This window comes from Pan paniscus, chromosome 2 (genome assembly GCF_029289425.2).
Source record: "Pan paniscus chromosome 2, NHGRI_mPanPan1-v2.0_pri, whole genome shotgun sequence".
Classification (NCBI taxonomy): Eukaryota; Metazoa; Chordata; class Mammalia; order Primates; family Hominidae; genus Pan; species Pan paniscus.
Window position 1 is genome coordinate 75,733,640 of NC_085926.1, and position 126,560 is coordinate 75,860,199.

At 46.0% G+C, this 126,560-nt stretch overlaps 1 protein-coding gene, 2 long non-coding RNA genes and 3 pseudogenes across 3 annotated transcripts; 3 read left to right on the plus strand and 3 right to left on the minus strand.

The window, feature by feature from the left end:
* Positions 1–17,464: 17,464 nt before the first annotated feature.
* LOC129397414 (uncharacterized) lies at positions 17,465–34,287 on the minus strand. Its single transcript, XR_008624768.2, has 3 exons — positions 32,647–34,287; positions 21,651–21,772; positions 17,465–21,163 (listed from the first exon to the last, which is right to left on the minus strand). It is a non-coding gene; the product is annotated as an uncharacterized LOC129397414 (long non-coding RNA).
* An 11,838-nt stretch (positions 34,288–46,125) lies between these two features.
* On the minus strand, positions 46,126–47,999 carry LOC117979552 (angiogenic factor with G patch and FHA domains 1-like; annotated as a pseudogene).
* Positions 48,000–49,439: 1,440 nt separating this feature from the next.
* LOC117979696 (retinoic acid receptor responder protein 2-like) lies at positions 49,440–56,887 on the plus strand (annotated as a pseudogene).
* A 1,101-nt stretch (positions 56,888–57,988) lies between these two features.
* FRG2C (FSHD region gene 2 family member C) lies at positions 57,989–64,165 on the plus strand. The gene is made up of 4 exons (XM_008953711.5): positions 57,989–61,499; positions 61,761–61,838; positions 62,068–62,145; positions 62,469–64,165. The coding sequence occupies exons 1-4, from the start codon at positions 61,322–61,324 to the stop codon at positions 62,981–62,983; spliced, it is 849 nt and encodes a 282-aa protein (XP_008951959.2). The 5' UTR covers positions 57,989–61,321; the 3' UTR covers positions 62,984–64,165.
* A 118-nt stretch (positions 64,166–64,283) lies between these two features.
* Positions 64,284–73,727, plus strand: LOC117979697 (double homeobox protein 4C-like; annotated as a pseudogene).
* Positions 73,728–74,994: 1,267 nt separating this feature from the next.
* On the minus strand, positions 74,995–118,635 carry LOC117979699 (uncharacterized). Its single transcript, XR_008624769.2, has 3 exons — positions 113,455–118,635; positions 107,970–108,099; positions 74,995–75,901 (listed from the first exon to the last, which is right to left on the minus strand). It is a non-coding gene; the product is annotated as an uncharacterized LOC117979699 (long non-coding RNA).
* Between the last annotated feature and the right edge of the window lie 7,925 nt (positions 118,636–126,560).

The window sequence follows — 126,560 nt, forward strand, 5'->3', positions numbered from 1 at the left end:
CACGGTGGCAGCTGGGAGGCTGCAGGGGCACGGACGGGCGAGCGACGGTGGAGCGGAGGCGCAGAGGAGGCGAGCCGCGGGAGGGATGGCAGGCCCGGACGCTGCGCGGGCCCGGTGTTTGGCGGGACGGGGGTCTCCACCCAGCCCAGGGGAGGACGCATTTTCCGGGGGTGGGGGGTGGGGGTGGGGGTGGGGAGGGGGTGGTCAGGCGTGGGTGGGGTGGTGGAAAGCCATGAGAGCTCTGCCCGGGCTGCTCCCACAGCCTAGGCGGCTGCCCGCAAACCCGCGCGTGCGCAGTAGGCGGCCCACCTGCTGCTACCTGGGCCGGCTCTGGGATCCCCGGGATGCCCAGGAAAGAATGGCAGTTCTCCGCTGTGTGGAGTCTCTCGCCGGGCCTAGACCTAGAAGGCAGGAATCCCAGGCGGGTCAGCCCGGCGGGGAAGACACGCCGCTCCATACCCAGCCAGGTGTTCCCCGCGAAAGAGAGGCCACCGGCCTGCCCCGACCCGACCCGACCCGACCCCGTCCCAACCCCGCGTCCTAAAGCTCCTCCAGCAGAGCCCGGTATTCTTCCTCGCTGAGGGGTGCTTCCAGCGAGGCGGCCTCTTCCAAGGCCTCCAGCTCCCCCGGGGCCTCCGTTTCTAGGAAAGGTTGCGCCTGCTGCAGAAACTCCGGGCTCGCCAGGAGCTCATCCAGCAGCAGGCCGGAGGGGAGTGCAGACGAGCGCCCCGGCTCCTGGAGCGCCTGGGAGGGCGCCCGGATGCCTTGCATCTGCCCCTGCCGCGCGGAGGCCTCCGGGGGCGCGGGCTGGGGAGGTGGAGCTGCCCCCGCTTGGGGTTCCCACGCCGCCCCGGCGACCTGGGGACCCCGGCCCCAGCCCCACCACGGACTCCCCTGGGACGTGGGTGGCGCAAGCACACCTTGGCCCTGTGGCCCCGCTTGAGCGGGCCCAGGCTGTCCCACCGCGCAAGGGCCCGGCGGGCCGTGGCGCTGCGGGTCCCGGTCCTCCCGGCATTTGCCCGGCTGCGGAGGCCACCGAGGAGTCTGAGGGTGGGAGAGCGCCCCTTCCGGAGGAGCCGGGGCAGCGTAGGCAAAATCCCCGCGTGCCGGGGCAGGTTGGGAGATCCCTTCTGCCGGCGCGGCCTGGCTGGGCTGGAGCACGGGGACGGCCCCCGCTCCCTGGCTCACCAAAGCCCCCTGTGGGAGAGCCCCAGGCGCGCAGGGCACGTGGGGTGCGGGAAGCCCCGTTCCCCACGCCCCGGTGTGGGCGCAGGCGGCCCACGAGGGAGCAGGGTGACACCCGCCGGGGGCCGCGTTGCACAGGCCGCCTGCGTGCGCGGGCGCCCTGCCACCCTGTCCCGGGTGCCTGGCCCTTCGATTCTGAAACCAGATCTGAATCCTGGACTCCGGGAGGCCCGTCTCTCTGGCCAGCTCTTCCCTGGCGGCGATGTCTGGAAAGCGATCCTTCTCAAAGGCTCGGAGGAGCAGGGCGGTCTGGGATCCGGTGACGGCGGTCCGCTTTCGCCTGCCTTCTTGCGGGCCGCGTCTCCCGGGCCAGGGCCGAGATTCCCGCCGGTGCTGCCTCAGCTGGCGTGACCTCTCATTCTGAAACCAAATCTGGACCCTGGGCTCCGGAATGCCGATAGCCTGGGCCAGCCGTTCTCTGGTGGCGATGCCCGGATACGGGTTCCGCTCAAAGCAGGCTCGCAGGGCCTCGCTTTGGCTCGGGGTCCAAACGAGTCTCCTTCGCCGTCCTCGTCCTCGGGCTTCCGCGGGGAGGGTGCTGTCCGAAGGTGTCGGGAGGGCCATCGCGGGGAGCCCCGGCCGGAATTTCACCGACGGACACGGGCGGAGAGAGGCCGGCGGGCTCCCGTGCACCTCAGCCGGACTGTGCACTGCGGCAGGTGCAGCCAGGAAGCCGGCCCAGACAGCCAGCCAGCGGCTCTTATAAAGGCCCACAGGCAGGCAGGCTCCACCCCTTCATGAATGGCGGTGAGCCCTGGGACAGCCCGCCCCCCCCCCCCCCAGGAAGGGCCCCATGGCCTTGAGGTCAGGGGCGGGGGGCGGGGGTGGGTGGGCGGTTGAGGGTTGGGGCGGGGGAGGGCGCGGTGATGGTGGTGGTGGGGCCGGAGAGACGAAGCGGAAGGGGGAGAGGGGGAAGGGGTGAGGGGGGCGCGTTTCGGGGGCTGGCTCTCCGGACCTCTCCAGGAATCCCGCGGGAACTGGAAGCCGCTCTCTGGGCTCCCACGCGTCTTCAGCAGGGAGAAACCAGCCTGGAAGGGTGGAGGGGAGTGTGGAAATGAACCTCCGTGGGAGTCTTGAGTTTTCCAGGCCCTCTCTCCGTGAGGGAGGCAATGCCCGTGGGTGTCGCCGTTGCCGGGACAGTCTCACACACGCAGGCGCGTGGCTCTGGTTCATCTCCACGGAGAAGACCAGAGCGAGACCCCAGAGAGAAGATACATCCCCGGCGTGATGGCCTGACGATGGATTCCTGTGTCCGGCAACATGGGGAGGCTGCAGTGTGGCCGGTGTGGAAACTGGCAAGGAGAGCGAAGGCGCCACGCCGGTCTTCCACCCTTCCCTGGGATGTTTCTGGGTGCCCGCAGAGCTCCGGGAGCAAACAGTCAGCATGGCCAGCCTTCCGGGGGCCGGAGAGACGTGAGCAACAGGCCCCCTTGCAGCGGGCAAAGCAACGTGGAATCCAAAATCACGCCTCAGTCGTCCTGAGTGTGGCTCCTCCGTGGTCGGCGCTGTCGGCCTCGCGCTCCGTTGCAGGGCTCAGCCTGGGGATGTGCGGTCTGTGCACCAGGCGGTTGAAAACCCGACGGCAACCCGAGTCCCGGTCTTTTGTCTCTGAGGAAACCGCCCATTCCTTGGGCCACGGAATCGGGGCGAATGAGTGCCCCGCCGGCCGACGCGGCGGCTGTGGGCCCAGCCCTCAGCCGGCGCCGGGCGCTTACCGTTTTCCCGGAGCGCGGGGGTCCCGTCGCTCCCGGAGGCCGAAGGCCGCTTTTCCTCTCGGCCTTCCTCCCCCTGTCCCTGGCTCCCTCCCGCCCGCCCCCTGTCCCTGCGTCGCTCTGTCTTTCCCTCCGCTCCTCACTGCCTCCCTCTCTCCCACCCTCCCTCCCTCCTAACGTCCCTCCGCCCATCCTTCCGCCCCTCTAGGTCTCCCGTTCCTCTCTCCATCTCTGCCCGCCTTCCCTCCCGCCTGGAACGGTCAGCGTCCCCGGTGTGCGCGGGGCCTGCGGTCGGCGTTCCGCCGGCGGGCGCTCCACGGTGGCAGCTGGGAGGCTGCAGGGGCACGGACGGGCGAGCGACGGTGGAGCGGAGGCGCAGAGGAGGCGAGCCGCGGGAGGGATGGCAGGCCCGGACGCTGCGCGGGCCCGGTGTTTGGCGGGACGGGGGTCTCCACCCAGCCCAGGGGAGGACGCATTTTCCGGGGGTGGGGGGTGGGGGTGGGGGTGGGGAGGGGGTGGTCAGGCGTGGGTGGGGTGGTGGAAAGCCATGAGAGCTCTGCCCGGGCTGCTCCCACAGCCTAGGCGGCTGCCCGCAAACCCGCGCGTGCGCAGTAGGCGGCCCACCTGCTGCTACCTGGGCCGGCTCTGGGATCCCCGGGATGCCCAGGAAAGAATGGCAGTTCTCCGCTGTGTGGAGTCTCTCGCCGGGCCTAGACCTAGAAGGCAGGAATCCCAGGCGGGTCAGCCCGGCGGGGAAGACACGCCGCTCCATACCCAGCCAGGTGTTCCCCGCGAAAGAGAGGCCACCGGCCTGCCCCGACCCGACCCGACCCGACCCCGTCCCAACCCCGCGTCCTAAAGCTCCTCCAGCAGAGCCCGGTATTCTTCCTCGCTGAGGGGTGCTTCCAGCGAGGCGGCCTCTTCCAAGGCCTCCAGCTCCCCCGGGGCCTCCGTTTCTAGGAAAGGTTGCGCCTGCTGCAGAAACTCCGGGCTCGCCAGGAGCTCATCCAGCAGCAGGCCGGAGGGGAGTGCAGACGAGCGCCCCGGCTCCTGGAGCGCCTGGGAGGGCGCCCGGATGCCTTGCATCTGCCCCTGCCGCGCGGAGGCCTCCGGGGGCGCGGGCTGGGGAGGTGGAGCTGCCCCCGCTTGGGGTTCCCACGCCGCCCCGGCGACCTGGGGACCCCGGCCCCAGCCCCACCACGGACTCCCCTGGGACGTGGGTGGCGCAAGCACACCTTGGCCCTGTGGCCCCGCTTGAGCGGGCCCAGGCTGTCCCACCGCGCAAGGGCCCGGCGGGCCGTGGCGCTGCGGGTCCCGGTCCTCCCGGCATTTGCCCGGCTGCGGAGGCCACCGAGGAGTCTGAGGGTGGGAGAGCGCCCCTTCCGGAGGAGCCGGGGCAGCGTAGGCAAAATCCCCGCGTGCCGGGGCAGGTTGGGAGATCCCTTCTGCCGGCGCGGCCTGGCTGGGCTGGAGCACGGGGACGGCCCCCGCTCCCTGGCTCACCAAAGCCCCCTGTGGGAGAGCCCCAGGCGCGCAGGGCACGTGGGGTGCGGGAAGCCCCGTTCCCCACGCCCCGGTGTGGGCGCAGGCGACCCACGAGGGAGCAGGGTGACACCCGCCGGGGGCCGCGTTGCACAGGCCGCCTGCGTGCGCGGGCGCCCTGCCACCCTGTCCCGGGTGCCTGGCCCTTCGATTCTGAAACCAGATCTGAATCCTGGACTCCGGGAGGCCCGTCTCTCTGGCCAGCTCTTCCCTGGCGGCGATGTCTGGAAAGCGATCCTTCTCAAAGGCTCGGAGGAGCAGGGCGGTCTGGGATCCGGTGACGGCGGTCCGCTTTCGCCTGCCTTCTTGCGGGCCGCGTCTCCCGGGCCAGGGCCGAGATTCCCGCCGGTGCTGCCTCAGCTGGCGTGACCTCTCATTCTGAAACCAAATCTGGACCCTGGGCTCCGGAATGCCGATAGCCTGGGCCAGCCGTTCTCTGGTGGCGATGCCCGGATACGGGTTCCGCTCAAAGCAGGCTCGCAGGGCCTCGCTTTGGCTCGGGGTCCAAACGAGTCTCCTTCGCCGTCCTCGTCCTCGGGCTTCCGCGGGGAGGGTGCTGTCCGAAGGTGTCGGGAGGGCCATCGCGGGGAGCCCCGGCCGGAATTTCACCGACGGACACGGGCGGAGAGAGGCCGGCGGGCTCCCGTGCACCTCAGCCGGACTGTGCACTGCGGCAGGTGCAGCCAGGAAGCCGGCCCAGACAGCCAGCCAGCGGCTCTTATAAAGGCCCACAGGCAGGCAGGCTCCACCCCTTCATGAATGGCGGTGAGCCCTGGGACAGCCCGCCCCCCCCCCCCCAGGAAGGGCCCCATGGCCTTGAGGTCAGGGGCGGGGGGCGGGGGTGGGTGGGCGGTTGAGGGTTGGGGCGGGGGAGGGCGCGGTGATGGTGGTGGTGGGGCCGGAGAGACGAAGCGGAAGGGGGAGAGGGGGAAGGGGTGAGGGGGGCGCGTTTCGGGGGCTGGCTCTCCGGACCTCTCCAGGAATCCCGCGGGAACTGGAAGCCGCTCTCTGGGCTCCCACGCGTCTTCAGCAGGGAGAAACCAGCCTGGAAGGGTGGAGGGGAGTGTGGAAATGAACCTCCGTGGGAGTCTTGAGTTTTCCAGGCCCTCTCTCCGTGAGGGAGGCAATGCCCGTGGGTGTCGCCGTTGCCGGGACAGTCTCACACACGCAGGCGCGTGGCTCTGGTTCATCTCCACGGAGAAGACCAGAGCGAGACCCCAGAGAGAAGATACATCCCCGGCGTGATGGCCTGACGATGGATTCCTGTGTCCGGCAACATGGGGAGGCTGCAGTGTGGCCGGTGTGGAAACTGGCAAGGAGAGCGAAGGCGCCACGCCGGTCTTCCACCCTTCCCTGGGATGTTTCTGGGTGCCCGCAGAGCTCCGGGAGCAAACAGTCAGCATGGCCAGCCTTCCGGGGGCCGGAGAGACGTGAGCAACAGGCCCCCTTGCAGCGGGCAAAGCAACGTGGAATCCAAAATCACGCCTCAGTCGTCCTGAGTGTGGCTCCTCCGTGGTCGGCGCTGTCGGCCTCGCGCTCCGTTGCAGGGCTCAGCCTGGGGATGTGCGGTCTGTGCACCAGGCGGTTGAAAACCCGACGGCAACCCGAGTCCCGGTCTTTTGTCTCTGAGGAAACCGCCCATTCCTTGGGCCACGGAATCGGGGCGAATGAGTGCCCCGCCGGCCGACGCGGCGGCTGTGGGCCCAGCCCTCAGCCGGCGCCGGGCGCTTACCGTTTTCCCGGAGCGCGGGGGTCCCGTCGCTCCCGGAGGCCGAAGGCCGCTTTTCCTCTCGGCCTTCCTCCCCCTGTCCCTGGCTCCCTCCCGCCCGCCCCCTGTCCCTGCGTCGCTCTGTCTTTCCCTCCGCTCCTCACTGCCTCCCTCTCTCCCACCCTCCCTCCCTCCTAACGTCCCTCCGCCCATCCTTCCGCCCCTCTAGGTCTCCCGTTCCTCTCTCCATCTCTGCCCGCCTTCCCTCCCGCCTGGAACGGTCAGCGTCCCCGGTGTGCGCGGGGCCTGCGGTCGGCGTTCCGCCGGCGGGCGCTCCACGGTGGCAGCTGGGAGGCTGCAGGGGCACGGACGGGCGAGCGACGGTGGAGCGGAGGCGCAGAGGAGGCGAGCCGCGGGAGGGATGGCAGGCCCGGACGCTGCGCGGGCCCGGTGTTTGGCGGGACGGGGGTCTCCACCCAGCCCAGGGGAGGACGCATTTTCCGGGGGTGGGGGGTGGGGGTGGGGGTGGGGAGGGGGTGGTCAGGCGTGGGTGGGGTGGTGGAAAGCCATGAGAGCTCTGCCCGGGCTGCTCCCACAGCCTAGGCGGCTGCCCGCAAACCCGCGCGTGCGCAGTAGGCGGCCCACCTGCTGCTACCTGGGCCGGCTCTGGGATCCCCGGGATGCCCAGGAAAGAATGGCAGTTCTCCGCTGTGTGGAGTCTCTCGCCGGGCCTAGACCTAGAAGGCAGGAATCCCAGGCGGGTCAGCCCGGCGGGGAAGACACGCCGCTCCATACCCAGCCAGGTGTTCCCCGCGAAAGAGAGGCCACCGGCCTGCCCCGACCCGACCCGACCCGACCCCGTCCCAACCCCGCGTCCTAAAGCTCCTCCAGCAGAGCCCGGTATTCTTCCTCGCTGAGGGGTGCTTCCAGCGAGGCGGCCTCTTCCAAGGCCTCCAGCTCCCCCGGGGCCTCCGTTTCTAGGAAAGGTTGCGCCTGCTGCAGAAACTCCGGGCTCGCCAGGAGCTCATCCAGCAGCAGGCCGGAGGGGAGTGCAGACGAGCGCCCCGGCTCCTGGAGCGCCTGGGAGGGCGCCCGGATGCCTTGCATCTGCCCCTGCCGCGCGGAGGCCTCCGGGGGCGCGGGCTGGGGAGGTGGAGCTGCCCCCGCTTGGGGTTCCCACGCCGCCCCGGCGACCTGGGGACCCCGGCCCCAGCCCCACCACGGACTCCCCTGGGACGTGGGTGGCGCAAGCACACCTTGGCCCTGTGGCCCCGCTTGAGCGGGCCCAGGCTGTCCCACCGCGCAAGGGCCCGGCGGGCCGTGGCGCTGCGGGTCCCGGTCCTCCCGGCATTTGCCCGGCTGCGGAGGCCACCGAGGAGTCTGAGGGTGGGAGAGCGCCCCTTCCGGAGGAGCCGGGGCAGCGTAGGCAAAATCCCCGCGTGCCGGGGCAGGTTGGGAGATCCCTTCTGCCGGCGCGGCCTGGCTGGGCTGGAGCACGGGGACGGCCCCCGCTCCCTGGCTCACCAAAGCCCCCTGTGGGAGAGCCCCAGGCGCGCAGGGCACGTGGGGTGCGGGAAGCCCCGTTCCCCACGCCCCGGTGTGGGCGCAGGCGACCCACGAGGGAGCAGGGTGACACCCGCCGGGGGCCGCGTTGCACAGGCCGCCTGCGTGCGCGGGCGCCCTGCCACCCTGTCCCGGGTGCCTGGCCCTTCGATTCTGAAACCAGATCTGAATCCTGGACTCCGGGAGGCCCGTCTCTCTGGCCAGCTCTTCCCTGGCGGCGATGTCTGGAAAGCGATCCTTCTCAAAGGCTCGGAGGAGCAGGGCGGTCTGGGATCCGGTGACGGCGGTCCGCTTTCGCCTGCCTTCTTGCGGGCCGCGTCTCCCGGGCCAGGGCCGAGATTCCCGCCGGTGCTGCCTCAGCTGGCGTGACCTCTCATTCTGAAACCAAATCTGGACCCTGGGCTCCGGAATGCCGATAGCCTGGGCCAGCCGTTCTCTGGTGGCGATGCCCGGATACGGGTTCCGCTCAAAGCAGGCTCGCAGGGCCTCGCTTTGGCTCGGGGTCCAAACGAGTCTCCTTCGCCGTCCTCGTCCTCGGGCTTCCGCGGGGAGGGTGCTGTCCGAAGGTGTCGGGAGGGCCATCGCGGGGAGCCCCGGCCGGAATTTCACCGACGGACACGGGCGGAGAGAGGCCGGCGGGCTCCCGTGCACCTCAGCCGGACTGTGCACTGCGGCAGGTGCAGCCAGGAAGCCGGCCCAGACAGCCAGCCAGCGGCTCTTATAAAGGCCCACAGGCAGGCAGGCTCCACCCCTTCATGAATGGCGGTGAGCCCTGGGACAGCCCGCCCCCCCCCCCCCCAGGAAGGGCCCCATGGCCTTGAGGTCAGGGGCGGGGGGCGGGGGTGGGTGGGCGGTTGAGGGTTGGGGCGGGGGAGGGCGCGGTGATGGTGGTGGTGGGGCCGGAGAGACGAAGCGGAAGGGGGAGAGGGGGAAGGGGTGAGGGGGGCGCGTTTCGGGGGCTGGCTCTCCGGACCTCTCCAGGAATCCCGCGGGAACTGGAAGCCGCTCTCTGGGCTCCCACGCGTCTTCAGCAGGGAGAAACCAGCCTGGAAGGGTGGAGGGGAGTGTGGAAATGAACCTCCGTGGGAGTCTTGAGTTTTCCAGGCCCTCTCTCCGTGAGGGAGGCAATGCCCGTGGGTGTCGCCGTTGCCGGGACAGTCTCACACACGCAGGCGCGTGGCTCTGGTTCATCTCCACGGAGAAGACCAGAGCGAGACCCCAGAGAGAAGATACATCCCCGGCGTGATGGCCTGACGATGGATTCCTGTGTCCGGCAACATGGGGAGGCTGCAGTGTGGCCGGTGTGGAAACTGGCAAGGAGAGCGAAGGCGCCACGCCGGTCTTCCACCCTTCCCTGGGATGTTTCTGGGTGCCCGCAGAGCTCCGGGAGCAAACAGTCAGCATGGCCAGCCTTCCGGGGGCCGGAGAGACGTGAGCAACAGGCCCCCTTGCAGCGGGCAAAGCAACGTGGAATCCAAAATCACGCCTCAGTCGTCCTGAGTGTGGCTCCTCCGTGGTCGGCGCTGTCGGCCTCGCGCTCCGTTGCAGGGCTCAGCCTGGGGATGTGCGGTCTGTGCACCAGGCGGTTGAAAACCCGACGGCAACCCGAGTCCCGGTCTTTTGTCTCTGAGGAAACCGCCCATTCCTTGGGCCACGGAATCGGGGCGAATGAGTGCCCCGCCGGCCGACGCGGCGGCTGTGGGCCCAGCCCTCAGCCGGCGCCGGGCGCTTACCGTTTTCCCGGAGCGCGGGGGTCCCGTCGCTCCCGGAGGCCGAAGGCCGCTTTTCCTCTCGGCCTTCCTCCCCCTGTCCCTGGCTCCCTCCCGCCCGCCCCCTGTCCCTGCGTCGCTCTGTCTTTCCCTCCGCTCCTCACTGCCTCCCTCTCTCCCACCCTCCCTCCCTCCTAACGTCCCTCCGCCCATCCTTCCGCCCCTCTAGGTCTCCCGTTCCTCTCTCCATCTCTGCCCGCCTTCCCTCCCGCCTGGAACGGTCAGCGTCCCCGGTGTGCGCGGGGCCTGCGGTCGGCGTTCCGCCGGCGGGCGCTCCACGGTGGCAGCTGGGAGGCTGCAGGGGCACGGACGGGCGAGCGACGGTGGAGCGGAGGCGCAGAGGAGGCGAGCCGCGGGAGGGATGGCAGGCCCGGACGCTGCGCGGGCCCGGTGTTTGGCGGGACGGGGGTCTCCACCCAGCCCAGGGGAGGACGCATTTTCCGGGGGTGGGGGGTGGGGGTGGGGGTGGGGAGGGGGTGGTCAGGCGTGGGTGGGGTGGTGGAAAGCCATGAGAGCTCTGCCCGGGCTGCTCCCACAGCCTAGGCGGCTGCCCGCAAACCCGCGCGTGCGCAGTAGGCGGCCCACCTGCTGCTACCTGGGCCGGCTCTGGGATCCCCGGGATGCCCAGGAAAGAATGGCAGTTCTCCGCTGTGTGGAGTCTCTCGCCGGGCCTAGACCTAGAAGGCAGGAATCCCAGGCGGGTCAGCCCGGCGGGGAAGACACGCCGCTCCATACCCAGCCAGGTGTTCCCCGCGAAAGAGAGGCCACCGGCCTGCCCCGACCCGACCCGACCCGACCCCGTCCCAACCCCGCGTCCTAAAGCTCCTCCAGCAGAGCCCGGTATTCTTCCTCGCTGAGGGGTGCTTCCAGCGAGGCGGCCTCTTCCAAGGCCTCCAGCTCCCCCGGGGCCTCCGTTTCTAGGAAAGGTTGCGCCTGCTGCAGAAACTCCGGGCTCGCCAGGAGCTCATCCAGCAGCAGGCCGGAGGGGAGTGCAGACGAGCGCCCCGGCTCCTGGAGCGCCTGGGAGGGCGCCCGGATGCCTTGCATCTGCCCCTGCCGCGCGGAGGCCTCCGGGGGCGCGGGCTGGGGAGGTGGAGCTGCCCCCGCTTGGGGTTCCCACGCCGCCCCGGCGACCTGGGGACCCCGGCCCCAGCCCCACCACGGACTCCCCTGGGACGTGGGTGGCGCAAGCACACCTTGGCCCTGTGGCCCCGCTTGAGCGGGCCCAGGCTGTCCCACCGCGCAAGGGCCCGGCGGGCCGTGGCGCTGCGGGTCCCGGTCCTCCCGGCATTTGCCCGGCTGCGGAGGCCACCGAGGAGTCTGAGGGTGGGAGAGCGCCCCTTCCGGAGGAGCCGGGGCAGCGTAGGCAAAATCCCCGCGTGCCGGGGCAGGTTGGGAGATCCCTTCTGCCGGCGCGGCCTGGCTGGGCTGGAGCACGGGGACGGCCCCCGCTCCCTGGCTCACCAAAGCCCCCTGTGGGAGAGCCCCAGGCGCGCAGGGCACGTGGGGTGCGGGAAGCCCCGTTCCCCACGCCCCGGTGTGGGCGCAGGCGACCCACGAGGGAGCAGGGTGACACCCGCCGGGGGCCGCGTTGCACAGGCCGCCTGCGTGCGCGGGCGCCCTGCCACCCTGTCCCGGGTGCCTGGCCCTTCGATTCTGAAACCAGATCTGAATCCTGGACTCCGGGAGGCCCGTCTCTCTGGCCAGCTCTTCCCTGGCGGCGATGTCTGGAAAGCGATCCTTCTCAAAGGCTCGGAGGAGCAGGGCGGTCTGGGATCCGGTGACGGCGGTCCGCTTTCGCCTGCCTTCTTGCGGGCCGCGTCTCCCGGGCCAGGGCCGAGATTCCCGCCGGTGCTGCCTCAGCTGGCGTGACCTCTCATTCTGAAACCAAATCTGGACCCTGGGCTCCGGAATGCCGATAGCCTGGGCCAGCCGTTCTCTGGTGGCGATGCCCGGATACGGGTTCCGCTCAAAGCAGGCTCGCAGGGCCTCGCTTTGGCTCGGGGTCCAAACGAGTCTCCTTCGCCGTCCTCGTCCTCGGGCTTCCGCGGGGAGGGTGCTGTCCGAAGGTGTCGGGAGGGCCATCGCGGGGAGCCCCGGCCGGAATTTCACCGACGGACACGGGCGGAGAGAGGCCGGCGGGCTCCCGTGCACCTCAGCCGGACTGTGCACTGCGGCAGGTGCAGCCAGGAAGCCGGCCCAGACAGCCAGCCAGCGGCTCTTATAAAGGCCCACAGGCAGGCAGGCTCCACCCCTTCATGAATGGCGGTGAGCCCTGGGACAGCCCGCCCCCCCCCCCCCAGGAAGGGCCCCATGGCCTTGAGGTCAGGGGCGGGGGGCGGGGGTGGGTGGGCGGTTGAGGGTTGGGGCGGGGGAGGGCGCGGTGATGGTGGTGGTGGGGCCGGAGAGACGAAGCGGAAGGGGGAGAGGGGGAAGGGGTGAGGGGGGCGCGTTTCGGGGGCTGGCTCTCCGGACCTCTCCAGGAATCCCGCGGGAACTGGAAGCCGCTCTCTGGGCTCCCACGCGTCTTCAGCAGGGAGAAACCAGCCTGGAAGGGTGGAGGGGAGTGTGGAAATGAACCTCCGTGGGAGTCTTGAGTTTTCCAGGCCCTCTCTCCGTGAGGGAGGCAATGCCCGTGGGTGTCGCCGTTGCCGGGACAGTCTCACACACGCAGGCGCGTGGCTCTGGTTCATCTCCACGGAGAAGACCAGAGCGAGACCCCAGAGAGAAGATACATCCCCGGCGTGATGGCCTGACGATGGATTCCTGTGTCCGGCAACATGGGGAGGCTGCAGTGTGGCCGGTGTGGAAACTGGCAAGGAGAGCGAAGGCGCCACGCCGGTCTTCCACCCTTCCCTGGGATGTTTCTGGGTGCCCGCAGAGCTCCGGGAGCAAACAGTCAGCATGGCCAGCCTTCCGGGGGCCGGAGAGACGTGAGCAACAGGCCCCCTTGCAGCGGGCAAAGCAACGTGGAATCCAAAATCACGCCTCAGTCGTCCTGAGTGTGGCTCCTCCGTGGTCGGCGCTGTCGGCCTCGCGCTCCGTTGCAGGGCTCAGCCTGGGGATGTGCGGTCTGTGCACCAGGCGGTTGAAAACCCGACGGCAACCCGAGTCCCGGTCTTTTGTCTCTGAGGAAACCGCCCATTCCTTGGGCCACGGAATCGGGGCGAATGAGTGCCCCGCCGGCCGACGCGGCGGCTGTGGGCCCAGCCCTCAGCCGGCGCCGGGCGCTTACCGTTTTCCCGGAGCGCGGGGGTCCCGTCGCTCCCGGAGGCCGAAGGCCGCTTTTCCTCTCGGCCTTCCTCCCCCTGTCCCTGGCTCCCTCCCGCCCGCCCCCTGTCCCTGCGTCGCTCTGTCTTTCCCTCCGCTCCTCACTGCCTCCCTCTCTCCCACCCTCCCTCCCTCCTAACGTCCCTCCGCCCATCCTTCCGCCCCTCTAGGTCTCCCGTTCCTCTCTCCATCTCTGCCCGCCTTCCCTCCCGCCTGGAACGGTCAGCGTCCCCGGTGTGCGCGGGGCCTGCGGTCGGCGTTCCGCCGGCGGGCGCTCCACGGTGGCAGCTGGGAGGCTGCAGGGGCACGGACGGGCGAGCGACGGTGGAGCGGAGGCGCAGAGGAGGCGAGCCGCGGGAGGGATGGCAGGCCCGGACGCTGCGCGGGCCCGGTGTTTGGCGGGACGGGGGTCTCCACCCAGCCCAGGGGAGGACGCATTTTCCGGGGGTGGGGGGTGGGGGTGGGGGTGGGGAGGGGGTGGTCAGGCGTGGGTGGGGTGGTGGAAAGCCATGAGAGCTCTGCCCGGGCTGCTCCCACAGCCTAGGCGGCTGCCCGCAAACCCGCGCGTGCGCAGTAGGCGGCCCACCTGCTGCTACCTGGGCCGGCTCTGGGATCCCCGGGATGCCCAGGAAAGAATGGCAGTTCTCCGCTGTGTGGAGTCTCTCGCCGGGCCTAGACCTAGAAGGCAGGAATCCCAGGCGGGTCAGCCCGGCGGGGAAGACACGCCGCTCCATACCCAGCCAGGTGTTCCCCGCGAAAGAGAGGCCACCGGCCTGCCCCGACCCGACCCGACCCGACCCCGTCCCAACCCCGCGTCCTAAAGCTCCTCCAGCAGAGCCCGGTATTCTTCCTCGCTGAGGGGTGCTTCCAGCGAGGCGGCCTCTTCCAAGGCCTCCAGCTCCCCCGGGGCCTCCGTTTCTAGGAAAGGTTGCGCCTGCTGCAGAAACTCCGGGCTCGCCAGGAGCTCATCCAGCAGCAGGCCGGAGGGGAGTGCAGACGAGCGCCCCGGCTCCTGGAGCGCCTGGGAGGGCGCCCGGATGCCTTGCATCTGCCCCTGCCGCGCGGAGGCCTCCGGGGGCGCGGGCTGGGGAGGTGGAGCTGCCCCCGCTTGGGGTTCCCACGCCGCCCCGGCGACCTGGGGACCCCGGCCCCAGCCCCACCACGGACTCCCCTGGGACGTGGGTGGCGCAAGCACACCTTGGCCCTGTGGCCCCGCTTGAGCGGGCCCAGGCTGTCCCACCGCGCAAGGGCCCGGCGGGCCGTGGCGCTGCGGGTCCCGGTCCTCCCGGCATTTGCCCGGCTGCGGAGGCCACCGAGGAGTCTGAGGGTGGGAGAGCGCCCCTTCCGGAGGAGCCGGGGCAGCGTAGGCAAAATCCCCGCGTGCCGGGGCAGGTTGGGAGATCCCTTCTGCCGGCGCGGCCTGGCTGGGCTGGAGCACGGGGACGGCCCCCGCTCCCTGGCTCACCAAAGCCCCCTGTGGGAGAGCCCCAGGCGCGCAGGGCACGTGGGGTGCGGGAAGCCCCGTTCCCCACGCCCCGGTGTGGGCGCAGGCGACCCACGAGGGAGCAGGGTGACACCCGCCGGGGGCCGCGTTGCACAGGCCGCCTGCGTGCGCGGGCGCCCTGCCACCCTGTCCCGGGTGCCTGGCCCTTCGATTCTGAAACCAGATCTGAATCCTGGACTCCGGGAGGCCCGTCTCTCTGGCCAGCTCTTCCCTGGCGGCGATGTCTGGAAAGCGATCCTTCTCAAAGGCTCGGAGGAGCAGGGCGGTCTGGGATCCGGTGACGGCGGTCCGCTTTCGCCTGCCTTCTTGCGGGCCGCGTCTCCCGGGCCAGGGCCGAGATTCCCGCCGGTGCTGCCTCAGCTGGCGTGACCTCTCATTCTGAAACCAAATCTGGACCCTGGGCTCCGGAATGCCGATAGCCTGGGCCAGCCGTTCTCTGGTGGCGATGCCCGGATACGGGTTCCGCTCAAAGCAGGCTCGCAGGGCCTCGCTTTGGCTCGGGGTCCAAACGAGTCTCCTTCGCCGTCCTCGTCCTCGGGCTTCCGCGGGGAGGGTGCTGTCCGAAGGTGTCGGGAGGGCCATCGCGGGGAGCCCCGGCCGGAATTTCACCGACGGACACGGGCGGAGAGAGGCCGGCGGGCTCCCGTGCACCTCAGCCGGACTGTGCACTGCGGCAGGTGCAGCCAGGAAGCCGGCCCAGACAGCCAGCCAGCGGCTCTTATAAAGGCCCACAGGCAGGCAGGCTCCACCCCTTCATGAATGGCGGTGAGCCCTGGGACAGCCCGCCCCCCCCCCCCCCAGGAAGGGCCCCATGGCCTTGAGGTCAGGGGCGGGGGGCGGGGGTGGGTGGGCGGTTGAGGGTTGGGGCGGGGGAGGGCGCGGTGATGGTGGTGGTGGGGCCGGAGAGACGAAGCGGAAGGGGGAGAGGGGGAAGGGGTGAGGGGGGCGCGTTTCGGGGGCTGGCTCTCCGGACCTCTCCAGGAATCCCGCGGGAACTGGAAGCCGCTCTCTGGGCTCCCACGCGTCTTCAGCAGGGAGAAACCAGCCTGGAAGGGTGGAGGGGAGTGTGGAAATGAACCTCCGTGGGAGTCTTGAGTTTTCCAGGCCCTCTCTCCGTGAGGGAGGCAATGCCCGTGGGTGTCGCCGTTGCCGGGACAGTCTCACACACGCAGGCGCGTGGCTCTGGTTCATCTCCACGGAGAAGACCAGAGCGAGACCCCAGAGAGAAGATACATCCCCGGCGTGATGGCCTGACGATGGATTCCTGTGTCCGGCAACATGGGGAGGCTGCAGTGTGGCCGGTGTGGAAACTGGCAAGGAGAGCGAAGGCGCCACGCCGGTCTTCCACCCTTCCCTGGGATGTTTCTGGGTGCCCGCAGAGCTCCGGGAGCAAACAGTCAGCATGGCCAGCCTTCCGGGGGCCGGAGAGACGTGAGCAACAGGCCCCCTTGCAGCGGGCAAAGCAACGTGGAATCCAAAATCACGCCTCAGTCGTCCTGAGTGTGGCTCCTCCGTGGTCGGCGCTGTCGGCCTCGCGCTCCGTTGCAGGGCTCAGCCTGGGGATGTGCGGTCTGTGCACCAGGCGGTTGAAAACCCGACGGCAACCCGAGTCCCGGTCTTTTGTCTCTGAGGAAACCGCCCATTCCTTGGGCCACGGAATCGGGGCGAATGAGTGCCCCGCCGGCCGACGCGGCGGCTGTGGGCCCAGCCCTCAGCCGGCGCCGGGCGCTTACCGTTTTCCCGGAGCGCGGGGGTCCCGTCGCTCCCGGAGGCCGAAGGCCGCTTTTCCTCTCGGCCTTCCTCCCCCTGTCCCTGGCTCCCTCCCGCCCGCCCCCTGTCCCTGCGTCGCTCTGTCTTTCCCTCCGCTCCTCACTGCCTCCCTCTCTCCCACCCTCCCTCCCTCCTAACGTCCCTCCGCCCATCCTTCCGCCCCTCTAGGTCTCCCGTTCCTCTCTCCATCTCTGCCCGCCTTCCCTCCCGCCTGGAACGGTCAGCGTCCCCGGTGTGCGCGGGGCCTGCGGTCGGCGTTCCGCCGGCGGGCGCTCCACGGTGGCAGCTGGGAGGCTGCAGGGGCACGGACGGGCGAGCGACGGTGGAGCGGAGGCGCAGAGGAGGCGAGCCGCGGGAGGGATGGCAGGCCCGGACGCTGCGCGGGCCCGGTGTTTGGCGGGACGGGGGTCTCCACCCAGCCCAGGGGAGGACGCATTTTCCGGGGGTGGGGGGTGGGGGTGGGGGTGGGGAGGGGGTGGTCAGGCGTGGGTGGGGTGGTGGAAAGCCATGAGAGCTCTGCCCGGGCTGCTCCCACAGCCTAGGCGGCTGCCCGCAAACCCGCGCGTGCGCAGTAGGCGGCCCACCTGCTGCTACCTGGGCCGGCTCTGGGATCCCCGGGATGCCCAGGAAAGAATGGCAGTTCTCCGCTGTGTGGAGTCTCTCGCCGGGCCTAGACCTAGAAGGCAGGAATCCCAGGCGGGTCAGCCCGGCGGGGAAGACACGCCGCTCCATACCCAGCCAGGTGTTCCCCGCGAAAGAGAGGCCACCGGTCTGCCCCGACCCGACCCGACCCGACCCCGTCCCAACCCCGCGTCCTAAAGCTCCTCCAGCAGAGCCCGGTATTCTTCCTCGCTGAGGGGTGCTTCCAGCGAGGCGGCCTCTTCCAAGGCCTCCAGCTCCCCCGGGGCCTCCGTTTCTAGGAAAGGTTGCGCCTGCTGCAGAAACTCCGGGCTCGCCAGGAGCTCATCCAGCAGCAGGCCGGAGGGGAGTGCAGACGAGCGCCCCGGCTCCTGGAGCGCCTGGGAGGGCGCCCGGATGCCTTGCATCTGCCCCTGCCGCGCGGAGGCCTCCGGGGGCGCGGGCTGGGGAGGTGGAGCTGCCCCCGCTTGGGGTTCCCACGCCGCCCCGGCGACCTGGGGACCCCGGCCCCAGCCCCACCACGGACTCCCCTGGGACGTGGGTGGCGCAAGCACACCTTGGCCCTGTGGCCCCGCTTGAGCGGGCCCAGGCTGTCCCACCGCGCAAGGGCCCGGCGGGCCGTGGCGCTGCGGGTCCCGGTCCTCCCGGCATTTGCCCGGCTGCGGAGGCCACCGAGGAGTCTGAGGGTGGGAGAGCGCCCCTTCCGGAGGAGCCGGGGCAGCGTAGGCAAAATCCCCGCGTGCCGGGGCAGGTTGGGAGATCCCCTCTGCCGGCGCGGCCTGGCTGGGCTGGCGCACGGGGACGGCCCTCGCTCCCTGGCTCACGAAAGCCCCCTGTGGGAGAGCCCCAGGCGCGCAAATCCCGATGCCTCCACATCTCCCCTCACACACTTCTGATTTGAGGTACAACAGATTTATAAAAAATGGCATAAGGGTCTCCAGAGGTGTGCAGAGATTTTCCCATATCCCCAAATGCAATGACAAACTGTTCAGATCATTTCTGTTCTCGCAAGGTTGTGGGAGGAATTTGGCTCTCAGTGCGAATGCATTGGAAGATTCTGGGAGGGAGAGAAAAAGCCTTGGATGATTGCAGAGTTGAAGAAGCATAAGAGAGGAAATGCTCCTGTGTTACGGCAAGAAAAATAAAATTAGCTTTTTCCAAAACAATTTTCACTGGAGCAGAGATTCCCACACCATATTCAAACTCTGGCCTTGTCCGTGACCTTTAATAGGGTTTTTTGTTTTTCTCTTGTAAACTTTTTTTCATTGCTGCAGATAGGTAATCAAGTCTGGCTTACAGACTGTCCACTACAGTTTCTTTTTTCACCAAGAATAGTAACTGGGCTAATCAGAAAATGCCCAACTCCCAGTATCTCCTTCAGGAGAGAATTAAAACAGTAGAATATATGTTGAAATGTTTGGCTTTTTGATAAATTGTCTAATGACTAGATTCTGTCTCTCCTTATGTGGAGTGCTCAAGGACATGATGGAGTCATATAGATGACAGTTTGTGTCTGTTGAGAAGAAAGATGAGTGCTTGTTGCAGCACTAGAGAAACTGCAATACCACAGACAGTCAACTGGGGAAGAAAATTGACAATAGAATCTAAAGTACATTGAAAAAAACTTCTCTTTAACTTGGAAACACACCCAAGTCCAGAGAAAATATATTTGGGAATGTGTTTGTGAAGCACCTAGAATCTATAGCCTGGACTATTGCTGTCGGTATCCCCCTTTACTGAGCCAGTCTTTAAATGCTAGATTTGATGAGTGCTGTATAGATCCCCAGATCTCTTTAAAAAAAATCACAAGGCACACAGAGAAGGCAGAAAATATTCCCCATTGGAAGAAAAACTTAAATATCCAGAAACTGAATTTTAACAAATAAAGATTTTTGCATATCTGATAGAGAACTTAAAATAATCATCTTAAGCATTCTCAATGAACAAAAATATAACAAAAAGAGACAACTGAGTGAAATTTTAAAATAATGATTGAGCAAAATAAGATGTCAACAAAGAGATAAAAACTATTTTTAAAAACGCAACAGAAATCATGGAGTTGAAGAATATAATAACTGAGTTTTATAAATTCACTACAGAGACACAACAGCAAACAGTGGAGCAGAAAAAAGAAAATTGAACATATATTATTCACAAATATTGAGTCCTGGAAACTAATATTTTAAAGAATGGGAAAAATGCGGGTGAAATATAAGACTTACTGGACACCATCAAGTAGACCAATACATTCAGAGATAGAGTCTTTTAAAAAGAATAGAGGGAGAAAATGGCATAAACATTTCGGAGAAAAAGCGGGGATGCTGAGAACTGTCCACATTTCAAAGCGATGAAACAAAAAATACTAGCAACCAATAATAATTGATCTGGGAAATATTGTATTTCAAAAATTAGAAAAAAATAAAGACTTTCAAAGATTAAAATAAAAAAGCTAAGGTTGTTAACTACTAGAATAACCCTAGGAAAAAAAATGCTAAAGATAGTTAATTATGTTGAAAAATTAAATGATGCTGGACCGCATCATAAAACCACATGAAAATATAAAGCTCTCTGTTCAATGTAAATATATACACAGATATACAATTTTCTACTATAATGGTGCATTAAATTCTTAAATCTCTGTGAAAATACACATCATATATAAGGATACAATTTGTAATGTTAAGAAAGTGAGGGAAGTAAAAATGGATATATTTTGTATGTTGTTAAGGTGAAGTTGAAGGCAAAAGCCATTTGCCCTGGGGACCTTAGCGCTGGGCAAGGGAGGAGGCAAGGCTGCCATTTTCTCTCCCTCGTTTCTTCCATCTCCCCTTACTCTGCAAAGGGATTTTTCTCGGTCTACAGGAATAGTCAATGGGCCAGGCTCAGTCCTGCGCGCGTGCACACACACACACACATACACATACACAGGTGCAGGTGGGCATGGCATGTATACACGGAACCTGGGATTTTAATTTTAAAATATTTAAAAAGTGGGAAACCAAGGATTTTTGGCATGATTCTCAGGACTTTGGGATGGGGAAAGGGTAAGTCATTGCTTTCTGCCATGTGGCATGCCATCAGTTGTTGGGGCTTTCTCCCTGAAGGTGTCCCCCAAGGAGATTGTGCAGGAGATTTACCCGGTGCTCATGGTCCGTGAAGACATGTGTCACTGCACCTGCTTCTCACTGCCCCTGGACAGCAACATGCTGGACCACTTCTCAGAGATGTGCAACATTGAGGAGGGGCAGGAGGGCTCAGGGCTGTGCGTGAGGGAAGGCTGTTTTGGAAGTTGGGTGGACTGCCTTGGGGACGGCCCCCAGAAGCAGGGCCAGGAAGCACTTCCCCACTCCTCTGAGGGCTCTGCGTCAGATGAGCACATGAAGGTGGGAGTGGAGCGCAGCTCTGCTTCTCAGGCTGTCACACCAGCACCTTCTAACTTCACAACCCGTGAGTTAAAGAACATGGTTCTGATTCTAAAAAATATCAGGCAGTACCAAGCCAGGCTTGATATCAGCCCAATAAAATTCTATAAAGAAAAATAATGTATTAAAAAAAAAGAAAGAAAAGCTTCACAGCCTTTGAGTAGGGAAGTCTGCCCAGTGCAGCACTGCCAACTGCTGAGGTGAGATTGGCATGGTTGTAAAGCAAAAGTTCTCATGCACTCAAGTTACCTACGGGGAAGCTACTCATGTTCTCCGGGTCTACCTGCTTGTTAAGAGCAATTGTAAAAAAGATCTGTAGCTCAATGTGTCCCATAATTGATCACAGAACCTTTCCTTTTTCCCAAAAGAACCACCATTAAAATATCGTGAAACACACATTGGAAGACAGTGCTGAACTTGGGGGTCCTGAAAAGTTCTTAGGACACCCTTGCATGAGGGCTGCCCCTGGACAGCAGGGCAAGGTTGTGGAGGCCCCAAAGCTCTGAAGGCTATGCCTACCCAAGACACTAGTGCACAAAGAGGAATTGGCCTTGTGGCTCCCCAAGACCTGCCTGTGCTTCAGGGGCATTTGGCAGGTTTCTTGTTAACAAGGATCCTTGCCCACTAGCAGGAAGGGGAGAGAGAGAGAGAGAGACAGAAAGAGACATATATATAGAGAGAATGTGTGTGTGTGTGTTTGTGTGTGTGTGTGTTGAAACCAGAACCCCATCTTATGTGTTTATTGTGGAATTTGAAAATGAAAGCCTAAAGTTGAAAACTAAAATCACACATGACCGCACCCTGCCAACTATTTACTGTCCGAGAAGGGTAGTTCCAGGGTGTAGGACCCTGGTAACACCCTTTTCCCTTCCTTCCTGAAAGAGCTACACACACTGCTCAAAGCCTGCATCCACATGTTCCATGTCCAAGACGAGCTCAAGAGCCTGGACCCATCTGCCACCTTCAGCAGGGTTAACTGCAGCTGCTTGTTCTTCCTGAGCATCTTCTCCAATGGTGACCTGAGAGTTGAGGGAGGCATTGGGGCCAGGATTGAACAGAGGAAAAGGAAGCACGGAGGCCAGGTGGTGAGGACCAGGCCATCTCACCTGGAGGGTTCTGGCCCTGAGACATCCAGACAAGCATCACATTTAGGTGCAGACAGCTGGCCTTGGGTGGCTGTGTGCTTGTCATGGGCCTCGGGTCCCTCAAACAGTGGGAAATGGAAGAATGGCTTGGAAATGGGCCCCATCAACTGTGTGTCACCAGAGCACATTCTCCCAGGGGTCCTGGAGGGGCCATCGTGTCTCCAGAACCAGAACTGGAAGGTCCAACTTCCAGGGGGAGCAAGGAAGAGTGTCCTTAGTAAAGTGGAGGGCCTCACAGCAAGATGCCTGGCTTAATCAAGCTTGGACATACCTGAAGCACATTCAGTGACTAAAAGTGCCTACCATGAGCAGCTGGAACCCACTCCCTGAGAGCTTCAAGATGCATGGGTACCTCATGTACCTGTTTGTTATTACAGCCAAGGACCATCAGGCAGCATTACTGCATCCACATGGGGCTTTTACTGGAACCAGTAAGTCTCTGCAAGCCCCTCACAGGCTCCTGGGATGCCACTCGTTCTGGGTCTGTGGACAGACAACCAGGACACTTGCTCAGTGCCCACCCACTCCTTGTGGCCCACAGCCCATCACTCAACCCCAGCCCCACCATCCCCTGCTTCCTAAGCCATTCCTCACGCCAGAAGAAAAGGCAATGCCTTTGTCCCACAGCCTCTGCCTTGTGTCATGTCATGTGGGGGTATGGAATGAACTGGCCAGCCTAAACTCCAGTGCTTCTGCCTGAAGAATCTGTCCCCGCTGTCTGAGTCCCCCTCTAGGGAGCTGTCAGTGGAGGAGAGAGCAGCCCTGGAAGAGAGGCCCACCTGCTTCTGTCTGACTTCAGGGCAGCCTCTCAGGGCAAGAACCCAGAGCAGTTGGAGGCCTCACAGAAGCCTGTGGCAGGGCTCTGGGCTTGGTGGCTGAACATCTCCCTCTCTGCTGCCAGCCATGGGGCCCAGAACCACCCATTCAAGAGGATCACCACCACATTGCAGGTGTGCAGCTGGACAGCTCCCCAGGCAGAGCCTGCCATGGACTCCATGCACACAGAGGATGCACACCTTGAGGCTGGACTATGAGGAGAACATTCCTGAAGAGGTGCATGAAGCCTGGTCCTGCCCTCACTGGGAACCCCCTTCCCTCTGGGTACCAGACAGAATTCTATGCACTTTCCTGGAGGCTCCATGCTGGTCTGTTCATTTGGAAGTTTGAGGCTGTCCATGAGGAAGTAACAAAAGAGATATCTCAGAGCAGGTTGTGGGGCACAGGCTGAGTCCTTGCCTAGTCCCTCCCTAGTCCCTTTGCAGAGCGGGGCTGGAACAAGGACCTGTGGATAATGAGGGAACTGCTCTGCAATAACCGGCCTGAGCAGCTGCTTCAAGAAACAGCCACAATCAAGGCACCTATAGCCCCTGGTGAGTGACTGGCAGCCTCAGGCCCACCTGCCATCTGGGAGCAGTTTTTCTTGCTAACAGGATGAAAGCAAAGAAAGCTGGAATAAGCCCAGCCCTCTCAGGCACCTTTAAGTCTGTTGGGGTTCCTTGCAAAGCCTTCTAGCCTTCTGCTTCTTGGCAGCCCACCCAAGCACCTTTTTCCAGCCTCTAAGATGTTGATGCTCTGGAAGGAGAGGGCCCTACTTTCCACTAGGCTATGGGGCCAGGCCCATCCAGCTCCCTACTTCTATTAACAACCACAGGGCTCTCACCTGGGCACACACTGCCCAACCATAGCTCTTCTAAGGCAGAAGATCATTTGTCTTGCAGTTTCAGCTTGCTAGGGCTTAAAAGTTATCAGTGCTGTTATTAAGATAGAGAAGTGAGATCATCAGCACAGGTGACAGCACAAGCTGGGCTGCTGGGGAGGCTGAGGGAGAGTGTCCAGCCTATTCTGCCAGCTGGGCCTTCCCAGGGGTGTCTCGTGACCCAGTCCCTTAGAGAAGCATGAAGACATCTCAGCAAGGAGCTGGAAGGTGCAGATCAGGGCAGCCCAGCACCACTGATGGTGGAGTGGGGCTACCTCCAATCAAGCTGTGTCTCCACAGCTGACCCGTGGAGCCAGGAAGTGATTTACAACATCTGCAAGGCAGTCAGCTCCGTCAGCTGTATGCCTTTCAACATTCACTTCAATTCAAACATCCCACCAGAAAGCAGTGGGGACTGGCCAATGCAGCAGCCCTGCAAAGTGGAACAGAGCATCCTGGGGTGGGGGATCTGGGGTCTGCCTGCTCATCTGAGCACTGCTCCCTGGGGGTGTGCTCTGCAGGCTCCCTGAAGGAGGGCTGTGAGCTCATCAGGGAGACCCTGAGCCTGTGGAACATGCCTGAGGCCATGTCCATGGGGATTTGTGCCTACTTGCACCTCCTTGCTCATCTCATTACGCTATTGGTGACTGTGCTGAGGTGGGCCTCGAGCCTCCCCTGGGCTGTGTCAGCACAGGGCTCTGGGCCTGGCCTGGCATTGAGGGATGGCAAATAAGGGGCCTGGGTTTGCATTGTCACCTCCTATGGTTCCAGAAAATGAGGAAGTCCAGACCTGCAGTACTGGAACCCTATCAAAGGGGTTAGGAGGCCGCTCACTTTCCCTCAGGGCCGCATGTGGAGGAGCTGAGGGAGGTTAAGGAGACCCTGGGGACTCACTTGTTCTGTCTGGGCTTCCCCCAGCTCCACCCTTTGATAACCATTTTCTGGGAAGAGCTCAGGAACCTCTTGTGCTCTAGTGAGGTGGGGCCTTCCCTCACAGGGTATTGGTGAGGAGGCATTCTGAGACTCTGTGAGTGAGAAGCTAACACAGTGCCTGAGAATACTCATGGGAGCTGTCATCCTCTGTGACCATCACGTGACCTTGTAGTGTTCAGACTGCCTGGCCTGGCCTTGGGCTTGGTAAGGCTGTTTTGGGGTCAGCTGCTTTAGACTCCCACCTTCTCTGCATTCAAACAGTGACTGTTTTAGTGTTTGTTTATGGGTTTAAAAAATCCTAATATTTCATTTATAGTAGTTTCAGCTTGTATGTGTGTATTTGTATAAATTTTATTAGAAGAAAGAGGGCTTAAGACAACAGCATTTTAAGAAGGTCTTAATGGGGCATAGACTTTTATGTCACAACAGCTAATACTGACCTCTTTTTCTACCTTTGCATAAAGTATACATAGAAAATGTAGCCGGAGGTGGTGAGGCTAAGTGTCTAGAGCTGAGCTGCTTGGGCTTGCTTGCTGGCCTGCAGTCAGGTGGACTCTGGCTGCGAGGCAGTGCCCACCCTGGACCTACACCCCCACCCCCTCTCCTTAGTCCCTGAGTAACCAACACAAGGCAGTGCTAATGAGCAGGGGAGTGATGGGCATCGGGAACCCCAATACTATCCGGGAAGATTTGAATGCCATCTGGGCTGGGGCTGTTGTGGGTAGGGGCTGTGGCTGCCTTGGCTTGTCATGGTGCCACCCACAGATGTGCCTGCCCTGTGCTGCTTCTCCAGCAGCCAGCTGCCTATGGCCCTGAGCCTTTAACAGCATGCTTGCTACCTCATGCTACTTGTGTTTGAAAAACCATCCCGAGATGATGCTGCTGGATGTGAGTGCTGAAAAGGGGGCAGCACCTTTGTCCTGGGGGATTAGGAGCTGACCAGATTCCTCCTGACTCCCTCCCAAAACAAGTGGGGTTGGTGCTGCAATTAATGATGCCCCCCAGAAGATGTGTTTGCACTGGCTGAACAAATACATGATTCAGAGGCCTAAATGAAGACACGTGAATGGGGTGTGTGGACATCAGTTAGCAGCTAGGAAACAGGTGCCTCTCAGGCCTCTCATTCTTCAGCAAGTGTGGAATGTGCCTGTGCCCTTGAGTGTATACATCTGGATTGTATACATCTGGCCGTTGCTTTTGCTGCCACTATCCCCAGGCCCAATCTGGCTTAAAGTCCAGGTTTTAAGTAAAAAAGATAAGAGGATTTTCTGTGTTCTGGGATAGGAAGCTAGGGATCTGTGTAGGGCTGGGGTTGGGTGCACATTAGTTTTGTGACAGGATGAGAGCTGCAGTGGTTTTATTAATCGTGATAGCCTGGCCTGGTTGTAGCTCCAGGTGAGGGGGAGGGAGTCAGCAGTGGTGGTCCCGGAGACATCCATGTGCCCAGCCCTGGCCTTCCTGCCCTCAGGCACAGCAAAAGGCACCGCCACAGGCCCCGACTTCCTTCCCTACTCTCTGCAGCCCAGATGGGAAAACTTGGAGGCTACAATCTGAATACATTTTTCTCCCATTTTAACCTGAGCTGCCTAACACACAGTGGGGGCAGGGTGGGTGAAGGGCCTGGGGGAAAGCAGGGCTGGATCATGGGCCCCGGGGGAAATTTAGAGATACAGAAGTGGTTGTCACCTCTCTGTGGAACCCAGCTCCATACCTGGTCCTTGCCACACAGCCCTTTCTACAGAGAATAGCTCTGGGGCATTTGGGGATCCCTATGGCCCCGGGTGGCTTCCTGTCCCCTGCTGCCTATGCTGCTTCCCTTGCCTGCTGTCAGAGCCCAACATGGAGGAGGAGGTTGCCGCCCTGAGAGCCTGAGGGAGCTCTTCCCTTGCCTGCTGTCAGAGCCGAACATGGAGGAGGAGGTTGCTGCCCTGAGAGCCTGAGGGAGCTCTTCCCTTGCCTGCTGGCAGAGCCCAACATGGAGGAGGAAGTTGCTGCCCTGAGAGCCTGAGGGAGCTGTGTCTGACTGGGGCTTCTGCCTGGGGTTTTGCAAAGAGCTACTTATGAATATAGTCTCTCCAGATTCCTTGTTTCAAAGGAAGTGAGCATGAGCTAGCAAGTGTAGCAACCCCACAGCTGATAAACAACTTTGTCTTGGTTTTAAACCATCACATCTTCATTTCACATTGGAATAAAGTAAGTGAAACCTGCTACCCCAGCCTTGCCCATGTGTTCTGTAACCCAGTCTCCTTTGGTTGTGAGGGCTGTTGCCAGAAATGTTATAAGAAAAGATTATGCATAAATGAAATCAAATGTAAAATTATGCTTATAATGTCACTTGAGTGAAAGGTAAGAGGGTAGAGTCACAGGCACTCAGCTGGGGTTTACCCACCCATCACTTACCACGCTCATGAGAGTGTGGCACAGGTGAATGTCACCTGACATTGGTGACAGAAGAGAAAAGGCCGGCATGAAGGCCAGGTAGGGGAGAGGTGCCAGGCTGTGGGGCCAGGCCCTGGGCATGCTGGACCTGTGAGGTCACTGAACATCTAACTGCCCAGGCACTGGCCCTTTTCACATCAGTTGAGGTAAGAGGATGGGGGAGCACTCTCTGGAAGTCACACTGCACTGGGAGAATGGAGGAGAGTCTACAACTCACCATCCTAGTGTAGCTTTTAGAGTGAGATGAACTGTCTTGGAGAGCTAATGAGATGGGAGGAAAGAAGTCCCCCAGGTGCATCTGAGGGCCACAGCCTATGAAGTAACCGGTGTGTGTGGGAGTGGCCTGTCCCTGTGAGAGGAGAAGTTTAAAGCTATTACAGCTGGTGGCTGCTGCTCAGCCATCCCTCCGCAGAGCAGGCAGGTCCTCAGCTGCATGTATATCTGAATGTCTTTTGGAGTGTTTAGAGAGTCCTCTATGTCTTAGAAATTTTGAAAAGAAAAACAAATTTCTATTCTAATGTTTATTAGTTTCCCTGAGCCAATTGGAAAAAAAATGTCCTTCACCTCGAAGTTTTAAGTGACACCCAAGGGTAGCCACCAGTGTCTCAGCCGCTGAAGCCTTGTGCATGCTCCCACTACCAGTTTGACTTGCAGCCTCATGATTGTGTTGTACTAAATGTTCTTTCTTCTGGCCTTGTCCAGTGAAAACGGTTCACATGGCTAACACCACTTCTTAAGATACGGGCACCATGTAAAGCTGAGAATGGATTGGGTTTAGTTACTATTGTGCCTCCTCCTCACCCGAGAGGCCCATTTTTCCTGGTTGATTCATTAAGTGTATTAGTGCTGTCAGTCGCCTTTGGACAACTCAAATGACAAGTGGCTGTTGTTTCATAAAGAAAATGAAGGCTTTAGATGTGAAACCCTCCTTTTCTCTTCTGCTTCTCTTAGGTGAAAGATTTTATTTTTTTAAAAAGGGTACATAGTGGTATCCCAGCAGGTGTAGTGTGATAACTGGCATGTTCTAGGCTATGGTTTCGGTGTGTATGGGCAATTCTTCAAGATGGAAAACCAAGTTTCACTGAGTTGCTGGAGCCGCACTCACCTTTCTCCACATCCCCCACTATGGGCTTTCACTTTTCTCCCGGGCTTGAATTTTTTTCACATCCATATTGATTATACACACACATGCACACACACACACATCTGTCTGTCAGTGCAGTGGCTGAATCATGGGTCAGTGCGGCCTCAAACTCTTAGGCTCGAGTGATCCTTTCACATCAGCTTCTCAAATAGCTAGGACTACACTACAGGCATGCAATGCTACACCCAGCCAATTAAAAAATTTTTTTGTAGAGGCTGAGCCTACTTATATTGCCCAAACTGGTCTTGAACTCATAGGATCCAGCGATCATCCCACCTTGGCCTCCCAAATTGTTTACATTACAGGTGTGAGCTACCAAACTCAGCCAAAAATATTTTTTAAAGAACAGTTACAACCAAATTATGAGTGATGATTGTGCCACTGCCCTCCAGCCTGGGCACCAGAGCAAGACCTTGTATCCAAAAACAAAGCAAAACAAAACAAGAACAAAAAACCTTATAACCAAATTAAACTTCAAAGATTGTGTCATCTGTGTCCCTCTCTGCCCTCCGGTTATCACTGTTAAATATAATGGTTATTGAGAAAACGGTTAGATATTATTAAGAAATTTCTATATCTACTCCAGCTGAGAATAGGTATTCTGATGTGACCAAAACATTTTCTCACTGCTACCTTCAGGGTGTAAACTAGCAAACCAAATCAGGACACCTGCAGAGGACAGTTGGCCATTTTCAAATAGAAACAGAAATACCCCCATTAATGAGAGTAATCCAGTGATTTTCAAAAAGACAAGTCAGACTGAGATGCAGCACAGTCAGGGCACAATTACCCTGGAATAATCACTTCACACAGAATGGTTGTGGAGCCTTTCTAAGATGAGCAAATATGGGCAACATTATTCTTGCTTATTTATTCCCAGCCCCCACTGCCCACCTGATTCTGGCCTGATTCTGGCCTGCCTGATAATGGCCACCCCACGATGTGGCCAGCAGTGAGGTGCAGCTTGGTGAGAGAGGGGCTCAGGGATGGGATGAGGGTCTTTCCTGCATTATGAAAATGCCTAATAAGTTGTTTAAAAGATGTCCAAATGTTCTACTTCCTACCCTTAAATAGCTGCTAAGATGCATGACACAACAGATCCTGGTAAGGGAAAGATCATGCACATTTCAAGTCTCAGCTCACTTCTTAATTAGCTGTGATACTCTGGGCATGTGACCCCAACTATTCGAGCCTGTTTGCCTGTCCACCCAAGACAATCCTAAGCAAAAACAACAAAGCTGGAGGCATCATGCTACCAGACGTCAAACTATACTTCAAGGCTACAGTAACCAAAACACCACGGTACTGGTACCAAAACAGATATATAGACCAATGGAACAGAACAAAGACCTCAGAAATAACACCACACATCTACAACCATCTGATCTTTGACAAACCTGACAAAAACAAGCAATGGGGAAAGATTTTCTATTTAATAAATGGTGCTGAAAAAACTGGCTAGCCATATGCAGAAAACAGAAACTGCACCCCTTCCTTACACCTTACACAAACATTATCTCAAGATGGATTAAAGTCTTAAATGTAAAACCCCAAACCATAAAAACCCTAGAAGAAAACCTAGGAAATACCATTCAGGACACAGGCATGAGCAAAGACTTCATGACCAAAATACCAAAAGCAATTGCAACAAAAGCCAAAATTGACAAATGAGATCTAATTAAAGAGCTTCTGCACAGCAAAAGGAGCTATCATCAGAGTGAAAGGCAACCTACAGAATGAGAAAATTTTTGCAATCTATCCATCTGACAAAGGTCTAACATCCGGAATCTACAAGGAACTTAAACGAATTCACAAGAAAAAAAATCCATCAAAAAGCGGGCAGAGGATATGAACAGACTCTTCTCAAAAGAAGATATTTGACTGAGTGTGGTGGCTCATGCCTGTAATCCCAGCACTTTGGAACGTGGAGGCAGGTGGATCATGAGGTCAAGAGTTTGAGACCAGCCTGGCCAACATGATGAAATCCCGTCTCTACTGAAAACACAAAAAATTAGCCAGGTATATTGGCAGGTGCCTGTAATCCCAGCTTCTCAGGAGGCTGAAGCAGGAGAATCACTTGAATCCGGGAAGCAGATGTTGCAGTGAGCCAAGATCCTGCCACTGCATTCCAGCCTGGGTGACAGAGCAAGACTTTGTCTCAAAGAAGAAGAAGAAGGAGAAGAAAGAGAAGAAGAAGACATTTATGTGGCCAACAAATATTAAAAAAAAAATCTCATCATCACTGGTTATTAGAGAAAGGCAAATCAAAACCACAATGAGATACCATCTCACGCCAGTTGGAATGGCAATTATTAAAAAGTCAGGAAACAACAGATGCTGGTGAGGCTGTGGAGAAACAGAAACGTTTTTACACTGCTGGAGGGAGTGTAAATTAGTTCAACCATTGTGGAAGACAGTGTGGTGATTCCTCAAGTATCTACAAGCAGAAATACCATTTGACCCAGCAATCCCATTACTGGGTATATATCCAAAGGAATATAAATCATTCTACTATAAAGACACATGCACATTTACGTTTATTGCAGCACTGTTTACAATAGCAAAGACTTGGAACCAACCCAAATGCCCATCAATGATAGACTGGAAAAAGAAAATGTGGCACATATACACCATGGAATACTATGCAGCCATAAAAAAGAATGAGTTCATGTCCTTTGCAGGGACGTGAGTGAAGCTGGAAACCATTATCCTCAGCAAACTAACACAGGAACAGGAAACCAAACACCATATGTTCTCACTCATATGTGGGAGTTGAACAGTGAGAACACATGTACACCGGAAGGAAACATCACACACTGGCGCCTGTTAGGGGGTTGGGGTCAAGGGGAGGGAGAGCATTAGGACAAATATCTAATGCATGTGGGGCTTAAAACCTAGATGGCAGGTTGATAGGTGCAGAAAACCACCATGGCACATGTAAACCTATGTAACAAACCTGCACGTTCTGCACATGTATCCCAAAACTTAAAGTAAAACAAAGAAACAAACAAAAATGCACTAACGCTCAGGGTGAGTGGGGTAGGGGCCGGGGTGGGGCACGGGTGGATGGGTCCTGGTGTTTTATTCAATCAGTGGCGCTGGTGTGGGAAGCACCCAATCAGGCACACAGTTTGAGAAGAGAGGAGGGCGTGGCTTCTGGCGTTTGGCGGGGCCTTTGTCTCTCGCTGGTGCTGGTGCAGGAGCTTGGGATCCATCTCCTCTTTTACCTCCTCCACCTTGGGAAATCCAGACAACTCCCTCACAGCCCCTGTTGCCCTGTGATCTGTAGGTCCTTGGGGACACATAGTTAAGGTGCTGTTACCATGGGGCTGTCCTTGCTCCCAGAGCTCCCAAGATGGTGGTGGGCCACTTCCATAATTTTGGCAGACCACTTCCAAGATGGTGGCAAGCCTCCTGTTCTCTGACCTGGGGCTCTTGGCCTCACGGATTCCAAGGAATGGAATCTTGAGCCATGCGGTGAGTGTTATAGCTCTATTAGAAGCTGTGGGTCACGGAAGAGAACCGTGGAACCCAGTGACTAGTGTTCAGCTTGATTAGGATGAACCCAGGCACTTAGCTGTGCAGGAACAATGGCAAGCCTTTAGCCCTATTGGGAGTGACAATGGGTGCTTCACTGGATCAGGAACACAGCGGACACCTTGCTAGCCAGGATGGTCTTGATCTCCTGACCTCGTGATCCGCCCACTTCGGCCTCCCAAAGTGCTGGGATTACAGGTGTGAGCCATCGCGCCCAGCCAAGAACTGTCTTCACAAAGATTGGTGCTGGGGAAATTAGGTACCCACATGTAAAAGAATGAACCTGGGCCCTTCACTTATACTGTAAGAAAAAATTAACTAACTGGATCAAATACCTCAATGTAAGGGCTAAAACTACAAAATTCTTAGAATAAAATATAGGGGAAACACGTCATAACACTGGATTTGGTAGTTTTTTTTTTTTAAACAGGACACCCAAAACACAAGAAACAAAAGAAAAATTGACGAATAGAAATCTATCCAGAATATGCAAAGAACAATTCAGCAACAGTAAAACAAACTACTTGTTTAAAATATTGGCAAAAACTTAAGCAGACATTTCTCTAAAAATTATGTAAAGTGGCTAATAAGCACATGAAAAGTCGCTCAACAAAACTCATCATGAGTGAAATGCAAATCTAACCCCAAATGACATATCACTTAATACCCACCAGCATAGCTACTACCAAAAGAAAAAAAAAACAAAACAGAAAATCAGAAGTGTTGGTGAGGACGTGGAGCAATTAGAATCCTTGTACACTGTTGGTGGAAGTGTAAAATGCTGCAGCTGCTATAAAATAACAACACAGTAACTAAAAAATTTACACATAAAATCACCATATGATCCAGCAATTTCACATCTGGGTATGCAGCAAAAGATATGAAAGCAAAGACACAAAATAATACACATACACCTAGGTTCATAGCAGCATTACTCACATCACCAAAAAGGTGTTTGAATTAGTCAAGTGTTGTTTGAATTACCATCAATGAATAAATAGATAAAATGTGATTTATACTTACAGTGGAATGTTATTCAGCTATGTAAAATAAGGAAATTCTGACACATGGTACGTCATGCATGAACCTTATGGACATTGTGCAAAGTGACATGAGCCAGTCATAAAAGGACAAATACTGAATCATTCCACTTATGAGATACTTAGAGTAGTTAAATTCTAGAAACCCAAATAGAAGAGTGGTTCCTAGGAGCTAGAGGGGGAGTAACAAGGAGCTTATTTAATGGGTACAGAGTTTTGTTTCTGCAAGTTGAAAGAAGGTCCCTATGACTAGTAATGACAGTTGCAAAACAATGTGAAAGTAGTTAATTTTTCTGAGCTGCACACTTAAAATAGCTAAAATGGTTAATTTTATGTATACTTTACCACAGTGTAAAAAATAATTTTTAAATAAACTATAGCTATCTGCAATATCATGAATTAATATCATAAATATAATGTTGCATAGAAGAAAGTAGATGTAAAAGTATACATATTACACAATCTCACTGATATAAAATCCAAAAAATGAACACAACTGAGCTTCTGGCTTCCAGTAATAATGAAGTAAAGTAATTTGTTGAATACTTCACAGATAACTATAACAAACCTCTTTGGTCACAGGGCTGCAGCGCTGCAATCCCGGCATGCACCAGGCTCAGGGAGAGTGCGCTAATCACTAGAGGAAGGGACGAGGCTCCGTGCATCTCGCTGGTCTTGCTGGGAGATGCAGTCTCATAAACACTCCCAGCCCTTTGGTCACAGGGCTGCAGCACTACAATCCTAGCATGCACCGGGCTCCGGGAAAGTGCGCGTCACTGGAGGAAGAGGCAGGGCTGTGCGCCCCTCCCTAGGATTGTTGGAAGATGCATTCTCATAAACACTCCCAACCCTTTGGTCAAAGGGCTACAGGACTACAATCCCAGCATGCACCAGGCTCCAGGGCGAGGCGCAGCCCTGGAAGAAGGGGCAGAGTGGTACCCACCCCACCTAATATGCTGGGAGCTGTAGTCCGTTAACTACTCTCAGCCTGTGTGTCGGTAAGCTTCAGAGCTATAATCCCAGCATGTACCATGATCCGGGGTCCATAGCCCTGGAGGGAGGGGCAGAGCGGTGTGGACTTCCCGGTGCCCAAAGCACTGCTGAGTTCTGATGCTCTGCCGACTCTTTGCAAGGAGAGTGAGTACAGAGGTGCACCTGGAGGGCAGGTCTGGGCTGAGCATTGAGGAGGGTATTACCCTACGAAGATACCTTACCTTTTCCCAAATCGGGCGGGTTGTCCTCACCTGCTTGGCCCTATCCTTCTCAGGTTCCTCTTTCAGTTGCACCCAGGGTTCTTTCCAGAGCAGTACATCTTCTGCAGCCCAGGGCGCTGCCTTCTTTCCTAAACTGCGTGAAAAATTTCCTGATGTCCAAGACACTGTCCATAGTGCCGCAGCCCTCTTTTTTCTCTAGCCAGAGCACGCACTCAATCGTTTTTGAGAGAAATCTTCCACCTGGCCTGCTTGTGAGCAGCTTCAGAGCTCTGCAGGGGTGACAAGGGCTGTGGCTTCCTGGAAAGGTCACTTTCAATGGCGCCTTTTTCACGAATGTGAAAGTCTAGGCATCAGAAAGGTTAATTATTGGGTTGCATAAAATCTGCTAAGAGCAAAGGAAAAAACCCCATTTCTGAGGCGTGAGTCTTGTGAGCCATTTTCATCAACCCATTTAAGTGGACAAGCTCCAAAATGCAACCTGAAGTTACTATTTAGGCATTTTACACTTGAAATCATTGGTCTCATCTCAAGTCAGGCCTGGCTTGCCAGTGGCTCAGAGCCACAAATGGGACCTGATACCTCAGGAACAGATAGTGTTCCAGCTTTACAGGAGCAACTTTTAAGATGTGAAGCACTTGGGGTCATTTGAAACCCGCTATCTTCAGTAGGGACTTTTACTTCTGCAGAGCATGTGCATTTTGATTTTATCTGTCCTCAAGCTGACCCTTTGTTCATTTTAATAGTAAAAAACACATTCCTGGGTGGAGATTTAAGATGCTAGTGAGGCATGCAATGTATGCACAAGTATGTACAGCTACTGCACATGTGTACCCAGAAGACCAGTCAGAACATGCTTACTATAACACTTCTTTCCACCTTCTTATGAAATAATCATGCAAAACTCCCATAAAGAGGGTTTCTCCAGCAATAATTAATGCTGTCTCACTTTTATGAGCAGGCTGCCCTGGAATCTCTTTCTCAGACTGTACCGTCTATTCTGCACTTAATTTTCAAAATATTCTCTTTTTTTTTGCAATAAATTATGCTGTACTTCTTTTGCTGTGTGTCTCTTGTTTAAATTCTTTTAAACTAAGAAGATAAGAACCAAGGTATTACATCAGCCATCAACATTTCTGGTGCCATGACCTGGGGAGAGGTTTGTCTGCTTCATTAATTTCAGTTTCCCTTTACTTGCAGTGAGTACTATGGCAGTTCCAGACTACCTGGTTAACTATCGCTGCTTGTTCCAGCGCTGTTTCAGTAAAGTTCTGGGGGAAACGTTTTTAAGTCACCTGCATTCTTTAGAGAGAGAATATATGTCCACTCTCCTTTTCGCTGCTGCTTCTGTAGCATCGATAAATACGCTAACCACATGGGCTGCCCTCAACATTTCATATTTGGGCTATTTGCCGCTTAGTTTCACATCTTTCTGGCCACAGTTTGGACTCAGCTTATCGTTTGCTGTCCGTTCAGCAATACTCGATCACCACCTAGTGGCTATTGTAATTTATTTTCTGGTCAGGTTTTCTGTTTACAAAATTTTTGTTTTGTTTTGAGCAGCACATTAAGAGAACCCTTTCCCTTCAGGCTTTATGCATTTCCCAGCTCCTTGAAATTGTTCTTCAGCAGGCTTTCTTTGCTGAACAAAAGATGCACAGTCATGTAGATGCCCAGTCGTAGGGATTGCATCTGAGCATTCCAGGTGTTGTAACTGGGCATCACAAATGGCAAACCAGTGAATTAGGGCAAGGCTTGTCAGCCAGACATCTGCCCCCCAGCCCGCAGTGGGGGGTCATCTCGGTAGGGCTGGAGATGTCCACCGCTGGGGGGAGCTAGGACGGTGTATGGCAAATGCCTATGACCTCCTAGAGCTTCAGTTAATGGGGTTTTGAGGGGATGCGCTGGACCCCTTGATGTTTTCACTTGGCTCATGAGGATGCCCACAACCTCCTGGACTTCAGTAAATGTTCTGTTGTTGCAGGATTCTCTCGGCACCATGGGAGCCGCTTCCTCTACTGTCACTGAAACACCCCTGGGATGTATATCTAAAAATTAGAATAGCTTTTGGCTACATGAACTTAGAAAAAAGAAAACCTTATCTTCTTTTGTAACACTATTTAGCCTGCCTACAGATTAGCTGACAAAACATGGCTGGAGAATGAGACTGTGAACTTTAACTCCACCCTACAGCTAGATCTTTTCTGTAGTAATCAGGGAAAATGGTCTGAAGTATCCTATGTGCAAGCCTTTCTGGCCTGATGACAAAATCCAGCTCTATGCAGCACCTGTGGGCTAAAGCCTAGTAAGCCAGAAAGCCCCTCAGAACAATTGGAAGATCATCTCTTATTAAGAGGAAGGGACCCCAGACCCCACAGCCCAACACCAGCTCCAGACAGTGGCCCTCAGGGGTCCACACCTCCTTTAGAATCCCCAGCATCCCCACACTATCAGAGTCTTCTGTAGAATCTAAGCTTGTTTCACCTCCTCCTTATGCTCCTTTCTATCGGCCTTTGCCAGGTACAATAGAGACCAGCCCAGCTGCAGTTACTCACAGTGGGACTTCACACCATCCAGGGCCAGAGAAATTGCTCCCCTTACAGAAAGTCCCAAATGGAGAGAAGACCATCAGAGTGCTTGTTCTACTCTCAATAAATGATCTAATCCAATATAAGCAACAACTCTGATGGCCCTCAGACAACTTCAGCGTATTTACTGGAGGCTTCCAGGCTCTAACTTTGACCACCATTCAACTGTACCATCCATAAATGGACCGAATGACTGCTGCCAACTTAGCTGCACAAAATTTTGCTTATTAGCAAAAAATAGAAAATACTTAAAACGTTTGTTGCTTTCACCATTTTAATGCAAAATACTTTTGCAGCATAAATGTCACCATAAGGTGGAGCCTTGGGAATCCAGTATAAACTGTCTCAGAAAACCTTAATGGGTCCGCAACAAGCAGCAGAGGGTCTCAATAGACTTCAACAATGTCTGGACTCCATGGACACTGTAGTCCGACAAAAGCAAAGAGCCTGGGATCTTCTCCCAGCCGGGCAAAGAGGAACATGTTTATATCTAAAAGAAGAATGCTGTTTTTGAGATCAATCAGCCCGGTTTAGTCCAAGAAAATATTAATAATATCATCACCCAGGCAGACAAAATTGAATCTCTAGGAACTTCCATGGGAACATGAAAGCAATGTCTATTACCTGCCTTACTCTCTTTAATAGTAACAGCCATTACTATACTTTCAGCTTTTACTTTTGTTCCAATTTTGTTTAAAATGTTAACTGATTTCTTGCTCTCTTGCTTATGGCAACTCCATGTTTGCATAATGGTTTTGCAAGGCTTTCAACATTTGGCTGCCAAAATCTTGCCCACTGGTTCCACGAATTACATGGTTTACACCCGGTTAGATCACACAGGAAGAAACTTTAGGGCCCAGACTAGGCAGAAATAACACCCACTCAGCAGGAAACAGCTCCAGAAAAAGTGACCTAGCCCCTCAACCTCCAATATGATTATGACCCTAAGATCTCTTAGGGGGAAACTGAGGCAGAATAGATAGTCAAGAAAATGACCATGATCTCGGGATACAGAAATGTGGGGAAAAGAAAGAGAGATCAGACTGTTACTGTGTCTATGTAGAAAGAAGTAGACATAAGAGACTCCATTTTGCTCTGTACTAAGAAAAATTCTTCTGCCTTGAGATGCTGTTAATCTGTAACCCTAGCCCCAACCCTGTGCTCACAGAGACTTGTGCTGTGTCAACTCAAGGTTTAATGGATTTAGGGCTATGCAGAATGTGCTTTGTTAAAAAAGTGCTTGAAGGCAGTATGCTTGTTAAAATTCATCACCACTCTCTAATCTCAAGTACCCAGGGACACAATACACTGTGGAAGGCCACAGGGACCTGTGCCTAGGAAAGCCAGGTATTGTCCAAGGTTTCTCCCCATGTGATAGTCTGAAATATGGCCTCCTGGGAAGGTAAAGACTTGACCATCCCCCAGCCCGACACCCATAAAGGGTCTGTGCTGAGGAGGATTAGTAAAAGAGGAAGGCCTATTTGCAGTTGAGATAAGAGGAAGGCATCTCTCTCCTGCTCATCCTTGGGCAATGGAATATCTCGCTGTAAAACCCAATTGTATGTTCTATTTACTGAGATAGGAGAAAACTGCCTTAGGACTGGAGTTGAGACATGCTGGTGGCAATACTGTTTTTAATCCATGGAGATGTTTGTATTCATGCACATCAAGGCACAGCACCTTTTCTAACCTTGTTTATGACACAGAGACATTTGTTCACATGTTTTCCTGCTGACCCTCTCCCCACTATTACCCTATTGTCCTGCCATATCCCCCTCTCCAAGATGGTAGAAATAGTGATCAATAAATACTGAGGGAACTCAGACCAGTGCCAGCGTCGGTCCTCTGTATGCTGAGCGCCAGTCCCCTGGGCTCACTTTTCTTTCTCTATACTTTGTCTCTGTGTCTCTTTCTTTTCTCAGTCTCTCATTCCACCTGATGAGAAACACCCACAGGTGTGGAGGGGCAGGCCACCCCTTCATTGAAACTGTGGTAACTGTACAGCCAAAACAATGAGCCTTAGCATTCACATTGTAATTCGGCTCATTCAAGCAAAGCTATCTTCATTAAGGACTTTCTGTTCTAGAGAGCATGTGCATTTTGATTTTACCTGTCCTCAAACTTAACTTTTGCTTATTTTAATAGCAAAAAATACACCCCCCAGCTGGGCACGGTGGCTCACACCTGTACTCCCAGCATTTTGGGAGGCTGAGAAGAATGGATCACTTGAAACCAGAAGCTCAAGACTAGACTGGCCAACATAGTGAAACCCCATCTCAACTAAAAATACAAAAATTAGCCAGGTATGGTGGTGGATGCCTGTAATCCCAGCTACTCAGGAGGCTGAGCACGAGAATGGCATGAACTTGGGAGGGAGAGGTTGCAGTGAGCAGAGATTGCACCACCACACTCCAGCCTGGGCAACAGAGCGAGACTCTGTCTCAAGCAAACAAACAAAAATACACTCCTGGCTAGAGGTCTAAGATGCTAATGAGACATGCAAAATATGAATAAGCATGTACAGCTACTGCACATGTGCACCCAGAAGACCACTCAGAACAGGCTTACTAGCAGCTCCTCTTCCCCCCTCCTTATTAATAATAATGTAAAACTCCCATAAGGGGGTTTCTCCAGCGACAATCCACGCTGTGTCACTCTTATGAGCAGCCCGCCCTGGAATATCTCTCTCACGGTGTACTGTATTCTGAACTTAACTTTCAAAAATCTTTTTTTCCTTTTCCAATAAATTATGCTGTACTTCTTTTCTGTGTGTCTCTTGTTTAAATTATTATAAACTAAGAAAACAAGGACCAAGGTATCACATCAGCTCTCAACACAGCCATAAATCAGCCTCCTTCCTGTGGGCATAGTCCATGCACAAAAGGAGTCACATCACCTAAGTGCTGGACCCAGAGATACGTCACAATTTATCCTGTGCACAAAGTTAAGGTAATAGAGGAGAGTCATATTAAACAGTTTCTGGGCCCAGGGATATGTCACAATGGCTCCTGTGAGCAGAGATCAAGCAGAATAATCACATAACCGGTGTGCTGGACACAGCGATAAGCCACCCTTTCATCTGTGGGCATGACCCAGGCAAGAAAGAAGAGTCACTGCATTTATGTGCTTGCTGCAGAGGTACGTAACAATCTCTCTTATGAGAAAAGCCCAGGTAAGAGAGGAGAGTCACATCTCCAAGGTATTAACGTAGAAATATGTCACAAGAAACTTTTTAGGCAGGGCCCATGCTGGATCTTCTTATCTTCCAGATGTTAGGTGCAGGGATATGTCAGAATACCCAAAATACACAGGGCTTAGTCAGAAAAGGAGAGCCACATCACCTAGGTGCTGGGTCTAGACATATGCCACATCTCTTTTATGGGAAAAGCTCAGGTGAAAAAGCAGTTCGCATCAAATAGTTGTTAGGCCCAGAGATATGTCACATTGCCTCCTGCTTGAAGCCTCTAGGCCAAAGACTCACATCTTCTTGGTGCTAGGCCCGCGTTCATATATAAACATTCAAGCAGAGTTGAAATGGTGGCTCCTTTCTAAACCCAGCTTATAGGCAAGGGAGGACTCTCCTATCCTGACCTAGTTAACTGTAATGATGTTGACTCTCATACCCGGGCTTAATGCCACAGTTACGATCATGGGTCCCTACCAGCAGGAAGGTCTCAAAGTTGATTGCAACTGTCATTCATACTGTATAGTGCCATTGGGTAGTACACAGAGATTGCTAACTGCGCCAAGCACACAGGTGAGACTGTGGCACTCATATGCACACCCAGCCAACAGTAAATATTCTCATCCTCTCACATGAACACAGGTCACTGTTGAGGTTCTGAATCTCACACATGTAGTCAGTCAAAGGTGGGAAAAATTGACATATATGGATACTCATGGGTTGGTGACTCTCAGACCAAGACTCAGCACAACTGTGAGGCTGTGACTTCACTAAGGTGACACAGTCTGCAGAGGAATTGAGGCTCTCATGCACAAATCCAGTCTGGTGTTGAGATGGTTACTCGTGGGCTTAGACCCAACATACAGGAGGTGTTGAATGTCATGCCTACAACTGTGACAGTTGTGGGATTGTTAATCTCATTCCTGGACCATTCTGCAGGTTTCATGATGAAATTTCCCAGTGCCTAGCACCTGAGTGACTTGAAGATCTTCCATGGACCCAGCCCACAGATGGGATATTAACATATTGCTGGATCCAGCACCTTGAGGGTGTAACTCTATTCTCCTTCCTTGGCACTGCCCACAGTGAGCATTTTGACATATCGCTAGACTTTGCACCCAGGCGATGTGAGTCTCCTCTTCTGCCTCGATGCTGCCCACAGGAAGCGTTGTTCTATATAGCTTGGACGGGCACCCAGGTTTTGTGACTCTCCGGCTTGTGCCCATATGGGACACTGTGGTATATTGCTGGGTCCACTACCCAGGTGATGTAACTCCTCTGCCTGGGCCCTGCCTACAAGGGGCATTGTGACAGATCTCTGTGCTCATTGGCCAGGTAATGTGATTCTCTTTTCCTGTCTGGTCCCTTTACACAGAAGGGATTGTGACATGTTGTTGGGCTTAGCACCAAGTTGATGTGAATCTTCTGCCTGGATCAAGTTCACAGTAGGCCTTGTGACATACCTCTGTGTCTATTACCTATTTGATGTGACTCTCCTCTCTTACCTGAACATTGCCCATAAGAGAGATTGTGACATATCTTTGGGCCAAGCACCAGGATGATGTGACTCTTCTCCCTGCCTCGGTCATGCCCACAGAGGGAAGTGTGACTTATAACTGGGCACAGCACACAGGTGAAGTGATTCTTCTGCCTGGTCCCTACCTACAGGAGTCATTGTCAAATACCTCTGGGCCCATCATCTAGACTATGTGACTCTCTACTTCTTCCTAGGGCCTGCTCACATAAGGATTGTGACATATTACTTTGCCCAGTACCTACATGATGTGACTTTTCTCTCATGTCTGGGCTCCGTCTTGGAGATGAATGTGACACACAGCTAGGCCTGGCCCCTAGGTTATGTAACTTCTTTTTCAAAATCCTACTCACCAGGGGCATTGAAACATCTCTCTGGGCACTTCACTTAGGTAATGTTACCCTGTTGCCTGGAGCCTCCCCTCAGGGGGTATTGTGACACATTGCTGGACCCAGTACCTATGTGATATACTCTCCTTTCTTGCCTGGGCCCTGTATACATTGTGTATTGTAATATATGGCTGGGTTCAATGACTAGGTGATGCAATTCTTATGCATAGGCCCTACCCACAGGGACACTGTGACATTTCTTTAGCTCTGACTCTCCTCTTCTGCCTTAGCCCTGCCAAAAACGGAGGTGGTGACATATAACTGGACCTAGCAACCAGCTAATATGGCTCTCCTCTTTTGCCTGCACCCAGCATATTTTGGGTGTTGTGATGTATCATTTATCTCAAAACCTGCAGGATGAAAGGCTCCTGCCTGAGCCCAGCCATCAGTAAAAATTGTCATTCTCCCACATGGACACAGCCCATAATTGAGGTTCTGAATCTCACACCCAGAGGCAGTCAAAAGTTGGAAAGTTGGCTCTCATAAGTGGCTGTTGTCCACAAGTGGGTTTGTGACTCCCTGACCAAGATCCAAAACACTTGTGAGGCTGTGACTCCACTAAGATAACTCAATTTTCAAAAGGTATTAAGGCTCTCATGGAAAAATCCATTCCACCATTGAGAATGTGACTTATGTACATAGACACAACATACAGGAGGGGTTGACTCTCATACCCAGAACCGGCACTTATATGGGATTGTTAATCTCACCCGGGGACATTCCTGCAGGTGTGATTCTGACGTACACCTCTATGTACGTTGCAGTGAGCCGAGATTGCACCACCACACTCCAGCCTGGGCGACAGAGTGAGACTCTCTCAAAAAAGAAAAAAAAAAAAAAAAAACAGGCAATGACTTGCTTCCTGCCTCTGCCTGAAGTTAGGCGTCCCTGACCTCTGCTGGCACCCAGCAGTCAAAGTGGATGGGGTCAGGGGTCAACTCTCAGCCGAGCACAGGCCCCTTCCCCTCTCGATACCCTACACAGGTGAAGCTGCTGGTCATGGCTAACGTGGAGCTGCTCTGTGTCCCACAGTTCCCTGCCGAACCAGTAATATTTCTGGCGTACGGTGTGATGTTTCACTGCATCATACTACACGGTACAGTGTGATGCAGTGAAACATCACATTGTACTCCGTAAACATGTATAATTATCATATGTTAATTATATGATGTTCCACTGCATCATACTACAAGGTACAGTGAGATGCAGTGAAACATCACATTGTACTCCGTAAACACATATAACTATCTTGTGTTAATTACATGATATTTCACTGCATCATACTACACAGTACAGTGTGATGCAGTGAAACATCACACTGTACTCCACAAACATGTAAAATTATGTTAATTATATGATGTTTCACTGCATCACATTGTACCATATACACTGTACAGTGATCCAACCAGAGTAATTAGCATATTTAACACTTTAAACATTTATTTCCTTGTGCTAATAAAGTTCAAAATCCTCGCTTCAAGCTATTATAGAATAAACGGTACATCATTATTAGCTATAGTCATCGTGCTGTGTAATAGAACACCAGGATTTATTCTTCCTAACTGTAACTTTGTAACCCAGTGACAAAGCTCTCCCCACTCCTTCATCCTTCTGCCATCACTAACCTCTGGTAACCACCATCCTACTGTCTACTTCTATGAGACGGACTTCTTCAGATTTCACATGAAAGAGCAAGTGGTCTTTTTCTTTCTGTGCCTGGCTTATTCCACTTAACATAATGTCCTCTAGGCTCATCCATGTTAACACAAATGACAGAACTTCATTCTGTTTTATGACTGAACATTATTCCTGTGTGTGTGTGTGTGTGTGTGTGTGTGTGTGTAACATTTTCTTTGTTCATTCTGTAGATGGGCACTTATACACTGTTGGTAGGAATGTAAATTAGTACAATCATTTCCCATTTCTATAGGGAGAACAGTATGGAGGTTTTTCAATAAATTATAAATAGAACTACCATATGATCCGGCAATCTCATTGCTGGGTTTATATCAAAGGGAAACAAAATAAGCATGTCAAAAAAGATAACTGCATTCTCATGTTTATTAAGCAGTATTCACAATAACCCAAAGCATTATTTCTTCTAAGTATTTCTTAATTTACCTTTTTTTCATATATTTCACCCTAAACTTTTAAAGGATTCATGTCTGGTTTCCAATTTCTGAAACTTACGAGTCACTGATTCTTTGTTGCCTTCCTATTTAGAGAGTCTGGTAAAACAATTAAATGCTTTTTATTTCTTCTCAATCTAATCTTCATATATAAATACATTTATATTTTCTATTAATTTGCCTTCTGTAATATATACGACCACATTAATTGTGATCAGCATTTCACTTTACTAGCCCTCTTTTTGGCTCAGCCTATTTTAATATGTTATTTGTATGTTGTACATTAAATTGTGTTACAACATTTCAATACTTTACTTTTCATTTGCCTCTTTTCCAAAGATAGCTTGACAAGCTCGTAGTTTCTTTCCACATTATTTTGGTTTCTTGTTTTTCCATTATATTGACTTAAACATTTAAATATAAATTTAATATCTGAGATTTATGTGCCATATAATTTCTTCTGATGCTTCACCCCAGTAGCTCATCTCCTTGTGTGCAACATAATTTATAATTTAATCCTCACATATGGGAGACACCGCATTCCAATGCCTGCAGGCAGTTTCTCTTTGTTTATTCCATTTGCCTTGTCAGAAGGGAACAACCCACATGGACCTGACATTCTTGTAATCAGATGCATCTGAGTGGAGCCCTGGCCTCTTAGGTTGATTACTTCTCTGGATCATTACCTTTATTTACTTCCAGTCCTGGGAAGTTTTCTTAATTTCCTTTCAACTATATGATGCATTCTGTGAATTCTTGTAACTTCTTGGTGATTTTAATTGTCTGCATTAAGTGTTTAAAGTATATGATTTTTCTGAAAAGCAGAAATATCCATAGTTGCATATATGAGTGAAATATTTTGCATAGATTTTCTATGGCATCTATCACCATGAGAAATTCCAAGTTTTTTCATTTGAAACACCTCTCTCATCAATAGACCATATTGTAATAATTTGTAGAATGTGATTACTTTTATATCATTAGAAAATTAATTATATATTATGTACATATTTTTGAAATACTCCACTGCAATAAATAGTATATGGTCAGAAGTATTGTTTTCTCTAACATAAAACTAATATGAGTAAAATTATTTACCTGAATTCAGATCTTTTGGCTTCAATGGCCATTCTGCCTCATTAGCACTTCTCTGATCCATAAAAGACATCATTTGTATTTTTTGTTTAATTCATAATTTATTGAAATGAGTAATTTAACATTATAAAGTTTTATGGCAATTTAGGACATTTTCAATAAATATATTGAGCTTGAGGCCCTGGCTAAGTATTCCTTTTGTACTCAAAATCAGATTTTTCTGGCACAACTTCATTGCCTGCAATGGTATTTATAAAAAGTATGAATGCCAGCACATGGACTATTTCAATACTGTACTCATTTGTTCATGTATAAACATTTGATTAGCTATGAAACAAACCAAATACAAATGCTGAATGTATAGTATATATCAACAAATTCAGATTCTTCACCGAAGAAAACAATAAAAGACAAATTTTCTGTGACATGTCACCTGTTCATTAGTTCTTTAATATGATTTAGACTATTCCAAATATAAGAAAATGTATGCATCACTTCATGTTGTCTCAATATTTTTCATCTAGGTCCTGAAGGGCATAAACAAGAATGTATATTGTCAGATTTATTTTTATAGACTTTAGATGTTTCTTTTGCTGTATTTTCTGTGCATACTACTATGAATATATGGAGACAAGGACAAATGAGCATTTAAGTGGTTATATGAATTTTGCTTATATGGCTAATTGCTTATATGGATGTTGTAAATGACAAGATAAAATAGTAAAATTTGATAAACTTATCTGTGCCCTGTGAACTTTAGTTCACTTACTGTATAACTTAATTCAGTCACTAATAATTAGTTTAAAAAGTGTTCTTTAAAAGCTGCAAACCACACTTTATTACACATTTCTGAATCAGGAAGGGGTAAACTGTGACACAGCTTTCTTGTGCCACTGACTTTTTTGGGGAGAGACATTCTGCAATAAGAGTTTCCAAACTCTATTTATAAAAAAGCTTGAGTTTTCTTTTGTGATTAACCTTCACTCCTCAGTCCCCTTTACCCAAGGAATGGTTCCTAGGTCATCTTTTTGAAGTTTAGTTTCTGGAAAGTTTTCAGCAAACCGCTCCTGTGCTTTGTCCCAGTTGTTGTTCTTGTTGTTGTTCTTGTTTCGGAGAAGGTGAGTCTCTTTAATTGAGGACGGTTTGTCTGTCTCCAATCCTGCATGTGTTTGCCGGAGCCGAAGCTGTATTGGAGTTTTTATTCTCCTACCATCCTTCCCCAGACCTTCTCCTGTTTTCAACACATCTTTTTCAACATCTTCTGACCTTTGTCGCCATCAGTAATTTCAGAATGAACAGATGCAGGAGCATCACCTCTTTGGAAATTTCCTTCATTTCCAATCTGCTCCCTATGTTTTCCAGCTCTATCTTTACATTTTTGATTCTCCAGTATCTCATCATCTTTGTAGTCTGTATTCTGTAAACCATATTTTACTCATATATTTTTAAAATCCTTTGCTTCTTTCCAACTAGTTTCCTTCTTAGTTAATGATGGACCAACAAATGATTCATCTTTTTTATCAAGGAAAAGGTAAGCTCTATCATGCCCTGGTTCACATCCAACACAGCTATTACTGCCAGGGTGAATGTAATAAGATAACACAGTGTCTCCAATTTTCACTTTATCCCCAAGCTCAGGTTCATAAGGGTCACATTTAGTTTTCAGCTGAACAATCCATTTTACATTAACAATTGTTCCATTTTGACTGCCTGATCCAAAAGGACATAACTTTGTAAGTCATGGTCAACATAAATTTCTTCATGAAACTTATACTAACTTCAGGGATTCGAAGAGTATGCTCCATGTCATTTTCTCTTCCAATTGTAGCAGATTTTACAGCAGTAATGATGAAGAATGATCCTGTCTGTAACACAGGTGATCTAATGACAATTACTCTCATATATGAGGGCCACACTTTTTCCTCATCTTCCTCCTCAGTATCTTTTGCAGTTGCATTGCCTTTACTGGTAATGACTTCATCATAACTACCCTCGGTCTGACAGTCTGTAATTTCACCTTCTTCTGGTTCACTATCAGTCTCTGTGATTTTCTCATCCTTAAAAATGAATTGAGATGTTTTCATTAAGAGGAGATTCCATAGTATTTCCACTAACTGGAACAGTGAATTTTGGGGGATTATTTTTGCGATGAATGCCTATTTTGGCTTTTTTTTTTCACATTTGTGAAATTGTCTTTCCCATTGCAGCTTGTATGTTCAACACTGAAGGCTTCTTGATCCTCTGAATTCAAATCCTTTTCCTCAATTTTTTTTGTAGAAGAATCTGGATCCTTTCTTTTCTCAATTTTTTATTTTTGTTTTGTGCTATAAGTCTGATAAGGTTGCAAATCTACTCGAGAATGAAACCGATAGCGACCACTTTCCACATCACACTAGCAATAAATGAAATCATAATATATTTGATTCTCAGAATCTTAATAGAAACCCGTGCTGTGGTCAAAATACAGTCCAGTATTTTCATCATAACTAAATCCAGTCTGTGATAAAGCCCCGCTTCTGTTGCAGCTCTCAAACTTCCAGCTAATGACGAACCTTCTAAGGACGTATCTTGTGCTGCTAATGCAGATGCTGGCTCCTGTGAATTTGAGGCAAATGACCCACTTGTCTACATTTAACATTTGGTGTCCTATCAGTACCAGGGTGAGCATCATTTTCTATTTATAACTGGTCGTTAGAATTCAAAGCAGGAGTTTCAATATCCTGATCTTGCTGATTTGACAGTTCAGTCACTCACTTTATTTGGAAGACGTCACTCACTTTATTTGGAAGACTAACATCATTACAGTAGGTCTGATAATAATCTGAGATTGACCAAGGAGCATGGTTCTCTGCGAGTACTTCTACATCAGACTTTTATTATCTCCATTTTTCCCACAGCGGAGTACATTACTGAGTTCTTCCAGTTGCGTGCGGAGCTCCTGGCGGTTGCTCGTGTCGCTCTGAGCAGCCGTCCTGTGCGAGGCCATAGTTACTCCCGTTCCCGCACCTGCCGCCTGCAGCTCCGCGTTCGGGTTCCAGCTTCTCCGCCCTCCTTCTCTGCTGGGCCAGCTCGGGCTGGGGGAGGGGGAGGAGCGGCCACAGCGAAGACGCTGGTGGCGGGTACGGGCCCGAGGCCGTGAGTTCGGGACCAGAGGACTGCGGCCTCGGAGGGGCTGCGCGGGGCCGAAGCGGGGGCCGGCGGAGCCACAGCCATGGGGGCGCGCGGGCAGCCACAGGCAGCCTCCCCGGCCAGGAGGCCCCGAAACGCGGAGCCTAACGGGGCTGCCGCAAGAGCAAGGGGACAGCGATGGCCCTGCCTGATCTGTGCGGCCTGGAATCCTGGGAATGACTGTACCTTCCCCAGCCACGGGGGCCGCGGGAGGAGCGTCGAAGTCCAGGGGCCAGAAGCGCTCCCGTTGTTCCCGAGTTGAGCTGGAAACAGTGGCCAAGCGTGTTTTAAATCGAGTTTCCCTGTGGCTAGATATGATCTGCTGGTTACTCTTATTTTTTTTCTCCATTCGTTGAGCTATGATTGACAAATTGAAAAGTGTGTATTTTTAGGGTGTACAATAGAGTGTTTTGAGATGTCAGTAGTCTTTAAATTACCTCAGTTACGCTAGTTAGCATATCTATCCCCTCACATAGTGAATACGTTTCTGTGTGTGGTGAGAGCACCTGAGATCTAGTCTTGTAGCAAATTTCAAGTACACAGTATTGTTAACTATAGTCACTATTCTGTACATTAGGTCCCAGCGGTTACTCACCTTGTAACTGAAGGTGAGCCCCTTCCATGGAAATCTCCCCACTTTCCCCACTTCCTAGCCCACGGGAACCACTGTTCTACTGTTTCCATGGCTTTTTTTTTTTTTTTACTTTTTTAGATTTTACATACAAACGAGATCATGCAGTAGTTGTCCTTCTGTAGTCGGCTTATTTCACTCAGCATAATGTCTTCAAGATTTATCAATATTGTTGTAGATGAAAGAGTTTCATTTTTATTAAAGCTGAAATTATGTATCCCTCAGTTTATTTATCTGTATCAGAGGAGTGCAGATACCCTTGATGATCCTGATTTTATGTCCTTTGGCTATATACTCCGAATTGGGATTAATGGTAGTTCTAGTTTAAAAATTTTAAGGAACCTCCATACTGTTTTTCATAATAGTTGCACCAATTGACATCCTCAGCAACAGTGTACAAGTGTTCTCTTTTTCTACACCCTAACGCTTTTTATCTTTTGACTGTTTGATAATAGGCATCCAAACACCACGATAAGGTGATACCTCATTGTGATTTTGATTTTAATTACTCTGATAATTAGTGATGTTGAGCATTTTTTATATACCTGCTGGCCATTTGTATATCTTTGGAAAAATTGCTATTTCTATATTTTGCCCAATTATTAATCAAGAAATTGCTTTTAATTCTGCTGTGGGTTTTTTGTATTGATTAGTATGATATATATTTTGGATAGTAACATATTATCCTACATATGGTTTACAAATATTTTCTCCCATTCCATATAATGCCTTTATATTTTGCTGATTGTTTCCTTTATTGTGCAGAAACTTTTTACTTTGACATAGTTCCACTTGTTCATTTTTGCTTTTGTTGACTGTGTTCTTGGTGTCAAATCCAAAACATCATTGCCATGACCAGTGTCAAGGAGGTTCCCCCCCCCTTTTTTTAGAGGATTCATGATTTCAGTTCTTATGTTTAAGTCTTTATTTCATTTCAAATTCATTTTGTGATGACATGAGAGAAAGGTTCACTTTTTTCTGTGCATATCTAGTTTTTCCTACACCACTCCTTGATGTGTTTATCCTTTCTCCATTCTGTGGGATTGGTTGACTGTATATCTGTGAGTTTATTTCTGGGTCCTCTATTCTGTTTTATTGGTTTTTATGTAGGTGCTATACTATATTAATGACTACAGCTTTGTAATATAGTTTGAAATCAGGAAGTGTAAGGCTTTCAGCCTTTTTGTTCTTCTCAGTATTTGGCTATTTGAGGTCTTTTGTGATTCCCTACTAATTTTTAAATTGTTGTTCTATATTTTTAATAAAATGGCATTAAAATTTTGAAAGAAATTTAACTCTGTAGATCACTTTGTGTAGTATGGATATTTTAATAATGTTAATTTTTAGAATCCATGAACACATATTTCCCATTTTGTATTTTTCATTTTCTTTCCTCAACATTTTATAGTTTTCAGTATGCAGATCTTTCATATTCTTTGTTAACTCATTCCTAAGTATTTCATTCTATTTGATAATATTGTAAATGGAACTATCTTTATTCCTGTTTCAGATATTTTGTTGTTACTGTAAAAAAATGCAACTGATGTTCATATGTTAATATTGTATCCTGAAAATTTACTGACTTAGTTGGTTAGTTATAACAGGTTTTTTTTTTTTTCTGGTAAAATGGTGGGTATTCTGAATTCTGGTTAAACTTTAAATTGATAGTTGCTATTATCATTTCAAAATTATTTAAAATATGACCAGATGGATTCCTGCTTTCATGAATTCAATGGAATTCAAATCTTCCCATTTAAAATAATTTTGTCTGGTTGACCTAGGCCCCGGGGATCGGGGGCACCCCGTGGGAACCCGGAGATTCGCTTGGGGGTGGGAGGGAGAAGCCGTCAGAGAGGGGGCTGAGCTGGGGAAGGAGAGAGGGGCTCCGGGGACAGCGGGAGGAGAGAGGGTCGTGTCGGAGGTGGGGAGAGAGAATGGGCTAGAAAAGGAGGAAGGGTGAGAGTGGGCAACAGGACGGCTTCCCGGCGCGGCAGGGAACTTTGCTGAAACTGCGGGCCCCAGGGAACAGCGCGGGCAGGGTGGGAGGGAGTAGAGAGGACCCAGCACACCCCAAGGTCAGTGTGGAGAAAGGGACATTTCCCGGTTCCTTCGCCTCTGCCCAGGGTTCTGCGGGCATGGCCCACCCCTCCAGGGGCAGGGGAGGAGGTGGCTCCCGGCAGGCTCGGAGAACTAAGGGGCGCACACCCGCTTCGCAGGGCCGGGGTGACAGGGGAAGCCTGAGAGGGCTGCGGATCTCGCTGGCCCAGTGGGTGGGCGCGGGGGACGCGGGAGGGGCCGAGCTCACAGGGCCAGCGCCGGGGCCTGCAGGTGGCCCTGGAGGAATCTTCAAGCACCCGCCCGTGCAGCGGGCCTTCCGGGAGACCAGTGTGGACAGCGCCCTGGACACGCCCTTCCCAGCTGGAACATTTGCGAGGCTGGAATTTAAGCTCCGGCAGACAGAGAAGCAGCCGGAGGAAAGACTGGAAGAAACCCAAGTGCAAAGTCCAGCCCGAGAGGAGGAAGCAGAAATGCCTGACCTGCGTCAAACTGGAATGTGAGGATAAGGTTCTGGGCAGGATGGTTCGCTGCCCTCCAGAGGCGCAGACTCGGCGGGAGCCTGAGGAGCACCAGGAGGCCGGGTGCAGCCGGGCGGGGCGGGCGGTGAGGACCCCACAGCTGCTGCTTCCCTGCACAGTTCGCCTTCTCCAAGGCCCAGCCCCCAGCGGAGCCCAGCACTGAATCGCATGGCGCCCCCTGGAGCCCTGGCGGGGGTAACCAGTGGAAGACCCCACCTCCCAGGGAGAGGACCCCACTGTAACCCCAGATAATGAAACTGCTCTCTCCCCCAAAAAAATAAATAAATAATTTTGTCTGGTCTTTGAAAATGTGTATCCTCTGTGTACTGGTCAAAATGCTGCCCATTTATCTATATGCCTAATTAGTCAAACTTTTTATTGAAGTTATTTAACATTCTTTTTTATTATGAAACAAAACAGTAAATTTGTTAATGGTTTTAATATCACCTAATATGATTGAAAATATGTCAATTTGTCATTGTCAATGAATCTTTGTGTTATTTATTTTACTTTGTTACATATTCTGTCCATAAAGGTCTAAGTGGCTTAGAATCTTGCCTAATATATTGTATGTGCTAAGTACTAACAACTCTAATTCATCAAATTATCTTTCTATGCCATTCTTAAAATACAATATTATTTTTTATTTATTTTTGTTAAATTTTTTTGCTTTATTTATTTATGAAAATTATGAAGTCTATTCAGTTTGTCCTCTTGATAAAAGCCAAAGTTTTTTTTTCCTCTCTCTTTTTTTTTTTTTTTTTTTGAGACGGAGTCTCCCTCTATTCCCCAGGCTGGAGTGCAGTGACGCAATCTCGGCTCGCCACAACCTCCGCTTCCCGGGTTCAGGTGATTCTCCTGTCTCAGCCTCCTGAGTAGCTGGGACTACAGGCGTGCTCCACCATGCCCGGTTAATTTTTTTTTTTTTTTAGTAGAGACGGGGTTTCACTGTATTGGCCAGTCTGGTCTTGAACTCCTGACCACGTGATCTGCCCGCCTCAGCCTCCCAAAGTGCTGGGATTATAGGCTTGAGCCACCGCGCCAGGCCTTTTTTTTTTTTTTTAATCTCTTTATTAATACGTTAGAGAGTACAAATGCAGCTCCCTTACAGAAGCATGTTGCATAGGGATCAAGTATGGGCTTTTGGTGTGACAATCATCTGAATGTTGTTTATTGTCCCAATTAGTTATTTTCTCATTCCTAAACCCTCTCCAACCTCCCATCTTTCTGAGTCTCCAGTGTCTATTTTTCCAGTCTCTATATCCAAGTGTATGCATAATTGAGTTCCCACTTGCAAGTGAAAAAATACAGAATTAGATTTTCTGTTTCTGAGTTTTTTCACTTACAATAATGGCCTCTGGTTTTATTCATGTTGTTGCAAAAGACATGATTTTATTCTTCTTCATGGCTGAGTAGCATTCCATGTTATACTTGTATAGCACATTTTCTTTATTCGATTATTGATCGATAAATTTAAATTGATTTCATGTGTTGGCTATTGTGAATAGTGCTGTGATAAACATGTGAGCATGGGTATTTTCTTTATGTAACAAATTATTTTCCTTTGGGTATATACCAAGTAGTGGGAATGCTGAATCAAATGGAAGTTCTATTTTTAGTCTATTTTGAAATCTCCATACTGTTTTCCATAGAGATTGTAGAAAGTTACTTTCCCGCAAACAATGTATAAGTGTTCTCTTTTCTCTGTATCCTTGCCGATAGCTCATTTTTCTGCTTTTTAGTAATAGCCATTCTGCCTAGTGTAAGTTGGTATCTCATAGTGGTTTTTAATTGGCATTCCTCTGATCATTGACAACGTTGAGCATCTTTTACGTGCTAGTTGACCATTGACCATCAGTGTCTTTTTTTTTTAATGTTCATGTTCTTTGCTTGCTTTTTAATGAGGTTATCTTTTTTATTTTTGTTAAGCTGTTTGAGTTCCTTGTATATTCTGGACATTAGATCTTTGTCACATGCAAAACTTGTAAACGTTTATCTCATTCCATAGGTTTTCTGTTCACTGTGTTAATTAAAAAGCTCATTTTCAGGAGCTTTTTAGTTTGAGTTCCTTTTGTCTATTTTTGTTATTTCAATGTCTAGAAGAGTTTATCCTAGAGTTTCTTCTAGCATTTTTATAGTTTCAGGTCTTACATTTTAGTCTTTTAATCCATATTGAGTTGATTTTTGTATATGGTGGGACATAGGGGTCCCATTCCATACTTCTGCATACGGCAATATAATTTTTCCAGCACAATTTATTGAATAGGATGTCATTTCTCCAGTGTATGTTTTTGTTGACTTTGTAAAAGATCAGTTGTTTGTAGGTATGTGGCTTTATTTCTAGGTTCTCTATTCTGTACCATTGATCTATGTGTCAATTTATATCAGTACCATGTTGTTTTGGTTACTACAGCCTTCTAACATAATTTTAAGTCAGATAATGTAACATCTCCATCTTTATTCTCTTTGCTTAGATTTGCTTTGGCTATTCAGGCTCTTTTTGTGGTTCCATGTGAATTTTAGTGTTTTTTTTTTTCTAATTTTATAAAAAATAACATTGGCATTTTGGTAGGAATTGCATTTAATATGTAGATTGCTTTGGGCAGTAGAGTCATTTTAATGATCATAATTCTTCCAATCCATGAGCATGGGATGTTTTTCTCATTTGTGTCATGTACAATTTCTTTCATCAGTGTTTTGTAGTTTTCCTTGTAGGGATCGTTCATCTCTTTGACTAATTGTATTTCTAAGCATTTTACCTTTTTTGTAGCTATTGTAAAAGGAAGTGACTTTTTAATTCAGTTCTCAGCTTGATCATCGTTAGTGTATAAAAATGCTACCAATTTTTGTACATTGATTTTTGCATCCTGAAACATTATTAAATTTATTTATCAAATCTAAGAGTTTTTTTGGTGGTCTTTAGAATTTTTGTATATATGATATTATATAATTAACAAAGAGGGACAATTTGACTTTCTAATTACAACCACATAGATGCTCCCACCAAGACCAATAGACAGAGTCTCTGGGGAGGGCACAGGTGATGGTATTTCTTTAAGCTGGCCGTGTGATTATGACTGGAAGCATGGGCCGAGAGCCACTTAGCTAAGCATTGCCTTTCAAGTTTTTCTTTCTTTTCTTTTCTTTTCTTTTCTTTCGACAGAGTTTTCACTCATTGTCCAGGCAGGAGTGCAGTGGCACCATCTTGGCCCATGGCAACCTCCACCTCCCAGGTTTGAGTGATTCTGCAGTCTCAGCCACCCGAGTAGCTAGGATTATAGGCACCAGCCACCACATCTGGCTAATTTTTGTATGTTTTAGTAGAGACATGATTTAGCCATGTTGCCCAGGCTGGTCTTGAACTCCTGACCTCAGGTGATCTGCCCACTTCAGCCTCCCAAAATGTTGGGATTACAGGCGTGAGTCACCATGCCCGACTCTCAAGTTTCAATGTGCCTATGAATTATTTCTGATTCCAGGCTCTCTCTTAGTGATGTGATTCTGCAGGTTTGGAAGGGGTCCATGAATTGGCTTCTTTAAAAAGTCTCCTCTTAATGCTGATGTTTTTTCCACTACATCCAATATAGTAGCACTCAGCTAGAGAAAGTAGGCACAGCACAGAGCTCCTGACACCCAACACTGTTACCACAACACAAATACTTTTGGCCCAAAGTGGAAGCCACCAATCGCCATTTTCAAACATGTCATTTTCTGCTGGCTCTTTACAGTTTAGAAAGCCTAGAGAAGGCATCAATGTTTGAGTAAGTCTGCATTTGGAAAACATGTACACGTGAGTTAATACAATGTTTATTGAGCACATACCATGTGTTCAGAAGTCTGTTACAGAGCAATGTTCAGGAAACATTACATGATGTGAGTTAATCCTCATAGCACCCTGGGGGTTGGGTGCTAAGTTTTCTGTAATTTTCAGGATTTAAATGAAGGGCCTAGCATTTGTATTTTTTCTTCCATTTTAAAAAATTATTTACCTGGAAAATAAAATGTGCAGAATAAAAGCTATATTGACAGATGAGAGGGATAGAGAAAAAAGGGTGAACTGTTCAGAGAGATGTTTTATATTTATATTTACCTTTTTGTGCCTTGTGGAGCAGCTACTGAATTTGCAGGAATGGAAAACAAATTGCTAGGTGGGGTGTCTCTAGAAGCACTGGCTTCAATGAAAAAGAAATTATAGCCCCCAAATATAGAATTATTTGCTTCCATTTATCTGCTTTTCCATTTTAGGAAATTGTGGGCACCAGCTCAGGAGAGGCAGCAGGAGCCCCCACCCGAATCTCTGGTCTCCTTTAATCAGTTCTGTGAGAGAAGATTCTAGGGTGAGGCCAGACCTAGATGAAGCCATAGAAGAGGGTGGATCTGGGCAGGGCTGGAACAGAAAGTGGACCCCATGTTTCTGATGTTCATGCTGGTGGAGTATTTCCAGTTCTGTCTTTCCTAAGCCTGCCCAACAGAGACTTAACTCTTAGAGCTTGTGTAATTTTAATCTGTTTTAGCCACTTCCCTGTCAATTTTTATAACACATGATAATAAGAAACTTAACCAAAACTCTTAGGGTTTTTTAGGACAATTATATGAGAAGCTAAAAACTTATTTTTACCAAGATAAAAGAAATAGAAATAATCACAACAATAACAATAATTCTTCTGTCCATGAATAGCCCTTCAGGTAGTGACATCGGAACTCAAGGAACAGCATAAGGGAAATGGAGCAAATGCAGCCAAGGCCCCCTGTGCAGCTCCCTTCTCCCTTCCAATTACAGGATGCTGAATTCAACCATTAATCCATTTCCCTTCTGACTACAGGATGCTGAATTCAGCCATTAATCCATTTCCCTCCCAACCACAGGATGCTGAATTCAGCCATTAATCCATTTCCCTTCTGATCACAGGATGCTGAATTCAGCTATTAATCTGTTTGCTCTAGATGAAAAGTTTCTGGACAATAGAAACCATGAATTCTTCATCTGTTTTTCTGATGGTCATGTGATGTAGTTTAGATGTCCCTTCCAAATCTCATATTGAATTTTAATCCCCAATGTGGCTGGTGGGGCCTGGGGAGGAGGTGGTTGAATCACCCGGTGAGTCCCTCATGGCTCTGTGCCATCCTTGTGATAGTGAGTACTCGCGAGATCTGGTTGTTTAGAAGTGTGGCCCATCCCTTCCTCATCTTTCTTGTTTCTGCTTCTACCATGTGAGATGCCTGCTTCTCTTTCACCATGATTGTAAGCTTCCCCAGGCCTTCCCAGAAGCAGACGCTGGTGCTATGCTTCCTCTACAGCCTGCAGAACCATAAGCCAATCAAACTCTTTTCTTATAAATTACCCAGTCTCAGATTTTTTAAATAGCAATGCAAGAATAGCTTAATACATCATATGAAAAGAAAGCAATTGATATATTTACCAGTTTGAGTATTTACCAGTTTGAGTATTTACCAGTTTGAGTCTCCAGATCTCTGCCTTGCTTCAACTCAAAGAACAGGAAGGGAGCAACCCCCATCTACTGCTCCTGATCATGGGAGAATCTTCAGTTCATCTTAAAACATTTCAGTCAAAAGCCCCGTGTTTTATGTAGAAGAAGGAGGGTGTCTGAAAGAATGGGTCTCTTTCTTTATTTTTATTTCTGAGACAGGGTCTCTTTCCCTGTCATTCTGGCTGGGGTGCAGTGGCTCACTGCAGCTTTGACATTCTGTGCTCCAGCGATTCTCCCACCTCAGCCTCCCAAGTAGCTGGGACCACACGTGCACACTACCACCACCAGATAATATTTGTATTTTTGGCAGAGATGAGGTTTTGTTATGTTGAGCAGGCTGGTCTTGAACTCCTGAGCTCAAGTGATCCTCCAGCCTCTGCCTTTCAAAGTGCTGGAATTACAGGTGTAAGCCACCACACCGGGCAGATGGGTCTTAACTGATTTTAATCAGGGTACCTAAGCATGGAAGACATGCCCTTAATTTTTTTCCTAATACAATATTTGACAGTTATATAACTATGATTTTTTTATTCCTGTGATTCATAAGGATATGATAGTAAAAGGCCTTGAAAGCCTGTAGGAAAAAAGTGCTATATTGTGCTTGAAACCACCTTTTACTCTGAAAGCAAGTGCCATCCAGGTACATCTGTTGAGAAGATATTTTCTCCTGTTGCATTTTAGCCAAACAGCTGAGTGTGTCTTGAAGTTGTTTTTTGATTTTTAACAGGACAAGTGTATTTTCTAAGACCCCAAACTCAGGAGTGGCCATGGGGCAAATCACAGCTGCACACATAAAATGCATGAGCAGCAAATGCATTTCTCTCCCTGAACCAGGGGATTTTCCCCCTGGGTGCACATGAGAATCACCAGGGAGGCTTTTAAAATTACCTAAACTCAAAAGGCAATAGATAAATGAATTCAGAATCCCTGCAGTGGAACCTGAGCCACAGTGCTGTTTAAAGCTCTCTGGGTGACTATGAGGTACAACCAAGCCCCCAAACTGCTGCTTTAAATCAGCCTCTTCCGGTGAACTAGTGGCAAATGGTTTCCTGAAATGAATGGTTTAAATCAGCCTCTTCCAGTGAACTAGTGGCAAATGGGTTCCTGAAATAAATGGAAAGATTTGCTCCTGGGTTGTGGTCTTCTGATCTTACCTGCATTACCTACTTTTCCTTGCTGCACTGACCTCTGTTACACATTTTATTCCTGATTCAATCCAGTTCTACTCATACCAAATGCATATTATGCACTAGGTGCCCTTGCATTGCTGAACCTCACTGTGGGGAGAGTACTTCGCCGAATAATAATTGCATCCTAAAAAAACTCAAAATACTGGACTCGAATGATCCTCCTGCCTTGGCCTCCCAAAGAGCTGAGACTGTAGGCATGAGCCACCGTGCTTGGCCTATACCCTAAAAAATTAAAACTATCTTACTTACTAAATTGATGTAAACATGGGAAGACCTAGAAGGTCACTGAAGTGTTAGGACATAAGTAAATACCTTGGAATATTAATATCCATCTGATGATGCCATGAGCAAACATGTCCCACTTTAAAACAATACAAAACAGTGCTATTATTCTGAGATATGATGTTAAAATTTTGTGCAAATAGGTAATATTTAAATTTTTATATATGTATAACGTTCATGCAGAAAGATGTGTACAAAGAAATCATGTAAAGTTCAATGAATTATTACAAAGTGAACACACGTGTGTAACCTAGAAATAGAACCAGCTTCACTCATGCCCTGGCAACCACTTTCTCTCTTTTTGCTCCCCCAAAGTCACTAAGATCTTAAGAGCTAACATTGTAGATCAACTTTGTATTACTATACATGTTTTATTACAGAAAATTTAAAACATACACAAAATAAAAGAAACAGTACAATAGGCCTGTTACCCAGGCTCAAAAACAACTAATAACATGCAATTTTGTATTATCTATACTTCAACTCATTTCTCACACAGACTTTATTATTTATTATTATTTTTTCTGACATAAAAGGTGTGCTCATTGAAGGTAAAACCTTGGCTGAGCACAATGGCTTAAGCCTGTGTAATCTCATCACTTTGGAATGACAAGGCAGGAGGATCATTTAAGGTCAGGAGTTTGAGAGCAGCCTGGGCAGCATAGTGAGGCCACACCTTTATTAATTTTTTTTAAAAATGAATCAGGCACAGTGGTGCATGCCTGTAGTTCCAGCTACTTGGGATGTTGACATAGCAGGATCCCTTAATTCTAGGAGTTTGAGGCTACAGTGATTTGTGATTGTGCCACTACACATCAGCCTGGGTGGCAGAGTGAGACTGCCTCAAAAAATAAATAAATAAAGATTCGACCTTAACTAGCTTTTTACACATAAACACACCCATATACACAATCCCTCTTTTAACAATAGAAGTACCAAATTAAAAATCATTAATGTGAACCCATTTTTAACTCAGACTTTATCTTTTAATAAGTTTCTTTTTTTTTTTTTTTTGAAGTAAGATGTGCACTCATTGAAAGGTCTAATCTTGGCTGGGCACAGTGGCTCATATTCGTAACCTCATCACTTTGGAAGCCAGAGCTCAGGAGTTTGAGACCAGCCTAGGCAACAAAACAAGACCTCACTGGGGCAAGATAGTGAGACCTCATCTCTGCAACAATTTTTTAAAAGTTAGTTGGGCATAGTGGTGCACACTTGTAGTCACAGCAATTTGGGAGGCTGACTTGGGAGGATCACTGGAGTCTGGGAGGTCAAGGCTTCAGTGATCTGTGATTGCACCACTGCACTCCATCCAGAGGGACAGAGTAAGGCTCTGTCAAAAAAAGGTACAATTTTAACTGTACGTGTTTGACACATCAACACATTCATATAAACAATCCCTCTCTTAAAAATAAAAGTACCCAATTTAACAGTTACTAATATTCATGGGAATTACCTAGAAATTTTTTGTTTGCTTTGGTTTGGATTTTTATTGAAAGGGGACACCTAGAAATGTTATTTAAAATCTAGATTTTGATAAAAATAAGTCTGAGTTTTTTCTTTTTTTGAGACGGAGTTTTGCTCTGTCGCCCAGCTGGAGTGCAGTGGTATGATCTCGGCTCACTAAAACCTCTGCCTCCCGGATTCAAGCAATCCTCCTGCCTCCCAACTAGCTGGGATTACAGGCGTGAGCCACCACATTCAGTTAATTTTTTTTTTTTTTTGTATTCTTAGTACAGATGGGGTTTCCTTATGTTGGCTAGGCTAGCCTTGAACTCCTGACCTAAGGCGATCCACCCGCCTTGGCCTCGCAAAGTGCTGGGATTACAGGCATGAGGTACTGTGCCTGGCCAGGCCTGAGTTTTGCCTGAGAATTTCTCTTTCTAAGAAAGTACATCATATGGCAGTTACAAGGTCTCTTTTATCTAAAATATATAGAATTTAATAAATAAAAATTTAAAAAATTTACCTGAGATTAAAGGACAAATCAAAACACATATGTAATATGTTGTCTGTAGGAGTATATTTTAACAGTGACATAAATTATTAATAATCACTAAATGTTATAATAATTTATTAACTAAAATGAACAAAATTCCTATTATGATATCTATGAAAATACTTCCTTAGATTAAAATATTCTCATATCTTGAGAGGGCACTGGTTAAAAACAGCAAAGATGTGGAAGTCGATGTCTTATCAAGTACTTACTATCAAGTAAGTAGCAGACCCCTCTTCACACCTTTTACAGAGTTATCCAAAAAGCAGTCATTTACACAAGAGCAGACAATTTTCCTAGCTTTCTATTGAGTTTATATGTTAATATTGTTAAAAAATTTAACTCAATTTTCTTACAAAATTACCTGACCAAATTTTATATATCATAATATATCAAAATTTATTTAGATGTCAAATAAATTTTATAATATAATATAATATATAATGATATCATATTATGATAAGTTCCATTTACATTCAGACAATTTCACTAGGCAGTGTCTGTCTACCACTAATTCTTTTTTGGTTCCACTATTTGCACAGGCAGCACAGCTGGGAAAACACAGACTCACCCAACACAATCTTTTCCCCGTGTCTTTCTCCTCCTCAAGGAATCAGTTCATCAGTCAATCAAGTCATTTGGGACTGGAGGCCGAGTACTCCCTGACATAGAAAGTCTCATTCCTGCATGCTTCCTCAGCAGAGGGGGAGAGAAGAAGGTCCTTTTAGGGGACACTTGCTTGGACATAGACTAGGCTAGTTGGAGGGCTCTGACCAGCAGAGACAGACTCCGCCGCAGTAGGAAGGGATGAGGCAGCTATTCTGAACCTGGAGCTCCACCACACCTTGTCCCGTCTCACAGAGGCAATTTTGAGAGGCTGCCCTGGAATATGGTGGATGTTGAGAAATAACGTGGGCTTTGACGGGATTCAGGTGGTGTCTGCGGTGTGAAGACAGGAGCTGAATGTTTAGAATCTAGGCTGTTTTTCTTGTGATCAGTTGGGTTACCTGTTTGAGACCAAGTCCATTTTTACTAGGGAGGCTGAATAAATTCCACAGAACACAATGGCCCTCCCAGGATGACTGAGGAAGGGTGAGAAAGGGGGAAAGTTTTTCCACCTGGAATCGGGGGCTGATTAGGTTAGCACTGGCTCAACCTAATCAATTCAATTTTATTGCATTTGATCTAATTATCTTCCCCATTTTTAAGGTAGGAAGGGCCATTTCATTTGGTATTTATTTTTTCTCTGCATTTTTATTTCATCATGTATGTGTGGATCTAATAGACTCAACCATAATTTGACATTTGTTGTTTCCAAGCATTTAAGAAATTATAATATCCATGCATACAGCGTTAACACTATGTATAATAAATTCTCTTTCTGTGCAAAATATATAACATATGTCAATATAGGCATGTTTAATTGTGCATCTTGAAAGGTGAACAGGATCATAAATACTTCCAGGTAGGAACTGGGACAGAAATCGGAAGAAATGATTCCCTGATCTTCCGGTCCCTGTGCTCCCGGTTCTTTGTTTTCTTGACACTATGACAAGATCCTGAAAATGTCTCCCCTTAACTGTGTCTAGGTCCCCAGTAGAACTACAGCAAGAAACTTCTGATTGAGGCTCTAAGAAGCGGCAGGAATGAGAAAACTCTTCAGCCAATAAGAGTAAGCCACGCCCAGCCGAGGGACGTATAAAAGGCAGGTCTAGCAGACTAACGCACACTCTGCCTTTGGACATGTGAGAGAGCGCACCTTTCACTTGAGCTTCAACATGGGACAGGGAAATGAAGACCCCGATCTCCACTGCTCCTCCATCCAGTGCTCCACTGACCAGCCCCCTTTCCAACAGATCTCCTTTACAGAAAAGGGCTCAGATGAGAAGAAACCATTCAAAGGAAAAGGCAAGACCGCCTTCTCCCATTCCAGTGAGAAGCACACACAAAGGCAAGGTAAGGCCTTGGGCTGCTCCTACGGAGGCTGGAAAGAGGGTTGGAATCAGGGATACTGAGCTATGTGTCTTTAGCAGGGTTTTATTTTGAGATTTGGGGATGGGAAATGGCTTAGTGCCCTTAGGGGACTTTGAGAAATGTGTTCACTCGTGACACTGGCAGAAGAGCTTCACATGAAAGACTGATGCTTAAAAATGCATGAGAGATAGACGATGGGACTCTGCCTAGGGAGAGGTGAGTCATCTAAACTTTCTCTTGCAGCAGGATCAGATCCCAATCCAAACAAGGAGAATTCTGAGGAAACCAAGCTCAAGGCCGGGAACAGCACTGCTGGATCAGGTAAGATTTGACTCTTTCAAGGTGAGAAGGGACAGGGCAGCAACACAGGCTCCCCTGGCAAGGAAACTGGGAGCTCCTTGGCAGCCAGGGCAGTACAGATCCTGGACACTGGAGAACAGAAGAGAGCTGGGGTTTGGCGGTAACCTCAGCTCCTGTGTGTCCAGGATGGACTAGGAATTTCAGGGTGTTCAGTTGGAGGCACTTTCTCAAACTCTCATTGTGTTCACAGAACCAGAGTCCAGCTCATATCAGGAAAACTGCAGGAAAAGAAAAATCAGTTCCAAGGATATCTGCCAAGACAGAGCAGGTAGAATCTTGGTGTTTGTTGTTGTTGTTGTTGGTGGTGGTTTTTTTGTTTTTGGTTTGCCCCAAAAGGCAAATAATCAGGAAACTTTTATACGAAGCTTGAGCGGAAAGGGAGTTACTTATTAACAAGTAAATTTTTGAGATCCTAGCACTCTGAGAATATTTGGGGACTCACAAGTGGTTCAGCCTCACTTCATTCCAGTCCTGAGATGGTCAGGAAGGAGTGGGAGAGACAAATGGGGTTCACCTGGGTGCACAGGGGATTCTGGAAATGAGGGTCTGTGGGGACTGCTCTGGTGAGTCTCTTACATGCTTTCTTTGCAGGGAACTGTCCAGAAGAGGAGTGCAACTTGACGTTGAATAAAAAATCAAGATCCTCCACTGCTGTGCACAACAGTGAAATCCAGGAGACCTGTGATGCCCACCATAGGGGAAGTTCCAGGGCTTGCACTGGGCGCAGCAAGCGGCATAGGTCTCGGGCCCTAGAAGTCCAAACACCGTCACTTCGAAAAAGCTTGGTGACCTCTGTGCGAGCTATGTCGGAGGCTGTTTATCAAGACCTAGCCCAGGTGTGGGCACAGCAGATCCATTCTCCACTGACCTGTGAGCAGCTGACACTGCTCACTCGGCTCCGGGGGACTCTGTGTGCCCAGGTGCAGACCTTGTATTCCATGGCCACTCAGGCAGCTTATGTCTTCCCTGCTGAGAGCTGGCTTGTCCCAGCCACACTGCCTGGTCCTGGGGATTCAGCCCAGGATAGAGAAGCCCATCCCTTCCCTGGGCAGGAGATAACTGAGCCTGTCAGTGGATCAGATGAGGCTAAGCTGGGAGCACCCTGACCCTATTCAGCAGAGATGCAGCTCTGGGAATGAGAACAAGGACCTGCTTCTTCTCAGATTCTTCCAGACGACCAGCAGTGACAATTTTAGATGCACTGTGTTAATAAATGACAGAACCTGAAGAAGTCATAGGAAAGAAACTTGAGTGGTATACTCAGAATGGTGAGCCCTGAATTTTGCAGACCGCTAAGGCTATAGACAAATTTTATATTTCATGTTAGACATTTGATGCCTTTTGGATGTCTGATGACAGTCGTGCATTTCTATATAATCAGAAAAATATTAGATTGCAATCGTGAATTTGCATATTTTAGATTGTAGAAAAGTAAATATAAAATTATATGCTCTTTTTTTTTTTGAGACAGTCTTGCTATGTCACTCAGGCTGGAGTGCAGTGGCACAATCTTAGCTCACTGCAACCCCTGCTTCCTGGGTTCAAACAATTCTCATGCCTCAGCCTCCCAAGTAGCTGGGACTACAGGCATGTACCGCCATGCCTGGCTAATGTTTTTTTCTTGTATTGTTAGTAGAGTTTTGTCACGTTGGCCAGGTTGGCCTCGGACTCAAGTGATCCACCAGCCTCCACCTCCCGACGTGGTGGGGTTACAGGCATGAGCCGCTTTACCAAGAAATTGCTTCTCTTTTAATTCAGAAAAGGTTGTAGGCTCTCACTCTTCCAGCCTGAACCCACGGAGTACTAATATCCACAAACCATTAATAGCACTCCCTGTGGGAAAATGTCTATACATTTTTACAGTTTGCATAGTAAAATTACTATGCAAGCTGTTTACTTTTAATATTTCTACATAAAATTTAAGTCAAGATATATTAAATGGTAAATGATTGTACTTATTTATTCATCTGCCTCATGTTTTATTTCATTTTAAACATCCTGAATTTATATTTTATTGTATTTCATACATTTCAATTGATTGTACTGTATTGCAGGATATGGAGATTTCATCACATACTACAATACAGTGTATTTTGTTATATTTGACATATATTCTACTTGTATTTTGTACCGAGATCATACAATCTTTCATTATCTAAGTGTATTAATGACTTGTTTGGTTGCTTTATAATTTTCATTTTATGTAATAATGAAATAAACATTAATGTTGTTTGGAATTTTAAATTTCTTTCATATGGAATTTGTATTTAATAAAGATGTGAAAAAGAGAATGTCTTATCTTCACTTCTGCATCATCCTAACCCTGACCTCCCCACAGCCCACAGCTCTTGTCATAGTCTGGGAATAGTGTTCTATCACTACAGGAAATGGGGCCAATTTAATGGTAATACACAGATATAAATTGGAGATACAGAGATTTTATTCTCGACCACTGCAGTATAAAAGAATCACAGTAACACGAGTCACACAATTTTTGGGTTGACACTGCTTATGAGTTATGCTTACACTATGCTGTAGAATAACTCTGAAATAAATTTATGTCTATTAAACAAATGCACACACATAAACAACATGTCTAAATAACAATATACATATCTTAATGAAAATGAACTTTATTGCTAAAAATGTTAACACAGATACACACAATGGGATCATATAATATTGAAAAATAGAGATGGGGAGAGGAACAGAAACAGAGAGAAAGGGAGGAATGGAGCGAGAAAAGGACAGATGGACAGAGGGATATTGGAAAGGAGAAAGTAGGGAGAGGGGGAGGAAGGGAGGTAGGGAGGGGGGAGGGAGGAAGGGAAGGACAGAGAGAGAAAGGGAGCAAGAGACAGAGAGAGGAAGGCAGAGAGAAAAGCGGTCTTCTGCCTCCAGGACCAGCAGGACCTCGCACTCCGGGAAAATGTTGGGTGCCCAGTGCAGGCTGAGTGCTCGGCCCACAGCCACGTCTGCCTGCGGGGCGCTCACGGGCCCTCCGGATCGCCAGCCTGGGTCACTTCATCCCGGAGCGATTCAGACGAATTCCGCCTCCCAAGGAATGAGCGAATTGCCCAGAGAGCAGTGAGCCGAGACTCGGGTGATTGTCCGTTTTTCATCCACATGGTTCACAGATGACATAGCCCCACGTTGAGCCTGCAACAGAGCGCAAGGCGGATAGTCCCGTCCACACAAGAGTCACACTCAGACCGAGTGAACCATGATTCTGGGTTCCACGTTCCTTTGCCCTCTGCAAGGGGGCCTGTTGTTCACGTGTCTCCGGCCCCCAAAAGCGTGACCATGTTGACTGTTTCCCGAGCTCTGTGGGGACCCAGAAACCTCCAGCGAAGCGTGGAAAAGCAGCATCCTGTCTTCGCTCTCCTTTCCAGTTTCCAAACAGGCCACAGTGGAGACTTCCCTTGTTGCAGGAAACAGGAATCCGTGGTCAGGCTGTGATGCATGGGACGTTTCTTTTCTCTGTAGTTTCGCTCTCGTTTTCTACATGAAAATGAACGAGTTCCACACCCCTGCGTGTGTGAGACTATCACGGCAACGGCGACACCCACAGGCATTGCCGCCTTCACGGAGAGGGCCTGGAAAACTCAAGACTGTCATGGAAGTTCAGTTCCACACTCCACCCTTCGGGGTGGTTTCTGCCTGAAAACTGTGGGAGTCAAGAAAGAGGCTTCCAGTTTCCATAGAATTACTGGAGAACCTTAGAGAGCCAGCCCCCGAAGCCCCTTTTTCCCCTCCAATCTGGCCCTACACCCACCCACCCCACAAGGCCCTGGTCCCTGTGGTTTTCGGCTTTGGAGGGCGGGCTACCCCGGGATCTTGGGCCCCGAGCTCATGCATGTTCATAACGGGGTGGAGGTGGTAGGTCTTTCTAAGGGCCTCCTGGCTGGACCTGCCTGCAGCGCAGAGGCCGGCTGAGGTGCACGGGAGCCCACCGGCCTCTCTCTGCCGGTGTCCGTCCGTGAAATTCCGGCCGGGGCTCCCCGCGATGGCCCTCCCGACACCTTCGGACAGCACCCTCCCCGCGGAAGCCCGAGGACGAGGACGGCGAAGGAGACTCGTTTGGACCCCGAGCCAAAGCGAGGCCCTGCGAGCCTGCTTTGAGCGGAACCCGTACCCGGGCATCGCCACCAGAGAACGGCTGGCCCAGGCTATCGGCATTCCGGAGCCCAGGGTCCAGATTTGGTTTCAGAATGAGAGGTCACGCCAGCTGAGGCAGCACCGGCGGGAATCTCGGCCCTGGCCCGGGAGACGCGGCCCGCAAGAAGGCAGGCGAAAGCGGACCGCCGTCACCGGATCCCAGACCGCCCTGCTCCTCCGAGCCTTTGAGAAGGATCGCTTTCCAGGCATCGCCGCCAGGGAACAACTGGCCAGAGAGACGGGCCTCCCGGAGTCCAGGATTCAGATCTGGTTTCAGAATCGAAGGGCCAGGCACCCGGGACAGGGTGGCAGGGCGCCCGCGCACGCAGGCGGCCTGTGCAACGCGGCCCCCGGCGGGTGTCACCCTGCTCCCTCGTGGGTCGCCTTCGCCCACAATGGGGCGTGGGGAACGGGGCTTCCCGCACTCCACGTGCCCTGCGCGCCTGGGGCTCTCCCACAGGGGGCTTTCGTGAGCCAGGGAGCGGGGGCCGTCCCCGTGTTCCAGCCCAGCCAGGCCGCGCCGGCAGAGGGGATCTCCCAACCTGCCCCGGCACTCGGGACTTTTGTGTTCCCTGCCCTAGCTCCTCCGGAAATGGGACTGTCCCACCCTCAGACTCCTCGGAGGCCTCCGCACCCCAATAAATGACAGGAGGACCAGGACCCGCAGCGCGACGGCCTGCTGGGCGCGTGCTCAGTGGGACAGCTTGGGCCCCCTCAAGCTGAGTCACAGGCGCAAGGTGTGCTTGCGCCACACACGTCCCACCGGAGTCCGCGGTGGGACTGGAGCCCCAGGTCGCCAGGGCGGCGTGGGAACCCGAAGACGGGGCACCTCCACCTCCGAGGCTCGCGACCCCGGAGGCCTCTGCGTCAAGCACAGATGCCAGCCATCCAGGCACCTCCCAAACCGCTCCAGGAGCCGGGGCGCTGGTCTGCACTCACCTCCAGCCTGTTAGATGAGCTCCCGTCAACCCCAGAGTTTCAGCAAAAGGCACAACCTTTCCTAGATCCGGTGTCACTGGGGGAGCTGAAGGAGGTGGAAGAGCCCGCTCCGCTGGAACCACTCCTCAGCCAGGAAGAACACCGGGCTCTGCTGGAGGAGATTTAGGACGCCGGGTTGGGGCGGGGCGGGGGCAGGGCGGCGGCCTCTCTTTGGCGGTGAACCTCTGGCTCGGTATGGAGAGGCGTGTCTTCCCTTCCAGCTGACCTGTCTAGGATCCCTGGGTTCCAGGTCCGGCGAGAGACTCCACACAGAGGAGGGCTGTCATTCTTTCCTGAGCATCCCGGGGATCCCAGGGCCCGTCCACGTACCGGGAGGTGGACTGTCTACTGCTCATGCGGGGGTTTGCAGGCAACAGCTTAGGTTTTCTAACCAGCCCAGGCGGAGCTCTCATCCCTTTTCCTCCCGCGTTCTTCAGTCGGGTTGGCGGAGACCTCAGTCCGCGAAACGCTGGGTCGGGGCAGAAGCCAGGCCAGTTCTCCTTTCTGCGGCTCGATTCCTCTGCCTCTTCGCTCACTATCACTTGCCAACCCGTGTCCCGCCAGCCTCCTCGCCAGCACCATGGAGCGCCTTGCAACTAAATGTAGACCCGAGACCCCGCGCAAACCGGGGTGCTGCCCTTTCCAGGCAAGAGGGAAGGCAGGCAGATATGAGGACAGGAACGGAGACAGAGTGGGACGGAAGGATGGAGCTAGGAAAGGATGGATGGACGGAGGGACCCTGGAAGGGAGAGGAAGAGGGAGACAGGGAGAAAGGGAGGAAAAAACCAGGGCAGGGAGGGAAGAACAGAGGGAAGGATGGACCGAGGGACAAAAGGAGCAAGAAACAGAGAACCGAAGGCAGAGAGAAAATCGGTCTTCTGCCTCCAGAACCAACAGGACCCAGCAATCCGGGAAAATGTTGGGTGCCCAGTGAGGGCTAAGTGCTGCGCCCACAGCCCCGTTGGCCGGCGGGGAGCTCAGCGGCCCTCCGGATCGCCAGCCTGGGTTACTTCATCCCAGAGCGATTCAGACGAATTCCGTTTCCGAAGGAATGAGCGAATTCCCCAGACAGCAATGAGCGGAGACTCGGGTGGTTGTCTGTTTTTCATCCACATGGTTCACAGATGACATATCCCCACGTTGAGCCCTGCAACAGAGCGCGAGGCGGATAGTCCCATCCACACAGAAGTCACGCTCAGGCCAAGTGAAGCGTGATTCTGGATTCCACGTTTCTTTGCTCTCTGCAAAGGTGCCTGTTACTCAAGTCTCTGCCGCCCCCGGAAAGCGTGACCATGTTGACTGTTTCCCGAGCTCTGTGGGGACCCAGAAACTTCCAGGAATGCGTGGAAGACCAGCATCGTGTCGGTGCTCTCCTTTCCAGTTTTCAAACAGGCTATATCGGAGACTCCCCATTTTGCAGGAAACAGGAATCCATCCTCAGGCCGTGATGCACGGGACGTTTCTTTTTCTCTGTGTTTTCGCTCTCATTGTCTACATGAAAATGAACGAGATCCACACACCTGCGTGTGTGAGACTATCACGGCAACTATGACACCCACGCGCTGGCAATAGAGTTGGCAGCCTGATCCCAGGACAAAGGTACTGACGGACATCCAGACACACCCCACCACAATCACTAGCAAACCCACTCTCAAACAGACACATACGGGCGCACGCGCGGGAACACAAGCATACACGCAGACACACAAAGACACAGACAGCTTGAAGAAGAGCAAGGGACAGAGGGATGGAGAGATAGAAACGGAAGGAGAGAGAGAAACAGCGATAGAGAGAGAGACAGAGAAGGACGGGGAAACTGCGAGAGAGAGAGAGAGAGAGAGAGAGAGAGACAGAGAGACAGAGAGAGAGAGAGACAGAGAGAGACAGAGAGGGACGGGGAAACTGCGCGCGCGCGAGAGAGAGAGAGAGAGAGAGAGAGAGAGAGAAAGAGAGAGCGCAAGGTGGAGAGGGAAGTAGAGAAAGGGAGAGGGTGAGGGAGCTAGAGAAGGGGAGCAACAGAGCCTTGGAGAGGGAGGCTCTGCTCTGGTAGACAGGGGACCCTTTGGCGAGGGTAGTGTGGAGGGTGCCTGGGCCGGGCTAGAACAGGGGGGCAGGGCCGCCCACGCGGGAAAACCAACGGAGCCCTGAGACGTGTTTTTACTTGGATTGGTTGGTTGCTTTGGGGGTGCGTTTCCTAGCGTCATTCCTTTGTTGGCTCCTCCCTGTCCTCTTGGTGCTGTGGGCCCTGAAAGTTGTCGAGTGCGCCTGTCCCTGTGGCGGGAGCAGTGGCGCCGAGCGTGCCCATGGGCCGCCGCTTGGGTTTCTCTCGTGTTCAGGGTAGTATGGACGTGGACAATGGCAGTGGCGCGTGGCTGGCCCAAGAACCCGGTCCAGATACGCGCGCCTGATTCCAGGCGTCATAACCAACCCGGGGCCGCGAGGCTGGGATCAGGCACCCCGGAGCCGCTTGCCCGTGGCCGGGCTGCTCTCCCCCTCTAAGCCTAAGCACCGCCAGTCGCGGCGCTGCGCTTTCCGCAGACCTCCCAGAGCGTCCCGCCGTCGCCGGCGGCCAGGCCTCGCGCAGGACCAGTGTGGCGCCGCCCTGCTGTTGCTGGGGGGCGCCTGAGGCCTCCGTCCCTTGCCCAGGCTTCCGGGTCTCGGGGCGGCTTCCCTTCCGCCCACGCTCCAGGGCTTCCCCGGCTCCCGAGCCCCGAGCTTCCACCACATCGGCCGGCTCAGGACAGGTGTGCTCATCCCTTCACTTTTTAACTTTTTGTTGTTTCCATTTATATTTTATTGTGCTATGTCTTGAAATGTTGTTGTAGCTATTACTTTTGATTGGATATTATTTAGTATTCCTACTTTGAATAAGAGTAGTTTGCACACCACACAGCTATAGTGTTATAATATTCTGTTTTGTTTTGTATCCTATTAGCAGTGAGGATTTTTTTACCTTTAGGTGATCATTTATTGCTCATTAATGTCCTTTTCTTCCTGATTGAAGTACTCTCTTTAGCATTCCTTTAGGACAGACATGGCATTCATAAAATACTTCAGCTTTTGTTTGTCTGGAAAAGTCAGTATTTCTTTTTATTTGAAGAACATTTTCACTGTATATGCTATTCTAAGGTAAAAGTTTTTTTCCTTTAGTACTTTAAATATTTATTGCTTCTCTCTCCTGGCCAGTAGGGTTTCCACTGTAAAGTCGGCTGCCAGACGTGTTGGAGCTCACCGGTATGTTACTTGTTTCTTTTCTCTTTCTTCCTTTAGAACTTTTCTTTATCTTTGACTTTTGGAGGATCTATTGAACGCTTTGAAATAGTCTTTTTGGGGTTAAATCTGCTTAATGTCCTATAACATTTTTGTAGTTGGATATGGATATCTTTCTCTAGGTTTGGAAAGTTTTCTGTTGTTACCCCTTTGAATAAATTTTTCTACCCCTGCCTCTGTCTCTACATCTTCTTTAAAACCAATAGCTCTTAGATCTGTCTTTGTGAGGCTATTTTTCTAGATCCTGTAGGCATGATTTGTTGTTTTTATTCTTTTTCTTTTGTCTCTTCTATGTATTTTCAAATAGCCTGTCTTCAAGCTCACTATTTCTTCTGCTTGATCCATTCTGCTATTAAATGGCTCTAATGCATTCTTCAGCATGCCAATTGCATTTTTCAGCTCCAGAATTTCTGCTTAATTTGTTGTAACTATTTCAATCTCTTTGTTGAGTTTAGCTGATAAAATTTGGAATTTCTTTACTTTGTTATCTTAAATTTCTTTCAGGTTTTTTTTTTTTTTTTCTTTTTACAGCTATGTTGAATTCTCTGTCTGAAAGGTCACATACCTCTTTTTCTCCAGGATTTGTCCCTGGTGCCTTATTTAGTTCACTTGGTGAGGTCATGTTTTTTTCCTGGATGGTGTTGATGCTAGTAGATGTTCTTCAGTGTCTGGACATTAAAATCTTGGGCATGCAGCACCATATGAGAGGTTTAAAAAATAAAATTAAAAAAGAGAAAAGGTGAGTATTTATTGTAGTCTTCACTGTCTGGGCTTATTTGTAACTGTCTTTCTTGGGAAGACTTTTCACATATTTGAAAAGACTTGGGTCAAATATGGTTCAAATATGGCTTAGGTTGTGATCTAAGCCATATCTGCTTTATGGGGCACCTTATACCCAATAATGCTGTAATTCTTCCAGACTCAGAGAAATACCACCTTGACAGCCTTCAACAAGATCCAGGAGAATTTTCTGGATTACTAGCCAGAGACTCTTGTTCTCTACCATTATTTTCTCTCAAAGATACAGAGTCTTTCTCTCTGTTCTAAGCCACCTAAAGCTGGGAGAAGAAAGACACAAGCACCCCTGGCCACCACCACTATGACTGCCCTGGATCAGACCTGAAGCTAGCACAGCATCGGGTCTTGCTCAAGTCCTGCTGCATGAACTTTCTGATGACTGCCTATGTTCACTCAAGGCCTTTGGTCTCTACAATTAGCAGGTGGCAAAGCCAGCCAGGCCTGTGTTCTTTCCTTTAGGGCAGTGAGTGCCCTCAGTCCCTGGCTGGGTCCAGAAATGCCATTCAGAAGTCAGGGAGTAGAGTCAAAAATTTTAGAAGTCCACTTGACATTCTATTGCATTGCAGCTGATCTGGCACTCAAACCACAAGACATAGTCCTTCCTATTCCTCCCTTCCTTTCCTAAAGGCAGGGTAGCCACCACCACCTCAGGCCACAGTGAGTACTGCCAGGCTACCACCAATGTTCCCTTAAGGCCCAAAGCCTCTTGTCAGCTTGTGATGAATGCTGCCTGGCCTGGGACTTGCGTTTTCAGGACAATGGGATCCCTACTGGCCCTGGGCAGCTTCATAAATGCCAACCAAGAATCAAGTCCTAGAATCAGGGATTCTGAAAGTTCGCTTGGTGCTCTACCCACCTCTGGCCTTGCTGGTACCTAAGGGGCAAGAAAAAGTCCCCTTTAATTTTCCCTCTACTTTTCCCAAGAAGAAGGAGTTTTGCCTTTTAGCCACCACAGCTAGTAATGTGCTGACCTCACCTAAATCTAGCAAGTCTATGAGGGTCATCCAAGGCCCTTGATGTAGTACCTGGGTATGGCTGCTGGTTATTCAGAGCCCAAAGGTTTTCAAGTTTGCAGGCGATAAATCCTGCCAGCACATGGTTCTTTTCTTCAAGGCAGCAGGTTTCTTTCTGGCCCAGGGTGTGTCTAGGAATGTCTAGGAGCCAGAGACTGGAAAGGAGGCTGCAGGATTCTGACCAGTGCACTATCTTGCTGTGGCTGAGCTGGTGCCCAGGATGAAAGACAAAGTACTCCCTATTCTTTTCCTTCCTCTCCTCAAGCAGAAGGATGGGGTCCCTTTTGGAGCCATGAGCTGTGCAGTCTGGTGTTAGCAGAGTGATAATGCCAGAACTCCTTTGGCTGCCCCAGCTGGTGTCTCAGTATGTTGCATGCCCTCCCCACCCCAGTCCACTGTCCCTGGGCCCCATTCAGCCCTAGGCCTCACCTAAGAGTTACAGTCCTGATGGCCTAGGCTGCCTTTCAAGTTTTCTTAGACACACAGAGTGCGGGAGCCCTTAGTTGCCAGGTTTCCAAACACTGAAGTTCCAACCACTGGAATCTGATTCTCCTCTGGCTAGGGCTGGCTTAATTGATCGCTCTGTGGATCAGCATTAACTGCACTTGGTCTGGTTTTCCTTTCTGCTCTAACAGGACAGCACTGAGTTCAGTGCCTCACAATTGCTCTGTTCTCCCTCCCGCAGAACCCAGAGTTGATCTCTGCAGCATGCCATCACTGCTGGGGATGAGGAAACGGTGATTTCAGGACTGTTTTTTCTGTCTCTTCAGTGCCTCTTTCAGTGATCTGAGGTTAAAACCAGGTACTTGAGTACTCACCTGATCTTTGGTTCTTATAAATGTATTTTCTATGTGGATATTAATAGTTGTTCATCTGGTGTCCTTGCAGAGGGACAATCAGTGGAGCCTTCTTTCTGCCGTCTTGCTTTACTCTCACACCCAAGAATCAGAATTCAGAACTTTTAATAAGAAAAGCTTTCAGAACTAAGGAAGGACAAGGAAGACATTCTGGTTCTCCATGCTTAACATTGGACTGTTTCTTCAACTTAGGTGCATAGCACTGACTAATCAGGGATTATCATAGATAATTTGACTTGGACTATGCCGTTCATTCAAATTCTTTATCTAGACAATTTAAGTACTAGCTGATTTGGCATGAAAATCTGGCAAAGTATTTTCTTTGTATTCAATTGATTTTTATTCTGCTTGGGTTAGCAGTTTTATTAACCAGTTAGTCTCTTCATTAAAGTTCTGGGAATTCTTGCCCAGTTCAAATAATATCATTCTAAAGTTCTCAAAAACCTGTATTCAAGAGTGCTTCTCAGGGCCTTCTCCATCCTTTCATGAACCTCCTTAAAGATACAATATTCCAGGATTTTGCAAGCTTGTAAAGTTTTCAGAAACTGCCTCAGAATTAATCAATTTACTGTGGAAATGACTTTAAGTTGTCATAGTCAGACACAATTGACAAGAAAATTTTATTTATTTATAGGCATGAGCCACAGCGCCTGGCCTCTAAAGCTAATTTAATAAAACTTTATAAATGCATTTATCAAATGTTGTTATCTTTTAATCCCAGATTTTTGTGAACCTATGCTTTGCGTTTTCCCCCAACTTTCTATATTTATCTAGTTTTATCTAGTTTTTTTTACTTCTTCAATTTGAAACCTTTAAGTAACTTCAAACCAAAAAAAAATTAAAACACAGTTTTATGTCTTTATAAGTTTTATCATCAAAAACATATTTTCACAATCCTATAATCCCAACACTTTGGGAGGCCAGGGCAGGTGCATCACTTGAGGTCAGGGGTTCGAGACCAGCCTGGCCAACATGGTGAACCTCTGTCTCTACTAAAAATACAAAAATTAGCTGGGTGTGGTGGTGAGCACCTGTAATCCCAGCTACTTGGGAGGCTGAGGCAGGTGAATCACTTGAACCGGGGAGGCAGAGGTTGTAGTGAGCTGAGATCATGCCACTGCATGCCAGCCTGGGCAACAGAACAAGACTCAGTCTCAAAAAAGAAAAATAAGGCATATCTTGCTTTTTATACACTCTGTATGCAGAATTGTTTCTCTCATATCTAGTAATCAAGTCTTAGGAGCCCCAATATTCAATGGAACCCCTAAAAAGTGATTTTTCAACTGTCTTATATCAGTATTTTTAGATAAAAACCATTCTACAACTTTTAAGAAATATAGTTCTTCAAATTACTGTTTATTAACAGAACTAAAGATATTTAGGTTTTCTATACCATATACAAGAAACATGTCATGGTATATAGAACTAAACTAATTTTTAATGGTTAATATTTCACTATTTTAGCTTACAAATGACTCAAGATATTTTATGGCTATCTATTACTTAATTTAACGTGACTTTAAGATTTTAAATTACTGAACAGAATTTTGAAACCATGACACAGGTAGCATCCGTAATGTCTTCCCTCAGTAATTTTAGATCCCAAGTAGCCACATGGCACCCAGGAAAACTGTGAAGATCAGGGCCTGCCTGAGTCCATTAGGACTAAAGACAGAGCTGTGAAGGCTATACCTGGAGGATCCAACCCCTCCTAAAATAGCCAAAAGGCAAAACAGGGAAAGCACAGAAAGAAGGGGTCGATTGGGCTTGATTCTGGCTTTTAGCTGCTGGTCTAGGCACTGAGAACATGTCTCCATACTTCATCATGGTCATCTATCAAGACCCCCTGAATCCAGAAACTCTCAACAAAAGACATAAGCTCACAGTTAAATCAAGCAAATATCTAATTATATTTAATGGATAATTATAAAGCCATTTCTATTTTACTAACGATTTAAGAACGAGCTTATTTACAAAATATTATCACATACATGTAACACATATAGACATACAAACACACAGAAGCAGATCTTATAGCTTTCATAAAGGATTTAAAAATGTTTTATTTTAGGCTCGGGGGAACATGTGAAGGTTTGTTACATAGACAAACTCGTATCTCAGGGGCTTGTTATACAGATTATTTCATAACCCAGGTATTAAGCCCAATACCCCATAGTTATCTTTTCTGTTCCTCTCCCTCCTCCCACCTTCCCCCCTTCAAGTAGACCCCAGTGTCTGTTGTCTGTTGTTTCCTTCTTTGTGTTCATAAGTTCTCATTATTTAGCTCCCAACTGTAAGTGAGAACACATGGCTGCATAGTATTCCATGGTGCATATGTGTGTTCTGTGTGGGAAATGTGTGAGGAAAGAAGAAAAGAAACACACAATACTTTTAAGGGTAAACAGACTTTATCCCAAGTATATGGCAATATAGATATAATAAGCAAATGATACAATAAACAAATTGTAATGGGAAGGGGAGAAGGGAAAATGTATATATATATATGTGTGTGTGTATACATATGTAATATATATAAGTATATATACACATATATGTACATATATGTGTGTGTGTATATATATATATATATATATACACATATATATATATTTTTTGTTTTACACTCGCCAGACTATGGAGGATTCATCACCAGACCAGGAAGCAACTGCCTGGGCTCCAGAATTGGCCAGTAGTCCGTGCACAGACGAGGAGAGGTCCCATGAAACTTCGGCGCAGTCTGGGAACCGAGCTCTTTTTGTAACAAGTTGTTTGTCAGAAGGCCCAGTCATGAGAGCCCTTCGTGACTGGGCTCAAGGAATACAAAAAGGTCAACTTGTTTTTGCCATTGTCTGTGGTTTTTCAATAACTACTTCTCCGAAACAGCACTGGATGAATGCCTCAAGGGGCTCACACAACTCGTTCCAGGACTTAGTGACCATTGTTTCTGTCCCTGTTCAATAGAGTTCAAATTTAATATTTAAATTTTGCTCCACAATGTGCCATATTATCTGTATCCAACCTGTCATTGGGCATTTAGGTTGATTCCATGTCTTTACTATTGTGAATAATGCTGCAATAAACATTTACGTGCTTGTGTCTTTATGATAGAACAATTTATATACCTCTGGGTATATACCCAGTAATGAGATTGCTGAGTCGAGTGATAGTTCTGCTTTTATCTCTTTCGAGGAGAGCACTGTTGTGCTTTCCACAATGGTGGGACCAATGTACACTCCCAAGCATCTGTCATTTTTTGACTTTTTCATAATAGCCATTCTGACTGGTGTGAGATGGTGTCTCACTGTGCCTTGGATTTGCATTTCTCTAATGATCAGTGATACTGAGCTTTGTATTCTATGGTTGTTGGTCACATGTATGTATTCTTTTGAAAAGCGTTCATGTCCTTTGCCCACTTTTTAAACATTTTTTTTATTTCCATAGGTTTTAGGACAACAGGTGGCATTTGGTTACATTAGTAAGTTCTTTATTGATTTGTAAGATTTTGGTGCATCCATCAACTCATCTGTATACACTGAACCCAATTTGTAGCCTTTTATCACTCACCCCCTTCTCCCGTTTCTCCCTGAGTCCCCAAAGTCTATTGTGTCATTCTTAAGCTTTTGCATCCTTATAGCTTAGCTCCCAATTATAAGTGAGAATATATGATGTTTGGTTTTCCATTCCTGAGTTACTTCACTAGAATAATAGTCTTCAATCCCATCCAGGTTGCTGCAACTGCCATTAATTCATTTCCTCTTTATGGCTGAGTAGTATTCCATTGTGCATATATACCACGGTTTCTTCATCCACTCGTTGATTGATGAGCATTTGGATTGGTTCAACATTTTTGCAATTGCAAATTGTGCTGCTATAAATATATGTGTGCAGGTATCTTTTTTGTATAATGACTTTTTTTTCCTCTGGGTACATAGCCAGTAGTGGGATTGGTGGGTCAAATAGTACTTCTACTTTTAGTTCTTTAAGGAATCTCCACACTGTTGTCCATAGTGATTGTACTAGTTTACATTCCCACCAGCAGTGTAGAAGTGTTCCCTTTTCACTACATTCACACCAACATCTATTATTTTTTTTATTATGACCATTCTTGAGAGAGTAAGGTGGTATCACATTGTGGTTGTAATTTGCATTTCCCTGATCATTAGTGATGTTGAGCATATTTTCATATGTTTGTTGGCCATTTGTATATCTTCTGAGAATTGTCTATGACCATACTGCCAAAAGCAATCTACAAATTCAATGCAATTGCCATCAAAAAACCATCATCATTCTTCACAGAACTAAAAAAAAAAATCCTAAAATTCATATGGAACCAAAAAAGAGCCCACATAGCCAAAGCAATACTAAACAAAAAGAACAAATCAGAAGGCGTCACATTACCTGATTTCAAACTATATCGTAAGACCATAGTCACCAAAACAGCATGGTTCTGGTATAAAAACAGGCACATAGACAAATGGAACATAATGGAGAACCCAGAAATTAACACAAATATTTACAATCAACTGATCTTTGACAAAGCAAACAAAAACAAAGTGGGGAAAGAACACCCTACCCAACAAACGGTGCTGGGATAATTGGCAAGCCACAAGTAGGAGAATGAAACTGGATCTTTATCTCTCACCTTATACAAAAATCAACTCAAGATGGATCAAGGACTTAAATCTAGGACCTGAAAGTATAAAAATTCTAGAAGATGACATCAAAAACACCCTTCTAGACATTGGCTTAGCATGGATTTCATGACCAAGAACCCAACAGCAAATGCAAGAAAAACAAAGATAAATAGTTGGGATTTAATTAAACTAAAGAGCTTTTTCGCGGCAAAAGGAACAGTCAGCAGAGTTAACAGAAAATCCACAGAATGGGAGAAAATCTTCATAATCTGTATATCTGACAAAGAACTAACATCCAGAATCTACAACGAGCTCAAACAAATTAGCAAGAAAAAAACAAACAATCCCATCAAAAAGTAGGCTAAGGACATGAATAGACAATTCTTTGGCCACTTTTTAATAGGGTTGTTTGTTTTTCTCTTGTAAATTTAAGTTCCTTATATTGAATATTACATCTTTGTCAGATACATAGTTTGTAAATATTTTTTCTCATTCTACAGGTTGTCTGTTCACTCTATTGATAATTTCTTTTGCTGAGCAGAAGATTTTAAGTTTAATTACATCCCACTTGTCAATAGTTGCATTTGTTGTTTTTGGTGTCTTTATCATGAAATCTTTGCCTGTTTCTATGTCCAGGATGGTATTGCCTATGTTGTCTTCCAGGGCTTTTATGGTTTTGGGTTTTACATTTAAGCATTTAATCCATCTTGAGTTGATTTTTGTGTATGGTATAAGGAAGCAGTCCAACTTCAATCTTCTGCATATGGCTAGCCAGTTATCACAGCACCATTTATTGAATACGGCATCTTTTCCCCATTGCTTGTTTTTGCCAGCTTTGTCAAAGATTAGATAGTTGTAGGTATGTGGTCTTACTTCTAAGCTCTCTATTCTGTTCCATTGGTGTATGTGTCTGTTTTTGTATTAGTACCATGCTGTTTTGGTTACTATAGTGCTGTAGTATAGTTTGAAGTCAAGTAATGTGATGCCTCAAGCTTTGTTCTTTTTGCTTAGGATTGATTGCCTTGGCTACTTAGGTTCTTTCTTGGTTCTATATGAATTTTTAAATAGCTTTATCTACTTCTGTGAAGCATGTCATTGGTAGTTTAATAGGAATAGCTTTGGGCAGTATGACCATTTAAATGATATTACTTCTTTCTCTCCATTAACATGGAATGATTTTTCATTTGTTTGTGTCTTCTCTGACTTCTTTGAGCAGTGTTTTATAATTTTCATTGTAGAGATTTTTCACCTCCCTGGTTAGCTGTATTCGTATGTATTTTATTCTTTTTGTGGAAATTGTGAATAAAACTGCCTCTCTGATTTGGCTGTTAGTTTGTCTCTTCTTGGTGCATAGGAATGCTAGCAAATTTTGTATATTAATTTTGTATCCTGAAACTTTGTGGAAGTTGTTTATCAGCTTAAGGAGCTTTTGGGTCACAACTATAGGGTTTAGATAGAGAATTATATTGTCTGCAAACAGAGGTAGTGGGACTTCTCTTTCTATTTAAATACCTTTATTTCTTTCTCTTGTCTGATTGCTCCAGAAAGGACTTCTAATACTATGTTGAATAGGAGTGGTGAAAGAGGGCATCCTTGTCTTGTGCGGGTTTCAAGGAGAATGCTTCCAGATTTTGCCCATTTAGTATAATGTTGGCTGTGAATTTGTCATAGGTGGCCTTTATTATTTTGAGGTATGTTCCTTCGATACCTCGTTTATTGAGAATTTTTAACATGAAGCTTTGTTGAACTTTACTGAAAGCCTTTTCTGCATCTGTTGAGACAGTCACATGGTTCTTATCTTTCATTTTATTTATGTTATGAATCACATTTTATTGATTTGCCCATGATGGACCAACCTTCCATTCCAGGGAAGAAGCTTACTTCACTATGGTGAATTAGCCTTTTGATGTGTTGCTAGATTCAGTTTGCAAGTATTTTATTGTGGATTATTGAATGGATGTTCATCAAGGATACTGGCCTGAAGCTTTCTTTCTTTGTTGTGTCACTGCCAGGCTTTGGTATCAGGATGATGCTGGCCTTGTAGAACAAGTTGGGGAAGAGTCCCTCCTCCTCTATTTCTTGAAATAGTTTTAGTAGGACTGGTACTGGCTCTTCTTTGTACATCTGTTAAAATTTGTTAATCTATCAGGTCCTGGGCTTTTATGGGAGGTTGGTAGGCTATTTATTACGGATTCAATTTTTGGAGCTCATAATTGATCTGTTCAGAGACTGAATTTCTTCCTGGTTCAGTCTTGAGAGAGTGTAGGTGTCCAGGAATTTATTCATCTCTTCTAGGGTTTCTAGTTTGTGTGTGCAGAGGTGTTCATAGTAGTTGCTGGTTGTTATTTTTATTTCTGTGGGGTCAGTGGTAACATTCCCTTCATCATTTCTAATTGTGCTTCTTCGAATCATCTCTCTTTTCTTCTTTATTAGTCTAGCTAGTGCCTATCTATCTTACTAATTTTTTCAAAACACCTTGATTAAGTGATCTTTTGAACAGCTTTTCTTGTCTCAATTTCTTTCAATTCAGCTCTGATTTTAGTTATTTCTTATCTTCTATAAGCTTTGTGTTTGAGTTCTTCTTGCTTCTCTAATTCTTTCTGTTGTGATGTTAGGTTGTTAATTTGAGATCTTTCTAACTTTTTGATATGGGGATTATTTCTTATGCCCTACTCTAACTTTTCTCCTTCTCCTAGAAAACTCAGAACTATGCTTTCTAAACCAATTCAAACTTTCTCAGTGAATCAACCTGGTCTCCCTGAGGCAAAGTTAGCAATTTTCCATTACACATGGTTCTCTTTCTCTGTAAGAATATCTAATGCAACGATGCAAGTGTTTCTTTCCCTCCTGGATATGCAGGGAACTACTTTTGGCTGAGACCAAGACTTAAAACCTTGTTCTTTCAACATTAATGAAGATCTATTTAGAAAGCCTCCATTTTTACAGAAAAGATTTATAAATACCAATGAAAATAAATATAAAATTATATGGCATACAATTATATTGTGGAAAGACTGAATAAATAAGTGAACTAAGCTCTAAGAAAAAAAGATGATGATATAAAATGATATATAAGTAAAGTCCTGGGCTGGTATAGCATAATTAATGTATCAGTAAAGTATGTACACTGTAGAAGTGGCAGGAAGACAGCATAGAGGGTGAGACCTGACTAAAAGCTTTAAGGAAAGTTCTATACCCTTAAAAGAGATTAAAGTGGACTCAGGAAAACATGGTCCACTTTAGGAGAAGGACACATGTTCCAGACAGGCCAAAGCTCAGAGCATCTCTACCTTCTCCAGCAGGAAAGGGGCGGCAAAGCAGCAGGCAGAGGGCAGCAAGGCCAGGTCAGCACAGGGCACCCAGGCCAAACCAGGTGGGCTCCATCATACAGGTAGTGAGGATCCACTGCCGGGTGGGCTTTATTCATTAGTTTGTTTTGTTTTCTTTAGTAACTAAGACACGTGATCAAAATTGACCTTTGTAAGTATTGCTGCAGCTGAACATAAGATGGATAAAACCAGTGTTTTAAAAATTATGTTGTATACAGCATTAGCCCCAGTGAGATATCAGTGGAACACACAGGCACACACACGCACACACACGCACACTGAGCCCGGATTATTCTGGCAAATGCTGGGTTAAGCAAACTAAAAGAAACATCTTTAGTGCTGGACTTCTCAGAACCTGGAATGTGGCTCTATGGCTCATAAAACAGCAAGGTTAAGACAGAGCATGTCATTTTTTTCCCAGAAATGTTGAAACACTTTCCTTCCCTTGGCTTCAGTGTCACCTTCTTTCTCCTGGTTCTCCATCAACCTCTTAGGCTGCTCCTTCTTGATGTCCTTCTTGACAATCTGCTGCTGCTCAGCCATTCTCTTTTCATTCCCCATGGATTTCTGAAGTGTGTTTCTATTCCTGCATATTAAACTTTCCTTGTTTTTCCTGACACTTCTCCTTGTCTGACCCTCCCCTGTTCTAAGGCAGATGTTCCATCTGTGTGTGCTTTTGTCATCCTGGGATGCTCCCAGCATGTTCCCTACCACACTCCATCAGGTTTTCTCCCCAGACTCTGCGAGGGCAGCGGCCTTGTCTCCACCATTCCTTCAATGCTCCGCACATAACACAGAAGCTGACTCCATAACATTTAGTTGGCCAACTGAGACTAAATGTATGTTCCTCTAGATCTTAAAAAGTTACAGAAACATAGCACAATAGTCAAAAATTCTCTTTAGTCAGGAGTTCTCTATATATGTACAACACTTTGAAGTCATTATTAAGCAAAGTGAAACAAAACTGTCACAGAATTCCCTAAGATAAATTATTTTGCTTTAATCTTCATGATGTGAGATAATCAAGACCATGTGTTATTGTAAATATTTCTAGCTCACAACACAACAACCTGATTTTTATTGTTTGAAATAACCGCAATATAAATCAGTTAATTTAAAATTGCATAAATAATCCTTTCAAATAAAATTCTGCCTAAATTTTACATTACTCATATGTTCAAATGATAATGAGCTCATAGGCTTTTCCAATACCTCAGTCAAAACATTGTACTGATTCCAGCTGTGGGAATAGTATCTGAAAGTTATTTTACAGATGGGGAAAACGTGCTTATGTGACATTGGCCTTTGCACTACTGTGCCCTTTCGGGTCAGGAAAAATCTGTTCCTTTAAATCCTAAAATCCCTTCTGTCAGGTCTGAAGGGTGGGTGGGAAACACAGTTTTTTAAATTTTAGCCACAGATGTTTTATTCCTTGCTTAAAGCAGTGACTAGATAAAGGCCACTAGAAGAGCCTCCAATGCTTCTTCAGAAGCGTGTGCCTGAGAACACCTTCCTGAAACACTCCCTTGTCTCTGCCCAAAATCACTTTAGGTAGGAAAGTCAAAACTCAGCAGGCTGAGGAGATCCAAGGGGATCACTGAGCTCTGAGGCTTATAAGAGAAGAGAGAGAGGTCTAAGATTTTTGTGTATAAATTTATGGGTTACAAGTGCAATTTTGCTGTAAGCATGGATGGCATAGTGGTGAAGTCAGGGCTTTTAGGGTATCCGTCACCAGAATAATGCACATTGTACCCATTAAGTAATTTCTCACTGTTCACCCCTTCCATCCCCTCACCCTGCTGTGTCTCCATTATTATTCCACTCTCTACATCAATACCTACACATCTTTTAGCACCCGCTTATGAGTGATAAAATACAATGTTTACTCTGTGTCTGGCTTGCTTCACTTACAACAATGGCCTCCAGTTCCATCCATGTGTCTGCAAAAGTTATGATTCTATTTTTTGTGCCTGAATAGTATTTCATTTTGTATATTTTCTACATTTTCTTTCTCCAGTCATTTGTTGATGGACATTTAGGTTGATTTTATATCTGTGCTACTGTGAATAGTGTTGCAACAAATATATAAGTACAGTTATCTTTCTGATATATTGATTTCTTTTCCTTTGCATAGATACCCAGTGGTGGGATTGCTGAATCAGACAGAGCCAATAGATGATCAGTAATGGTGGCCAATCATCAGCTAGAAACAAAGTATTTAGCAGTGCTTGAAAACACCAAAACTCTGAGACCACTGACCTTCCAAAACTTCAACAGCCCTGAGTGAAAAGTCCAAACACATTTATCCACCATTCAAAGACCCTTTATTTTCTGTCCTCTGTGCATCTCAGTAGTCTCTTTTTACCACACTGTCTATATACTGCATGAGCCATTTATGTGAAACTATCTGACACTCCAAGGCATCTTATACTATATATTCAACCATGTATCCCTAGTACCTAGCACAGTCCTGGCATATAGTTTGCTACTAAACATTTGCAGAATGAAGGAATTATCTTGTATCCAGGTTCAAGTTTTAAGGTGATTCTTCACTAAAAAAAGTATTACAGTTCACAAATAATCTACTTCCTTTTTTACAAATGGGATCGATTTTAATCTTATCCCCTAATAACATTACTTTCATTTACTCCCATCTAAATATACTGTCCTAAGAGAGCAATAAGAAAAAGAGTTGAAGCTGGAGCTTGAAGAATTGTACATGGTCCTGTGATAACCTACCTTGTTTTAACCTGAGTGACTGTCTCCTAGCAGAGAGCTGGACAGACTCCATTTTAGTTTCTTCATGTGCAGCCCCCTTTACCTCCCTCCCTTAAGGGCATAACTAGTGTAAACTGACTCAAAGCATGTCCAGGAATCACTTACTGATAAGATATTGAGGCAAACTGCACCAGCAGCTCCTGGGGATGCGTTCGGTGAATGGCATCCAAAACCCCTGCATTTCTCTCTTTGTGATAGTTTAAGCCCCTGCACCTGGAACTGTTTATTTTTTTGCAACTGCTTTTGTAACCAATTAATTTTTTAACTTTTTGCCAGCTCTGCTTCTGTAAAAATTGCTTCAGCCAAACTCCCCCCTCCCCTATTTAGACCACGGTATAAAACCAAAACCAACCCCTTCCTCGGGGCCGAGAGAATTTTGAGCATTAGCTGTCTCTCGGTCGCCAGCTAATAAAGGATTCCTTAATTTGTCTCAAAGTGTGGCATTCCTCTATAACTCGCTGGGTTACAACAGTCCACACTGTGGCCTGAGGCGCATCGCCCACCTGAGTTTCATCTGTTAGGTATGTCAGGGAAGATAAGCAGGGTAAGGGTGGCCTCATCAGAGGGCCCCAGATCTCTAGCTCCCCCATCTGGCAAGTGCACCTCTGTGAACAAAGTCTTCAGAGCCAGATGACAAGAACGGCCCAATCAGTCCACCAGGGAAACCTGGGCCCACTGTACATCAATGCAGAGCATCAAGCACGGCGTAACAGGTGCACAGTTGCCTATTCCTGTTCAGAGATGACTGCATCCCACACACTGTAAAATGAGGAAATGCAGAGAAGCAGATGTAACTGAAGAAGACAGCAGGAGCAACAAGGAGGGACAACCACGACCTAGGAGGGCACCATGCCAGAGAGGCCTGGACCCCACGCAAGGCTCAGTGCCTGTTATACTCTTGGGACCCAGCGCTTTCCTTCTCCATCACGTGGCATACTTGGCATTATTTGTTGTTTAAAATATTGTCCTTAGTTTTCACCTTTCCTAGGAGACACAGGCAGACCCTGTGACACTACAGCTGGCACACAGTAGGTGCATCACAAACATCTGCTGAGTTCACACACTCTTGCCTTCTCAAACCTTCTTGTCAAGTCTTCAGTGAAAAGGAATTGCTGATTGAGCAAGAATTAAACTTCTAGAGACTCCTGGATCCACTGAAGTTTGAGACAAGGTGAGATTTGTTTACTGCCGTATTCCTAGCTCATAGCATACTGTAGTCACTTAAAAAATGTTTGCTGAATAAGTGAGTGAATTGATTCACATGTCATACTTAGCTATATATTTTCTGAGTAAAACTGATAAATTTAATAGTTTACTTCTAGTATAATTTTACTTCACTTATTCAATGAACCTGATAATTCAACTAGGTGCCAGGCACACTGCTGCTGAAGAAAAAGAGGTATAAGATACAACTTCTGTCTATGAGAAAGCCACAGTCTAAAAAGTAGAAACATATGAACAAATTATAACAATAAATAGGCTAAATTCAAAATCAGAGGGGTTTGTTTCTATTTTAAACAGCTCTAGTCAGGAAGTGTTAGAAAGTTCTAAACAGGAAATGTTCCAACACACCATCTAAGCATGAAGCAGAAGTCACCCATAATTGAGTTTGCTGCCACCAACCCCAATAGCAATTCCAGTCCTGCTGCTGCAAAGTAAGTGTCACTCTGATTTTATTACTGCTGTGTAACCCAGTTTTAGACACTCTGGTTGTCACTTAATGTTCTAAAAAAGTATTAAAGAGAAAATATTATTATGGTGATGAGTCCATCCACTGCAGCCATCTCAACATCATACCAATTATAAGCCCTATCATTTAAAAAGAAAACTGTTCGTTTAACTTATTTATCCAAATATCAGTATTACATAAGCATATTTGCCATCAGACTTTGGATTTATGGGTTAAATAGCATATAAATATGATTAGAGCCTTAAAGTTTACACTTTTCTGGTTCACTCAAATGTTTTTCAAAATAGCATATGCCTTTCTAAACAACTGTTAGTGTATTTTTTAAAATGAACATTAAAATGTATATTTTCCAAAAACAAATACAGCTCCCATTGGTGAATGATGATATTGAGATACAACAGGCAACTTCTCCTGGGAACCATTTAATCAGTGCTCACTTTTACACCCTTTTCTGAAATGTCAATGGCTTTAAAATATAGAAGTATATTATACAACTAAACTTAACTTATTCAGTACTGAATAAACAAACTTATTCAGTATTGTGCAATATTTAGTACTTGTTCTAGCTATCTCTTGCTGAATAGTAAGCCATTCCAAAACTTAAGGAATTATTTATTGTTTAATATTGTTTATCATTATTATTTGTTTAGTAATTTTAAATAACGTTATTTCTCATGGTTTTGTGGGTTGATGGGCACTACAAAAGTTCTCTTTTGGAGTGTTTCTTGCAGTTGCGGTTGGTTGGCTGCTGCTGAAGTCACCTGAAAGCTCAACTAGGCTAAAGAGCCTAAACAGGTCACTCACATGGCTGGCAGTGCATATTGGCTGCTGAGTGTGATGCCTATCTGTCCTCTCCATGTTACCTGGAGTCCTCACAACGTGGTAGTTGGTCCCAAGACACACAGGCAAATACTACAAAGCTTCTTATGACCTGGCCTTGGAGGTCCTAGAATATGACCTCTGCAGCATCCTATTGGTAAAGCAAGTCATTGTGACCAGCACAGATTCAAGAAATGGGAGAGTAGACTCTACCTGTCAAGGTAAAGAGCAGCATGTGCATGCAGGGAGGAAAGAAATTGAGGGCATCATCTTGAAGACTATCATATCACACCATTATTCCAGCTAATGAACATTATGTTTTAGATGGGTAGTACTAGCTACTCACGTCTCCCCCAGAAACCCAAGCTAGGCATGGACATATTGAAGACTATCATATCACACCATTATTCCAACTAATGAACATTATGGTTTAGATGGGTAGTACTAGCTATTCATCTCTCCCCCAGAAACCCAAGCTAGGCATGGACATACTGAAAAGAATGTCAGTACCATTAAAAAACTCTAGAAAAATTATATGTGATGACTGAGGTTAATTCAGTCTGTCAATTACATCAATATAATTCCCTTCTTGTAACCCTAAATATGGTGAAACAGAATTGAATTCTACAAAAGTCTTTCATCTGTTTTCCTATGGAATAATTAACAAACCAAATACATGTATAAATAGTATGAAGTCCAATTTATCTTAGATTTTTACCTCTTAATTTCAAAGCTTATAGAAATTCAGAGAACTAATCATCATAATCCATAATGCCTGGACCAGAAGTCCTTATTCTAAGAGTATCCTGTGGAATGCTAAAAATGTATTACTAACTAGGAAATTTAAAACTTTTTTGTTAGCGATTTTAAGAGAGCTGACTAGCTCATCAGCACAATTCACACAGATTAAAAATGGAAGTTAATCTGCTGAGTGGATTCATAGTGATCAGAAAAAAAATCACAGAAGAGGAAAGGAGATAGAGAAGGGGAAACATACTGTCAATCCCTACAATTAAAGTGATTTTTCAAATGATTTGATTTTGTATTTGCAAAGGCAAGGCAGCTTATTGTGACAGAATAAGGATCCCACTTCTATATCTTTTTTTTTTTTTTTTTTTTTTTTTTTGAGACGGAATCTCTCTCTGTCGCCCAGGCTGGAGTGCAGTGGTGCAATCTTGGCTCACTGCAAGCTCTGCCTCCCCGATTCACGCTATTCTCCTGCCTCAGCCTCCTGAGTAGCTGGGACTACAGGCGCCTGCCACCACGCCCGGCTGATTTTTTGTATTTTTTGTAGAGACGGGGTTTCACCGTGTTAGCCAGGTTGGTCTCGATCTCCTGACCTTGTGATCCGCCCACCCCGGTCTCCCAAAGTGCTGCGATTACAGGCGTAAGCCACTGTGCCCAGCTCGTCTTCTTTTGAGAAGTGTCTTCTTATGTCCCTTGTCAATGTTTTAATGGGTTGTTTTCTTAATGTTCAACATCACTAATCATCAGAGAAATGCAAATCAATGTGAGATACCATCTCATATTAGTCAGAATGGCTACTATTAATAAGTAAAAAAAAACAAATTCTGGCTAGACTTCAGAGAAAATGAAATGCTTATACACTATTGGTGAGAATGTAAATTAGTTTAGCCACTGCAAAAAGCAGTTTGGAGATTTTTCAAAGAATTTAAAACAGAAGTACCATTCAACCAGCAATTCCATTACTGAGTATATATCCAAAAGAAAATTAAAAATTCTACAAAAAGAAACCCCACACACACTTGTATATTAGTCATATTGCTATTCACAATAGGGAAGGCACGGAATTAACTTATGTGTGAATCAATAAATTGGATAGAAATATGTGCCACATATACACCATAAAATACTATGCACACATTAAAAAGAATACAGTCATGTCCTGTGCAGTAACATGCATACGTCTGGAGGCCATTATCTTAAGGAAATTAATACAGGAACAGAAAACCAAATACCACATGTTCTTGCCTATAAGTAGAATCTAAACATGGGGTACTCATGAATATAAAGATGACAACAATAGACACTGAGAACTACTAGATGAAGGGAGGAAGGAGGAGGGCAGGGCGTGAGAAACTATGGGTGCTATGCTTACTGCCTAGGTGATGGGATCAATTATATCCCACAATATATGCTCACTACCTTGGTGATGGGATCAATAATATCCCAGATAGCTCAGCATCACACAATATATCCATGTAACAAGCCTGCAAATATACTCCCTGAATCTAAAAAATTTAAGGCAGAGACAGAGTAAGAGGGCAGAATAGAAGCCTACACTCTCATCCCCCACACAAAAACACCAAATTTTCACAACTCACTACATTCAAGAAGCACTGTCAAAGGGACCAAAAATTGGGTGAGCGATCACAGTACCTGGTATTGACTTCATATCACTGAAAGAGACATTGGAGAAGGCAAAAAAAAAAAAAAAAAAAAAAGACGGTCTAGAAGCACGGATGCCACCTCTTTTTCAACCACCAGTAGTGGCTACATGGTGCAGAGATAGTATGTTTGGGAGACGGACAGCATAGTTTGTGAGGCTTTGCAATAAACTCAGTACTACCCCCTCACAGTGAAAAGCAGAACCAGACTGTACTCAGCTGACATCTGCCAATGGAGGGAGCGTTGTATTGGCCCTAGCAAGAGGAAAATCTCCCATCCTAGTGTTGGGAGCTTGAGTTTTTACAAGTCTTGCCATCATGAGTTGACATGCTATTGGACTCTAAGAGAACTAAAGGGGCAGTCTAGGCCACAAGGACTTCAATTATTAGGCAAGTCATACTCCTAGCTGGGCTCAGAGCCAGTGGAATGTGGAGGGTGGGGAGGATGGGGTCTACTGAGACAGCAGCTGAAGCAGCTAAGGGAGTGCTCGCAACACTACTCCCCCACCCCCCACCCAGCAGCAGCCACACAACACAGAGAAACCTGTGAATTTGGGAGACGGAGAGCACAGGGACTGGAGGACTTTACATTAAACTCAGTGCTGCCATGTCAGTAAAGACCTGGCAGAATTCATCACCTGCTGACTAAAGAACCCCTGTACCCAGAATAAAAAACAGTGACAACCAGGTAATACACAATGGGCATTGGGCTCTGAGAAGTGCTAACTTCAGGTGAGACCCAGTGCATTTCTAGCTGTGGTAGCTATGGTGAAAGACTTCTTCTGTTTGAGAAAAGCAGGGGGGAAAGTAAAGGGAACTCTGCATTGCACCTGATATACCAGCTCAACCACAGTGGGGTACAGCACCAAGCAGATTCTTAGAGTCCCTAACTCCAGGCCTAGGGTCTTGGTCAGCATTTCTGCACTTGCCCTGGGCCAAAGGTTGAGTCCCAGGCATTGCAGAATTTATCACAAGCTAACTAAAGAGTCTTTGGGCTTTAAGTGAGAAAGTGATGATGATTTTGTGGAACCCTCCCATGGGCCAGTAGTGTTGGCAGTCATAGAAGAGGCTCTTCTGCCTGCAGACAGGGGAAGGAAGAGTAGAAAATACTTTCTCTTATTCCCTAAGTGCCAGGTTAGCTACAGTAAAATAGAAGAGCAGGTAAATTTTGAAGATTCTATGCTTTAATCTCTGGCTCCCAGGTAGCATCTGTGGACCGACTCAGGGCTAGGGGAACTTGCCACCCTATAGGCAGAGACACAAACCTGGCTGGCTTTGCCACCTATTAATCACAGAGTCCTAGGGCTTTGAATAAACTTATATGGTAGCCAAGTAGTGGTTACAGTGGGCCTTGGGTGAGACCAAGTTCTGTGCCTACTTCAGGTGTGAACCAGCACAGTCTCAGTGGTGGTGGCCCCAGGGGTGCTTATGTTACCCCGACCCCAGCTCCGTATGTCTCAGCACAGAAAGAGAGACTGCTGATTTGAAAGAAAGTAAGGGAAGAGAACAAGAGTCTCTACTTGATAAATCAAGAGAATTTTTCTTGATGTTAATCCAAGGCCACCAAGGCACTACCTCTACGTGTTTGCATAAACTACTGTGCTATTGGATTTGGGACCCAAGTTTCTTTGAATACCTGGAAAGTGTTCCCAAAGATAATGGGCACAAACAAGCCCAGACTGTGAAGACTATGATAAACACTGAACTCTTCAATGCCCATGTATAGATGAACATCTACAAGTATCAAGGCCATCCAGGAAAACATGACCTCACCAAACAAGCTAAATAAAGCACCAGGGACAAATCCTGGAAAAACAGAGGTATGTGACCTTTCATACAGGAAATCCAAAATAGCTGGTTGAGGTAATTCAAAGAAATGCAATATAACACAGAGAAGGAATTTGAAATTCCATCACATAAATTTAACAATGAGATTGAAATAAAAAGAATAAAGCAGAAATTCTGAAGTTAAAACGATATTGTGATACTGAAGAATGGATCAGAATTACTTAAAAGAATTGATCAAGGAGAAGATAGATTTAGTGAACTTGAAGTCAGACTATTTAAAAATACAAAGTCAGAGGAGACAAAAAAGAATAAAAAATAAAGCATGCCTACAGAATCTAAAAAATAGCCTCAAAATAGCAAATCTAAGAGTTATTGGCCTTAAAGAGGAGGTAGAAAAAGAGATGAGTTAAACACTTAAATAAATAATATTAAATAATATTAAACAATTCCTCAACATTTGAAATCAACACTCGAGTAACAGAAACTTACAAAACATAAAGCAGATTTAACCCAAAGAAGACCACCTCAAGGCACTTAACTGAACTCCCAAAGGTTAAGGATAAAGAAATGATTCTAAAAGCATCCAGAGAAGAGAAACAAATAACATTCAATGCATCTGACAGCAGACTTTTCAGGGGAAAATTTACAGGCTGGGAGACTGGCGTGACATATTAGAAAAGCTCAAGAAAAAAAAGACTTTTACTTTAGAATAATGTATCTGGCAAATACGTCCTTTAAACTTGACGGAGAAATAAGAACTTTTCCCGACAAACAAAAACTGAGGGATTTCATTAACACCAGACCTGTACTACAGGAAATGCTAAAGGGATTTCTAGACCTAAAAGAAAAAAAGGTAGTGAGCAATAAGAAATCATCTGAAGGTACAGAACGCACTAGCAATAGCACATGGAAAAACACTGAATATTATAACATGGTAATTATAGGGTGCAAAAATCTCAACTAGAAAGAGTAAACAATAAACCAATGAAAATAATAACTACAACATATTTCCAAGACATAACAGTAAAATAGGGAATGAAGAGAAACAACAAAAAGGTTAAAAGAATGGCAATAAAGTATAGTTTTTATTAGTTGTTTGGCTTGTTTCTTTGTTGATGCAATCAGTGTTAAGTTGTCCACAGTCTAAAATCATGTATTATATTATTTTCAAGCCTCATGGTAATTTCAAATCAAAAAGTGTACCACAGACGTACAAAAAGTAAAAAGCAAGAAATTAGATTATAATACAAGAGAAATCACCTTCACTAAAAGGAAGACAGGAGAAAGGAAGGAAGGGAGGACAAAAATCAATCAGAAAACAAATAACAAAATGGCAGGAGTAAGTGCTTATCAATAATAACATTGAAAGTAAATGAACTAAGTACTCCAGTCAAAAGAAAAATAGTGGATGAATGGATAGAGAAGCAGGACAATAATCTGTGACCTACAAAAAACATACTTTACCTATAAAGATATATTTAGACTGAAAATAAAAGGATGGAAAAAGTTATTACATGCCAACAGAAACCAAAAAAGAGCAGAAATAGCTATACTTATACCAGACAAAAATAGATTTCAACAAAAGACTGTAGGAAGAGATTAAAAAGGTCATTATTTAATAATAAAGAGATCAGTTCATCAAGAGGATATAATAATTGAACATATATATGCACCCAACACTAAAGCACCTAGATAAATAAACCAAATATTATAAGAGCTAAAGAAAGAGACCTCAATACAATAATGGCTGGACACTTCAACACCCTACTTTAGTCATTGGATAGACCTCCCAAATAGAAAATCAACAAAGAAACATCAGACTTAATCTGCACTACAGAACAAATGAACCTAATAGATATTTACAGAAAATCTTATCCAACAGCTACAGAATATACATTTTTCTCCTCAGCACATGGGTTATTCTCAAGGATAGACCATATGTTAAGTAACAAGTCTAAAGACATTCCAAAAAACTGAAGTAATATTGAGCATTTTCTCTGACTACAGGGAATTAAATTATAAATCAATTAAAAAAGGAATTTCAGAAACTATACAAACACAAGGACATTAAACAATATGCTCCTGAATGATTAGTAGGTCGATAAAAAAGTTAAGAAGAAAATAGAAAAATTTCTTGAAACAAATGATAATGGAAACATAGCATAGCAAAACCTATGGAATATAGTAAAAGAGGTACTATTATAAAAGGAAAATTTATAACTGTAAGTGCCAACAGAAAAAACAGAAAAGCTTCAAATAAATAACCTAACAATACATCTTCATTAACTAGAATAAAAAGGCCAAGCCAAATCCAAAATTAGAAGAAAAGAAATAATAAAGATTAGAGCGGACGTAAATAAAGTTAAAATGAAGAAAACAATGCAAAAGACTAATAAACCAAAAGTTGATTTTTTGAAAAGTAAAACAATTGACAAATATTTAGACAGGCTAACTAAAAAACAGAGAAGATACAAATTAGTAAAATCAGAGGTGAAAAAGGAGACATTACAAGTAATGCTTCAGAAAATCAAAGGATCATTAGTGGTTACTATCAGCAATTGTGCGCCAACAAATTAGAAAACCTACAGGAAATTAATTCTTAGACAAACACAACTTACCAAGATTGAACTAGGAAAAAATCTAAAACCTGAACAGACCAATAACAATTAACAAAATTAAAGCCTTAATAAAAAAAGTCTGTAGGACCAGACTGAAAAATAGAAAAGGAAAGAACATTTCCAAACTCATTCTTTGAGGCTAGTATTACCCTGATATCAAAACCAGACAAAGACACATTAAAAAAGCAAACTACAGGCCCATATCTGAGAGTATTGATGCAAAAATTTGCAAAAAACCTAGCAAACTGAATTAAACAACACACAAACAGGTAATTCATAATGACCAAGTGGGATTTATCCCAGGGATGCAAGGATGGTTCAACATGCAAATCAATCAATGTGATACATCACATAAACAGAATGAAGGGGCCAGGCACAATGGCTCACGCCTGTAATTCCAGCACTTTGGGAAGCCGAGGTGGGCAGATCATCTGAGTTCAGGAGTTCTAAACCAGTATGGCCAACATGGCAAAACCCTGTCTCTACTAAAAATACAAAAATTAACCAGTCACGGCAGTGGGTGCCTGTAATCCCAGCTACTCAGGAGGCTGAAGAAGGAGAATCACTTGAACCCAGGAGACAGAGGTTGCAGTGAGCTGAGATCACACCATTGCACTCCAGCCTGGGTGACAGAGGGAGACTTCATCTCAAAAAAAAAAAAAAAAAAAAAAAAAAAAAAAACAAAAAAACAAGGACAAAATCCATATAATCATTTCAATTATACTAAAAAAATTTGATAAAATTTAATATTCTTTAATAATAAAAAACCCTTTGAAAACTGGGTATGGAATGAACATACCTCAACATAATAAAAGTCATATATGACAGACCCACAGCTAGTATCATACTAAGTGGGGAAAAACTAAAATCCTTTCCTCTAAAATCTGGAAGATGACAAGAATGTCCACTTTTACCACTGTTATTCAACATAATTCTGAAAGTCCTATCTGGAGCAATCAGACAAGAGAAAGCAATAAAAGGCATCCCAATTGGAAAAGAAGTCAAATTATCTTTTTTTACCAATGATATAATCTTATATTGGCAAAAACATAGACTCCTCTGATAGGGTTTGAATGTGTGTCCCCTCCCAAATCTCATATTTAAATGTAATTCTCAATGTTGGAGGTGGGCCTGGTGAAAGGTGATTTAATCATCGGGGTGGATTACTCATAAATGGCTTAGCACCATCCCATTTGGTACTATCCTCATAATAGTAAGTGAGTTCCCATAAGATCTGGTTATTTAAAAGTGTGTAACAACTTGCACCTCTGTTTTTCACTCCTGCTTTTTGCTGTGTGATGTGCAAGATTCTGCTTCAACTTCTGCCATGACTGTAAACTTCCACAGGCCACCCCAGAAGCATATGCCAGTGCTATGTCTTCTCTACAGCCTGTAGAACCAGGAGCCACTTAAACCTCCTTTTTTAAAAATAAATTATCCAGTCCCACTCTTATAGTGATGCAAAAATAGCTTAATACATAAAATTGGCATCAAGGAGTGGAAAATTGTTATAAGAATACCTGAAAATGTGGAATCAGCTTTGTAATTGGGTAAACAGGCAGAGGTTGGAGGAGTTTGTAGGATTCAGAAGAAGACAGAAAAATGAGAGAAAGGAGATTTTCTTAGAGACTGGTTGAATGGCTGTGACCAAAATGCTGATAGTGATCTGGACAGTGAAGGCTGGGCTGAGGAGGTCTCAGATGAAAATTAGAAACTAATTAGGACCAAAACAAAGGTCACGCATGTTGTCTTAGCAAAGTGGTTGGCTGAATTTCTGTCATGCCCTAGGGATATATAAAAGTTTGAATTTGAAATTGATGATTTAGGGTTTCTGTTGGAAAAATGTCTAAACAGCAAAGCATTTGAGATATGGCCTGGCTGCTTCTAACAACCTATGCTCACATGTTCTAGCAAAAAAAAAAAAAAAAAAAAAAGGTTGTAACTTAAGCTTACAAGGGAAGCATAGTGTAAAAGCTTGAAAACTTTGCAGCCTAGTCATGTGGCTGAAAAATAAAAAGCTTTTATAAGAGAGGAACTCAAGCAGGCTATGGAGCAACTACTTGTTAGAGATATTTGTATAACCTAAAAAAAAAGCAAGTGTTGACAGCCAAGACAATGGGAAAGAGGAATTGAAGGCACTTTAGAAATCTAAAAGGCAGTCCCCCATCATAGGCCCTGAGGCCTAAAAGAAGAGAATAGTTTCTGGGATCAGGCCCAGGACATGCTGCCTTGGGTAGATTTGGAACATGGCTCCCTGCATCCTGGCCACTGCTTCAGCTCCAGGTGTAGGTCAAATTGACTCAGTTACAACTCCAGTCACTGCTTCAGGGGGTGCAAGCCATAGCCTTGGTAGCTTCCATGTGGTGTTAGGCCTGTGGGTGTACAAAATGCAAGAGTTCAGACTTGGGAGTCTCCACCTTTATTTCAAAGGATGTACGAAAAAGCCAGGGTGTGCAGGCAGAAGCATTCTGCAGGGGTGGAGACCTCATGGAGAACCTCTACTAAAACAATGGAGAAAAGAAATGTGGGGTGACAGTCCCTAGGCAGGCTCCCCACTGGGGCATGGCCTAGGAGATCTGTGAGGAGAAGATCACTGTCCTCCAGACCCCATAATGGTAGATCTAGCTACAGCTTGCACCCTGCACCTGGAGAAGCCAGAGGCACACAATACCAGCCAGAGGTACACAATGCCAGCCCATGAGAGCAGCTGTGGGGGCTGAACCATGCAAAGGCACAAGGTAGAACCTTCCCAAGGCATTAGTGTGCCCTGAAAATGGGACACAGAGTCAAAAATAATTATTTTGGAGCCTTACAATTCAATAACTGCCATTCTGGGTTTCAGAGTTTCATGGGTCCTGTGGTCGATTTCTTTTGGCTGATTTCTTCCTTTTAGAATAGGATTATTTACCCAATGCCTCTGCCCCATTTGTATCTTGGAAGTGCCTAACTTGTTTTCTATTTTACAGGCTTATAGGAGGAAGGAACTAGCTTTGTATTAGATGAGACTTTTGACTTTTGAGTTAAGGCTGAAATGAGTTAAGACATTGGGGATTATTGGAAAGTCATGATTGTATTTTGAAATATGAGAAGGATATGAGATTTGCGATGGCCAGGGGCAAAATGATATAGTTTGGGTGTGTGTTCCCACCAAAATCTTATATTGAAATGTAATCCTCAATGTTGGAAGTGGGACTAGTGGGGAGGTGATTGAATCATGACAGCAGGATTTCCAAGAACAGTTTGGCATCATTTCCTTTGGTGCCACTCCCACAGTAGTTAGCTTTCATGAGAGCTGGTTATCTACAACTGTGTTTAGCACTTCCCCCCTGCCCTCACGCTTACCATGTGATGTGCAAGCACCGGATTTATTTTTCACCTTGTCAGTTGTCAGAGGCTTCCCCAGAAGCAGAAGCCAGTGCTATGCTTTCTGTACACCCTGTAGAACCATGAGCCACTTAAACCTATTTTCTTTATAAATTAACCAGTCACTGATTATTTTTTATAGCAATGTGAGAATGGCCTAATACATCCACCAAAAAACTATTAGCAGTAATAACTTGAGTAAATTTGCAGAATACAAAATCAACACATACAAATCAGTAGGATTTCTATATGCCAAGAGTCAACAAACTGAAAAAGAATTCAAAAATGTAATACTATTTGCAATAGCCACAAATGAATCAAAATGTGTGGGAATTTACCAAAGAAATAAAAGTTCTCAACAATTGAAACTGTGAAACACTGACAAAAGAAATGAAAGAGGACCCAAAAATTGGAAAGATATTTTTATGTTCACAGATTGGAAGAATCAGTATTTTTTAAAATGTCCATACAATCCAAAGCAATCTATACATTTCATGCCATCTCTATCAAAATAACAGGCCAGGGGCAGTGGCTCATGCCTGTAATCCCAGTACTTTGGGAGGCCAAGATGGGTGAATTATGAGGTCAGGAGTTCAAGACCAGCCTGGCCAACTTGGTGAAACCACATCTCTACTAAAAATACAAAAAAATTAGCTGGGTGTGGTGGCGGGTGCCTGTAATCCCAGCTACTCAGGAGGCTGAGGCAGAGAATTGCTTGAACCCAGGAGGCAGAGGTTGCAGTGAGCCAAGATCACATCACTGCACTCCACTCTAGGTGACAGAGTGAGACACCATCTAAAAAAAAAAAAAAGACATTCCTCACAGAAATAGAAAAAAAAATTCCGAACTGTATATGGAACCATCACAAAACACTATAATAGTAAAAGCTATGCTGAGTATATAAAACAAAACTGGAGGAATTCCATTACCTGGTTTTAAATTATACCACTAAGTTATGGTAATTAAAACAGCATGACACTAGCATAAAAACAGACATAAAGACAAATGGAATGAAATAGAGACCTTAGAAACAAACTCACACAGCTAAACTAAACTTACTTTCAACAAAAGTGCCAAGAACATACAATAAAAAATAAGACACGTTTTGTAATAAATAGGGCTGGGAAAACTGGCAAGCCATAGGCAGAAGAATAAAACAAGAACCCTATTTCTTGCCACATACAAAAATCAAATTAAAATGAAATAAAGACTTAAACATAACACCTCAAACTATCAAATTTTTACAAGAAAACACTGGGGAAACTCTTTATGGTATTGGTTTGGGCAAAAATTTCTTAAATAATGCCCCATAAGCACAGACAACCAAAACAAACATGGACAAATGGGATTAAAGCAAGTCAGAAAGCCTTTTTAAAGTGAAGGAAACAATAAACAAAGTGAAGAGAAAATCCACAGAATGGGAGAAAATATTTGTAAATTATCCATCTGAAAAACAATTAATAGCTACCTGATATGATTAGGCTTTGTGTCCCCACCCAAATCTCATATTGAATTGTAATCCCCAGATGTTGAGTGAGAGACCTGGTAGAAGGTGATTGGATCATGGGGGTGGTTACCTCCATGCTGTTCTTCTGATAATGAGTGAGTTCTCATGAGATCTGATGGTTTTATAAGGGACTCTTCCCCCTTTGCTTCACATACATGCTCTCGCCTGGTGTCATATAAGAGGTGCCTGCTTCCCCATCTGCCATGATTGTGAGTTTCCTGAGGCCTCCCCAGCCATTTGGAACTGTGAGTTAATTAAACCCATTTCCTTTCTAAATTATTCAGTCTTGCCAGGTGTGGTGGCTCACGCCTGTAATCTCACCATTTTGGGAAGCCGAGGCTGGTGGATCACTAGGTCAGGAGTTCAAGACCAGCCTGGCCAAGATGGTGAAACCCCGTCTCTACTAAAAATACAAAAATTAGCCAGGCATGGTGGCAAAAAAATTAGCTGGGTGTGCTGGCAGGTGCCTGTAATCCCAGCTACTCAGGAGGCTGAGGCAGAGAATTGCTTGAACCAGGAGGCGAAGGTTGCAGTGAGCCGAGATTGCGCCACTGCACTCCAGCCTGGGCAACAGATCAAGACTTCATCTCAATAAATAAATAGATAACCCAGTCTCGAGTATTTTTTTATAGCAGTGCAGAAACAGACTAATACACTACAATATATTGAGTTCAAAATCTTATATAGAAAATATATAATAATCTAATTAAAGAGTGGACAAAAAATTTAAATAGACGTTTATGAAAAGAAGACATGCAAATGTCAAACAGGCAAATGAAAAGGTGCTCCACATTACTGATCATCATAGAAATGCAAATCAAACCCAAAATGAGATATCATTTCACCCCAGTTAAGGTTGTTTTTATACAGAAGTCAGTCAAAAACAAATGCTGGTGAGTATGTGGAGTGAAGGGAACCCTTGTACACTGTTGTTGGGAGCACAGTTAAGAACAGTTTGGATGTTCCTGATATAACTATAAATAGAGCTACTATATGGTCTAGCTATCCCACTGCTCAGTATATGCCTAAAAGAAATAAAATTGGTAAATCAAAGACATATTGGCACTCTCATGTTTGCTACAGCAGGGTTTATAATAGCCAAGATTTGGAAGGAACCTAAATGTCCATCAACAGATGACTGGATAGAGAAAATGTGGTACATATACACAATGGAATACTATTCAGCTATAAGAAAGAATGAGAGTATAACATTTGCAACAACATAAATGGAACTGTAAGTCTTTATGTTAAGTGAAATAAGTCAGGCACAGAAAGACAAATGTGACACGTTCTCACTTATTTGTGGGTGCTAAAATTCAAAACAATAGGTGTCATAGAGATGGAGAGTATAAGGATGGTTGCCAGAGGCTGGGAAGGGCAGTAATGGAACAGGGGGATAGTGAGGGTGCTAAATGGGTTAAAACAATTGTTAGAAAGAACGAATGAGACAGTATTTGATAGCACAACAGGGTGATTATAGTAAAACATAATTTATACATTAAAAAAACTAAAAGAGTATAATTGGATTGTTTATAACACAAGCTATAAATGCTTGAGGGATGGATACACCATTTTTTATTATGTATTAGTCATTGCATGCCTGTGTCAAAGTATGTCATGTACCCCCATAAATATATACACCAACTATGTACCCACAAAAATAAATTAAAGATTGAAATTAAAATTAAAAGCAAAGGGAGGAGAGTATAATGAGGCATGTGTGACCCATGGCTTGAACTAGCTTTTAAGGTTAACTTTGGAATGTCCTTATCCAAGAAGAAGGGTTCATTTAGTCAATAGGGGCTTAGAAATTTATTTTTAGTTTATAAGTGGAAAAAAGAAGGATTTTTAATCCTAAGCCATAGCTCTCAGTCAATCAATCCCTGCAGGGAACCCTGTTCTTTACTCTGGAGATAAACACTAGTTTTCTTTTCCACTGAATAACACATTTCAAAACGAGGGGAAATATCTTGAAACTAAGAGGTACAGCCTTATTAAATTTGATTTGGTTTCAATTGTAGTTAATTTAATCACATGCATTCTAGAGTTTGTCCTCAGTCTTCTCCTACTTTAAGCCCATGAATCTGTTGAATTTGCTCAGCTCCCTGCTCAACAGCAGGAAATCAGAATTATTTTAAAACCTCATTGTGGCTGGGAGCGGTGGCTCATGCCTGTAATCCCAGCAATTTGGGAGGCCAAGGTGGGCAGATCGCTTGTTTTCAGGGGTTTGAGACTACCCAGCCAATGGAGTGAAACCCAATCTCTACTAAAGATACAAAAATTAGCTGGGTGTCATGATGCATGCCTGTAATCGCAGCTACTTGGGAGGCTGAGGCAGGAGAATTGCTTGAATCTGGGAGATGGAGGTTTCAGTGAGCCAGGATGGTGCACTGCACTCCAGCCTGGGCAACAGAGCAAGACTCTGTCTCAAAATAATAATAATAAATAAATAAATAAATAAAAATAAAAATCTCATTGTGTTTCAAACAAAATTTCTTTTGAATATCAACTGTATCAACTTGCATATTAACTATCATTTTGTTTATATCCAATCTTGAGAAATCTTTGAGGACTAATTTTACGTTTTCTGCCATTTTGGTAAACATACCAAATTCCATCAAACAAAATGCACAAAGTTCCTAAGAAATACATTTTCTCCTTGAGGAGTAGACTTGCTGTGTTAGAGGGACTCATGGCTACCAACCTTCTAGTTTAACAAACATGACCAGAATACTCTATCTTAATATGAGTAGCTAGGTACTCACAAGGCATCTAGAAGGTTAATACTCATGGTCTGAAAATAGCCACATTTTTTAGCTGGCCACAAATTACAGTTGCAGAATATTTGTGGCCATACAAGACATCTTCCACCAAGCCTGAAAAATATATAAATGTCCTAGGAGTGCAGCATTTTTTGTAAGGGTAATATTAATGAGCTAGCTTAGGACAGTGGGTTAATGGTCATTGTTAAAACCAATAGCCTTGACTTTAGTGAGTACATCTGCACCTTCCAAGTTTAATTATAACTCTTTCTCTTTGTAGTTACTTATAAGTAGAGACACTAACAAAAGACAATGCATTCCTGCTCTTGTTTTCTGAGGATGTCCAACTCTGTAATGGAGTCATTTCTAATAAACTTGCTTCTTTCACTGGGCTCTCTGACTCACCTCAAATTTTTTCTGCGTAAGATCTAAGAATCCTACTTTTTGGTCTGTATCAGGACCCTCTTTTCCAGAAACATCTTTTGGCAATATCATGAAGGGACGCCAAGACAAGACCCCCACTCCAAGGAAAACAATCCACACAGAATCAATCAGCTGGCAAGTGGGCCATCTTTTAGATTCATGAAGCCATTCAGGAGGGCAAGAACGATTATCCACTATTATTTAAGTGAGAGACCCTAGGGCATAATGTTAGGGTGAGAGACTCAGCCCCAAAAGTTAGAGGCCCAGGGGCATCATATTCAGATTAGAGGCCAAGCTCACAGGGTTAGAGGCCCTTGGGAATACTGAGAAGAATGGGTTTGGCTAAACAAGCTGTTTGCCACTTTCTCTTTTTGGACTGTCCACCTTCCGCTCTCTGTCCCTCACCTGAGTGCTCTGCATCTTGTCACCTCTCTGCTCACCGCCTCAGTTTTGTAGTAGCCTGGAGGCTGCCCCAGGAAAGAGGCCCCAAATAGTTTAGCTTTTACTTTCCTCAACTATCCTCTGACTTTTATCTGATTGCTTGTTTAATTTGCCACTGGTCCAAGTGACACTGAAAAAAGAGAGATGTCTTGGAACCTAGGATTTTTGTACCTTAATTATCAGAAAAGATCAGCAGTAACCTCTCCATCATTATGACTAGAAGTTGAAATGTGGTATTTAACAGCCCTACATGATAAGATCAGATATGCCTGTTTAGTGACAGCATCTTTTATGACAACCCTCTGCAAACAATTAGCCTCAAGATGGAGAACATGATACTTTTTCTTAACAGTTTTCTCTCATTTCTTAACCATAAGGTCATCTTTGATGAGCTGGTATAGGGCAGCTGTACCCTACTTTCTAAACCCAGCATGTCACTTTTTTCCTGAAAGAGTTTTGTCAGTTTTGTCACAGCAGTGTGAAAATGGACTAATACATTACAATGTACAAGTTACAGCCTTCCCATTTCCCCTGTTTGATCTGACTCCTATTTTGCAGCTTAATTTGTTTTACAGAAGAGAAACTAAGTGGGAGGAAATACATTATATACAGGCTTCTCTGATGCTTGGTCAGGATAAAAATTAAAATGGGCTTCTATATGTTTGATGGAGGAAAAGACAAAATAGGGATGGCACATAATTGATTACCCTTTTAATGCAAGTGCCTCTTAATATCAGGCTTTTCTTGGCTGGGGCTGAACTCCCCCTGCCAGTCCAAGCACCCCATAAGAACACAGTCAGACTCCTTCCAGTTCTGGTGAGGTATGCAACACGTTATTAATTTCTTCTAGTTTTCCAGGGTTATCTAGTGTTTGGTCATCCTCTTCTCCCTGCCCTTCAAGTCCTGTCTTACATATATACCCCACTCTCGAAACACCCGAGCTTCACTGGAACAACATGCAGTAGGGCCTCTTATCAGCTGGCAAAGTTGAATGTTTGCCCTCTCTGGGAAGTGACAGATGATAATAGGGACACTGTAGAGGTATATGTACCCTTTTTTATGTCTGAATTAGCCATGTGCAAGGAAAAACTAAAACAATTTTCAGAGGTTCTGTGAAAATTCATAGACAAATTTAAGAGGCTAACCTTGATGTATAATCTGACCAGGCAGGATTTGCATATATTTATGTTTACCTGCTGCATGGTAGAAAAGCAGTGCATTATGGGAGTGGCTAGAGTACATGCTAATAGGGTGGCAGCCTGCAACCAGGGATGTGACACCTATCAAATAGGAGGCACACCAGTGCCTGACCAGGACCCAAAAGAGAACTAGAATCTAGAAAAGACAAATGAATTAGGAAGAAAGTGGGATATAGAGAGAAAAAATTACAATCATTTGACTCCTTGAAGGAATAAAAAAAAAGTGTGATAAAGCTTTTTAATTTTTATAAAGTCTGGAAAATTACTCAGGGAAAAGATGAAAACCTAGCATTATTAAAACGGTGGATAATTTAGACTTTGAGGAAATACACTAACACTGACCCTGACCCCAAGAAGGGACAGGCATTGCTAGCAGTTTATTTTACAGCCCAGTCTGCTTCTGATATCTGCAGGAAGATACCAAAAGCAGCCTTAGGCTTCCAGACTCCCATGGATCAGATTTTAGACTTGGATTTTGCAGTTTTCCATCACAGGAATAGGGCAGAGAAAACATAAAATAAAGCAAATCTCCCAAGAGGCCCAGTTTCTAGCTGCAGCCTTGTGCTCTCCACCACTTCAGAGGCAGCCCCTGGGCCCCAGCCCTCACAGAGGAGGTGAGAAGGTGAAAGTCCCACTCTGTGCCTCTGAGCCACTGTGCCTTGGATACAAATCAATGTGCCTTCTGTAAGAAGGTCAGCCACTGATGAAGGAAATGCACTGTGCTTCCAAGGGAGCCATCATCAGAGCCCAGCAGACTCAAAAGTGATAGGGCCTGATACTTCCTACCTCTGCTCCCATTGGACTATTAGCTATCGAGAGATGGAGGAGATTCAGGTGACTCTTGAAGTGGCAGATAGGAGTATTAACTTCATATTAGGTATGGGAGCAGATGACTCTGTCCTGATTCAATACAATGGGCTCCTGTCTTCTCATGATGGACAAGCCCCAAAACACTGCTTATCATACCTTCTAAGTGGTCCTCCAGGGCCTCTGGGCTTCTCATCTGCCTTTTTAGTACTGTCTGAATGCCTGACCTCTTACTGGGGAGAGGTTTATTGACTCAGGAGACCAAGTCATGGTCAACTTCACAGATCATAAAGCATAGAAAGTGTTACTTTTGTTCCTGACCCCTCAGGGGAAGTTAAGAATGAGCTGTCAAATTTACCGCCTGAAGTGTTGTCTCAAGTAAATCTTGAGGTTTGGGCCACACAGGCTCTGGGAAACACACTAAACACCTCCCCCATTCAAATCCAACTTCAGCCTAGTGCTCCTCACCCTCAGAAAAGACAATACATATTAAGGCAAGAAGCATGAGGGGAAATTCAACCCCTTAGCACCAAATTCTTGCCATATGAGTTATTAAGGCCATAAGAGTCCCCTTACAATACTCCCATGTTACCAGATAAAAAGCCTAATGGCAAGTACAGATTTGTCAGAACCCTTAGAGCATTAAGAAATGCAGTTGTCTCCATACACCTCATTGTCCCCAATACTTACCGAGTCCCAGGGGATGCAAGCTGGTTTACATTCTTAAATCTGGGGTGGGGTGGAGCCAAGATGGCTGAATAGGAATGGCTCTGGTCTACAGCTCCCAGCATGAACGACGCAGAAGATGTGTGATTTCCGCATTTCCATTTGAGGTACCGGGTTCATCTCACTAGGGAGTGCCAGACAGTGGGTGCAGGACAGTGGGTGCAGTGCACGGTGCACAAGCCAAAGCAGGGTGAGGCATTGCCTCACTCAGGAAGCTCAAGGGGTCAGGGAGTTCCCTTTCCTAGTCAAAGAAAGGGGTGACAGATGGCACCCGGAAAATCGGGTCACTCCCACCCTAATACTGCGCTTTTCCAATGGGCTTAAAAAATGGCACACCAGGAGATTATATCCCGCACCTGGCTCAGAGGGTCCTACACCCACGGAGTCCCGCTGGTTGCTAGCACAGCAGTCTGAGGTCAAACTGCAAGGCAGCAGCGAGGCTGGGGGAGGGGCGCCTGCCATTGCCCAGGCTTGATTAGGTAAACAAAGCAGCCAGGAAGCTCGAACTGGATGGAGCCCACCACAGCTCAAGGAGGCCTGCCTGCCTCTGTAGGCTCCACCTCTGGGGGCAGGGCACAGACAAACAAAAAGACAGCAGTAACCTCAGCAGACTCAAATGTACCTGTCTGACAGCTTTGAAGAGAGCAGTGGTTCTCCCAGCACACAGCTGGAGATCTGAGAACGGGCAGACTGCCTCCTCAAGTGGGTCCCTGACCCCCGAGCAGCCTAACTGGGAGGCACCCCCCCAGTAGGGGCAGACCGACACCTCACACGGCTGGGTACTCCTCTGAGACAAAACTTCCAGAGGAATGATCAGGCAGCAGCATTTGTGGTTCACCAAGATCCGCTGTTCTACAGCCACTGCTGTTCTGCAGCCACCGCTGCTGATACCCAGGCAAACAGGGTCTGGAGTGGACCTCTAGCAAACTCCAACAGACCTGCAGCTGAGGGTCCTGCCTGTTAGAAGGAAAACTAACAAACAGAAAGGACATCTACACCAAAAACCCATCTGTACGTCACCATCGTCAAAGACCAAAAGTAGATAAAACCACAAAGATGGGGAAAAAACACAGCAGAAAAACTGGAAACTCTAAAAAGCAGAGTGCCTCTCCTCCTCCAAAGGAACGCATCTCCTCACCAGCAATGGAACAAAGCTGGACGGAGAATGACTTTGACGAGTTGAGAGAAGAAGGATCCAGACGATCAAACTACTCTGAGCTACAGGAGGAAATTCAAACCAATGGCAAAGAAGTTAAAAACTGTGAAAAAAAAATTAGATGAATGGATAACTAGAATAGCCAATACAGAGAAGTGCATTGCTGTAAAGAAATACCTGAGGCTGAGTTATTTATAAATGAAAGAGGTTTAATTGTCTCATGGTTCTACAGGCCTTGTAGGATGCATGGTTCTGGCATCTGCTTCTGGTGAGAGCCTCAGGAAACATTTATTCACGGCAGAATTTGACGTGGCAGCAGGCACATTACATGGTGAGAGCAGGGGCAACAGAGGGAGGGGAGAAGTGTGCCACATCTTTTCTTTTTTTTTTTTCTTTTTTTTTTTTTAGATGGATTCTCACTCTGTCACCAAGGCTGGAGTGCAGTGGTGTGATCTCAGCTCACTGCAACCTCTGCCTCCTGGGATCAAGTGATTCCTGTCTCAGCCTCCTGAGTAGCTGGAATTACAGGCTCATGCCACCAAACCCAGCTTTTTTTTTGTATTTTTAGGAGAGATGTGGTTTCACCATGTTGGCCAGGCTGGTCTCAAACTCCTGATCTCTAGTATTCTGCCCAACTCAGCCTCCCCAAGTGCTGGGGTTATAGGTGTGAGCCACTGCGCCCAGCCTCCACACACTTTCAAACAACCAGATCTCACATGAACTCTGGGTGAGAACTTATCACCAAGGGGATGGTGCTAAACCATTCATGAAGGACCTGCACCCATGATCCAGTCACATCCCCAGGCCCCACCTCCAACACTGGGGATTACATTTCAACATGAGATTTGGAGAGGGCAAACACCCAAATCACATGAAAGACAAAGGTTTTCAAAGGAAACAATGAGGAAGGTTACATAATTGTTTTGAAATAATTATCCTTGGCTACAAAAATCAATAACAATCGTGATGCCAGTCCATGGTTGGAAGGCAGTAGTTACTGGGCAGATGTCCTTACAGACATTTTTTTTTGTATAACGTTGTCACAGACTTTGTGCAAGGTTGTAATTTTTGTAGAATCTTTTTCATCATCAGGCATACACGCATGAGAATGCTCTCTTCATGGCCTTCCCCAGCTCGAGCTGTCAGAGTTTTCTTATTACTAGTGACTCCATTTTGACTCAGACAACTTTCACGTTTCCCTTTTGTGCTCCAGATCTTTTTCCAAAAGCATCACTGATCAATTATCTTTAAGTTTGGTTTTGATGGCCCTTGGTGCTAGGATGGACCTATTTTGGTTTTTGTTCTCATCCCACATTGAGGCAGGGGGTAATTGGCACCTAAGAGTCAGTGTCAAAATCCTTTTAGGCATATTTGGAGCAACAAGGGAAATTTGAAGGGAGTAGTTTTCAGGCTAAGTCTACCTGGAGTTCATTATTAAGTTCGATTTTGTCTGTTCTGTAGTCTTTTGTTATCATCTCAAAGTGCTGTACTGGTATTATTCTGTTAGGAGTTGTACTTTTGAAAAAAAACTTAAGTAATGGATACACAGTTTAAAAAGGGAAATTATGAAGTAAATAGTAATAGGACAATTCTAGTTTGCATAATGGCTTTGAGCCATTAACCTAGGCTTACAGACAACTAATTGAATAAATCAAATGATCACAAGGAATCAGGTGAGATGGTGTAACCACATGGCCTGTCTTCTTTTGTGTCTATAAATTTCTAATTTCCTAGAGAAATTTATCCAGGTACAGCATATAGTATTGACAATAACACAGTCATTTTCTCATTTAACCAAAGGATACTTATGAGCAGAAGCTATTGATTGTGAATTTTCATTCACATCATTATTCTGCCAAGTGAAAAATGTAGCATTAAGGAGGAGGAGGGGTAAAAATCTCATCACATGGAGTCTTGTTCTAATGACCTGGGAAAATCTGTTCTAATGACCTGGGAAAATCGGCATGAAAACATTAACTTCTCCTGCTTTGTAGTTTGAATGTCTTTGGTCATGACATCAGTTGGTTTGGTGAACTCTTTCTGTGATCCATACATCAGGCACAAGTTTGTTCTTTAAAATTTATCTAGTTTCAGCTCATAGGGCTTTAGTAACAGAGCAGCTTTTGCCTTTAGTTGGAGAGTTGTTGCCAAATTAGGAGAAATACATTAGGAAAATTCAGGATCTAGTATAATCTACATGTAGATAACAAGAACTTGAAAAGAATGCACACATTTACAATCTACTAACAGAGGCATTATAGTTTTTCTTTAGAAACAGAACTTTCTCTCTACATTAATTTACAGAAAGTTCAGGTTTAAAAACCTCTTGAGGCCAAAGCAAGGGAGGTTTTAGATTTTACTTACAATCTTAAAGTTTTTGGGCCTGCCAGGAAGTGACAATTTTTACTCATTCACTGTCAGGCTGGAAGCACTGGAAGCCAGGCATTTTATGCACATTCTTAAATATGATATTTCAGTCAAAGCCTTAATAATATAACCAAGGTTTTCAATGGTATTCTGTTTATGAAGAGAAACAGATATTTATTGAGTAAAAATAGAAGAATACTCACAAATGGTTTCCAAATTTTGGAGGAATCAAGTAGGGAGACAAAATGAATGCTTCCATCTTTGTTCAAAAAATTATACTTTACTGAATTTTTGTAAACTATAGGTAGCTTACGAGATAAAGTTTTCTTAAATCTGGAAAACAAAATATTTCAGAACCAATAATGTTTCAAATAAAAGTCATAAAAACATCATCTTCGTGAACCACTTAATTTCATGTAATTGTTTTGTTTTGTTTAATCTTGATTAACAGTTTTATAAATCCATCAGTTTATTTATTTGAGCTCTGGAGATTTTTATTTAGTCTACTGATCTTAAATTATCAAAAATTTTGCCAGGCACAGTGGCTCACATCTGCAGTCCCAGCACTTTGGGAGGCTGAGGCAGGTAGATCACTTCAACTTGGAAGTTTGAGATCAGCCTGGGCAATATGGAGAAATCCCATCTCTATAAAAAAAAATACAAAAATTATCCAGGAGGCTGAGATTAGAGGATTGGGAGGTTGAGGATGCTGTGAGCCAAGACTGTGCCACTGTATACCAGCTTGGGTAACAGAGTGAGACCCTGTCTCAAAAAATTTATTGGAATTCTGTGTTCAAGAGTATTTGTTATTTTCTATGAAAAGCAGTTTTGGACTACAGCAGATTGCAAACACTTTTGGAGAAATTTTCAAAACAACTGTGAATGACAAAAACTTGGAATAGCCATGGTTTAAAATCTGATCAAAGGTCCCAATTGACAATGAAACTTGGTTATTTTTATTTCATGCAACCAGAATCATGACTGACTACATCACATTAGGACAATCAGACTTTTATTAATTTCAAGTTATGCTGGAGTAAAACACTGTTTTTCTAGATTTTTCAGGACATATATTTCAGCATCAGGACATAACAGCAGAGTTGGAACCACAGAAAAAAAGTTACAAGAGTTGACAAAAGGTTGAAGGAAAGTTATCACCTCAGCCAAGCAGAATGTTATGCCTTTTTAGGCAAGAAAAAAGGGGAGCTGAATCTCCATCCTCAAACTAGGCAAATTAAATAGATCTCAGAAAGATATTTGACAGAAATGGAAATTGTCCGTAGTTTAGAAGATGGCTGTTAAGGGAACAGATTTCAGAATTAAAACTCAAAACCTCTTGCAATTTTATGAAAACTAAATCAATACTTTAAGAAAACCTTGTTGTTTTAACATAGGGGACCACAGTTTTTCAGGTTTGTATTAGTGTATTTTTAATGCCAAAGCTTAATCCTTAGAAAGACTTTTCTAATTTTATTTAGAAAACTAATAAATTAATTTTCAGAAGAATTTCATTTTCTTCTGATTGTAACCAACTTGGTCATACGCAAAACATCTTGCATAAATTCCCCTTTCATAAATGAGTTACTCAGACCATTGGTGACATGCTTGGGCTTTCCACTTTGTCCTGTACTTTCCCTCTTAAATAACTAGACATTTTAGTTTAGGATGAAAATTTACCACACAAGATTCTTTGTCATGTGAAATATTTCTTTTCTTTTCAACCTTCTCCTATCTCCGTCTCCCTATCAATAACTTTCTTCGCATCTCTCTCTTCTACTTACTGGTTCTTCTTTAACATTTCACTGTTTTTTTGCTGAATCAATATTTTGAAACAACCTTTAAATAACCTCCAAATTATATAAAATTATTACTTCTTTCTCAATAAAGAGCATATTTGTATGCATTTCTTATACATTTTTTCTTATTAAAAATTCATCCTACTTTTTAAGGCACACTTTTATATAGAATTATATATATTAGTTAGGCCAGGCATGGTGGCTCACACCTGTAATCCCAGCACTTTGGGAGGCTGAGGCAGGAGGATTGCTGGAGCCCAGGAGTTCGAGGTTGCAGTGAGCTATGATCATGCCACTGCATTCCAGCCTGGGTGACAGAGTGGGATCCTGTTCCCCCACCGCACAAAAAGAATTATCCATATTAATTAAAATTTTATTATTTTATTTTATTTGAGACAAATCTAAATCTGCCACCCATGCTGGAGTGCAGTGGCACAATCACAGTTCACTGCAGCCTCAACCTCCTGGGCTCAAGCAATCCTCCCACCTCAGCCTCCCCAGTAGCTGGGACTACAGGCATGTGTCACCATGCCTGGCTAACTTCTGTATTTTTTGTAGAGATGGGGTTTTACCATGTTGCCCAGAGTGGTCTCAAACTCCTGGGCTCAAGCGATCCACCCACATCGGCCTCACAAAGTGCTGGGATCACAGGCATGAGCCACTGTACCTGGCCTATATTAATTAGAATTTTAAACTTGTAGTAACTTAAATTATAGTGAAAACTTAGGAAGCAGGAAATCTGTCACATATCAGTATTATCAGTATTTTATGGGTGAGAACAATTTTATAGCAATATAGAAAGTCATATGGGTATAAAAATCCATATAACATATCCACATAAATATAACTCTAGGCAAAAGTTAACATAGAAAACAAAATTATGACTAATAATGTAGGGACCAGCCCCACAGGGTCTGTGGGTTTTTCTCCCCATGTGTGGAGATGAGAGATCATAGAAATAAAGGCACAAGACAAAGAGATAGAAGAAAAGACAGCTTGGCCCTGGGGACCACTACCACCTAGACACAGAGACCAGTAGTGGCCCCAAAGGCCAGGCTGCGCTTTTATTGGATACAAGACAAGGGGGTAGGGTAAGGAGTGTGAGCCATCTCCAACGATAGGTAAGGTCACATGGGTCATGTGTCCACTGGATGGGGGCCCTTCCCTGTTTGGCAGCTGAGGTGGGGAGAGAGAGAGACAGAGAGGAGACAGCTTATGCCATTATTTCTGCATATCAGAGACTTTTAGTACTTTCACTAATTTTGCTACTGCTAACTAAAAGGTGAGCCAGGCATACAGGATGGAACATGAAAGCGGACTAGGAGCATGACCACTGAAGCACAGCATCACAGGGAGATGGTCAGGCCTCCGGATAACCGCGGTGGGCCTGACATCAGTCAGGCCCTCCACAAGAGGTGGCAGAGCAGAGTCTTCTCTAAACTCCCCCAGGGAAAGGGAGACTCCCTTTCCTCATCTGCTAAGTAGTGGGTGCTTTTCCTTGGCACTGACACTACTGCTAGACCACGGTCCGCTTAGGACACGGGCATCTTCCCAGATGCTGGCATTACTGCTAGACCAAGGAGCCCTTGTCTTCTGGTCACTTCTCACTATGTCCCCTCAGCTCCTATCTCTGTATGCTCTGGTTTTTCCTAGGTTATGATTACAGAGTGAGGATTATTATAATATTGGAATAAAGGGTAATTGCTACAAACTAATGATTAATGATATTCATTTATAATCATATGTATGATCTATATCTAGTATAGCTATTCTTATTTTATATATTTTCTTTATTACACTGGAACAGCTCTTGCCCTCAGTCTCTTGTCTCGGCACCTGGGTGGCTTGCCACCCACATAATAACAGATTTCTAGAAGAGACAAATATAAAACCATCTGACCAGTAAACCTGGGTAAAATGTACACTGGCCATTTTGAAGATATTTCTATTTTTATTTGACCACTAATTTTAGAACAGTTTATCACAGATTCAATTAAGTCACATGAATTAAAAAGCATTTAGGTTAATTATTGTGTATTTCATGAGGCCATTTATCTAAATAGACTTTCTTAAGGGATTTCTGGATCACTACACCAGATTTTACCATGTAGACAAAACATATAACAAAATACATGTGTATATGCACAAACACATCTGACCACATATACACACACAAATAACAGATCTTATGGTTCTTTTATTTTAGACTTTTAGTCATGAGATAGTAAAACGAATCCACCAGTTTATAAAAGACAGTTGGACCCAAATTATATTTTTTGGCAAAATGTAAAACATGGCTAAAATTTATTTGCCACGATAGGTAATCTAATAAGTGCTGTGAACCACAGTTTGGGTAAAGCAGTTTCCATGGCAGTTTGACTTTTTTAAAAACTTTTTTCACCTTAAGTTTCAAATGAGTTTAGGGTTATATTTTCAATGTTTACATTTAAGCTGGGACTCGACAAATTGTATAAGAAAAATAAAATCTCCATGTAACCTTGAATTAGTAGCAAATCTATTTTCTGTTTGCCAGTGTGATTTGCTTGACTAGCAAGTGTGGACAGGAAAGATTTTCAGCGGTTTTAAATTATTTATAATTTTTATTTTTTGCTTTTGCATGGCAGAAATAGCAAAATTTTTGTGCTAGACATACCTTAGATTATTGCTGTAAGGTCAAGCTTTTGACCTGTTTGATCTGAGAGCCTAATTTCATAAATATTTTCTAGTTATTTTTCTCTTATATTAACTTCTAATTAAGTATTCTGTCATTGTACACAATTGTAAGTCAGGTAAACCTAAATTTATATTTCTTATTTTTTCTTAACACATGGTATCTTAGAATTAAATATATATTTCTAAATATTATCTCACTTGTTGATATCATGAAGCTGTTGTAATTTATAAAGCCATTAATTTGAAAACTCTTTAAGATTTGGGGCACAGGCCAGAATTCCATAAACAGTGAATGGGCAGAAGAAGGACAGAGAGAGGTATACAGAGAACTTAGAAAACTCTACATGTTAACTCTATAATTGCAGGTTTTTCAAATAATGACTATTGTAGATCTGAATTTTCCTTGATGTAATTTTCCCAGCAAGTTAAAAATATGAGCCATAATATATAATCAGCTGGAGTCCCAGAAAACCTAGCATGCCTTAATGTTTGAGAATGCGATTCTGTTTTTGTTTGTTTGTTTGTTTGTTTTTAGATGGACTCTTGCTCTATCACCAGGCTCTCATGCAGTGGCACAATCTCGGCTCACTGCAACCTCCACTTCCCAGGTTCAAGTGATTCTCCTGCCTCAGCCTCCCAAGTAGCTGGGACTACAGGCACATGCCACCATGCCTGGCTAATTTTTTTTTTTTTTTTTTTTTGTATTTTAATAGAGACGAGGTTTCACCATGTTGGCCAGGATGGTCTTGATCTCTTGACCTCGTGATCCACCCACCCTGGCCTCCCAAAGTGCTGGGATTACAGGCATGAGGCACTGCACCCTGCAACCATTCTGTTTTTCATTAATCTTGAAAGAGTAGAGAAAATCCTATAAATCCTGTCATGGAATTTCAGGGGTTTAGGCCAGTGTTTTAGAGGGTGACAACTGCCCTGGCAGGTTTCAGTTAGCCATCCTGACCCACCATTTAGAATGTTTACTTTTGCTCTTGGGAGACTTTCAGAAACAAGGATAAAGAGTCAAACGAAATCAAAAGAAACCAAGATAAGATTGTTCACAAAAATTTTAACCTAGACATGCAGATCAAAATATTAAACTAGGCATACAGACCAATTTGAAAGTAAATTCACTAGAATATATGCCTCACAGACAGAATGTAAAATCTGTAGAAACCAAGACTAATCCAGAAAGACACTGATCTTTATTCCAGAAAGGACTTACCAGAAAAGACAAAAAGCCTTTTATCATCTCTGGAGGGATGTGTGGTCCTTCATTAAGGTAGCTTATCCAAACCAGTTCCCAAATGGTATAAAAAAGCCTCTACCAAAAGGAGGGAGGCTTAGCCTGAAAGAAGACAGGAAAAACAGGCAGGAAAAAACAAGCTGTGAAAGAAAGCAAGGAGCTCAAAGGGCTCAAAGGTGAGTACTGCACACTGGTTCTGGGAGTAATTCCTCTCAATCTTGGTTTCTGAACAAGAACTCAGTGAAAAAATAAAGTCAGCAAGATTCTTGGGGGTGGCAAATAATCATACTTTTTGTGGTTACTTAGGGAGAACATCTGTGGGCTTTTGGGTTAAAGGACCACTGACATCATGAAAACCAGGGCAGCCTCTCCCAAGAATACTATGTTCCTTCTTGTCTTCTTCATTCACAGAGAGGATTCCCTTCACCTGAGAAAGCCAGTTTTCATCCAAAGGATCCACCTCGCACAAGTCCAGGGTAATTATAATGTATTGGCAACACCCATTCACTATGCTGTACGTTTTGAAAAAGCTATTAATTTCACTACATCTGCATTTAACGGTTCAGCACAAAATTACAGACACTGTGTGCAGAGTCTTTTTCTTGGAATGCTGGTTTCCTGGGCTCAGTCCTTTCTCCAGAGGTTTTGCACAATTTGGGGATTTTCTCTAAAGAATGGAGAAGGCTTTTTTTGCTAAATACAAAAGACAAGCTCTTGAGAGGAAAAATCATGTTTCGATATAAAAGTAAATGTGATTCCCAAATGCCTACTTTGAAAGAAAAGGGACAAAACTGAGGTGTCATTCCAGACAGTGTGATAGGTATGTCAACAAATGATAGGTATGTCCAACGGACACATCCAAATACACGCTTCCTAAAAATGGATCAATATTTTTTTATTCAAGAAATCTCTGTGAGCTGCTTTCCAAAATGGAAAAATCAATTATTTTGAAAGGGTAGAAAATCTTCAAATTTTCAGGGTAAATTGGAAGTTGAAGAACAATCAAGTCATTCATAGCAGGGTCTGATAAGTCAGGAGGATGAATGAATGGAAAGAATGCTGTTGGTGTCCAAAGGTAAACCTGGCTTGCTTCTGGCAGGTGTCATCTAAGGCACATACAATGTGACAGCTTTGAAGGGCAGAGGGTCTTGACATTGACTCTCCACAATGATATGGAGATCAGTGTGAGTGCCGGCATGTCGACTCCTGGGAGACTACTAAGCATTTGCCACCTCCTCCAAGGTGGAGGTCCACAAGAAGGCTACAGAGTCATTCACAGGTGTTGGCAACTTCCAGCGTCAGTGCAGCTCTCCTTACCTGCACAGCTAGAGACACAGACAATATTGGCAATACAGTATTCTTGTGGGATTTATTTGCTTCCAGCATAACAGATGAATTTTTCTCCAGCAAACACAACAATTCATTTTCAACAGGCACCAGTTCCTCCTAAATTTGGAAGATTCACCACGTCTCATTGTGGGTTCCCCCAGGAGCAGAACTTAAGACAAAGATTTCAGTGCACGTAGTTTATTTGGGACTTGATCCCAAGGAGACTGGAAGCATTGGTCAAGGAGGGACAGAATGGGACAGGGAACAGGAAGAAGACAAAATAAGGATGTGTTGCCACGCGAGTTACACTGCAGATGACTGGTGCTTACTCCCATGACAGAACTCTGGGGAGCCACGTCGAACATGGACCTCAGAGTTACACAGCCAGGGGACAATGGAACTGAGGCATGTATTCTCCAGTCCAGTCAGTAGTAGAAGGCTTTTCTGTGGTGGGGAATGGAACCCAGGCCAAGTGGGTTCTAGCTGCAGAGAAGGGGATACACAACCTTAGGTAAGAGGGTGCACATCCCAGCCATTGGATGTGGGGCTGGAGGAAGACATTCGGCTGGGCTCCTACCGTTTATACTTATTATACCGTTAGGGTCAGTAAGAGACAGGTGGTGATGATGTTGTCAGTTAAGAATAGCCATCATTTGCTTAGTTAAGTGTGGAATTGTCCTGGGAGTCTAATTTGCTAAGCTAATTTCACACTTAACTCCCACAGCTTGTCCACACCTAATTTCAGGATATATGTCAAAAGGAAAGAATACATGTGATATACAGTTATATAAGTTACATCAGTGGTCCCCAGCCTTTTTTGGCACCAGAAATGGGTTTCATGGAAGAAAATTTTTCCACAGATGGCAGGGAGGATAGTTGCAGGATGAAATTTTTCCACCTCAGATCATCAGGCATTAGATCCTCATAAGTGCATGCAACCTAGATCCCTCACATGTGCAGTACACATTGGGGTTCGTACTCCTATGAGAATCGAATGCTGCAGCTGATCTGATAGGAGGCGGAGCTCAGGTCATAATGCTCACTCAGCCACCACTCACCTCCTGATGTGCAGCCCAGTTCCTCAGAGGCCACGGGCAATACCTGTCCATGGCCCAGGGATGGGGACCGCTGAGTTATATTATACATACTATTAATATCTGGCTGTACCAAACAGTATTGTGAAAACATTTATAGTCCTGTTTGAGGGTCTTTTCTGAAGCTTTCCATTTACAAATAGAAAAGAATATTAAGGCCAGGCACGGTGGTTCATGCCTGTAATCACAACACATTGGGAAGCTGAGGCAGGAGGATCCTTTGAGCCCAGGAGTTTGAGACCAACCTGGGAATCATGGCAAAACCCTCTGTGTACAAGAAAATACTAAAATACACCAGGTGTGGTGTCACATGCCTGTGGTCTCAGGTACTTGGGAGACTGAGGTGGGAGGATCGCTTGAGCTCAGGAAGTTGAGGCTGCAGTGAGGTGTGATTGCACCAGCCTGGGTGATAGAGTGTCACCCTGTCTCAAAAAAAAAAAAAAAAGAATATTAAAACAGATACTGTGGTTTCTATCTTTTTGGTCCTCTCATAGCAAAAATCAACAAAAGAAACTAATGTATAACCTAGCAAAATGCAGCAAGCACTAGGAATTTTCTATTTCAGTGCCTTAGGCAATCTGACAGATAATGTAGTTCAAAAAAAGTGTTTGCTGTACTGTGAAATGTACATTTAGATATGCAGACAGCCTCTTGACACAGACATTGCTATAGTGGTTTCTAGCATAATTTAAGGCTTTTTGTTCTTGATTAACAGTGAGATGCCATCCGCCTCAGTGTGTGCCCTAAGAAATTAAAGAGATGCCAGGAAGGAAAAGTATTAATGAGGAGTATAAAATTCTACTTTAGAAAACATCTTGGCCAGATGCAGAGGCTCATGCCTGTAATCCCAGCACTTTGGGAGGCTGAGGCAGGTGGATCGCCTGAAGTCAGAAGTTCGAGATCATCCTGGCCAACATGATGAAACTCCGTATCTACTAAAAATACAAAAAATTAGCTGGGCATGGTGGTGCATGTCTGTAATCCCAGCTACTCGGGAGGTTGAGGCACGATAATCACTTGAGCCCGGGAGAAGGAGGTTGCAGTGAGCTAAGATCGTGCCATTGCACTCCAGCCTGGGCAATAAGAGTGAAACTCCATCTCAAACTAATAATAATAATAATAATAATAACAACAACCACCACGGATTTTTGCAAGGCTACAGAGAAAAGGGAATGCCTATACACTCTTGGTAAGAATGTAAATTAGTTCAGCCACTGTGGAAAGCTGTTTGAAGATTTCTCAAAAAACAGAACTATCATTAGACCCAGCAATCCCATTATTGGATGTATACCCAAAAGAAAATAAATTATAATTATTCTACCCAAAGACACATACACTAATATATTCACAATAGCAAAGACATGGAATCAACCTAGGTGCACATCAATGACGAACAGGACAAAGAAAATGTGGCATATGTACACCATGGAATACTATGCAGCCATAAAAAAGAATGAAATAATGTTCTTTGCAGCAACATGGATGCATCTGGAGCCCATCATCCCAAGCAACTTAATGCAAAAACAGAAAACCAACTATCACAGGTTCTCACTTATAAGTGGGAATTAAATCTTAGGTACACACAGATGTAAACATGGGAACAATAGACACTAGAGACTTCAAGGAGGGAGGAGGGAATGGGGCAAGACCTGAGAAGCTTCCTATTAGGTATTATGTTCACTATCCATTTGATGGGATCAATAGAAGCCCAAACTTAAGCACCATGCTATATACCCTTATAACAAATCTGCACATGTACCCCTGAATCTGAAATAATAAACAAAATAAAAATGTTTTATTAGTCTAAAACCTGTCAATATGACATAAAAATAATTATCAGGTTGGGCACAGTGGCTCGTATCTGTAAACCCAGTGCTTTGAGAAGCCGAGGCAGGAGGATCACTTGAGGCCAGGAGTTTAAGGCCAGCCTAGTCAACATAGCAAGACCCCATTTTTACTAAAAAGAAAAAAAAGAAAAGAAAATACTCAAAATAAAAAGCAATTGCCTTTCTTACTCCTTCTTCTCTCTTCATTCCTACACCAGTCTTATTTTTCTAAATGACAATAATTATCAATATTTATTAAGATTGTGAAATTCTAGTACTTTTCAATAATAAATATCAATTAATTGCACTGTTTCTAAAATCAGTATTTCAAAAACAAATCAATATTTCACATGGCCATAAAAGCACAAAATATTGATTAAAGTTTAATAAAAACATGAAAATAAATTATTTCAACTAAATATAAAGTTAATATAATTTAATTGAAGGAAAAACTACTTGAAAATAATTAAGGTTGTTCAGGTTCAAATCAACAAATTCCATGATCAACAATTTAAAATATTAAGGTCTGGTAAGTGATAGAATTAATGCCTAAATATGCCTAATTGACAACATTGCTAACTGATGTTTTTGTTTGTTTATTTATTTATTTTTCAGATGGTGTCTTGCTCTGTCACCCAGACTGGATTGCAGTGGCACGATCTCAGCTCACTCCAAATTCTGCCTCCCACGTTCAAGCGATTCTCCTGTCTCAGTGTCCTGAGTAGCTGGGATTACAGGCGAGCGCCAGCACGCCTGGCTAATTTTGTATTTTCAGTAGAGACGGGGTTTCGCATTGTTGGCCAGGCTGTTCTTGAACTCCTGACCTCAGGTAATCCGCCCACCTCAGCCTCCCAAAGTGCTGGGATTACAGGCGTGAGCCCCCACGCCTGGCCTGATGTTATTTAATTTTTATTTTAAAGAACAATCCCTAAGCAATTCATGGTGCTAAGTTCAAATAAGTCAAAAGTAAAGCAAATAACTTTTTTTTCTGCAGGACTTCACAATTTAGTTGGGATGAGAAGATTAAAAATAATAGTGATAAACCCTATGATAGAAAGAAAAAATGAAACTAAAGGAGTGTGGAGGAATAAGGTCTCTATTTTAATTTACGAGTTTTGCAGCCACTTTGTAGACATGACACTTGAATTTTAAATAAGTTAAAAGGAAAAAAAATTGACGACTTCCAAATCTTTCTCTCTCACCCAACTTTATTCATATGTATTATTTCTATTAATGATTCTCATAAGAGAAATTAGGACTTTTAAATTAGTAAATATTGGCCGGGTGCGGTGGCTCACACCTGTAATCCCAGCACTTGGGGAGGCCGAGGCAGGTGGATCACAAGGTCAAGAGATCAAGACCATCCTGGCCAACACGTTGAAACCCCATCTCTATTAAAAATACAAAAAAAAAAAAAAATTAGCTGGGCTTGGTGGTGGGCGCCTGTAGTCCCAGCTACTCGGGAGGCTGAGGCCAGAGAATCATTTGAACCGAGGAGGTGGAGGTCGCAGTGAGCCAAGATCGCGCCACTGCACTCCAGCCTGGAGACAGAGCAAGATTCCACTTCAAAAAAAAAATTAGTAATATGCTTAAAAATAATAAATTCAGTTCATGCTAACAAAATAGTATTTTAAAATAAAACAAGTCCCCAAATAGTTTGAAGAGTTGTAATGTTTTTACATTTTTGCAAAATGTCTGGCTTAACTGAAGACAGCTTGATACTCATATCTGCTTCTGAATTCAATCTGTTGCAATATGTTGTTTTGACTAAGTGTGTGAAGAAAATAGTGCCCCACACAGACATGAGGTTGTAGAAAGGAAGAATAATTTAAAAGAATTTTTGGACGAGGTGTGGTGGCACACGCCTGTAATCCCAGCACTTTCAGAGGCTGAGGCGGGCGGATCACTTGAGGTCAGGAGCTCGAGGTTGCAGTGAGCCAAGATTGTGTCCAGCCTGGTGACAGAGTGAAACTCCGTCTCAAAAAAAAAAAAAAAAAATTTAAGTATTTTTGGCCAATTATTGTTCTTCTTCTTTGATCTCCAAAGAATTGCTTTATTCAGGTTATTGCAATGGGAGGCATGACACCACATCATATGCTTTTTCTGCTATATCACATTAAAACCTATAGGTCTATTTTCAATGTTAATGGCTCTTTTACTGATCATGATTTTTATCATATTGGCATGGCCATTGGGAAAATATTGGTTCATCGAATAATGCAGATGTTCCAAATATTCATACACTTTATTACAAAATATTTTGAAATTCAGTAATATTGCCCTTGATCTCCTCAGAAAAACCCATGTTTTGAAAAATTGTCATGTTCAAGAATGCAGATACGTTTTCCATATTTTAATTTTCACTTGAAAACTTTTTACATTTTCAGTAACAGCTCAGTTATTTTTCTTTAAGACAATCTCACTTTTTTTTTTTTTTTTTTCAGACAAGCTCTTGCTCTGTTGCCCAGGCTGGAGTGCAGTGGTGCAATCATAGCTCACTGCAACCTCTGCCTTCCGGGGCCAAGTGATCCTCCCGCCTCAGCCTCCCCAGTAATAGACTGTGGGTAGCAAGCCACCCAGGTGCTAACGCAAGAGACTGAGGGCAAGAGCTGTTCCAGTGTAATAAAGAAAATATATAGAATAAGAATACTTGTACTAGAAATAGAATATAGATGATGATATGTGAATATTAATAATCATTAGTTTGTAGCATTACTCTTTATTCCAATATTATAATAATCTCTGTTCTACAACTATAACCTAGGAAAAACCAGTCCATACAGAGATAGAAGCTGAAGGGACACGGTGAGAAGTGACCAGGAGACAAGAGTGCAAGCCCTCTGTCACGCCCGGACACGGCCACCAGAGGGCTCCCTGGTCTAGCGGTAACACCAGCGCCTGGGAAGATGCCTGTTACTGAGCCGACCTTGGTCTAGCGGTAGCGCTAGTGCCTGGGAAGGCACCGGTTACTTAGCAGATCGGGAAAGCGAGTCTCCCTTTCCCCGGGGGAGTTAGAGAAGACTCTGCTCCACCACCTTTTGTGGAAGGCGACATCAGTCAAGCTCGCCCGCAGCCATCCGGTGGCCTGTCTCCCTGTGATACTGTGCTTCAGCGGTCACGCTCCTGGTCTGCTTTCATGTTTCGCCCTGTACACCTGGCTCGGCCTTCTAGATAGCAGTAGCAGAATTAGTGAAAGTACTAAAAGTCTTTGAAATGCATAGAAGAAATAATGGCGTAAGCTGTCCTCTCTCTCTCTCCACCTCGGCTGCCAAACAAGGAAGGGCCTCCAACCAGTGGACAGGAGACCCACGTGACCTTACCTATCATTGGAGATGGCTCACACTCCTTACCCTGCCCTCTTGCCTTGTATCCAAAAAAAACAGCATGGCCAGGCATTCGGGGCCACTACCAGTCTCCACGTCTTGGTGGTAGTGGTCCCCCGGGCCCAAATGTCTTTTCTTCTATCTCTTTGTCTTGTGTCTTTATTTCTATGATCTCTCATCTCTGCACACTGGGAGGAAAACCCACAGACCCTATAGGGCTCATCCCTACAGTAGACTACAGGCTTACATCATCACCCCTGGCTAATATTTTTTGTAGAGATGGGGTTTCACCATGTTGCTCCAACTGGCCGCAAACTCTTGAGCTCCAAAAGTGCTGGGATTATAGGTGTGAGCCACTGCACCCTGTCACACTTAGTTCATTTTTAAGTAATAAGTGCTCTATGAGTTCTTACCATTTTATCAAATAGAATACTGAAAAGACATACTTGGAGATCTAGATTTAATGAAAATTATATTTTTTACTGCTTCATCAAGGATATTCTTAAGTAACATGAAAATAAAATTGGCATGTTTATTTAGGCAACCACGTGAGTGTAAATAATAGAACTGCTACTATTGTTTGGAGCCACTGTCTTGTTTTGTGCTACGGTTTTACTTACTATTGCATTTGCACCAGAGCAGAGAACAAAAACAAGCGAAAAAGACAAGTAACATATCTGTATTATGATAGAAAGGGTCTTATTTTCATGGAGCACTCTGAGATCCACTGTTCCAGGTATAGCTCTCTCCCAGACCCATCACACCTGTTCTGGCACAAAGTTTTATTAATTCTACTTCTTAAGTATTCTTCTACTCACTGCTTCCTCTCCACAACTTTATGACTCAGTGAAACCCTCACTCTCTCTCACCTGAAATATTTCCATTTTCCATCATGTTCCCATCAGCCTGCACTCCTCGACTCAGTGAAACCCTCCCTCCCTCTCATCTGAAATATTTCCATTTTCCATGTTTCCATCAGCCTGCACTCCTCGACTCAGTGAAACCCTCACTCTCTCTCATCTGAAATATTTCCATTTTCCATCATGTTTCCATCAGCCTGCACTCCTCTCACTTCCCGTTATCTTGTTCGCTTCCACACTAATATCTCTAAACAGGTAACTGTGTTCCTCAAGGACTTAAAAGCACTTAACAACAGCTTAAAACTTAGGTTCTCACTCTTTAGCAAGGACTTGAAGACTTTTAATGATTCAGCTCCTGTTCACAAATCTAACCACTTTTTCCCACGTCAACCCTGAACAGAAGCTAAGTTCCACTCATATACAAAATCTTTCAATTTTCCTGAATAAAAAAGATTATGTAGCTGTCACCCATAATCTGACTCCAGAACTCTGTTTCTGCACCTTCCTGTCAAACTCATAATAAGTCTGCATATTAGTCTGTTCTCATGCTGCTAATATGGACATGCCCAAGGCTGGGTAATTTATAAAGAAAAATAAGTTTAATGGACTCACAGTTCCACATGGCTGGGGAGACCTCACAATCATGGCAGAAGGCAAAGATCAGGTCTTACACGGCAGCAGACAAGAGAGAGCATGTGTAGGGGAACTTCCCTCCATACAACCATCAGATCTCATGAGACTTATTCACTATCATAAGAACAACACAGTCCTCATGATTCAATTACCTCCCCCCAGGTTCCTCCCACAATATGTGGGAATTATGGGAACAACAATTCGAGATTTGGGTGAGGACACAGCCAAACCATATCAGTCTCATAATAAGGACCAAAGGCCAAGCCTTCCCTAAGTCGTCCTTAAGAGACTCATGCAGATTTCATAATTTGCTCCCAGTTGGGCCTTTTCTCAAGACCTTGACATTTTGATCTAGACTCAGATGGCTTTGTGGCTCATTATGAAACCCATTTGTGTTCTTACGCTGGACTCATTAAGATAGCTACTCTTTCATCAATTCGTGTCATTATTTATTAATTCTTTGCATAACTGGACTTCAAAATAGGATTTTAAAAAAAGTTTTGACCGTGTGCTCTTCACAATGAAGATCACTAGGCATTTGTTATGTGATTCTTTCTTTCCTGTCATATGGGAGAAAATAGGATTGGGCTGTGTGCCCTGAGAGGGAGGGCACATTTAGATATTTTAGGAGTTGTAAATAGAAGACCAAACATCAGAGAGAGAGACTTTGCTTCACCTGTAGTTCAAATATTTAGTTAGGACAGGCACAGTGGCTCATGCCTGTAATTCCAGCACTTTGGGAGGTTGAGGCAGGTGGATCACTTGGGCTCATGAGTTCACGACAAGCCTGAGCAACATGGTGAAACCCTGTCTCTACAAAAAATAGAAAAACTAGCCAGGCATGGTGATGCACGGTATTATGAGGTTGCACTTCACTGAAAAACCAAAGTTGTTTAGCACTTCCATGTGAACCACACCATCTCACAAGTATGAGGTGTAGCAGAAGTCCAGTCCCAAGGACACAAAGAAGACACACCATGTTAATGGAATGACATACTGCAGTGTATCTAGATAAACGATCCTGGGCCTTGATGAGAAGATAGATGCAGTCTTGAAGGAACTGATTATGCAGTGATTCTGCATTTAAATATTTGACCTAATTTTAATAACAAAAATGTATGCACCTTTCATTTTCAAAGTACAGTTGTTCCTCAGTATCCGTGGGAAATCAGCTCCAGAATACCCTCACAGATACCAAAAACCACTGACACCTAAGTCTTATATAAAACGGTATTTTGCATATAACCCATGCTTATCCTTCCATATGCAGTCATGTGCCTCATAATGACCTTTTAATCAATAATGAACCATGTATATTACCATGGTCCCCTAAGATTATAAACACATATAGAAACCTTCTTGCGGGAAGTCAGAGACCCCAAATGGAGGGACTGGCTGGAACCGTGGCAGAAGAACATAAATTGTGAAGATTTCATGGACATTTATTAGTTCCCAAAATTAATACTTTTATAATTTCTTATGCCTGTCTTACTTTAATCTCCTAATCCCGTCATCTTCGTAAGCTGAGGATGTATGTCACCTCAAGACCCTGTGATGATTGCGTTAACTGTATAAATTGTTTGTAAAACATGTGTGTTCAAACAATATCAAATCTGATTGTAAAACATGGGTGTTTGAACAATATGAAATCAGTGCACTCTGAAAAAAAACAGAATAACAGCGATTTTCAGGGAATGAGGGAAGATAACCATAAGATCTGACTGCCTGCAGGGTTGGGCAGAATACAGCCATGTTTTTCTTCTTGCAGAGGGCCTACAGACGGACGTGTGAGTAAGAGAATATCACTGAATTCTTTTCCCAGCAAGGAATATTAATAATTAATACCCTGGGAAAGGAATGCATTCCTGGGGGTAGGTCTATAGACGGCCGCTCTGGGAGTGTCTGTCTTATGTGGTTGAAATAAGTACTGAAATACACCCTGGTCTCCTGCAGTACCCTCAGGCTTGCTAGGATTGGGAAATTCCAGCCTGGTGAATTCTAGTCAGACTGGTTCTCTGCTCTTGAAACCTTGTTTCCTGTTAAGATGTTTATCAAGACAATGTGTGCACAGCGGGACACAGACCCTCATCAGTGGTTCTAATTTTGCCTTCAGTTTGTGATCTTTATGGCTCTTTGAAGCATGTGATCCTTGTGACCTACTCCCTGTTTGTACATCCCCTCCCCTTTCAAAATCCCTAATAAAAACTGGCTGGTTTTGCAGCTCAAGGTTGCCATCATAGTCCTACCAATGTGATGGCACCCCCGGAGGCCAAGCTGTAAAATTTCTCTCTCTGTACTCTTTATTTCTCAGACCAGCCAACACTTAGGGAAATAGAAAGAACCTACGTTGAAATATTGGGGGCTGGTTCCCCCAGTAAAACCTGATATGTGGGACTTGATACTAGCACTGCAGATCAAGTAGGGAAAGTGACTGATATTCAATGTTGGTGCTAGAACATATGGTTTCTCCTATGAAAAAACATAAACATATACACCATCTAGGGTTATGTAACTACACTTTATGATGTTCACAAAACAAAAACATTGCTTAGTAATGCATGTCTCAGAGCATACACGTCATTAAGCCATGCATGACTGTACTTTATATCATCTCTGGAACACTTTGGTCAATCAAGAAAAATGACCAAGACAAATCTCAATCATTTTAGGAGGTTTATTTGCCAACGTTAAGGATGCACACCCAGGAGACAGGTCTATGCTTTTCTTCAAAAATGATTATGAGGGTTCCAAATTTAAAGGGGAAAGGGTGGAATATTGAGAAATACAGTTTTCATGTAAGACTGGGGTAAGGGGAAAACATTCATTGATACTGGTTTGGCTCTGTGTCCCCACCCAAATCTCACCATAAATTGCAATAATCCCCATGTGTCAAGGGTGGGACCAGGTGGAAGTAATTGGATCATGGGGGCAGTTTCCTCTATGCTGTTCTCATGATAATGAGTCACATGAGATCTGATGGTTTTATAAATGTCTGGCATTTCGCTCATTGTCTGCTTGCACTCATTGTCTCTCCTGTCACCCTGTGAAGAGGTGCTCTCTGCCATTATTGTAAGTTTCCTGAGGCCTCCCCAGCCATGCAGAGCTGTGAGTCAATTAAACCTCTTTCCTTTATAAATGACCCAGTCTTGAGTATTTCTTCAGAGCAGTATGAGAACAGACTGATACAGTCATTCATGCCTTTGTCTCAGTGAATCTCATTTATACATAACATAGACAAACAGGGAGGGGGAACAATCAGATATGCATTTGTGTCAGGTGGGCAGAGGGGTGAGAACAGACTGCTACAGTCATCCATGCCTTTGGCTCAGTGAATCTGCATTTATACATAACATAGACAAACAGGGAGGGTGAACAATCAGATATGCATTTGTGTCAGGTGGGCAGAGGAGTGAGAACAGACTGCTACAGTCATCCATGCCTTTGGCTCAGTGAATCTGCATTTATACATAACATAGACAAAGAGGGAGGGGAACAATCAGATATGCATTTGTATCAGGTGGGCAGAGGAGTGAGAACAGACTGATACAGTCATCCATGCCTTTGGCTCAGTGAATCTGCATTTATACATAGCATAGACAAAGAGGGAGGGGAACAATCAGATATGCATTTGTGTCAGGTGGGCAGAAGGGTGACTCTGAGTTCTGTCCTATGCACTGTAAAGAAGAGCTATCAGACCAGGCGCGGCAGCTCACATCTGTAATCCCAGCACTCTAAGAGGCTGAGGTGGGTGGATCACCTGAGGTCAGGAGTTCGAGACCAGCCTGACCAACATGGAGAAACCCCGTCTCTACTAAAAATACAAAATTAGCCAAGTGTGGTGGTGCATGCCTGTAATCCCAACTACTCAGGAGGCTGAGGCAGGAGAATCGTTTGAAGCTGGGAGGCGGAGGTTGCGGTGAGCCGAGATTGTGCCATTGCACTCCAGCCTGGGTGACAATAACGAAACTCCATATCAAAGAAAAAAAAAAGGATAAGCTATCAATTTACATTGCTATGATG

Excerpts from the sequence above, each read along its gene's own strand:
- FRG2C (XM_008953711.5), top strand. The coding sequence starts at position 61,322 with ATGGGACAGGGAAATGAAGACCCCGATCTCCACTGCTCCTCCATCCAG. Across the intron at positions 61,500-61,760 it reads GAAGCACACACAAAGGCAAG|CAGGATCAGATCCCAATCCA; the intron begins GTAAGGCCTTGG and ends TTTCTCTTGCAG. Across the intron at positions 62,146-62,468 it reads TATCTGCCAAGACAGAGCAG|GGAACTGTCCAGAAGAGGAG; the intron begins GTAGAATCTTGG and ends CTTTCTTTGCAG.